The sequence below is a fragment of the Sphaeramia orbicularis genome, chromosome 3 (assembly GCF_902148855.1).
Source record: "Sphaeramia orbicularis chromosome 3, fSphaOr1.1, whole genome shotgun sequence".
NCBI lineage: Eukaryota > Metazoa > Chordata > Actinopteri > Kurtiformes > Apogonidae > Sphaeramia > Sphaeramia orbicularis.
Window position 1 is genome coordinate 53,731,720 of NC_043959.1, and position 144,179 is coordinate 53,875,898.

General features: G+C 37.3%; 11 protein-coding genes across 16 annotated transcripts in view; 6 read left to right on the top strand and 5 right to left on the bottom strand.

Annotated features, from left to right (window-relative positions):
- The first annotated feature begins 1,400 nt into the window (after positions 1–1,400).
- LOC115437255 (C3a anaphylatoxin chemotactic receptor) lies at positions 1,401–7,291 on the top strand. 2 transcript variants are annotated; one of them, XM_030160460.1, is made up of 3 exons: positions 1,401–1,478; positions 2,879–3,013; positions 4,590–7,291. In XM_030160460.1, exons 2-3 carry the CDS (start codon positions 2,909–2,911, stop codon positions 5,532–5,534), a joined length of 1,050 nt encoding a protein of 349 aa, XP_030016320.1. In that variant the 5' UTR covers positions 1,401–1,478; positions 2,879–2,908; the 3' UTR covers positions 5,535–7,291. The 2 variants fall into 2 exon arrangements, with proteins under 2 accessions (XP_030016320.1, XP_030016321.1); XM_030160461.1 differs by having other exon boundaries at positions 1,443–1,478; positions 2,882–3,013.
- Positions 7,292–9,223: 1,932 nt separating this feature from the next.
- Positions 9,224–18,610, bottom strand: cenpq (centromere protein Q). Its single transcript, XM_030130876.1, has 8 exons — positions 17,995–18,610; positions 16,956–17,016; positions 16,710–16,815; positions 16,456–16,524; positions 14,758–14,887; positions 14,162–14,281; positions 11,845–11,919; positions 9,224–9,941 (listed from the first exon to the last, which is right to left on the bottom strand). The coding sequence occupies exons 1-8, from the start codon at positions 18,097–18,099 to the stop codon at positions 9,792–9,794; spliced, it is 816 nt and encodes a 271-aa protein (XP_029986736.1). The 5' UTR covers positions 18,100–18,610; the 3' UTR covers positions 9,224–9,791.
- Positions 18,611–19,808: 1,198 nt separating this feature from the next.
- mrpl16 (mitochondrial ribosomal protein L16) lies at positions 19,809–24,199 on the bottom strand. Its single transcript, XM_030130877.1, has 5 exons — positions 23,992–24,199; positions 21,972–22,043; positions 21,713–21,861; positions 21,256–21,549; positions 19,809–20,287 (listed from the first exon to the last, which is right to left on the bottom strand). The coding sequence occupies exons 1-5, from the start codon at positions 24,059–24,061 to the stop codon at positions 20,096–20,098; spliced, it is 777 nt and encodes a 258-aa protein (XP_029986737.1). The 5' UTR covers positions 24,062–24,199; the 3' UTR covers positions 19,809–20,095.
- Positions 24,200–30,506: 6,307 nt separating this feature from the next.
- Positions 30,507–32,489, bottom strand: txnl4b (thioredoxin-like 4B). The gene is made up of 3 exons (XM_030160180.1): positions 32,271–32,489; positions 32,014–32,165; positions 30,507–31,085 (listed from the first exon to the last, which is right to left on the bottom strand). Exons 1-3 carry the CDS (start codon positions 32,400–32,402, stop codon positions 30,920–30,922), a joined length of 450 nt encoding a protein of 149 aa, XP_030016040.1. The 5' UTR covers positions 32,403–32,489; the 3' UTR covers positions 30,507–30,919.
- A 234-nt stretch (positions 32,490–32,723) lies between these two features.
- Positions 32,724–34,674, top strand: trmt10c (tRNA methyltransferase 10C, mitochondrial RNase P subunit). Its single transcript, XM_030122590.1, has one exon. It carries the CDS (start codon positions 32,946–32,948, stop codon positions 34,434–34,436), a length of 1,491 nt encoding a protein of 496 aa, XP_029978450.1. The 5' UTR covers positions 32,724–32,945; the 3' UTR covers positions 34,437–34,674.
- A 792-nt stretch (positions 34,675–35,466) lies between these two features.
- Positions 35,467–39,042, bottom strand: blzf1 (basic leucine zipper nuclear factor 1). 3 transcript variants are annotated; one of them, XM_030122605.1, is made up of 7 exons: positions 38,929–39,042; positions 38,593–38,666; positions 37,596–38,056; positions 37,233–37,432; positions 36,858–36,986; positions 35,939–36,164; positions 35,467–35,853 (listed from the first exon to the last, which is right to left on the bottom strand). In XM_030122605.1, exons 2-7 carry the CDS (start codon positions 38,609–38,611, stop codon positions 35,668–35,670), a joined length of 1,221 nt encoding a protein of 406 aa, XP_029978465.1. In that variant the 5' UTR covers positions 38,612–38,666; positions 38,929–39,042; the 3' UTR covers positions 35,467–35,667. The 3 variants fall into 3 exon arrangements, with proteins under 3 accessions (XP_029978465.1, XP_029978476.1, XP_029978485.1); XM_030122616.1 differs by having other exon boundaries at positions 38,923–39,016; XM_030122625.1 differs by having other exon boundaries at positions 38,593–38,659; positions 38,929–38,985.
- A 367-nt stretch (positions 39,043–39,409) lies between these two features.
- Positions 39,410–54,591, top strand: ercc5 (excision repair cross-complementation group 5). The gene is made up of 15 exons (XM_030122571.1): positions 39,410–39,669; positions 39,807–39,982; positions 40,091–40,206; positions 41,344–41,445; positions 42,159–42,219; positions 42,487–42,630; positions 42,711–42,912; positions 44,648–45,598; positions 45,684–45,949; positions 47,285–47,404; positions 48,494–48,707; positions 50,220–50,364; positions 52,062–52,262; positions 52,348–52,432; positions 53,954–54,591. The coding sequence occupies exons 1-15, from the start codon at positions 39,582–39,584 to the stop codon at positions 54,497–54,499; spliced, it is 3,417 nt and encodes a 1,138-aa protein (XP_029978431.1). The 5' UTR covers positions 39,410–39,581; the 3' UTR covers positions 54,500–54,591.
- A 177-nt stretch (positions 54,592–54,768) lies between these two features.
- On the top strand, positions 54,769–62,262 carry mettl21e (methyltransferase like 21e). Its single transcript, XM_030122636.1, has 5 exons — positions 54,769–55,313; positions 59,724–59,881; positions 59,965–60,082; positions 60,187–60,284; positions 61,730–62,262. The coding sequence occupies exons 1-5, from the start codon at positions 55,286–55,288 to the stop codon at positions 62,057–62,059; spliced, it is 732 nt and encodes a 243-aa protein (XP_029978496.1). The 5' UTR covers positions 54,769–55,285; the 3' UTR covers positions 62,060–62,262.
- Positions 62,263–66,059: 3,797 nt separating this feature from the next.
- Positions 66,060–80,999, top strand: mettl21ca (methyltransferase 21C, AARS1 lysine a). The gene is made up of 11 exons (XM_030122578.1): positions 66,060–66,127; positions 66,507–66,622; positions 66,720–66,880; positions 68,621–68,738; positions 68,826–69,542; positions 71,441–71,601; positions 71,718–71,835; positions 72,779–73,429; positions 78,493–78,653; positions 78,770–78,887; positions 80,143–80,999. Exons 2-11 carry the CDS (start codon positions 66,517–66,519, stop codon positions 80,526–80,528), a joined length of 2,697 nt encoding a protein of 898 aa, XP_029978438.1. The 5' UTR covers positions 66,060–66,127; positions 66,507–66,516; the 3' UTR covers positions 80,529–80,999.
- A 2,687-nt stretch (positions 81,000–83,686) lies between these two features.
- tpp2 (tripeptidyl peptidase 2) lies at positions 83,687–102,853 on the bottom strand. Of its 2 annotated transcripts, XM_030123261.1 has the most exons (29): positions 102,624–102,853; positions 101,559–101,687; positions 101,232–101,327; positions 99,802–99,906; positions 99,560–99,684; positions 99,286–99,449; positions 98,004–98,158; positions 97,811–97,887; positions 97,579–97,706; positions 97,102–97,350; positions 96,351–96,466; positions 96,018–96,189; positions 95,749–95,906; positions 95,586–95,662; positions 94,464–94,570; positions 94,126–94,280; positions 93,835–93,951; positions 93,635–93,735; positions 92,790–92,886; positions 92,570–92,707; positions 91,974–92,218; positions 91,291–91,369; positions 90,173–90,211; positions 89,602–89,753; positions 89,407–89,503; positions 88,872–89,002; positions 87,673–87,922; positions 85,705–85,824; positions 83,687–85,011 (listed from the first exon to the last, which is right to left on the bottom strand). In XM_030123261.1, the coding sequence occupies exons 1-29, from the start codon at positions 102,786–102,788 to the stop codon at positions 84,922–84,924; spliced, it is 3,834 nt and encodes a 1,277-aa protein (XP_029979121.1). In that variant the 5' UTR covers positions 102,789–102,853; the 3' UTR covers positions 83,687–84,921. The 2 variants fall into 2 exon arrangements, with proteins under 2 accessions (XP_029979121.1, XP_029979132.1); XM_030123272.1 differs by lacking the exon at positions 90,173–90,211.
- Positions 102,854–113,631: 10,778 nt separating this feature from the next.
- rasa3 (RAS p21 protein activator 3) overlaps positions 113,632–144,179 on the top strand; it is a 48,592-nt gene continuing 18,044 nt past the window's right edge. For both annotated transcript variants that reach the window (XM_030121468.1, XM_030121475.1), the window contains exons 1-7: positions 113,632–113,876; positions 129,940–130,057; positions 134,265–134,368; positions 135,409–135,503; positions 136,990–137,066; positions 142,473–142,553; positions 142,644–142,716. In XM_030121468.1, the coding sequence (XP_029977328.1) occupies positions 113,822–113,876; positions 129,940–130,057; positions 134,265–134,368; positions 135,409–135,503; positions 136,990–137,066; positions 142,473–142,553; positions 142,644–142,716 (603 nt within the window). In that variant the 5' untranslated portion in view covers positions 113,632–113,821. The remainder of the gene's footprint in view (positions 113,877–129,939; positions 130,058–134,264; positions 134,369–135,408; positions 135,504–136,989; positions 137,067–142,472; positions 142,554–142,643; positions 142,717–144,179) is intronic.

Below are 144,179 nucleotides of genomic sequence, written 5' to 3' on the forward strand. Positions count from 1 at the left end.
TATTTAAATACACATTAATGGATGTAATTCACAATTATTCAAATGTTTCTTATGTCTCTAAAATGTCTCTAAAATTAAAACCCTTTATAATAGTGGAGTATTTTCCAGGTCAGTGTCAACACAAATCTTTTACAGCCCCTTATATGTGACATTAATGTAATAACTGCAGCATACAAAACAATGTTAAAGCTAAATCTGTCTTTTATTTTCCTGAAAACCACATCAACACAGGAATGACTAATTACAAGTCCTGTTTACCAAATGAGCAGCGCTGCCATCTACTGCTAAAAATAGAATATTACAGCTTTAAAAGACTGTCATCATCACAAAAACCTCATTCATGGGTTGAGGTCTCATCCCTGGTCATATGATGCAAATATAAATTCTTTAAAATTGTAACATATAATAACAACAATTAAATTTTGAGTTTTAAGTTACTTTTTTTCCAATTACAATGCAGTACAATCACAATTTTGGGTCTTTAGTTTCGGTACAGTTGTAGTATCCTAAATATATCTAATCACCTAAACCAGATTGTTTTAAAGCCACTGTTGACCTTTGTCGAGGCAGATTTTTTTCCTACAACCATTATGTGTGCTTTCTGCATTGCAGGCTTGAATTAGAGAGAGGAACAGGAAAAAAGAAGGTGTGAAAGAGATGAAAATATTTTCTTCTGACTACCAAACCACAGATTCTCTGTATGATGCTTCTCTTCTCTTTCACTTGTACAAACTTACATTGGAACAAATAGAAGAGAAAATACCTCAAAATATAACAGAAACTGTATTTTAGGAATCTATGACACAGAGAATGTGCAACAAATCAAATCTGTGCAAAACTGGACATCATTTTTACTCAAATATTTATTTAAACCATTTAGATTCAAGTTTGTAGATTTTTATTTGTCAAATGCTCATGATATAAACATTGGAATGCAAGAAGATTTAACAAAAGAAAAAGTTCTCTAAAAAAAAATTGAGACACAAAAAAAAAAAAAGAGATTAATGGAAGAGGTAGAATTAGTCAGAAGCCCAGATTATGTTAAGAAGAAATAGTGAAAGGCATCATTAAAGTAGACCGAACAGATGTTTGGGTGTTGATAGAAAAAAATTATAAAAGAATAAAACAAAAGAAAAAACACACTTTTATTTTGCTACCTGAACACATTTTGATATCAGTAACATAATTTGGCCAGAGTTGTTATTTCTTATAGAAATGAGAAAGGAAATGGTAGTTCATCAGTTGAGAAATGACATGATCAAAACTTATGTGAAACGTTATGTTATCAATGATCAAATGTCTTGATGTTCTCAGATATGTTCAAAGGAAGAAGTGTGTTTTGCAATCGTGCACAGGAAAGAGAGAGAGAGAGAAAGAGAGAGAAAGAGAGAGAGAGAGGAGGGCGATACTGTTGAGGAGGCACTCCTTCTCCTTTATCTCCAGCTCCACTTCTCCCACACACAGGGCAAATACAGGAGGTAAGCCACAGACTTTTTAAATTAGCATCCAAATGATGTGAAGCTGCTTTTTAATATGACCTGAAAGACAGAGAGCAAATACTCACATTATGGTAAATGTGTGCTTTACATCTTTCAGACCTTTGTTAGCTTTATTTCTGGCATTCACAGCAGTTATCAGCAACTGTGGTTCAGGGCAGCACTGCTACTGTGTGCAGACCAACAGAGGTGTGTGCATTAACACGGGACTATTTGCATGCAAGTTTTTCTCATTCCAGCTGCATGTAAACAGGCCTGGTCTAGATGTACGTACATTTAGCCAAGGTCCTTAAGGCTGTAGGGCAAAAAAAATAGCAGATTCCTTTCTCCTTAATCATTACCTGTTATTACAACACTTATCACCAGTATTGTGTGTACATGTATGAGTATGCAGGTATTAATCAGGCCCGTAATTAGTCACATCTAAAGACTCAAAGCATATTTGGGCGTAAATAGAAGGTTCTCTTGTAGCAACCCATTATTATATTTTTAATTTAAGGGGGTAATTCAGGTTCAATTTTCAGTATGTGTACGATAAAGGTATGTGTACGTCAGTGCTAAGTGTGACTGGAAGGCTTTACTTATTTTGCTCCATAAAAAAATGCTTTGTATTTTTAACACACTGTTGCCTGTAAAATTGGAATAAAATATTTTTTACCTCTTCTCATGAAATGATTGCGACAATGTGATTTATTCTTGACAGATAAAGTGTAAGTGGGACTCACTGTACCAGGTCAAAGGTTATTAATGATGTGTATAAATAGGAATAAAAAGAGGAATATGTCTGAAAACAGAATTATTCCAATTTTATGAGCAGCAGTGTAATGTCTACTTTATTTTACTGTGACACAGAAGAATAAGATGTTCTAAGATGTGAAATGAAAAGAAATGCAAGAAGGGAAGGAAGTGTGTGGTGTCATGTTGGTTTAATGTGGACATCAGCTGTTTGCATGTTAAGCAACATGTGAAATCCATGTTCAAGTGCAATTCATATTGCACATTCTCCTTTATCTCATACAGTAAGGTGAGAGATGGCTGTAATTGTGAGACATTTTTTGTTTCCTGAGACGTGAAAGTCAGAAATGGAAGAAAAAATAATCTGAACATGCGTCTGAGTTTCTTGCTGATATACACCCTATCAGTCAAAAGTCATTCAATGTTTTTTCTTTATTTTTATTTTCTACATTGTAGATTATTACTGAAGACATCAAAACTATAAATAAAGACATATTGAATACGAAGTAAACAAAAAGTAAGAAACAAAGCAGAGCATGTTTAAATTTCAGATTCTTAAATGCCACCTTTTGTTGAGAGCTTTGCACTTTTTGTCATTCTTTCAGTCAGATTCACGCAGTTGTTACTCTACATTGTGTCTGTTCCAGCAGCTTAAATAAACATAGACACCAACCCCGATGGCTGACATGAATGCTACACAGACTCCTGAGGCGAACCAACACAGTTCTTGGCAGGAGGCAGCCAAAGGAGTGGAAATCACAGTGACCGTGCTCATCTTCGTGGTGAGGATTCCTTCATGGATTCAGAGCCACATGTGTACTGCTCTGGCTGGTTAAATGGTGTACTCACTATTAATATCTGCAGAAATATTAGCAGGGATAACATACAGAAGGAAATGACAGCTAAAAAAAAGTTAAATGAGTTCCCCCTTCATTTTTCATGGCTTGTTTGATAATCAGTACCAGAGTTAGTTGTATAATTTGATTCAATATTTATCCACATTTTAACTAAGTTAAATAGTTAACTTCTAGTAGCAACAGCTCATCATTGTATACATATATAGGTTTAATTTTTTTTTCTAAAATGTTGAAATTGCATTTATATCATTAAAACAATATTTTGAGAAATGTTTTTTTTTTTTTTTTTTCCCATTTCATAGCCTTATTACCACAGAAGTTTAACTGCTTCATCTAATCTTAACAAGTACATTAACAAAATTTTTGCTGTAGTAACAACTGTGGTTTCTGATAACTGCTTCACTCATTTTTTCCAGCAAGAAGAATTAAATAGTGATTAAGATTTTAATTCACTGTGATGAACATTTGGCCAAAATCACTTATAATGTATGTGGCTTGGTGCGACTGATGGTCTTGTTATGGCTCATATCTAGCAGCTAGCAGAGGGCCGTCATTCATAGTCTTTGGGTCACATTGGGAAAAATAGGCCAGAGAACATGAGTTGCGGGCCAGATTAGGGGCACATTAGTTAGGTCCGGTTGATTTTTGGCTGACATCTGACTAAGTTCTGGCCCGGGTTTGGCTCACTTCTGGCTGCCAGACTCACACCATGTAAACGCCATCATTCCAGGCCACAAGAAAATGGGGAGTGTGGGCCAGAACTGGGCCAGAAGAATTTTGCTATCTGGGATCATTACCTCCACCAGGAGGTATTGTGATCACTTAGCTTTGTGTGTTTGTTAGCAAGATAACTCAAAAAGTTATGGATGGATTTTCATGAAATTTTCAGGAAATGTTGATACTGGCACAAGGAACAAATTATTAAATTTTGGTGGTGATTGGGGGGGGGCCTTCTGTCTTGGCAGAGGTCTGTGCTCTCTGAGTGCTTTTCTTGTTTATTTCTAACATTATTATTTCTGCTTTTAAAGAGTCACTATTGACCAAGTAGTAACATGTTCAGGTTGATGTGTGATGTTGAAATACCTGCAGCTGAAATTCAAACAAGAAATGTTTGGATTTCCATCAGTGCACCATTAAAATGAGTGTATTAAGTGAGATAATACGTACATTGTTATTATGGCATTAATACAAACACCCATATTAACATAAATAATAAGGCATGATTGCACTTTAAATTCTGTTTTACTGGCATTTAAAGTTGTATTTTATGAACATTTCCATCTGTAATAATTGGAATTGTAGAGTAAAAAGAGGACAAACTCATTTTCCTCAACCATTAAATGTATATAATTCTGACTTCTCATGTGAGACTATGTGTAGGCCTTAGTGTAAGAACTAGGGCTTTTCATGCAACATTCAGGGTTGTAGCCTTGACACAGGCTGAACAGAAGAGGTTTCTCTGACACTGCTTAACACTGGAATTCCTCTGTGGTTCCTCCAGGTGGGTGTATCTCTGAATGGGCTGGTGGTCTGGGTTCTTGGACTGCGGCGTAATCGTCACCTGGTCCGCAGAGGCAGCGGCGAGGAGACACGAGCTGCCAGCAGTTTCCGTGTCTATGTGCTGAACCTGGCCCTGGCGGACCTGGTCCTCCTCCTCCGTACTCCTCTCATGCTGGGCTACCTGGCTCACAATAGGAGCTGGCCTTTTGGTGTAGTCCTCTGCCATGTGATCGTGTTCCTGCGGGGTCTAGGCTTGTACGCCTCGGCCTTCCTGCTCTGCGCCGTGTCCCTGGAGAGATGCCTGTGTCTGCTGAGGCCTGTGTGGGCTCGGCTGCGTCGCCCCCATTGGGCTGTTCCTCTGGCCTGTGGTATCCTATGGGTGGTAGCCATCATCCTGTCTACACCTTACCTCTTCAGTGCAGGCCTGGTACAAAAGAATGGGACCAACCAGTGCATGGAGAGTGAGGGGTTTTACATGGCCCTGTTTGTGACCGAGACTGTAGCAGGTTTAATTTTGCCTCTACTCATGTTCTTGGGAAGTAACCTGGCTGTTCTACTCAGCATTCAACAAGCAGTACCTCCAACACCTACGTCGTCCACCCCTTCAAATGCTCGTAGGATGACCAGGATGTACCATGTGCTCTTCTTCACCATGCTCTTCTTCCTCACCTGCTGGGTACCCTACTTCGTTTGTCGGTTCCTGCGGGCCTTGGCTGTGAGTCGGCCTGAGCGGGCTGCCCTCTATAAGGGGGCAGCAAAAGGCACATATATAGCCCTGTACCTGGTCTACATCAAGAGTGCTCTTAACCCTGTGCTGTATGTGTTTGCTGCCCGAGGCTTAAGCCGGGCCATCCGACTTTCACTTGTCTCCACGATTGAAAAGCTTTTCAATGATGACTCCACAGAGTCCCTACGTAGGAAGTCACTGAAGAACTCACAGATGTAAAAACTCTTCAGTGTATTTGTAGCATAAAACCATCAGTGCCTTTTTAAGGTTTCTGTATGTTCCAACAAGTTAAAATTCCAGACTTTTTGAGACCACTATGAAAACTATTTGATCTGTGTTACATCCCACTATGCCAGGACATTGGTGGCGCTCCCAGTGTGAGTGAAGAACCACACTGCAGATCAACCTGACTTCCCATGCATCTCAAAAGTCTTTATATCCATAATTCCTGAGTTGAGTCATTTCTAGCAGAAAATGCAGCTGACTCCAAGTTCAGTATTCCCAACAGGCTTGCAAAAAGCAATAAATCAAATTGTTAAAAGCCTAAAATTCACAGAAATTTTGGACTATTTATGAGCCCACAATGTAGAACATCTTAAATATAATTTTAAATGACTGTTTGCACAGACATTCATCTACTTTCTGAAGCACTTAGTGCATATGAGGGTCAAAGGGGTGCCACAGCCTGTCCTGGCTACCAATGGGTGAAGGTGGAATACACCCTGGACAAGTCGCCAGTTCATCATAGACAAACAACCATTCACTCCGATGCACAATTGTAAAGTGACCATTTCGCCTAGTAAATGGGTAAATTTCACACAGAAAGGCCTATGCTGACTGACACTGAAACTGAACGCAAATCCTTCCTGTGAGGCAGTAGTGCCAACCACTGCACCACCTATTTGCACAAACATACAGTCTGTACAGTAAAAGGTGTTCTAAGTAAAGCGAAGCAAAAGGATTCAAACCAGCACTGGGTCTTAAAAACAACAGTAAAACAGAGAAGAAATTCTGTGATCTTGCCCTCTGTAGATGAGCTGGATAAATGGTTTGAACAAATAAGGGGTCATAGTTGGACCACATGCTTTTCACACCTACAGACCTCATCCTTCCTTCGGAGGTACTTGAAAAGCTTAACAACAGGAACCTATTTAATCACCAACTACAGAGAAAAAAAAATGTGATGAACAATTTGCTTTGGCTGATCTCCTAAAAATAAACAAACTTAATGAATAAATAGCCAGATGTATTCAGATAGGTGGACGTGTTGTTCAGGAAGGAGACATACGACTCATTCAAGTGAAACCAAAGGCAACAGCATGTTTTTATACTGTGACTTACAAAGTGATGGTGTCATCAGATAAAGTTGACGGACTTCAAGAATACTGTTTCTGTTGCAGCATGCCAAAAGCAGTGTCATAACTGGGTGTAAAAATTCATTCATGACTCATCTTGCCTCTTGGATACAGCGGTGGAAACAGCCTCGAGGCCTAAGTGAACACAGCATCAGTTTCCTGGCTTCAAGGAAATATCAAATCATGAAGATCTCCTCAATATACACGACATACCTGCACGATGAAGCATGTCTCCATGAGGTCCAAGGACGTAGACACTGAATCGACTTTAACATCTGCTGTGACTCAGATTCAGTCAGTGTCTACATGTCACAGGTTGTACCCAAAAAACTCCACAGTGGACATCTACGAGGACTGAAGACAAACATCCCGTTAACATATTACCCATGTTAACATATCGTTTGCTTCATAGCATAATTGACTAAGTCGTACACTATATGGACAAAAGTACTGGGACACATTGAACTCAGGTGTTTCTCTTCTAGCAGGGGTCTAGGCAACAAAACAATAACAACAAATGACAATATAATTTTATATTGTGATACATATATTGATTATTAATATTGATGTTTATATCTCAAATTAACATGAACAGGACATCTTACAGCTGTAGCCATGATGTGTCCCAATATTTCTGTCCATATACAGTTGGGGAAAAATTACTAGACCACCCCTTGTTTTCTTCTATTTCTTGTTCATTTTAATGCTTGGTACAACTAAAGGTACATTTGTTTGGACAAATATAATGAAAACAACAAAAATAGCTCATAAGAGTTTTATTTAAGAGCTGATATCTATCCATTTTCCATGTTTTCTTGATAATAATCAAAATCCCTTAAGTTCTTGCATCAATATCTATGGCATTGTACTGCCAAAAACTGCGCTTTTAGGCATTCCATGTTTTTTTTTCTGTCTGTTTTAGTCACATGATACACACAGGAGTTAGTACTTGATTACATAACCACTGTTTTGATGACTTTTGATGGTCTAATAATTTTTTCTGCAACTGTAGTTTATAAACATCAATATTTTCTTAAAGTTTAATAGGATATTTTTCTTCCTAAGGGAGATATGAAGAAAGTAGATGGTTAGTTGTGGTAGAAAATTATTATTTACAGTCAGAGCATGAAAAATATTTCAGAAATTTAGAGATAGAACATTTAAAGTCATAGTCACAGATGAAAAAAAAATTCAATGTTGAGAGAAATTAAGTAAAAACCATCTGTGAGGCATTTTGGAAGCAAAGGTAATAATTCAAACAAAACTAACCAATGCAATGCATATTCATCACAATATAATTTTTTATTATGACATTTGTCATTATTGATTTGTAGTCCAGACCCATTAGAAAAGTAAAACCTAAATTCGAGGTGTCCCAATACTTTTGTCCATGTGGTGTATGACTTGTGATGAGGATGAAGCAGGATGTTCTGTTTGTTGCAAGATTATCATTCCATTATGAATGTATAATCTATGACTGGACTTTTTCTATGCTAAAATACCTTTTGATGTTCACAATAGCACATACTGTGATAGTTGACGAAAAGAATGAAACTGTTAAATAATTTGTAGCATTTATTTTCTTTTTACAATAAATCATGTACATAAGCCAACCTTCAATTCGTAACCATTTATTCTCACTTGTTCTGACCAAGGTGTTTTTTTTTTCTGTCCTAATTACTGTTTTTTTTTAGGTAGAGCTGGAAATTAAACTTTTTGTTGCATTCTATCTACATTTGCTCCAAAAACAGTACATCCAATCATGATTCTGATACTTCTACAATCTCATTGGTGTTTCTTTTCAACCCAAATTTATTGCGGAAAAACATTGTTTATGATATATTCTCCATGCATTTTGGGAGTGTCATTGTCAGCTGGTCGGCTATGGGAAATGGGCTTAGGGCTGAACAGGTTAGAAGTATTCAGTCAATGCCTCTTACAAATTCTCTCTGCTTCAAAAAAAAAGACAAAAAATTGCATAAATATGGTACACTTTGTGGACAAAATTAAGGATTTTGACAGACAAATCAAACTATACATTAAATAAAACAGGCTATTCTTATTTGAGCAGAAAGGTTATTTATTTTGTTTGCTGTCTTGTTACTATTTACACATAAGTAGATATATTCAGATTTTTGTCTGATATATGTATACATTTAGGCCATATATACAGTAGATGCAGTTGTACAAAATAACACATGAATACAACTACAGTTACTGTCATTTACATATTGAGTGTTTTTCTACAGTATCAAAGTTTCTTTAGTTGTGTGCTTTGAATTATGGATAGATGAATGGAGAGGTGGATATAGTAAGGTAGGGTAAAGACATCTCATAAGCATTTTACATCCATCCATTTCATAAGTGTTGGAGACATTAAATATGGGAAGAAAAGCAGATGAACTGAAACTATACTGTATTTCTAAGGTTTAAGGTGAAGGAGAATGTTAGCATAAACACAAAGTTCATCCATATATATATATATATATATATATATATATATATATATATATATATATATATATATATATACACACACAGTATATATATATATTTTTTTGGCTTTTCTTTGTGGTGGAAATGAAGTGTCTGCACATATTTATTATACTGTCAATACATCATAATAAATTTAGGTTGACTTTTAGCATAAAGCAGTATTTCAGACCTACTATATTTGCTTGACATTACACTATGTAATATATGAGCTGTCACACCTCTGTCTTTTCTTCTGCAAAGCATCACTAAACCGTGAGGATATAAGTCATGGTATTGAAACAAGCTTTAATACAAATGTCAGGCTCAGTAACATCCTGACAATTATACGTGGTTTGTTTTTCTCATAATGAGTCACTCATATTTCACAGTTTAAATGTGGAGATATGATAAAGAAAGGGGATTCTCGAATACAATGATTAAGTTCAAAAACTCTAAACATACTGGTCTTGAATCTTTGGCCACAAGACAAGTTCTGGAATTGAAAATAATAGAATGAAACTTTACTCTCACATCCATTATACTTACAAACATGAGTGAACATTTGTGACGCATTAAACTCAACATTTTGTCTTGTGTTCAGGGAAAATAACAATAGGTGTGTGCAGTGCTGCTGACTGGGATGAAGTCAGGGCTTGAACAGCTGATCAGCGTGTTTATGTGCCTGTAGAAGCAGCTCCTGGGCGTCCTGGATGGCCTTTGCGTTCTGCAGGATTTCTCCCAATTTTCTGGCCATGGTCTCAGAGTCAGCAGCTGGTATAATGTTTTTCATCCGACTCTGAATAAAACAAAACAATAAATTACAACACTTCACTGAAATCTTCTTTGTATACTTAACAGGGCAGCTAAAAAAAAAAAAGGGAAATAGAAATAGAATCAGAACACATGTATTGTTATGAAGGTATGTATCACAGGTGTTTCCAGTAACATGACATCTGCAGGTTTGTAGAAGCCAGTTTTATGACGTCAAGGCATTTTTCAAGGTATCTTTGATCCACTTTAAGACCTTATATTCACTAAACAGTACAAGGAGCCTCATAGTTATTGTCTTGAACCAGTCTTAACCATGTTTTGATCCTGCTGATGTTTTGATGGTATTGATGATAATGGTATTGATGTTCAGTCTGTTAAGCTCATTCCTGAACTCCTCCACCTATGAGTGACTGTTGATGGCTCCACTAATTCCCATCTGATATGATAAAATGTAGAACAATAATCACAAATTTGACTAATTCTTTACAACACTCCTGTTTTATTAGGCAGATCAAATCTGATTCAGTTTCATTTTTTGATCAAACTAATACATTTAGCTTGATTGGTCTATTTCAGACAACAGCAGAGTCGAGGGCCTCTCACTGCGTTGATTCACCCAAACTGCTCTGTCTGATGAACTTAGAAATAGCTCATATTTTTTTACAGTCAAATGAAGGCGATGTTATGGTTGAATGAGTATCTTGTTTGCATGTCAAATACTATGTTTTGCTTTTCATCAGGATATGACCAACATTAAAATCAAATTCAACATTGAAGTGAAACTGGAAAAAGAAATTGGGGAAGCTGTTTTACTTATGTGCAGTTACAAAGAGAAGTTACTGAAAGACCTGATTTTCAAAGGTGACATCTTAGGTTTAGGTTTAAGTTTATTCAGTCATCTTCCATAATACAGAAAATACAAACAATGAGTTTGATTTTAAGTCAATCGACTGTGAATTCTGTTGAGAATGAACAGGCTCAGGCAGAAGCTAAATGCTTATATAACTACATTCAAATTAAAATTAGTTTTAGGCGACCAATCAAAACATTAAAACTCATTCCTGCTTGTATCCCTCAAAAATATCTTTACAATGTTTTGAAAACTATTAATGAATTACACATCTTTAAATATATATTCATGTCTTTCCATAATTTAACCCCAATCACAGAAATACACCTTTTTATACATTTAATGGCTTTTTGTACAGTAAACATACAAATACCTCTGAAAACATACCTGCTTTCCGTATAAAAAAGAACTTTTGAACCGAGTCTGGGAACATTATTTGCACAGTTTTGTAATAAAACAAGCCATTGAATTTCATAATATGGGAATTTAGAAACAGTAGAGTTTTGTGTGTGCAACAATCAGCTTTATGGCTGATTCGTATCACTTGTTTCTGCAGTACAATTACTGCATTAGCTATTGTTTTTAAGGTGGATCTCCATGGTTTCCTGCTTTGAAGTTTGCAGAATATTTGAGAAAAACTGCAGTGTTCAATTTTTTTTTGATATACTCTGAATATTGTTCAACAAGAGTGTAACATGTTAGAACCTAGGATGACCGATGTGCAGTATGGATGAGAGATTTGAGTCAAAATCAAACCAAAACACAGTTTCTCTCTGCAGCCAAGACTCACATCCTCTCTGTGACTTACAAAAGACTGGTTTCATATTTTTTCACAATACTGAAAAGAAATTGCACCACAAGGAACATGTTTTTAGATGTTCCTGTTCCCTTAAAGAGGAAGTGCACACTCAGACATTTTACTACATCTTATTCACAAAAAATAATGTGAATCAATTAAATAATGAGAACTTCCATAGTGCAACAGTGACCTGTCCAGCAAACACTGTGTTTCTGTGTGTGTGTGTGTGTGTGTGTGTGTGTGTGTGTGTGTGTGTGTGTGTGTGTGATTCAGTTTCACCTCTAATGTAGTTTCACCCTTGGGTGGAAGGAGAGGAGGGAGGTTGAGAACAGCTTGTTCAGCTATCTGAAACATCTGTGTGAAATGCAAACACATGACAAAAGCAGATAAATCAGTATATATCAGAGGTCGCGTTAACCGAAAATATTCCGTCATTGACGGATTTTTTTTTTTAAATGACGGAAAATTCTGAAGGCCGCCCGTCATTCTGACATATTAAAATACTGATGGTAATCTACCAAAGAAAGTTTTCACACAACACTGTGAACAGAACCTGCTTGCAGGATCGCTAGTGTGTCTCTCTCTTAACAAGGCATCAAACAGTCCATAACAGCATCCTACCTGTGTAGAACCAACAGCACCACTGTTCACAACTACACTGAATACAACAGCAGTACTTCAGTCAAATGACTCACTGTTAGTTCACCTGTTGTAGACCCCCTGTGTGGGTTAGTTCACCTGTAGTAGACCCCTGTCCAGTTCATGGTGAGTGTGCATATTAATCAGTCAGTGTCCAGTCTTGTCTCGTTGTTTAGCTGACTTTAGCCAAAATTAGATGCTATTTTGCTAGTGCAAACTGTGAAGACAGCAGAGTCTCCTTAGTTATTTTAGAAAGCCCAGTAAATGTGATGGCACTGATAAACGTGGTGAAAAAAGAGTGACTGATGCGGTGAAGGATGACGGACAAGCAAGGAATACGCCAGTGGCATTTGGTGTGTTATATGTACACATTTTCTACCTTTCATGTGTTATTTGATGGCATGTCAATTTGTGCGTAGATCTCTGGTTCACATAACCTGAACCCTAACCCTCAGTACATGATAACACACCAATTAAAAGTGGCGTATATAATTATGCGAGTCGTGATATCACGTTGGTTTATCAGCCAGCAGCAACTACAGTTGCTGCATCGTTGAGATGTTTTTGAACATTAAATACTACTAAATTTATCTCATTATCATTAAAAAATAAAAATTTGAAATGACGGATAATAATATGTTATGACGGAATTGTCCGTCAAAATGACGGACAATAAAAATGTCTAGCGCAACCTCTGGTATATATCTGGATCTCTCAGACTAATATTGAGAATCATAATGGAAATACTATAGTATAAAATTCTTGCTGATTCACAATCTATACCAAAATCATCATTGTAGTATTTCAACATTATCTTTCATCACGTGAAATCCTTATACTGTGTAGGATGTAAGTTGAACAAACAGTTCTTTGGGACAAAAAAAGACATTATTTCTAACAAAATGACCAATTTAACTAGCAAGATTTACAACACATGTTCATCAGTGTAAATTCATAGAAATGTATTATTAAAAAAATAATAATTGTCATATTTTAGAAAAGCAGATTTTGCTGTTAAGCATTTTCCTCAACAAAAAAATGTTAAGGCCCAAAGTAATTTGGTGCTGAAATTTAATGTTATGAATAATTGTTTTAGTTTTGTTGTAACACTGATAAAAAGTGATATTCACTGAAACATGGAAGTCTTTATCTTGAACCACATTTGTTTTGAAATAAAACCTACTGCTGAGTTTAACTCTGGTTTCAGTTCCCTCTCCTCATAACATAAGGCAAAGAATGCACTTGATGTCTTACCAATGCCCCAGTTTGGAAGAGAAGGCCTTAATGTCAAAATCAATAGAATGTTCAGAAGTACCATCAAGAGAGACTTTTAGCAGTTGGTCTGATTCACACAGGCTGGGTGGCTCCGAGGTCAGACTGGGTGAAATATATCTATATGACCAACATTAAATATTTAAGCAAAAATTAATTTGGTATTGTCTTGTAAGTAAGACATTAGTTTATCTTCCTGCATTTGAGCTAGAGCTGGGAGACACTGGCAAAAAAAACACATCTCAGTTTTTTTCAGTGTAATTGACAATGTCCGATTTTAATTGATTTTTTTAACTATATAAACTGAACACAGAGATGAATGTAAAAATACTTTTTTTTTTAACTAAAACTGTATGCCATATATGACCAGAGAAACACATTGACAATTAACATACAACAGGAAGCAAACAGATTGAATTTTGAATTAGTGTTGAACAAGAAAGCTCTGCAGAGAAATAATCCTGATTTTGCAATTTAAACATATTTAACAAACTAAGCAAAACTTTGATTAACTGAATTAATTTGATATATTGCCAAGACCTAATTTGAACAAGAACCTGAACAAATATTATGCTTAATTTCAGACTTTTCTAAAAAACAGAAAATGTAAGAATTTCAACTAATCAATGACCATTTATATCGTTACATTAAAGTACATGAATGTCCCTTTGTGAGCTGTTCGCACCTCTTTAGCCTCCTCCTCCTGCCCCTCCAGCTGGTCTCTCAGGGTTCTGCATCTTTCTTCTAGAGTTACAGTCTCCTCCTCTGTCTTCTCCAATAAAATCAAAACAGACTTCAAGTTTTCCTGGAAACCCACAAATACAGTGAGACATTCAGTAAATTACACCCACCGTTTTCTTTGAAATATGACATCTTACTAAACACACTGACGTGCACATGCCTGACTCAATGCAGTTACAGATGCAACACTCCGTTTTTCGCGTATTTACAAATCTCTTGGATTAAGCCATTGAGCATAATTAGAACTATTCAATATATTTTTATTCATAGTGAATTTTGGACAATTTGGAGAGTAAAACACACATTTAGTTTACAAAATGCCAAAACATGTTATTTACCATTATCTATCCACATTTACAGCTAAATCCAAATATGAGCAAATGTTCAGAAAATTTGCTTAGAAATTATTGAAACAGATCATCCAAAATAGTACAAACTGACTTCCAGTTTAAAGAAGTGATTATCACCTGTTCCTGCTCTGACCATAGTTAAAAACATGTCCATGAGGCTATAGTCTAACCCTTATAAAGGCCCTCTCACCTCTAGGGAGCTCAGAGCTTTCTTTCCAGCTTCAAATTTCTTGGTCTCATCCTGGTGTCGATGAGATGAGCACTCTAATTCTTTTTGTTTGTTAACTGGAACCTTAAGCTGTGCAGCATGAGCTATGAACCTACAAAAAGTTTGGATATTAACAAAAACGTTAGTTGGAATAACAGGAATAACACTGTGAGACTGTAGCTGGGCTTCATGATGAGAAATTCTTATTTTTTTGCAATCAAATTTTTATTTTCATTTCCATTTAACAAATGACGTCCAGCAGAGGTATTTCAGGGGATTACTGGAATGGATTCTCAGATCAAGAAAACCAACAGTGGGCTCAAGACACAGGAACGTGTCATGGGATACCATAGAACACAGTGATAGTATGATGATAATAAAAGAAAAGGTTAATTACACACTCAAAAAATAAAAATGCATACATAATCTACAAAAATACACACACATACACACAAAACATACAGACACATACAGACACAAACATATAAAGAGAAGAAAGAGGGGACTTGACATCTAGTGGCACTAAAGCGAGAGAGCCAGTGGCAAAATTAACTTACAGCATTTTTTTCAAAGAGTCAGCAGTGCTACGCCAGGTATTTAGAGTGCTTTCATTAGCACCATTAATTTGAGCTGTTGAAAGCTCCATGTATATGACATCCAAAAAGGAGAGAATCCAAGATTGGATAGTTAGAGAATGAGGTGGCTTCCAGCAAGTTGCAATCATTTTCTTGGCTGCTGTCAGTCCAGCAAAGATGACTCGCTTTTTGAGTTTAGAAATGTTAAAGACTGACAAATCATTAAGCATCGACACACATATAGTTACAGGGACTGTTTCATGTGTCAGCTCAGATAGTCTGGATGCAACATTGCCCCAGAATTGTCAGACAGGAGGATAGTCCATAAACATGTGAATAAATGTGCCCTGAGCTTTCAATGAGCACAAATTACAACATGGCTCATTAATAATTTTCATATGATGGCGTTTAACAGGGGTGAGGTATGTTTTGTGTAGGAAATTAAAGTGAATTTGCTGATGGTCTGGATTGTGAGATGCTTCATGAATGCTGTACCACACCACATCCCAATCGAAATCCTGAGCTAAGTCTGGGTAATCTCTCCTCCAGAGCCTCTCCACTGTAAGTGAGACAAGGTCTATTACCTAGAGAAAGCGGTACAGTTTAGAAACCATACCCTAAGCTCTGTTTTGTTCAGTAAATAAATCTCGAAGTGGGTGAGTAGGCAAAGAACATTGCCAGGGCACACTGTGTGCCCTGAGCATGATGAGAAATTTGTATTACTTTAAAACAAATGGAGTCAAGACTCAAACACACTTTTACCCATAATCAAACCTACTAGCACATAAAACCATCTAACATACATCAACCTAAAATTAAACTCATGTATCACCAAACTACATGAAGATACACATCATTAAATAAAGCTGAAAAGTACACAAGTTAATTTGAATAATAATATCATATTTGTGCTAACTGTGTATTTGATGATGCTTTGTGTTGTCTAACTTTAAAGAATGTCATGGCCCAAAATAATCAAGTCAATTATTACCTGCTCCAGTTCCTAAAATACTTCATCAGAGTGTTTGGTTAAAAGTTTACTATTAAGAAGCCAGTCACCTGACTTAATTATGCCTCAGTTTCTTTGTTTTAACAAACTGCTCACCTTTTTTTCAAAATGTTCAACTGTTCCTGGATCTCTTTCTTCTCTCTTTGACTTGAGGCAAGAGTTGATCTATGAACACAGAAATGTCCACACAATAGATATTTCATTCATACTTAGTGGCAGATGCTGTGTGACATATCGCCAGCTAGTCAAATTTTATATTACGTGTGTCAGAACGTCGTACTATAAATACCATCAGTTAGACTCACATATACTAAAAGTATTCAGCTGTAAAATAGCACAGTGGAGCTCACAGTATTGCCAGATCCATTATGTTCTCCAAAGCAACAATGGAGGACCTTGACATCTGTTTCCAGTTTTCTTGACCTTTGACTTTTTTGTGGAGTGATGGAGATCCAGCTGTTCATAACATAAAACAAGCACAGTGAAGATGACAGACATTGGTAAGAGTGTGGGTGATGTGTGGGGCAGTCAACTATCATAACTAATTACTAGGCTATACATCAAAAGAAGCAGGAAACTATGGTAATAGTTCGAACCTTTCCTCTTTCGTGCTGCTTTTGGTTGAATGGTCTTGCCAAGGTCACCATGCTGAAGGTCCTAGCGCAAATAAAATGTTAATATTCACAGAAACTATGCTACCTATGATTTAAACTGGAAGTGGCCCGTCTTAACCCTTGTGTATCCCTCTCATTTACAACCCTCCGGGGACCCTCTACCCAAAAACGCACATGCACAAAAACTTCCATAAAAATCATCATATATTAATATATTCTCTGCATAAATCTCTTCAACCACTTCATATCTGCTCTAACTACTAAAAGCTCAATCATTCTCATAATTTTAAAGTGTAAAAACCAGTTTGAACACATTATGTCACTGTGTCACTGTTATTTATGAAAAAAATTACAGGGGGGGGGGCTACTGGGGGGAGATTAGAGGCCTAGATATGTCAAAACGTAGCAACACCATTGACTTCACTGCATGAATATTTTTTTTATGCAAGATTTTAAAAATAGGATTTTAATTAAAGTTAATGAGGCATTTTTGCCATGAGGGTCCTGCACTGAAATATAAACTACTAATGCAATAAAGTCAGTTACTGCTAATGTTTGACACATCCAAGATTGTGATGTAAAACAATGCCACATCCCTCCACCATGAATTTTATGGAAAATATCTCATACTTTGTGTTTTTCTTTCTTTTTTTTTTTTAATAAAACAGGTGGCATCACGTACTCAGACTAGGATTTAAAGGGTTGAAGTTCTGGAAATAATTGAACATTTGGTGGTTTTGAGCAGAGCTGAAGTTATTTAAGACATTTACACGGAAAAGTATTGATATATGATGATATTATAGCAGTTTTGCGTATACATTTTTGACTCGAGGGTCCACTGAGATTGAAATGTCAGTGTCAGTAGTGTGGAACTGACCTGTAAGAATAACTGATATTACATTAAAAAATGTCTATAAAGAGACAAACTTGCAAAAATTCATTCCATAAACTGTAACAGAGCTATAATGATCAGTAAATCAGACAGGAAAAATGTACAAAAATGGTGCCTAAGGTTTATTACCTGTTGCTGCGTTGCCTTTTTCTTCGTCTGTCCCGTTTTCTTCTTTCTAGGCTTTGTGTTTGGTGCTTTCGACGCAGCTTTATTAGACCCTCGGACAGGTTTCATGTCTGTAGCTTTACCAGTTTAGGCTCAGTCTTGTAACTAAGTTAGCTAACCTAGAAAGAAGCTAAACAAACCACTGATGAACCGGCGAAGCTATCTTAACCAACAAGGTTGAGGTAACAGCACGGAGCTTCTTTTAGTTCACGTATGCATCTAAAATACGTTTCCTAACGCACACATACTGTGAACAACTTCACATATTTAAAAAAAAAAAAAAATCATGAATGCGTCCATAAACTTAGCTAACACAGTTAAAAGAAGAGTGTCATTTTTAGTTTGGCGCTGTTTTCAAACAACGTCATAGTATACTCACTGCGCATGCGTAAAAGATAAACATTGGCCCTGAGCAGTGCCTGTCAGGTAGGTAGGCAGACTGATGAATGGACGATGGACAGATACTATATCCCAGAGGAAATTTGGTCCAAGTAGAAGCTGTAGCAAACGTCAGACAACTAAGTTTATTTGCATGAATGTCCATACTGCGCATGATGACACCATAAGACCCATGCATGATGAACACCGCTTGTGAGGAGGCTTCACTTGGACATTTGGAATTAAGCATGTGGAACAGGGGTCGGCAACCCGCGGCTCCGGAGCTGCATGCGGCTCTTTCATCCTTATGTTGCGGCTCTGCGTGGCTTGGGAAAATAAATTATAAGTGTCCGATTGAAGTGTATGTTATTTGTCTCAAAAACGTGTATCATGTCTTCTTATTAAGTCAAAGTTTTTAACTTCTTTCTTCAGACCTTGTGCAGTTTCGGTGATCAGCATTCGCCTTCTTCAGAGACGTTTGACAGCACTTGACGTGTCAGCCGGCATGCGCGGAATGCCCTGCGACACCAAAACTGCACAATATCTGAACAAAGTATTTTGTTTGTGTTTGTTCGTTTGTTTAATTGTAGTTGTAAATTATAAGATTATTGTGATCTCGAAATATTAAAATAAAATTATATATACTTTCAACCCCAGGTAGGCCAAGTATGGAGAAATCTAAGAAAAGAAAAATATCTGAAGAAAATAGAACATTTAATGATGCCAGGTGCCATGACACGACCAAGGTGCCACGGTACCTCGGGGCCAACGCTAGGTGCCGTGGCACTGCAGTACTACGGCTCAGTGCTAGGTGCCGTGGCACCGCAGTGCCACTGCTCGGTGTCAGGTGCCGTTGCACCGCAGTGCCACAACTGGGTGCCACCGGTGCCGCGGCACCACCGGCACCTCGAGCCGAGGCACCACCGCGGTGCCACGGCACCCGGCACCGAGCCATGGTACGGCGGTGCAAAGGCGCCGCGCGGCACCACCGAGGTGCGCCGCCAAGCCGTGGTACCGGTAAAATCGTTGTATAAGCTGCGTCGGAGTAGAAGTCGCAGTGTTTAAAATGTGGGAAAAAAGTAGCGGCTTACAGTCCGGAATTTACGGTATATATAGGTAACATCTTCATTTCAGATGTCAAAAAGTGTTTGCGGCTCCCAGTGTTGTCTTTTCCGTAGAAACCGGGTCGAAATGGCTCTTTGAGTGTTAAAGGTTGCCGACCCCTGATGTAGAATATCAAACATTTCTTCAGAATGGACACAAAACCTGTTCCACGATCAACAAGACCTGTCAGTGCAGAAAAACACTTATATGCTGTCTCTGAATACACACTTGAGTCAATGTTTACAGTGCGCAAAAACACTTTAATTAAAGTTGTAGTAACAGATCAGGGCGTAACCTTGCAGCATTTCTCTTTTTCTCTGACTTTATTTCTTTTAATCAAATCAGAGAAACTGTTTTACAGAATTATTTTCACTTAGATAAACCTTCCAAAGCAGTATAGTTACAATCCTTGTGCCACCATAAGAATCAGTAATACATACAGTTTATTGGAAATTATAAATGAATGAAATGGTGTCTCCTCAATATGACAAGTAATTTATACATTTCAGTACAAAAACAATAAAGAAATATAAAATAAGAGTTCACAGTATTGCACTGTGTTGATTTATTTATTTCAGGTCTGTCACACCCTGCCTGGGAGGTGGAATTTCCCTGTGAATCGTCCATGGTTGTGCAGGTCAAAGGGACTAATCACCTTCCTGATTCCCAGCATGTTGCCTCGTGCGATTTCCTTAAAGGTCCAGGGATTTTGGTTGTTGTTCTCCATGTCAGCCTGCTGCTGGTACATGGCTGCTAGACCCTCTTTGCTCATCACCTGTTGGAAATACAGTATAGCAATATAATATTCAACACAAGGACTGAGCTTGGCTTATATTTTAGTATTAAAACTAAGGCCCTGTTCACACCTGGCATTGACGTGTATCTAAGTGATCCCATCACAGTGAACAGCTCTAATTCCATACACACTCAGAAGGCACTAAGGATGCATTAAAATCTAACCAGTGTGTTTACGATATGTTACAAGTGTGAAGAGGACTGTGTGCTGGGATGGACTGAAGGTTAGCCAATGAACAAATGGACAATTCATTTATATATTTAAACAAAAACAATTACAACAAATGGTGCCAGGCACAACAATCCCCCTCCCTCACACATATCATAGGTGATTTTGGCATCGATCCAGCTGACGTCATCATGTCTGTGCGTGTGCTGATGTCAGCATATCAATTGCTTCTATATATGTGCCAAGTTTGAAGGAAATTGAAACAAAATAGATGTGTTTATAGACATTTGAAATTTTGCCAAGTATAAGTAAATGGGAGAAGAAAAAAGATCTCAAAAATTCCTAAAGAAATTTGAACTTTGACCTACTTTTGCCAAAATGTAACCACATCTATTCTGGGTCACTGGCTATCTAAAGACCAAATTTGGTCTGAAGTCAACCAATAGTTCTGCTGCTACAGACATGTGAAATTTCACCCATTATAAGTGAATGGGAAAAAAAAGATTTAAAAAATTCATTAAAAATTTTAAACTATGACCTACTGTTCCAAAAACGTAATCAGAGCTATTCTGGGTCACTGGCAATAAATAAACTCAATTTGGTATGAATTCAACCAATAGTTTTGCTGCTAGAGTGTTAAAAAACAAACAGTATTGCAGTGTGTTGATTTCAGATCAACCTCAAATGACCTCAGATGGGGCCGAGGCATCCAAGTAGGGGAGGGGGTCAAGCAATGATGAAATAACAACGTAAAAAAATAATTATAATTCATGACTCACCTTGGCAGGGAAGGGAAGTTTCTTTGCAACTTCTTTCAAGAAGGGTTCAACCTCGGCCAGCTCCACTTTTCCTCCAACTTCCACAATTAAACGACCATAGCGGACAGGTGTCACATAGTGATCAATAGCTCCTTTACCCCCACCCATGCGTTGGCCCAGACCTTTACGTGTGATAGGTTTATATGGGGGATTGATGCGCCAACGGGCAAATGTAGTCTTAGGATCCATCTTGCGGTTGATGGTCAGGCGCATCATCTCCATGTGACCCCAATGGAGGTAACCCCCTCCCAAAGCCTGAGCAGAAAAAGAGGGAAATCACTGTTAGTATAAAGTTATATTTGATGAGTGACAAAGAGAACTGTTATTGTTGTTGTACAAAAAGAAAGCAGAAGATCGGAGGTATTTTTGCCAGATAACATAAAACAAAACCGCTTAAAGAAGGAAAAAAAAAACTTACTACAATAGCATACTGTCCATTAGTGAATGTATGTCCGGCCCTAGCTGGACCTTGAATGTCCCGCAGTTTCTTCATCTCTTTCTTGGCCTTTTTAAAATTGGGCACCTTGTTCACAAATTTCAGTTTGGGTCTTTCCGGCAGAACCACATCTTCGGATGCAAAAAAAAAAAAAAAGGTGAGGGGTCACAAACTGTTTTAAAAAGATATGCAAAGTAATTATGCGAAGAAAGATAATTCTAATACATATTTGAAAAATTACCGCTGTAATCTGGAGGTATTACATATGTCTGCAGCCCAGCAGATAGGACTCTGCAGTGGTTGTGCAACAAACCTGAGACACACAGAACAAATGTTAAAACCCATGAATTCAGACTGTCAATGTACATTCACCCCATAGGTACGTTACTAGTTAATTTGGTTAACTTCAGCAGATAGAGAGAGAGAGAGAGAGAGAGAGAGAGAGAGAGAGAGAGAGAGAGAGAGAGAGAGAGAGAGAGATAGATAGATAGATAGATAGATAGATAGATAGATAGATAGATAGATAGATAGATAGAGAGAGAGATAGAGAGAGAGAGATAGATAGATAGATAGATAGATAGATAGATAGATAGATAGATAGATAGATAGATAGATAGATAGGCTTTATTACACACTCATGGTCCACATTAAAAAGCAAACAGATAAATACAAACACAATAAAAAAAAAAACATAAAAAAAACCCTCAATACATTCAAGAGGCAGTCATACCAGTGCTTCCAGAACAGAGATGTGTAACGTGCAGCACTATATGCAAGATTTGTCAGCAATAAAATTACAGTATTTTCCAAGTGATTCAGGCAACACATAAATTTAAACATCAGATTTCTCAGCACAGCATGCAATGAATTTACATGATTAGACAAACAATTCACTGGCACTGGTCCATCTGGGCTTTTTCAATAAAAGTCCTAGAGCATCATTGTATGCCACTGTCAGTCTGTGGAAGCTGGCCTTTTTATAGTTCACCCACAGATGTGCCGTGTACAGAGGGGTGCAGTACGCTCTAAACAGAGTCAGTTTCACCTGGACAGAACAAGACGAGAATTTCCGTGACAGTATGTTTGTTTGTGCGTACAACATCCGGCACTGACGATACATGTCCTCGTCATCTGACAGCTGATCTGTAATGATGTGACCCAGGTACTTGACAGCATTGCATATGTTCAAGATATTCCCAGTTAACTTTAAAATCAGGAAACTTCAAAGATCTGTCCTCCTTGGTCCAACAAATCATAATTACACTTTTAGCTGAGTGGTCCTTCACATCCTGCTGTTCCCTGTACATGGAACACACATTTAATAGCTGCTGGAGACCGGCTGAGCTAGGACTAAACACCACCAGGTCATTTGCATTCATTAAATGATTGATTATGGCGAGCCTTCCTAATCCGAATGACATGGAATAACGAATGACCGCTAAAATTTGGCATAAGATTTGGTGTAACAACTGCTCCCTTGAGAAATGGAATGACACTTATACTCAGTGGAATGACACTGTAATTCATAAGAATGACAGTGTTTTGTCCTTGTTATAATCTCTATCTCCCTCTCTAAAGGAAATGACGCCAATATCCCATGGAATGACACTTTCATTCTGTAGAATGACAATGTATTATCCATTCTTATGACCACCATCTCCCTTGACAAATGGAATGACATTGATACTGGGTGGAATGACACTGTAATTCATTAGAATGACAGTGTTTTCTCCTTGTTATAATCTCTGTCTACCTCTCTAAAGGAAATGTCACCAATATCCCATAGAATGACACTGTCATTCGATAGAATGACAATGTATTATCCATTCTTAGACCAGGGCAACACCGACAGCTAACTTCAGGGGGTAAATGCTCTTACTTCCATATTCTGTTCACTATATTTACTAATAGCCAGCCAGCCAGTAAACCGACACGTCGTTTTTCGTTATTCGAAGTCATCTGTCATTCCATTTAGACTATTCCGAATGACAAGAGAGCAGTTGTTACGCCAAATTTTAGTGGTCATTCGTTATTCGGATTAGGAAAGCCCGATTATGGCACCTCCAACCATACACCCAGTTCTGCACATATTCAATTGCTTAGACAGGTGATTCATATAAAAGAGATGGTTATAATGTTAAATTGTGAAATAAGACAGTAAACAAATTCAGAGCGGTACGTTTTGTCCTACAAGGTAGTGTATGTTATAAACTGTTAACGTAAGTCCCATTAAATACCGACGTTAGCTGACATTATTTTACCTTGTTTGTGACCGTGGGCTCCACAGACACCGGCCAATCCGCCCACAGCGGCCTTGATAAGGGACAACATTATGTTAATCTAGAAAAAAAGCTCTATAAACAACAAATATTCACTTTGAATGTGCCGTAGAACAGCATTTTATTCGGCTCGCTAATTGAATAGCTAACATGCTCTGCACAAGGTCGCAGCCATAGTCCTTCTTCTTCTTCTTTTTCCGGCTGCAGATTCAGAAACGCGTGTTAGTGAATCACCGCCACCTTCTGGTCTGGAAGACTTACTGCAGACGTCATATACTTCACCTCCTGGGACTCTGCAAAGTCAAAGTTTTGGCTTCTTTATACATTAAATAATTATCTCGATTGATGCAACAGTTTTTTAATTTAGATTTTTTAAAATTTTTTTATGGAATGTCATCTTTTTTTGTTTTTAGTAAAAAAAAAAAAAAAAAAAAAAAAGAACTCTTGTCCCCTATAGAGGACAAAAATTCATTGCTGGGTCTCAAGATGTTAATATACCAAAAACCTCTCAAATATTTAGATTTCAAGGTGATGGGTGGATCCTCAATATATACAACGACTGAGGAATTTTATATATATATATATATATATATATATATATATATATATATATATATATATATATATATATATATATATATATGTATAAAAGAAAAAAAAAATCTTCAGTAAATTCAGTAAGACCCCACTCTATTATTTTTTGTGATTTGATGTTTAAAAAAGTGATATATGCTTTTTCTTTTAAATGGAAATATGCATTTTAAAACATTTTCCTGTGGTCTACATAAAATGTAAAGGCTATACTTGGGTCGGAATTCTTCATTAATTTAACTCCACAGGTCCATCTTCAACCCTATTTCTGAGTAATGACACCAGAAAGGTCATTTTGAGCGCTGGCCCTTTAAATGCAAATGAGCCACTTCATGCCCCACCCCCTCCAGGATTTTGGCTGTGCTGCTCTGTCCCGTTCAACAATCAACTGAAAATTTTGGGTAATCGGCTCAAAGTTTGGACAGTTATGGTGTACTCAGAGAAATGTACATCAGAAGTCTTGACCTTATATGTGCAAATGTTGTGACTAAATGAGTTATAGATGTAACAAATTAATCAGGAATTAAAACGGGTTGTAGAAATCCACTCGATTTTTGCCAAAATGAATATAAAGATAGCTTTGCAGCACCTTGAGGGTTCAAATTCAAACTTTTTGAACTATTAGGGTCCAAATACACAAATAAATGTACCAAAGACTAATAAACATGGGTTCATCAAAATATGACCCCTTTCATCTCTTAAGGACAAAATGTTTTGAAGAGTTTCAGTATTCCTAAAATTAGTCTGAAACTAATTTCTGTTCATCATATTTTGAATTGTCATCGGAAATTTGTGGTTTCCTTTACATTAATAAATTTTTTGACCATGATGTGATACAGAAAATGCACAAATTGCTGCATAAAAATTCACCAGCATGCAGGAGATGAAAAATATACTGGTGGAGGAACGTCAGATTCTTCTTTAATTTACAAAAGAAACCTTTGCCCATTCATAAATCTTTCAAACAATCTCAAATTCTTCCAAAAATACAAATCCAAACCCAAAACTTTATCATTTTGTGTTTCAGTCTGCATTTCATGGATGTTAAACACTCATCCTCTTTCTACTTTTTTTTTTTTTTTTTTTTTTTTTTTTTTTACAGACAAATGTGTTTCTATGTTGATTTTTAAAAACTGTATATAAAAACATGGTTATCTGTTTCATTTCTGCATTCTTCACATCTTACATCTTTTTTTCAAGTTGAATAATGTTTTGTAAAGTCTAGTCTAAGCTTTGTAATCAGACCTTTGTCCCTGTAATTCCATTAATCCAGTCTTCCCGTCAAACCTTCCTACTTGTCCTTTTTTTTTGTCTTTGTTTTGGCTTCTGTTTTATTTATTTTAACTATATGACCTCTGATATGTGGGTTTGCTTTGTGTATTTATCTGTAAGTTCTTTTCCACAAACTTTCAAATGAACAGGCTCAAAAACAAATCATACTTACAAACCTACATTTTAGATTTTATAAATCAACATTCATATTTCACATATTACAGCTTGTCTTCTACCTGAAGTATGTATTTCCAGAAAAGTTGAGATAAAATACATTTGACATTCCGTTTATGTCTTCACTAACCAACTTCATTTCTTAAATGATAAAACTTAACCATTTCTGTTGTACATACAAGCAATTTTAATGCCTGCATTGTACTTTAAAGTAAATAAACGTTCAAGCAATTCAGTAAATTCACAGATTTTTTATGACATTTTATGTAATCTCTACGTTTTGTAGAACAATGAACATTTTTTAAAGCTGGAGGGGAATCTGTGCATACTGTCACACTCACTTGCTTTCGACACCCTCTAGCCTTTAATCCTTCTTTTCAAAATGTTTTCCAATATTTCAAAATAAAAGCATCATCTCAAAAATGTGTCACTATTCTCTAGATCTCCTTGAGAACAAAATGGATACTTTTTATTTGTACACCAGTGCTTTCAGTCACTTAGTTGTTGTGAGAGTGAATAAATTGTGTTAAAGTTTGCTTTTACATTCATCCTTTCAAATTTTACCAGTCAGTAAAAGTAGTAAAAGAAATTACACATTGCCTTGTGTAACTACAATTATTACTATAAATATAATTGCACATGTATTTTCTCACAAGAGCTTTTCTTTTTTTTCTTTTTTTTTGGTGTGTAAAACATGGTGGGAGCTTCTGTCCATGTTAAATATAAGTGCTTGCAGTGTAGCATTTAGAATATTTGGTTTTCCTCTCCTGTGTAATATATGATACTTATACTTGTAACAGTGTTTTTTTTTTATCCGCCTTTCCCTATTTCTTCACCCTGGTCTATTTCCATGGCCCTCACCAGCTCAGTCATCTGTTGACATACAGCACAACAAAAATAGTGTCATTCATTTTAAATCCAATTGTAACGAATTTTACTCTTTTCAGATTTAATTATCTCTCCACTTAATAAGCTCTTTCCACACATATTTTTCTGTGTGAATCTTTTTTAATCATGTAAGTCTGCGATACTTTAGAGCACGACTGAATTTTTCATTTCTGACCTTGTTTTTGTATTTGTTTCTCCTTATCTACACTGTTCTATTTTTTCTCTGTCCCTTGCTAAATTCAAAAACAGCAAATCAATAATACAGTGGGTGATATTGATCTGTTGTACCAGCAAATACAACAAACCAGTGTCATTCACTTTTGATTCCATTTAAAAATTAACTATCACTTATGTACATTTTGCAAGATTCATCCAGTTGAGGAACGCCGGTCCTGTGTTGCTGTGCATCATAGGGTGTAACCTAACGCCTACTTACTGCTCATGTGCAAATATTTTTAAATATTGCACATGAGAGGTATGGAATTTTGCCTTTAAATAGAAGCTGACATTGTCAACCCGGAGATTTTACCGTGAAACACAGAGCGATCCTTCTACAGCTTCTCCACCATGCTACTCTCACTCCACTGGTTTTGGAAGGTGTGTCTCCTATTTCTGATGGATCAAAGGTATGTGGAGGCTCAATTTCCACAGGCTTGCACAACACAAGAGGCCTTAGATGACAGAATCTGTTGCCCCCTCTGGAATGGTTCTCCATGTGGATCGAGATTTAACAGAGGAACCTGTGCACCTCATTCTCCACAACCACTCCCAAAATCAAAGGACTACAGAGAACACTGGCCTAGTGTTTTCTATGACACTGTGTGTACATGTTATGGCAATTATGATGGATTTGACTGTGGTCAGTGTAGTCCAGGATGGACGGGGCCTACTTGTACGCAACGACACCATGTGTTAAGGAAAGAAATAACCGACATGACTGAGAGTGAGAGAGTGAACTTCTTTGAGAGCCTGCAAAAGGCTAAGACGACCACCAGCAGCCGTTACAAGATCCTCATCAGCAATGACACAACAGTGAAAGATAACTATGAATTTCACCACGCAACTGTCTATGATCTGTATGTGTGGCTGCATTATTATGCTGCTAAAAGTTTTTACGGTACTCACAATAATGCTGCACACATGGGCCCCGCTTTTCCCTTCTGGCATCGTGTTTTTCTGCTTTTTATTGAGAGAGAGATCAGAGATCTCACTGGGAACCAAGACTTCTACATTCCATATTGGGACTGGACCAGAAATCCATACTGCAACATCTGCATCAACCGGTACTTTGGGGCTTCTAATCAAGATGGTACTATAAATCGTGTTTCCCATTTCTCAAGATGGAGGGTGAGATATTTGAGCTATTAACTGAGTCATTCTCATTCACGTATAAATCATTGTGATTACTCCTCATCAAACTGGTGTTCTCTTCTCTTTTTTTCCCCTTTGCAGCCCATATGTCCATACACAGAGGGGAATATAATTTGCACGCCAACTACTGATGAGTCTGTACATGTGCTCAGACAACCTGGTACTGATCCTTTGTTCAATACACTACCAACCATTCAGGACGTCATTGAGACTTTGGAAATGGGAACTTATGACACCTCACCATATGACAGAACAGCTACCAACAGTTTCCGAAACAAACTTGAAGGTAGTTAAAAAAAAAAAAAAAAACATTTCAGATGTATTTTATTTCTTAATGCCTTAATAAAAAATATAAAATATTATACTATGTTCACCTGCAGGTTTTGAGATTACCCATGCTTCCCCACAACTGAGGTCCTCAATGCATAACCTGGTCCACAATTACCTCAATGGCACTGTATCTGATGTCCCCATAGCAGCCAATGACCCCATATTCATGGTGCACCACAGCTTTATTGACAAGTAAGGATATTGCAGCTCTGTACTGAGATGTATTTGCTCTTAGTAAGCTTCCTATCAATCCCTATTGAAGGTTTTTTAAATACATGTGCATTTGTTTCTGAACACAAGATGAATATCCCTGTTAACTTAATGCCATGTGATTGGTGCCAGGCTTCTTGAAGTGTGGTTGAGGAGCCACACTAATGCCTCCTATCCTGAAAGCAATGAGGTTTTTCCACCCCAAAGAGCACATTCCAACATGGCCCCCTTCTTCCCTCTTCGTACCAATGCTTATTACTGGGACCGGACCACTGAGCTCTTGGGCTATAGCTACCTAAATCACAGCAGCCCTCTTCCTTAAACCAGGAAAAGGTAAAGATGATTGCAAATGCTATAACTACAATACCAATGTTGATATTTGTAATGAATTATCCTACATAAGGGTTACACTGTAAAAACTGTCCTGTTTTTGTCAGGGTTTCTGGAGGAATCGACAGCCACAGTGTGCAGAATTTCACTTCAGTAATGCAACAGATTCATTGAGATTGTTGGAAGCTGCTGTGACTGCTGCTATAAGTTTCTGCTGCCTGAATTTATGTGCTGCTGATGAGTGCGTCATTATCAAATTTTTAGATTGAATTTCTCATAAAAGATGTTCCTTATATGAGTCAAGTCAAGAACCTTATGGTTTAGAGAGTAATGCAAAAACATCTGAAATAGTCCACAGGTACAAAGCACCACTATCTGTAAATACTGCATTTGTTACAGATGCCAACAGAGGGCACTCAAAGAATACAAAACTCCCCCACCAAATATGGGTTTATTTTGGTAATCTGGAATGGACCAATGCTCTTCATGTGAAAACCACTTATTTTGTATATATTTAATTCTTGTGAAGTCCACAAGTTATCCAACTAGTATTAGTAATAAGTATTTTATAAGCTAATAACCAATATAACTAAAAAAAAAAAAGAAAAAAAAGATCTTATTCATTTTCCATGCAAGTTTATGGTTCATGAACTTGAAAATAGATTTATACAATATTTACCTTTTTCAATGTATGTGTAACATATGTCATGCAAAGCATTCATTCAACCTTTGTAAGCTTCTATAACCAGTTTAATGTCTGCTAAACATGAAAAGTCTGTGTGTACATTTATGTGTTACAAAAATAAATAAGTCTGAAAATCTCAGACACCAAAGTAATAAGAAGCATGAATCACTAAAACCTCATTTGAAAAGGCAGTGGCCTGTTCTCAGTATGTTTTTTGTTGTATTATCCTGTTATTGTGGGGTCAGACAAATCATCATGATCTCATTGTTTGGTGTTGTCCTTCTGTGTAGACCCCAGGAACATTAGCTTGTCATCTTGATGGCAGCTAATGGGGATCCTTTAACACATTAAACATGGTACCTCACCACAGAAGATAATTGTGAAAACTCATATTTAGATTGAAAAGGATCAAAAGCAAATCAGTGAGTAGGACCTATTCTGGTTTGTCAATTGGTGACATTTTTAACACGAACCATCTTGTTAACTGAATGGAACAGTGGATATGCATGGTCTTTTAACATTAACTTTGCCCTTTGACAAAATGGCAACCAGTCATTAATATGTATAGAAAAACTATATAGAATGTGCTTTAGCAGCTGAAACTGAATGATAGCAAACAAACAAGATGGATGGTCAGCACACATGATAGGAAAAGGTATTGCTTTAACACACTGGTGTAAGTTTAGTGGGGCAACATGTATTGGTTTTCTCCTGATTCTGGAAACAACATGATGAGAGACAGATAGACATCCCAACTGCTATATCCCCCTACATTATCCATGCCGGGGGAATAAAAAGTTTATTATAATAACATCGTATATTACATTGCATACAATTAATGTCTATCTGTGTTGCTATACAACTGTTTTCCATAGGAAACACCACACTGACAACTTTTCACAATAAACAAAGTTGCCCCATTTGTCAAACTCTCAAAAATGTCACAGTTGCTTAAATAAAAAATAATAAGAATTTAAAACAAACACGTCACTGTAAGCAACAAAAGGCGAAATGGTTCCACAGATGAACAGCAGTCACTCAGTCGTACACATGTTCATCCTATATTCCATGGTAAAGAAGATCATATTTGGGAATATTCTGCGGGTCAATAGGACTCTGGACAATCATCTTCCCCCTCATCGCTCCCCTGTATATGACTTCAATCAGATCCATGAAATCTTGTTTGGTCTTGAAGCTGCCGACAAACTTGGTGTGATCTGGGGAGCTAAAAGAGAGATGCATGAGATTTTACTACCACAGAATGAAAGCAGGCCTATACATGACTTTTTTTATGCAATGTTTGCAGACTAATAACTTCACAAAAAGAAAAGACCTGGGACAATTAAGTCACTTACTGAACAAAAATTATTAAATAAAAATACCACCATTGTTGGACTTCAACAATTACTTTTTAACATTGATTTTTTTCCCCCTACAATGATTCTTGCATTTGTTAAGTAAATACTTGTGGACTATAAAACATTTAAGTGCACAATAGAGCATGGGGTAATATAATTAAATATCAGAGTAACGGTAAAAAACCCTATGATATGTATTTTATTATAATGTAAAGGCTGAGGATAATGCCCAATTTGATAACTTGGAGTGGAAACATGATGTTTCTTGTCATGGTTTACTATAAATTACTTAACTTTGCCAGATTTAAGAACAGTTTTTACCTAATTACAGTCACCACACTCAATACAGAAAATACGTCTGATTTCCAATATGATTTAAAAGGATCTGTGCAAGAACAGAATGTATGCTTGTGTGTGAGTGATGAGTTTCTGATTGTTTTGTACCTATTTTACATGAACCTATTTATGTTTAGCCGCTTTTACTAGTATTTTTTGTATAGTAGGTTTGATATATGTTGTGCAGATTGGATGGCACTAATAAATTTTGCTATACTTGTTACAATGACAATAAAGATATTCTGTTCTTCAGAGTTGCTTACAATTAGTTATCATCTTATTATTATTACTAATAATAATAATAATAATAATAATAAAAATAAATCCAGCTGTGTCAAATGATTTCTTGCACATGAAATGCTCAATTTAGAAAATAATCTTCAAGTAAAGACACAGAAGTATATTGTTTAAAGTGAAATGTCGTGACCTAATATACAATGTAAGACTTTAAAAGCTCACCCATAATCCACTTTCATGTGCTGTCCATTAAAAAAGAAAACAGTGGAGGGGATGTAACTGATGTCAAAATATCTCGTGTAAATAGGCGCTTTATCCACATCCACGATGTAAATTGACGCCATGTTACTCAAGTCATGGGCAGTTTTCGACAACTAGAAGAGAAAAGAAGCAACAGTTTAGTATAAGAAAACTTTCTTTTCATGGCAGTTCAGCGGCAGTCGTTTGGTTATTTTTGCATCAATCGTCCAGTTTCTCACAATCTCATCGAGTTGGAGACAAACGGAGTCTTCGTCTCTTCCAAACCTCAAGACAACGACTTTCTCTGCCACGCCTTTGATAACGTCATCTATATCTTTTTTGCATGTTAATTTTGGCAAAAACAAACTCATTTTCAAAGTTCAAATAACACAGTACCCACTGATTTAACCATAGACAGCGTTTTCCCCTCAACCGGAAACTGCTACTTCCGCTGTTCCTCACTATAAAAGTCCGACTGGAAACAGTATGGCAATAAACAATACGTCTATACGAATTAAATTGCATACAGTAAATTATTGCTTCACGTGTAGTCAAATTATAACTATACATTTAGTGTCTAAATATTTTATAATGGTGAAATGACAAAATTTTAAAGACAACCAATAGGTTCCAGTGAACTGTTATCAAGTTGTGTTTCAGTACGACACAATACGATGTTACACTAAGTTTCAACGTGACCTTTCAGCTGTGTTTGTCAAGCATGGATATGGAATAAGTAAGGAAGCTTACCTACCTAGCTATTTAAGGCTTTTAACAAGTTATATGTACTACTACTTTCATTTATTCATAATGGGATGGATTCGATCGTCGTTTCTTTCTTCTTAAACTCATGAAGCACTCGGACAGACTGCGACGGTTACATTTCCTGGGTAAAGTTTAGAGTACACATCGAGATGCTGAGGTTCATTACTGTCCGGGATTTGGGTGTAGTCTTAAAAGGAAGTAACTTTCTGATTCCCACTACCACAAAGAGACGAGTTATCAGCTTTCCTCCGGTAGCTAGCGCCTGCCGTCATTGGGTATCCATCTTTAATCGCCACTTCCACACTGGAAACCTTCTGAGGAAAGATGTCCCTCTGCCAAAGCCCCTGGACTCCGAGGGAGCAGACAAAATAGATTTGGACAAATGGAAAACTGTGATGAGATCGAAAGCTGCGCTGGAGGAGGGACTCCAAGTGAACGATGGTGAAGAGGAGGAAGCAAGTGATGAGGATGAAACCAACACAAACAACAGCAGCTCGACACTGGAGGCAACCCGCGACCTAGTGGCCATGTGGCGGCAAGCTGGGAAGCTTGTACCCCAAGAGATAACTGATGAACAACTTCAGCACCTGGCAGAACTCACCACCAAGTCCGCCAGGAAAAAACACCTGAAATATCTGGCACTAAAGGAAGGATACAAAAAGGCCCGCAAAGAGAAACAACAGCAGAAGAAGGCTGAGAAGCAGGCCATGCTGGAGCAGAGAAGAAGAGATGCAGAGGAAGGGGATGGTGAGGAGGGGATCATATGGAAGAACACATTATTCCTCCAGTTCTGGAGCCGCACCCTGGACAAGCTCCTGGGTTGGCGTACCGCCCAGGCCATGATATTTGGTCAACCTCTCATCTTTGACCTGAGCTATGAGGCCAACATGTCCAAACGGGAGATAGAAAACACAGTGTCCCAGCTGATGGAGGTGGAGGGGTGGAACCGACGTGCCACTGAACCCTACCACCTACACTTTTGCAACCTGCAGCCAGACAGTTACTACAAGCAGGAGTTGCTGAAACGCTATGGTGCAGAGACATGGGACCGCCTGCTTATAACCAGCACTGAGAAACAGCATGTGGATTTGTTCCCCCGTGAGAGACTTGTTTACCTCACAGCAGACTCACCAAATGTTCTCCGTACCTATGACCACTCCAAGGTGTACATCATTGGAGGCCTAGTGGACCGGTCTATCCAGTCAGGCTTGTCATTAGCAAATGCCAAGCGTCTGAAGCTGGCCACAGCCCGTTTACCACTAGATGAATTCCTCCACTGGGAGATTGGAGCCAAAAATCTGACACTAGATCAGATGATGCGCATCATGCTCACCTTCAAGGAAACAGGAAAATGGGAGGAAGCATTAAAATTTGTGCCTAGGAGGAAGCACGACGGGTTCCACCAACAGCAGGTTGTAGGAAAACATGATAGAAAGAGTGAGAAAACATTTAAAAGTGGGGGCCATACTTTGAACAAGTCCCACAAAGACTCTGGGTTTTCTTGGAAGGGGAAAAAGAACACAGCAATCAGTGATACAGGAATGAACCCAGCTGGAAGCAGAGTACGGACATCACTGAGGAGCAGCTTGGAGGGAGGGAAAACTACTGGAAAAAATAAGATGTGGTGGATTCATGAGTGAAAAAAAACAACTTTTGGTATCAGTGTCATTTCTTAGTATCGTTTGAGAATGTCAAAAGGTGAATAAAGTGATGTAACAGGAGATTACTGGTTATATTTATTTTTACAGATTCAGAAACAATCCAAGTCAAAACAAGATTTCAAAAAGGTAGAAACAACTTTGGTGTTTATTTTGATCAGACAAGAAAAACACTGTTTCAAAAGATGTATAAATATCATTAAAGTGTGGTTTCACTCAACAATGTAAAGAGCAGACTTTTTCATGTAGATGTGACAAACCAAATTATCAGTTTTTGAAATTGCTAAAAGGCATGTGCAACATTTTCCTCATTTCATAGCAGCGTACTCTGAAGCAATACACTGTACAAGGTCTTTTTAAATAAGTTACCAAAAGTCCATTCATAATGAATAAAATTAGATTCAATAAAAGATAAAAATAAGCTTAAAACCCTTTGAAATGTCCACAAAAAACCCTTCCAAACATCATTCCAGTCAACTTTCCAAATACTGATACAACATTTTGTCAACCAATAATCTTTTTAATTATCTGAAATAGCGCCACACTATGAAAAGGGAATGTGTGCTACTTTCCATAACCATGTTGTCAGAGCAGATGTCAACCTCATGGTGTATAACTACAGGCTGCCATAAAACCATTAATGTAGTATTTGATGCACACCGACATCACTCAAACAGGTATGTATGTAAAAATAAAACTCCAGACACAGTAGGTTAATATTCAAGTTTGAAAGCAATATAACACTGACTCATCTTAACCTTACGACCCTGCAGTATTCAGCATATTGTTTAAAACAGACCTAAATAGTCCTGAAATGCATTGTTTTCATCACTATCACATCAGCATTCTTGAAATCAACAATGTTCTTGTTCAGCTACTTTTAAATTATTCCAAAATGTTACCTTCCTGAGACCCAGGCAAGTATAAAGTTTTTGCTTTTTGTTTGTATGAAAACATTTCACTTAAAACAGAATAACGCAGCAATTTTTTCAGGTACTTTTTTTTTTTTTTCTAAATGGACATCCTTTGCAGTGGAAATTTTTTTTTAAATAAAGCTGTCAAACTCTTGTCCTCAAATGTGGATACCCTTTGGTGTTGACCAAAAGAGTCACTCAATACAGACAAACCGTATCCTCCAGAGAGTGGATCACAACATAGATCTCTTGAAACAAAGCAGCGCTGGTGTCAGATGGGTGACATGATTCTTTGACCCCTACAGCACCAGGATGTCTCCAGAGCAGCGCTCACAGCAGTTAAAAGTAATGTTCTCATAGCGAGTGTAAGGATGAAACCTGCCAATGCTCTTCTTATTGCTCAAAAAGTTTGAGGGGGAGGAGTCATTTAGGGGAGGCTCTGTTTGGTCATCTGAACAGGAAATTGGATCCAAACTTTTCAGCACCTACAAGATAAAAAAACATAATTGTGAATCTCTAAATGCAATTAAAAAAAAAAAAGATTTCTAAAGTTAAATGTTGAGTTTGTACCTTCTCAGCCATCTTTTCTGCTGGTGTGTTGCACAGTTGTTCAGTTTTTGCATTGCTGCTCTTTGCCACGCTGCTGTTGCTTGTGTTCCCCAGTAGGTGAGAATTGATGGCATCTGCCAGCTTGTGATTGGCTGCTGCCAGTTCTCCAGTGCTGAGGGGCTGTGCACTGGGGTAGTAGGTTTGCTGTCTGCCCCACTGCAGAGACACCAAGAGCTGCTCCAGAGATCTGTTGACAGAAAACCAACATCAGCACAAAGATTCTTTTTGGTAAACAGGACATTGCAAAGGTTTCCATGGTGAGACCTGATCAGCTGCCAACAAATACCACTGTTTTATTTTAAAATGGAGTATTGTGTTAGCTTGCATAAGACTCTTATATCATAACAACATCAGCAGAATGGACCTGACTGTTTCTGTTATGCTTCAGTGTCATATGCTGACTGATTATATTAAGGGTAGCCTGAGCCAGAAGATAGTTCTTTTATTGTTGCAGATGGTACACTGCATGTTGCTGCAGCTTCCTCCTCCACTGCAACTTCAGTGTATGTAAATAAACAAAAATAAGAGAAAAATATACTGTCCTTTGGCACAGAAGAATCATGTAAGAGAACTTACTGAAAGCAATTATGTCTAAACTACACAAAGTGATATGAAACTTAACTGCAGATAATTTGTTGTAAATTCAAATTAAGCATACCAAGAAGAGATCTATGCTAATACCAGGCTGTCCACTAAAACACAGATTCAGTTAAACAAATAACTGAACCAATGTTCACATTCAACATAATAAAATACTTTTGTCTTCTATTAAAAAGTATTTACACAACACATTTGTGAACTATTGGATTAAATGCCCTTAAAATAAGCATCACAATTTTGAGTTATTTCTGTTAAAATTGATTACTATATAACATGTTACCTGTGAGTAAGCACCATGTCCCTGGAAAACTCCTCTCTTTCTAACAGCAGGTCCTGAATCGCTCCTTGTGCCTCTCTGGTCTGGCGCTGTAGTGCTGCTCTGGCATTCGTCAGCTCCTCTGCCATCACTCTGCAAAACAACATGTTAGAAAATGTTCATTTTATATGACAGTAAATGTGCCATTCTAACATCATCCCTATGGACGATTCAGGTCTGCCTTATAGGGACATCTTGGAAAATAGCTTACTACTTTGAAAATGAGGATGAAATAACAGCAGCAGCAGGTGGTGTACTAACAAAATACGTGTCACATATCCTGTTATACTTGTTTTCAACCATGTGTATTTATCATGAAATTAATCAAATAGTTCATACCGGCTGGCCAAGAACTTGCTCCTCCAAACGTCACACTGAATACTCATGCGTTCCAGCTGCTCTGCAGTGTGAGCAAGACTCCGACCCAAAGCCTCATTCTCCAGAATCAGCTGGTTCTTCTCCCGTGCCAGTCGCTCAAAGTGGTACTGAAGGTCATCGCCCACTGAAGCCACCAATAATTTCTTCAACTCACGGTTCACCTAGCAAGTAGAAACAATAAAGGTTCAATAAAACAAGAACTATTGCTTTTTATCAACCACCTAGATAACACTGTACACAGAGCTAAATATAGACAGCCATAATTTGACTCTACAAAGCCTTGTGTCTGATATCTACAACATATCTGCTTCCTTCTGATCTTACCTCTGTCTGCACACGGAGCTGATTACAAAGACCTTCCTTGTCCTGCAGCAATCTGCGTTCAGAGTTTTGCAGTTTCTCCAGCTGTCCTCTCCAGTCCTCCACCAGAGGCAGCTGAGGAGAGCCTTGCTCTTCATTCTGTTGTATAGCCTCCCCTTTCCCTTCAACGGGACCTGCACGGCTGCTTCGGCTTATAGCTGCACGCGGGACGACTATCCTCACAGCTTCCACCTCCGTGCAGGCCTCTCGACTCACTTTGCCCAGATGGAGAACCCCGAGAGGCTGAGGTGTCGCAGGAGGAGAAGGGAGGGTAGATTTAGGGCTGTGTTTGGGAGTGGCTATCTTCAGCAGGGGAACTGAAGATGGACCAGGCGGTGGTTTATCTGTGTTAACCTCAAGGATGGTTGGTGGTTTTTCAGTTTCCATGCCATCACCAGCACCCCTGACTGGCACACGGGCGGAAGCTGTAAGAAGCATAAAAAATGAGTACAGGGCTTTAAAGTTACATTTTTCCCGTAAATATAACATAAGTAATTAAGTGATAAGTGGACAGCTCTAAATACTGGTGTACAAAGACTTCCTGTAGCAAAGACTACGTCAAATAGCTGCTAAAATCCCCCTCTAGCTTTCTGCATCTCTGAAAACTGAACCTAAATCCTTACAATACAAAATGTGTTCAGAATTCTCCACATAGTTCTATCTATGATGTTAATACTGATACAATTATCCATATAAGAAACTACTCATAGCATTTAAAACACAATGCTATATCTGATTATATGGGTTTTTTTTGTGTTTTGTTGTGACAGCAACGACACACAAAACATTAACTCAAATGATATCTTTGGGCAATTGAACTGTATGGTCAGTTCTGGGAAAAAATACATTTCCATTAACATTTACATGAATACAAAGTAAGGGGAATGTGATGTACAGCATTTTTTATACTGGCAAGAAAATGTCTCGAAGGCTCTTTTTTTTATTCCACAGAAACACATACCTCTTACAGCAGCTGTCATGGTGGTGGAGGATAACTGACTGGAAACGAAGACTGTAGATTCACAGTTCTTACTCCTGTAAGAATAACAGTGAAAATGTAGTTGCTTATATTGGTACAATCCAGTCAAAGGTCGGCGTTCACAGCTGATATACTGATAACAGGACACAGGTAAGCTAGCTTATCGGCTAACTGTTTGCCGACAAAGAGCACCGAGGGAAAGGAGAACGTAACGGGAAGTTTAGCAACATAAGTTACATTAGGCTAACATTAGCTTTTAACTACACGACGAGACGCGTTTCAGTATATCTTGGAATAAAGTGTATGACTCACACATACGGATATATCGTCAACAATGGCTCCTTCCAGCACAGCCAGTTTCCCCGTTGTAAAAAGTGAGCTGTTTGTTTTGTCACCGGACACGGTTGGCTTTGCCAGATGGTATTGGTGCCCGAAATTTATTGCGTTAGGCACAACTTCCTGTTACATAAATCCGACAGCGGTTCAGATATATCTTACAGAAAATGAAGTTCAACAAACTGAAGGACTTTCTACAAATCCAAAGTTATTTCTAATAGTTTTAATCACAACAGAAACATGTTCCTTTTATTAGCGGCACTTTTGAAGTAGCCAAAGAAGCCTGACAAGCAATACTTAGGGAGAACGATTAGCAGTACAAGACAATTACGGTCGTTACTTCATAAAATAGTACTACTGGTAGTTCTGCTAATATTATTAACCAGTAGGTAAATAATAGACTTTGAGCTTTTCTTTGAAGGGAACATTATATGGTCCGTTAATCTGATAGTTTAATGCCCGGAACCTTCGGGGGAAACCAGTCTTAGCTCGACGGACAAAAATACGGTGAACACCAGTACGTTCAACAGTGAAGAAAGTAGTGATCGGTGCCGGTTTATAGAGTCGGTATAAGAGAGGTTCAATGCTTAATATTTGTTATTTTTAGTTTTTGGAAACTGATTATTCGAATAATAATGGGAGTGCACGGATTGTGGAGGCTACTGGAGAGTACAGGTAAACCGATTAATCCTGAAACACTGGAGGGAAAGATCCTTGCTGTTGGTATCCTTTATTTACCCATTCATTCCATCAGTCCATCTATCACCATTCACTCCTCCTCCTTCTTCACATGTTTGTCAGATGTACTGGTGTAACTGAGTGCTCTCTATTAAGCATAACCCTTAACCAGACACCTCCAGACATCAGCATATGGCTAAACCAGGCAGTAAAGGGAGTAAGGGACCGTGAAGGGAACAGTGTCCAGAACGCCCACCTGCTCACCCTCTTCAACCGCATCTGTAAGCTGCTCTTCTTCCGTATCAAGCCAGTGTTTGTGTTTGATGGGGACGCACCGCTGCTGAAGAAGCAGACTCTGGTAGGTGTGAAAGATCATAGAATCAGCGTTTCTGTCTTTTCTCAGAGTATGACAAATGAAGGAGCTGATGTCCCCTTCTTCCTTCACTAAACATGGCTTTGGTTGCAGGCTTTGAGGAGACAGAGGAAGGAGGAATTAAGCCAAGAGTCTAAACAGACCAACGAGAAACTCCTCAAGACTTTCCTCAAGAGACAAGCTATAAAAGCTGCTCTCGGAGACCGTAGGTAATGGAAGAATAAAGAAACTGTTTTGTTCTGTTTTCTTTTCTTTAGAGACAGCTGAGTGGGTACATGCACATCACACCATGTTAAAGATTAACCCTTTCATGCATGAATTATGAGAACCTTAGTTGAGTTTTTTTCCTGAGTGTTTTTATTCCTCTTTAGGCATGAAAAAACAATACGATTGAAATTTTTTTATGAACCTATTTTTCATGGAGATACAAAAATGTCCACTCAGCTGGACACCAATTTTTGAAGCAAAAAATCACATAGTTAAAACCTATCATCAGAAAGTAACAAACTGTGTGAAAACTATGAAATAAAAACATTTTTCATGCAGCTAATCTGATGTTTTCTCACATTTTAACATACTCTAATACTAGTTATTACTAACTTCATGCAGACAATATGCAAAAAAAAAACCCTTTTTGATTAAGAAAACTGTTGATTGCAGTCTAATAACAATTAGCAATTGATTTAACACATGTTACTGCAGATCAGGTTTATTAACCTGATCTGCAAAGTTACAGTAATGGTATGAATTATAGTGTATTATGGGATGATGCATAAACGTCCACTGTGTCAGCTGATATGGAACTAAAACAACAAAACCCATGAATATACAAAAGAAGAGCTGTAGAATAACTGTCCACTATAGTGACCACTGTGCATGAAAGGGTTAATGAGTAGTTTTATCAAAGTAATATAAATTTAAGGTCCTTGGACTTTTGAGTATGTACTGTTTATACACTTTTATACATATAAACCACTACGTCAAAATAATGGCAAATACTGAATTTTTTTCCTCCACTATTTGACAGTATTATACTATATTATTATTTCAGTCAATCATTTCTTTAAGATGTCTTGGATTAGTTGGATTACATTGTTACAAAACTGAAAACAGGCCAGTTTTCTGAGCTCAAAAAAGTTGACTTTATAGAGGTATATGGTTCTCAAAAGTTACAAACACTCCAAACGTCGTGATCTTGTAGAATATGATGTGTAGCTGTAAATTAAACTGATACCATTGATGCCAAGCCAAGTTAAACTACACAAAAAACCTTAAAGTGCTGATTTTTATTTGAAGAAATTACTATTTTCTCTGGATTTGTCAAATGTTTCTGTTGTGTTCTGCAGTACGGAGCCACTACCCAGCCTCTCCACTGTGAGGAGAAATGAGGTGGATGATCTATATGTCCTGCCAGCACTTCCACCTGCAGAGGAGAAAGAAAAAAGCAGGTCAGAGTCCTGTTATTGTTCAGGAAACATGTTGTTGTTGGTGTACACTGTCAGATTTTCTTCTGATTAAACCATAGTTTTATATACGATTTAGCTTGAAAGCTTTGGAAGATTATAAATTAATTACAATGAAATTATTTAGAGTTCTTTTCTAAGGCAAGGTTTTCCATAGCAAGAAAAGGGAGAACAAAAACAATTTTCACCATACAATTTTAGCAAAGATTATATGACTAAAGTATTACATACAGTATAATAACTATATAACATAAGACATTATAATTGTATAGCACAAAAAAATGTAATCAATACAATGAAATTAAAAATATCAATAAGAAACTATCACAATAAAATCAACATTCAGACAAATAAGTTGATTGATCTATAATGGTTTGTCACTATAAATGACTAAATCAAAATATATTACCAGAAATTACCGAAAGGTGCTCAAAGACACTTTAAAGACTTAAAGCAAGAAACAGAAAATTTTAACAGTGAAAAACAATGGCATTTATTTAAGACTACAGCAACAAAATGTAAAACCCGTAATCTCAATATAACACACTTTCTGGTTCAAATTTAGTTTCATTTATAGTTTTACCTGCAAAACAGAATTTATTCACCTTTAAGATGGTGAGCAGTAGTTTTAGTCATCGCTGTCACTGTGTTCTGTACCTGTCATCCCATTAAACATTTTGTTTGTCTTCAACCTGTAGCTCTGAAGAGGAGGAAGAGAGAGAATTGGAGGAGACGACCAACAATCGTTATATGCACCAGGTACATTGATCACATGCACTGGATCACCAAATAAAAAGAGACACTTCATATTTATGATTACCTCTGTTTCGATGTAGTGTTTTTACTGTTACTGTTACAAATTATTATTGGGTATTTTGCTTTCCTACATGTTCAAGCTTTTTCCTGCAGCATCTTAATCTTGACCTGTGTTAAAAGTGATATAGTCCTTCCTTGGTGAGAATTTGTACTTTGTTTTCAATCATCTGATAGTTCTCTGTGTGTCTGCCCTGTTTGATCATTTCACAGGAAGACTTTTATGAAGACATCAACTCAGTGGACATCAACTCAGAGGAGTTTGCCAGCCTGCCTCCCGAAATGAAACACGAGATACTGAAAGACATGAAAGAGTTTTCCAAAAGACGGCGAACCATGTACAACAAACCTCCAGAGGTACTATCATTCACTTCCATTCAGTTATGAGCAGGCATTTTTCCTCCTCTCATCACGGGCCCCTCCTCACTCCCACGCAGCGTTCAGGGGACTTTTCTCAGTACCAGCTGGCCGGTCTTCTGCAGAGGAACCAGCTGAACCAGCGCCTGGAGGGAGTGGAGAAAGAAATGAGCCAGCGGAGTGCAGGCAGCGCCCCACAGCTTTATGGGGAAGAGCAGAATCACAATGTGGAGTCACAGAGACTGATTTCAGAAGACCACTCCCACTATATTCTAATTAAAGGTGAGACGGTCTTGGTAAGAATGTACAGTCTAATTTCTTTTAGTGTTGACTGATAAACTGCACTTGCATCATCATTGCAATACCAAAATGATTTTATTTATACCTACAGTGCATTTACATTGAGCATGCTAACATTTCTCTACATTAACCGGTGGTATTTTGGTGTCAACTTTGAAGTTTGTTTATTTATCACATTTCATATTAAATGTAAAATGCATCAGAAAGGCCACAAACTCTGCACTGACTAAAGACTGACTTCTTATCAATGTTAGTCACATGAACAGGAATACACACCTTAAAGATCAGCATTTTTTTAACAGATTTCCCTGATAAACATAATGTTTAAATGTCAGCAAAGGAAATCACATTGTAAGGGAATGATGCATGCTTAGTGGTGTGATTTCACAGCAAAGTCCTGAGTGATAGTCAAGAGCAGGGGTCACCAATCCTGGTCCTCGAGGGCCGGTATCCTGCATGTTTTAGATATTTCCCTCTTCCCGCACACCTGACAGTCGTTATCAGGCTTCTGCAGAGCTTGATGATAGGCTTATGGTTTGAATCAGGTGTGTTGGAAGAGGGATACATCTAAAACAAGCAGGATACCGGCCCTCGAGGACCAGGATTGGTGACCCTTGGTCAAGAGTTATGCTGAACAGGGTTTAAAGGACTTAAAATTAGAATATGTCTGATATTTAGGAAGGAAACCTTTAAAATATCAAGAATTATAAGATGAGTTTAGTGTATTTTTACTGGCCTTGTAGAACCTCCTCTACTTTCCAGTTAGATAAACACCAACCACATAAAGGGTCAAATGTCATGCGAGTGTTTTAGATTTACTTGTGGTGGTTTTGTGATAAAACAACAACATTTTGTTATGAATAGAACTGGTTTTGTCTGCTCACACACTTCGAGGCCATTGTGTTGATTCTTAAATTAGATACAGGAAAAATGAAAGTTTTCTAAGTGTGTGTATATATACAGTAATGACTCATGTATTTGTTGGTAAATTATTCTTCTCTCATTCAGACAAACGTAAGTGAAAAGAATACGTACAGGGTTTCTGTGGGTAATTAAAAAGCATTAAAAGTCATTAAATAGATTTTGCAAAAATTAAGGCTTTAAATGGCTTTAAAAAGCATTAAATTCAATGTCCAGAGGCATTAAAAAATTAAATACTTGATGCTTGATGGAGGAAAAAAAACATGTTATTCACGATTTATTTTAATTATATAAACATTTAATAATTTTGATCAGAAGTATAGTGTGATGACTGACAGACGGAACCCTTTAATTGGCTATTGTTTATGGCCAGTGCACAAAGTCACAACACTAGATGCTTGGAATGCAACATGCTGTGAGCGTGCTCATGCTGTGGCAAAAGAGCGGAGGGAATCTTAGCAAATGTCGGAAAATGGGAAAATGCAAGTTTCAGCAGAAGTGAATGGATGAGGAACTATTCAGAACTTGGTTAAAGCCTGTCGAAAGTAAACCATTGTGTCTATATATATATAAACTGTATCTGTAGTTGGACAGTGGCATTAAATTTGTCTAAAGTGGCATTAAAAAGGGCATTAAAAAACATTAAATTAGATTTGCTAATGCCTGTAGAAACCCTGACATAGTTTGCTTTAAGTCCACACAGTCGCAGTGTCATCATCACATCATGCAGGACTATTTCCTAGAATCCAGAACTTGCTGTTTTCACAATTTACTTAACTCTCCTTTTCCTGCATAGGCTCCTCAAAACATGATAAAACTCCAGAGAGCCAACCACAACCAGCCGCTGCACCCTGGGCTGGGAGCTCCCTGTCGGGCTGCAGTCAGCGAGCAGTGAACAAACCAGAGCCCCTGTGGCGTCCTGTCAGTGAGGAAGGCAATAAAGTGTGCGGCCCTGCTTCCAAATCCCCCAAACCCTCTGTATCTGAAACATCACTGTGCTCTCAGGAAAACGCATCACCCCCTTCTCCTTGGACTCTCAGAGCCATCCAAAATGCAATGAACGGCAGCTCAGATGAGGAAACGATGGAAGTGGATAAGAAGGATGGTAGCGTGTCTCCTCGTACTCTGCTGGCCATCCAACAAGCTCTTGCTGAGGAAGATGATGACACAGTTGGACAGAGGAGTAAAAGCATCAAAACACACACTAATCATGTGCCACAAGTGGTCATCAGCAGCTCAGAGGAAGAGAATGAGCCCAATGATCTGCTAATTATGAGCAACTCTTTACAAAGTGAAGCCTCTAAAGCAAATGAAGACCTAAGAGGCCGAAGTCCACCTGGGAGAGATGGTTTGTTGGATATTAGTTCTGAGGATGAGATGGAAGAAGTGATTGGGGAAAGGAACAAGGCGTTTCACTTTGCGGCACAACCTCTTGACAAACAGAGGGAAGTAGAGGAAAATAAAAAGGCTCAGATGATGTCAGAAGAACAGCTGAAACAGACAGAAACATGGATGGGAGGAAGAGGAGGGATGGAAATAGAGGAAGGGGAGAAAAAGAGCACAGATCAGGTTGAACTTCAAGGATCTGCTTTTGATCATCATAGTTTATCTGTAAATGTCTGTGAAAGCCCTCTCAGAAACCCTCATCCTTTAGTACCAGGGCAGAAGAACAAGGCCATCAGAGATCTACAGGAGAAAAATGGAGATGGTGTGAAGTCTGAGGGCAGCGAGGAGAGCGAATCAGAAGGTAAAGGGCAGGCTTGAGTTCAGATACAACCATAAGTCACCAAAAAAACAGATTTGAACTGAAGTGCCTGTGTTTGCTTTTCCAGAGAGCTTCATTGAGGTGTCAGAAGAAGAGGAGGACGATTCAGTTTCAGATGTTAGCAGGAGAGTGTCGCCAGATAGAGAATCATTTAAAAAGGAAGAAAAAGCAGAGGAAAGTTTAACAGAGGCTCCCAGTGGTCCGGCTGATGTTTTGCAATTGGAGGAAAATGCAGAGGAAGAAAAACAGAGTGAAGAGGATGATCTGAAGGAGGAAACTGAGACAAAATCTGACGCAACTCCAGCGTTCAATGAATGGGAACAATTTGATATGGTAAGTTAGCAAATATTTCAGCATGTGTGCTAATAGTGGTGTTGTCATTACAACTAAACATCTGTGTTTACTTGGTAGATCTAGGTCTAGGTTTCATATCTACTACTCACTTATTTTATACCAATTCACCAAGGACCTACCAGCTCCTACCATGTCATGTTTCTGTGAAAACCTCCATTAAGTTTACACTTTAGTGGGGATTTTTTTTTTTAGGGTTGGCCCTAAGAGCTAAGTTTAATCAGTACCATGTGTATTTTAAGGCTCAACAGTTGCTTATTTTTTTAGTGGATTGTCTTGAAATTTTTATTTCACATCCATGAAATTCTAAGGTTGATTCGTCTTATTATTATTATTAGTAGTAGTAGTAGTTGTTGTTTATTGTTTATACAGATCCCCATTAGCTTCCACTGTAGTGGTTGCTACTCTTCCTGGGATCTGTTAAAATACAAGTACAGTTACAAAATACATACATAAATAAAAACAAGTTTATAATTCATTTTTATCATCAGCAAGCTGAAAATTTCATCTCAACACTTAAACCTTAGCACATTTAAACTTTTATTTTTACAGCAACTTGGATTGCAAGATTCAAAACAATAATTTGCATTACTGCAATAGTAGTAGTAGTAGCAGTAGTAGTAGTAGTAGTAGTAGCATTTTCCCCCACAGAAAGACTCATTCAAGAAGGAATATTTTTCTCCACTGGTTTTCACTGTCTTGCAAACAGATTCTGGTTTGGTGTATTGATGTAGTGTAATGTAAAACAGTTCCATCATATTTAGGCTCGTTTTGTCCTGCATGAAACTCGACTGATACAGCTTTTGTAAACTATAGCTTTTTATGGAAGAGTGCTAACTTTCACTGCAGACACATGTTACGATATTATATTATTTTACCTTGTTATAATTCTAGAATTCATATCATCAAATACGAATAAATAACAAAATATTACTAGAAACGATTTAGGATTTAGCTGTTTGTTTTCACATCTGTCCATACATCTAAGAAGGTTTGTTAATGATATTTTAAATCTGATTGATCGGAAAGTTTGTAGGTCAGTTGTTATAATTGAGATGCTACTGATGGAATGATAGCAGGTGCATCTTTTAGTTTATTTACTTCAGGAAAATCCATAACATGAACTGCAAAAAACTAGCCTATGTGTGTTTTATACCATTTGGTCTTCCGGTGTGACTCGTTCAAGTGAAAGTGGAGGTCAAAAATACACGTTTTTGTCGTAATACACACAGCCTATTGAGATGTTATTTTAGGACAAGCTGATGAGTCAGTGTGTATGTGCTTTAGATGTGATGTGTGGTTGTGCTTGTGTTGCAGGATGAGTTGGAGGCTCTGGAAAACTCTCTGCAAGTAGAACAAAACAGCCTGAGGGAGCAGAAACAGCAGCAGGAGAGGATGGCCAACACGGTGACGGGACAGATGTATCTGGAGAGTCAGGTAAGGACACAGAGTCTGACGTGACCCACACAGGCATTTGGTTTGTCAGTACACACGAACCACACCCTGACCAAAAAAAGAAATCACGACTATAAAAAAACAAAGTGAATATGTAATCACACACATTACAGTCTGTCAGAGCGATGACGACTGAGAGCAGGTGAGTGACCGACTTCCGAGGATACGTTTCTCAGTAGTGACTCTGCCAAATATTCTCAGTGATATATAGAGAGATGTGTATAAATGCATTCCCGACGGCTTTCTTCTCTACAGCAGTCACCACTACTGTAGAACCCTTGAAACGCCTGATCTTTATTAATCCTTACTGGTAACTGGGGCTGATTCCATAATGAGCTGCTAAGAACAAAGGCATCTCGCAGATCATCTCGCAAACATATATGTAATCCCAAACACGAGCAGAGTAAATAGCTAATTAGTGCCAATAATCCAAAAGGAATTTACGATGTACATTATAAGCACACGGTCTGGAACACAAACAAATGACTGTCTGAAAGTGTTTAGTTATCCACAATTTACTTTTGTAGTGAATAAGTGTAGTTCTGCAAAAGCTCTTTCATACACAACAAATTTTTCACATTTTCTAAATTTCACTTATTTCTCTTTTTGTAGCACATAATAATGTAAGGTACTTTTTTAGGCTGCACTGTGGGATTATTTTTTGTAAGTCACTTCATTTAAGATCACAGAAAACAGATTTTCAATAGTGTTGAGAAATAAAATAAATGCAGACAAAACATAGGCACAAAGAAGTGAAAACATGAGGCAAAACAAACAGCTGCAAAAGTGCAAAAACCCCAATTGTACATGTTAAATAAGTGCTAAAAAATAAACTTATAAGAAAAAGCTGTATTAGAAAACATTAAAAAGTAAAAACTATTAAAAAGAAGAGCAATTGAAATCTATAAAATTAGCAACTAAACCTTGAAAATGTCACTAACAGCTGTTTAAAATGGCAAATATCACACAATCCTTGGATTAAAAACAATGAGGCGATCCAGTCAGTGAGATCATAACATGTGATGTGTGACGTTTTGTACGACTCCTCATTGTTTTCCCATGTTGCACCAGGAGCTGCTGCGGCTGTTTGGCGTACCGTTCCTAATGGCTCCGATGGAGGCTGAAGCGCAGTGTGCGGCACTCGACCGTTGTGATCACACCCACGGGACCATAACCGACGACTCCGACGTGTGGCTGTTCGGAGGCCGACACGTCTACAAGAACTTCTTCAGCCAGAACAAATATGTGCAACATTATCAGTACAGTGACCTGCAGAACCAGCTGGGTGAGTGTTGGGTGTGATATGTAAAGGAGTTGGATTTGCATTGATTTTGTTATTATTTATTGTAATGCAAACATTTTTTTATATTTGAAGACAAAAAATTTATGAATTTTAAAGGCTGGGTGCGCATAAACTTCCACATTTACCTTCATGTGATTTTAGTTTCACATCTGCCGCCACTTTAGGACAGTAGACATGATAATAAAATGAAATGAAATTTTATTTGACAATTGAAGAGATAACTGTGATCAACAATATGAATGTCATTTTATGTCACTAGTATAGCATATACCTAACACTGTTCTATTTACACTAGCGCGTTGACCCGTGGGGAACCATGGGGTCTAGATCCTCTGATACAGTTCATTCCTTTACTTTCTTGGTAAATTCCACTGGCATTTTCAGTTGATTAACCTCTCAGCTGGCATGTGTGTTTCTGCACATGAAATTTGACACCATGGCAACATGGCCCTATTGTTTATCTGTTGCTAGGTAACCCACGTCAATGATGATTCTATGATTCTGGGCATTGCAACATGATTGGCTGTTGAGAGGCCATTGTATTCCAAAATTACTAATATCTCCCAAAATATTGGTCTTATCAACTTTCCGTTTTCAATAATCTCTTATTTGACTAAAATTCCATAAGTATGCCAAACTGCAGCAGTCATCTCTTTCTGGATTTTGTGTGATCCCCGAGACACACAGACAATCCACTTCCCTTTTATAATATAGATGGACATACAGTGAACCTCATGAGGAAGAGCCATTTATTTAACATTGTAATGCATAAAAAAACCTGCATTCCTGTTTGTTTTTTGGTGAGAAAAAATTCCAAAGGACAGCTTTAGCATACTGTAAATAACTTAGAATTACAACAGCTTTTTATTAAAATAAACACAAAAATACTGATACTGAAAATGAAAATGAATGGGAGATAGTGTTAGTTTTATCCTGATGTGTTTATACAAGTGAATAGAGACATTTACGGCTTGTGGTTAACTCCAAAAACTGGAATATAGTGATTATGTATTAATTGTGACAGGCCAGAGCAGTGAAAACTGTCTTTAAAATAAGTAGAGGAACTATAAGAAAAAACATGTTTCTGAACCTTGTGTTCTACTACTACTGTACTTCAGACTTAGAATCTCCCTGTCTATGTCGATGAGTATCTTGTAAAAAATCATGTAAACTTCTGTTAAGTAGTGTACTTTTTAATTATACATTGTTGAAGTTGGGCCCAACACATTCATGGTTTATGTTGCTTTAAGAAATGAGAGTAAGGTGTTGAAGTGCGATGGTGTGATATCACATCATCGCGTTAATCAGATGTTTATGATGGATATATATATATATGTCAGAGTTTATATTGCACATATCAGAGACAGGTGTCTGTGTTGGAGATGACGGACTGAGCTGTCAGCAGATGGACCACTCTGGGTGCACTGGGCTTTTCCCTTCCTCTGCCCATGTTCCCTCTTTTGCTTGTGTCTAATGCCTCTCTGTGTCCTTCAGGTCTGGACAGAACTAAACTCATCAACTTGGCCTACCTGCTTGGTAGTGACTACACAGAGGGCATCCCAGGGGTTGGATATGTGACCGGTATGGAGATCCTCAACGAGTTCCCCGGGCCAGGCTTGGATCCGCTGAGACAGTTCAGGTGTGTTTTTGTCCAAAATGTGGCCGTTTCTCACCATTTGTTATTCTGAGCTCCAGTTTCACTCTGTTGTCAAAGTCACTTTTCAAAACAAAAGATGGGAAGTACTGCACAATAAAAACAATATACAGGATAATAACAGAGACAGAATGTGAGAATTAACTAGAAAACACATGGTAATATATCATATTGTTAGCCTCAATAGTATAATTGCCTTAGTCATATTTTTTCAGGCCATAGTCAATGAAAAATTAAGCAGTAGCATTGGGAGAGTAAAGTTATGCAGATATTACAATTTGGCCAAAAATTTGACTTAGGCAATTATGCTACAAGGCTAACAATATTCATTTTTAACCTTTAAGAACTCTACTATTTTTGTCACAACTTCCAAATGATTTTTTTTGTCTTTCCTAATTTGATTTGTTACCATTTATTATAATGCTATTTTCTGCATATTGCATTTTTCAGTGAAAATCAGGTATTTTCTTATATTTAATTTATTGATTATGTAGATGTTCATAAAAGCTCAGAGTGAATTCAATGGTCGTTTTATCAAATTAGAAGAAAATGAGGAAAAAGTGACTTGTTCAACAAAATCTATCATTAACTGAACATTAAACAAGTGTCTCCATCCACTGTCATTTGTCAAACTCCATGGGTTTTACTGGTGAATCAATGTTGGAGAACATGATGGTGTTTCATATTCACTATGAAGCTTCTGAATGTCCAAATGGGTCATATCTGATGACCATGAGAAAATGACAAACTGAATTTGACCTCTTATTAAAACATATGAATAGGATTAGGGGATCAGCAGGTATTACACATTTTAAATCAGTAGATGCTTTTGGTTGGCGGTGGATGTTTGGGTCTCTATAGGTTAAAGAAGACAAGAGTTTTCACCCTGATTTTCCGTTCTGTTTCTGGGTTTTCTCTACACATTCACTGCTTTATGAAGCAAAATGGCATAGTTCAGCTTTATCTGATGACTCGATCATCCATCATCCTCTTCCTCATATTCTAGAGGTTTTCAGTGTAGCTCACATCTAGAAATTTAGAGTGGTCTCTTAATCTGTTTTTTTTTGTTTTGTTTTGTTTTGTTTTAAACCTAAAGAATCATATTTATGTACAATATGGTGCAATAGAAAATACAGGAAATGTGACAGTATTAAAAATACTCACCTGAACTAGATGGCATCTACAGACTAAAATCAGTATTGAGTATACCTTTGTTCCCAAGACAAAATAGCCCTAACAATAAGAAACATTTAACATTTGTGTTGAATAAAATCTGGTTTACAACACCAGAAAAGTAACACAGCTAATGTAATATTATCTGAACAAATGAACTAGACATATTTTAAGTGTTAATGCTTTCAGTTTTGGTCTGTAAAGGCTGTATAGCTTACATATTTTCCATTTATCCAGGCTGAATCTTAATACACAGACTGAGAATTGCATATGTGTGGTTATTGTAACTTTACTAAAACAACAAACCTAATAGTTGTTTGTGACTTTTGAACAGTACTGTACAATATTATCATGAATTAAAGGCTGAAATGTGTATTATTTTTTGTTCATGTTATAAAAATGATGTACAGTTATCCCCAGTATTATTAATTCTCTGAAGGGATTCTGAAAAGTAAATAGAAGGAATACATTTAGTGGACTATAAGTGTTGTAATTGTTTTTCCGTGCAGTGAGTGGTGGTCAGAGGCTCAGGAGAAGAAGCGTCTGGTGGATAACCCCCGGGACACAAAGGTGAAGAAGAAGTTAAGGGAACTAAAACTGCAGCCTGGATTCCCCAACCCGGCGGTGTCTCAGGCCTACTGGCACCCTGCTGTCGAAGAGTCGGACTGCTCCTTCAGCTGGGGACGCCCGCAAGTCGACATGATCAAAGAGTATCCTTGGTCTGAGACTGAGTGGCAGTGTTTTGTGTTTGTTTGGTTTTTAGTGTCTTTTTTTTTTCCTTAACTGCGCTTTTAGATTCTGTCTGAGTCGTTTTGGATGGAGCAGCCGACGAACAGAGGAGACTCTTCAGCCTGTGATGAAACAGCTCAACACCAATCAGGTGACTGTTATACGGAAGAAGACCTGAGTGATGAATTAGATTTTCATCACTGTGATATGAACATGTTAGAGGCACAGGGAAATAACTGGACCTAAAACTCATTATTAAACTAGTGACCCCTCTAATCATGATCATAGTCTCCCCTCAGTGTTTATTAAGGCATAAACCTATTACTTGTTATTACCGCTACAGACCTGTGGTCTTAGAAGGCTCAGACCACAGGTGGCAAACATACAGCCCGTGGGCCAAAACTAAACTGCCAAAGGGTCCATTCTGGCCCATGAGTTGAATTTGTGAAATGCAAACATTCCACTACAAGATCTCAGCAATCATTTTAGTTCAGTAACCAAATTCAGCCCAATTCCATCTCAAGTTGGTCAGATCAGTAAAATACTGTCATAATAGCCTCTAAATAATGACAACTCCAAGTGTTTGACTTGGTTTTAGTGTAAAAGTAAAATTACATGAAAATGTTTACTTTTACAAACTATCCTTTCACCAAAAATGTGAAAAACCTGAACAAATATGAACAACCTGAAGTGACTTAAAGTGAAGTGCGATTTTAACAATATTCTGCCTGTTACTATACTGTTTTGTAAATTTGTAGATCCACTGTGATTTGAAAGTTATAATGCACATGGGCAAATGAGAAGCTAAATGAGAAGAAAAATTGTTATTTTTCGTAATAAATTTTTGTTTGTTTGTGTTCAAATTTTTTTCAAAGGATAGTTTGTAGATGTAAATATTTTCATGATACAATTTGAGTTTTTTCATTCTAAAACATAGAGACCCACTTCAGATCATATTGTGCTGAATGTGACCCCTGAACTAAAATGAGTTTTTTGGACACCCTTGTCTGAGATTCTACATATTTTTTTCTATTTGTGTATTTTTCTGGAAATCATGAGCACTAAAGAGCTCAGGAGAAGGATATGTATATAGCCTATAGAGTTTTATTACTTATTACTATTATTATTTTGTATTTGTTTTTGGTTTTTTGCACTACTTTATGCATGCATGTTTTCTTGAACTTTATCCTGTCGCTGCCTTAAGCAGTGAATTTTCATGTTCTCTATCTGATCAATTTTTCTATTGAATTGACATGAGCTATCCAATGTCTGTGATCCCTATTTAGCAGTGTTCTGTTAATGCAGTATGAAATAGGACATGAAGAGCTAATGTGTGTACTTTAATGTACACTGAGGATAAAATATCTCTAAGGCTGGGCAGGCTGTCCACAGCTGATCTAAGTGGAGGGTAATATATATGTCTTGTCATGAAATTATTGTGCCAATGGGATTTATTCCTGGTGGATAAAGTGCAACTTGGACTCAGTATGTAATCACTGCATTTGGTCAAAGGTGATTACAGATGTGTATAAAGAGGAATGTGTCCAAAAATGAAATTATACCAACTTTATGGGCAGGAGTGTGAGTTTCTTCATATGGTACAGATAGATATGGCTGTGAAATCACAGTCCTGCATCAGTTTTATTCTCTTCCTTCTCCTTGTTTGTTCCAGACTCAGCTACGAATCGACTCGTTCTTCAGGATGGAGCAACAGGAGAAGCAGTCGATCCGCAGTCAGCGACTCCGCCGTGCAGTCACCTGCATGAAGAGGAAAGAGAAGGAAGCCGGAGCAGAGGAGGAGGAAGGGGAGGACACTGAGGAGGAAAAGCTCTCCCCATCCAAAGCTAAGAAAGTGGCACAGAAGAAACCAGGGGAAGCGAGAGAGGAGGAGAAGAATGTGTCAGGAGGAGGTTTTCTCAGTTCACAGGTCACCATTGAACTCCCTGTTGCACCGTTGAAGGACGTCAGTAGGAGCAGCGGCAACGAAAACAGAAAATACGCTCCAGTAAAACCTGAGACTGCACCACGCAAAGTCAGAATTTGCAACAGCAGCAGCAGCAGCTCCGAAGACAGTGATGATGGCGGCGAAGTTGCTATGGTTACAGCCAAATCTGTGTTTGATGGCAACCGACGAGGCCGTGGCGCCAAAAGCACAAGAGGTAGAGGTAGAGGAGGCACGAGAGGAAGAGGAAAGGAGAAGAAACTGACCCCAAAGTGAAGCATAAGCTATATTTTTAAAATAACAAATAAGAAGTTGTCAATTATGATGAATTGAACTTTTTTGTATTTAAAACTTTTAATGTCTAAAAATACTGTTTAATTTGTCTAAAGTGTAAAAAAAATTATCATGTTTTCTATTAAATTTCATTTCATTATCATTCTTTTGAAATGTTGTGAAGATGGACTTAATCCGTGGTGAATGCGAGTTTAGTGCAGGTACGTCATCTGTTATGTTAATGGTCAGACTGATATAAAGTTTCACTGCCACACATACCTTGAATTTCTCTCAGGTAGTATTTCGTCGTCTTCTGCCAGGTTAAATAAAATCAACTCGGCCTCAAACACAAACAGAAACTACCTAATGCTTCTAGCACTTGCACAAATTTTCTCTTTACTTGTTAAGTTACGTAACATTTTTCACCCCCCATCTTTTTTTAACCTGGGCTTCCTCTGCAGTCAGCAGTCTGTCTGAGCAGATGCTGCTGTCAGTCACTTTTTACTGCAACACAGTCCACAGTGGGCCACAGACACGAGGTGGAGCTGAGGGCCGGGTGTGGTAGTTGGACGAGAAGTTGGGGAACACTAGTATTTGTGTGTGTGTGCGGATGTGTGTAACTTAACACCATAAAAGGTAACATCTAACCAGCAGCTAAAGATCTTCATCCACATTGACACAAATCCAGAGGACTTCATCTGGGACTGCCAACTAGGATATTCTCTTCTGGGCGTTTTGCCCTCCTGGTTGGAGCCTTCGGACCTGGAGACTCAACGGTCCAAGGCCATCATGGAGGACTGCAAGCCCAAAGACAAAGGTGAGGATTTGTTGGAAATGTGCAGCAATAATGCTTACAATGACAGCTGATCTTTATTCTTTTATGAATTTATAGATACTTTACATGAAAGATTATGAATGAGCTGCATGAAAGTGATCTATAGCGTTCTAGACAATATGCATGTGTAATCTGTCAGTAAAAATAAATCCCCTAAACCAGCTCGGTAATATCAAAGACAATGTTCTTCATATCCCCTGCAAACAACTGCAGATCTGCTTGTTAGAGACAAATATAACTGCTGTAGTATCATCAGACTATGGCCAGGTTTGGTCATACATAAATCATCGAATTGACCTCCGGAGCACTTCCTGACCTCACCCAACCTTTCTACACTGTAGCTCTGTGGGCTCCCCTGACCTTCTCAGTGTTTCATAACTAAAGCCCTGAGTCAGATGCTTCGAGTTAATACTGACACATATCTGGAGCCTCACACACTGGCATGATGTCACAACAAACACAGTGGGATCAGTGGGGCATTATGAGCCTAAACGTGATTCATTTATAGAGCAGACTCATCACTCATTTATATGTAAAGTGATACGGACATGGCTGCTTATACGCTTGATTGAAGGCTAAAATATTTCAGTACGAGAACCGGAATTTTTATGACAGAAGACTATGATTGAAGTTTGTAGGGTTATTGAATGCGGATAATATAGATTTTATTCATCGTATGCACGATTATACATAGTTCAGTGAACAGTGATGTGTATTTTCGAACCTGCAGCCAATAATAAAGTATCGAAATACAGAATAAATATGCTGTCTGTATCTTAATATTGATGAAAATCTTGTAAAAGTTGTTTGATTTTGGTGCACCGGCATTTCAAGACATCTGCAGGCTGCTATTGCACAGCAAAGTAAAAACATAACTGAAATGGAGGTATGATGATGATTGATAATAAGAGTAGACAGAGGTTTAAAGTAGAATTATACAGCTCACAGATACAGGGGTTGGACAAAATAATGGAAACACCTTAAAAAATCAACAAAATCTAATTTAATATGGTGTAGGTCCGCCTTTTGCGGCAATTACAGCCTCAATTCTCCGAGGTATTGATTCATACAACTTGTGAATTGTTTCCAAAGGAATTTAAAGCCATTCCTCAGTTAGAATACCCTCCAACTCTTTTAGAGACGATGGCGGTGGAAATCGACGTCTTACTTGAATCTCTAAAACTGACCATAAATGCTCAATAATGTTGAGGTCTGGGGACTGTGCCGGCCATACGAGATGCTCAGCTTCATTAGAATGTTCCTCATGCCATTCTTTAACAATTCTAGCTGTATGGATTGGGGCATTATCATCTTGAGGTGAAGGTGTTTCCATTATTTTGTCCAACCCCTGTACAAGTAGAAGTCCCTGCACCTGCATTGATTACAAACACTTTAAAATGACATAAACTCAAGTGGGAAAAAAAAGACTGGAGGGGCATTCATCAGTGAATGAATTGGCTGCTAATCTACAGCTTTAAAAGTATAATATCCTCCTGAGACACAACAATGCATTTTAGTCCTCTGTAGGGGATGAAGTAGTAGGGTTTTACAGCTTTATTTATTTAAAAAAAAACTGTCCACTGCAAAGGATATTTCATTAAAAAAAAAAAAATCTGTCTGAAAAACCTGTTGCATCATGTTCTTTCCAATCAAGACAATTATTTAACGTAAAAAAAAAAAAAAAAAAAAGCCAAAACTTTCCTTTCGTGGATCTCAGGAGGATATTTATGAAAAGTAGTATTCGTAAATAGAGAAACTTCTTACATTTCTGACAGCTTCTCAACTTCACAGACAAATACTATAATAATATTCATCCTTAAATATGATGTAATATTAAAAGTACAACTAATGCAAAAACATAATCACTAAAAAGTTATGAATATCCCATCAGCTTTATAGTGGAGATAAGCATATTGTAGGTGTGAAATGTTATTTGACAAGATAAGATATGACTTTATTAATCCCACAAGCGGAAATTCCAGGTTTACAGCAGCAAAGTACAAGCGCACAAGAGCAAAGAAGTGCAAAAACAAGATATACACAATCAAGAAAGCTATATATACTATTTACAGCTGCGCGCATGCTGATCATGCCGCAGGTTTATTTACTGTTTTACTGTACTGTTAACTGTACGGGTATTGCACAGAATTTTTGGAGCAGTTGTTATTGTGGAACCTGACAGCTGCAGGAAGGAAAGATCTTCAATACATCTTCTTCACACACTTGGGGTGTCTCATTCTGTCACTGACGGAGCTCCTTAGTGCAGTGAGTGTGTGTTGGAGGGAGTCTTAAGTCTTATTTGTGTTACTGTGAGTGTGGTAGTTGAATTATCCTACCACTGTATTGCACAGGTTGAAATTTGAGTGAGTTTAACCCTTTCATGTATGAATTATGAGAACCTTACTCAATATTTTTTTCTTGAGTGTTTTTATTCCTCTTTAGGCATGAAAAAAACAATGCAAATGATTTTTTTTTTTTTTTATGAACCAATTTTTTTGGAGTCACAAAAATGTCCACTCAGCTGAACACCATGCATTTAATTTTTGAAGCTAAGAAACATATATTTAAAACCCATCATCAGAAAGTGATAAACTGTGTGAAAACTATGAAATAAAAACATTTTTCTTGCAGCTAATCTGATGTTTTCCCACATTTTAACATACTCTAATTAGGGATGTTAGAAAATATCAGTTCTGCAATACATCACGATATTTCATTTCACAATACTGTATCGATATTAAAAAGTACTGTATCAATATTTTTAAAGTATTTATTCAAATGCAGATATGGCAGAGGTTCATTTTGTTTTTTGTTTTTCTTTATTGTTTATATCTTATTTATTATTATATAACACAGTTTTATTAAATAATGGTTATTTTACGAATCCTAAAAGCACTTTTTACTGTTTGAGGCAGATGGTAGTTACTTTGGAAACGAGGAGAATTAGAAAAAATTTTGTGATATAGCATTAGATCCTCTTCTGAAATAAAAATGTGTTTAGTATTTGTACATATTTCTGGTGTAATTCAATCCTTCCAGGAAATAATCATTAAAAAAAAAAGAAACAAACAAAAAATTGCCTTTTTAACAGTATCATGATATATTGTGATATATTGTATCGTGATCCTAGTATTGTGATTTGTATCGTATCGCCAGATTCTTGCCGATACACAGCCCTAACTCTAATACTAGTTACACTGGTCTACAAGGAAAATGCTTCCAGAATAAAAGTAATGAAATTTTACCACATGAGAGTCACTGATAAAGAAAAATCAAGTAAAAAATGCTGGTTGGCTGAACTTTCCAAGATACAGCCTTGGGTGAAAATGTGAAATTCAAGAATTAACGAGAGAATGGGTTTGACTCAAAAGGAATATTTGTCTCAGAGCTACAAGATCTACTTCAAAACACTGTCTGCACATTAGAATACATTCACTTTACAGGTACTATTTAGTGGAAGATTTATAAAACTATTATATAAATGTACATAAACCAATATATATGTGTAATAACACTTAATCTTATACCTTGAAAACATCAGCAAACCGGCACTTTTGTCATTTATTTTCCAATTAATCTTATTAAAATACGTAACATTTAGCACATTTAATCTCTGAAGCAAATCATTTCTAAAAAACTGTAGACCAGTGTTATTACTCACTTCATGGAGATAATATGCACAAAAAAAAAAGAAAGAAAACTGTGTAGGAAAACTGTTAATTGCAGTCTAATAACAATTAGCAATTGATTTACACTCAAACATGTTAATGGGTCAAAATAATGTAAAGTAAAGTAATGTCCCATCAGAGAGCGAACTTTAATTGATCGCCATTCCAACATTTATTTCAATACAAAGTAGCTCCTTGTTTTGGATCCCTTATGGTCCAACTAGAGCAAAAATTAATTTAAAAGTAAAAATGTGGGTAATTTAGCAACACTAATCTGTCAGATTGTCTCTAAAATGTCCCGTCAGAGAGATTTCGAATACCGTGTTTTGACCTTATTGCAGACCAGGTTTATCAAGAACAACAAAGTTACAGTAATGGTATGAATTGCAATGTATGGGATGATGCAAAAGTGTCCACTGTGTTGGCTGATATGCAAATAAAACAACAAAACCCATGAATATACAAGAGAACAGCTGGAGAATAACTGTCCACTGTAGTGATCAGTATGCATGAAAGGGTTAATAAACATTTTCATGGCATAACACACAACCCAAACATGAAACTAATAACATCAATGAATTTTGGTGTTGTGGGATCATGTGCAGTTTCTGTTTTTAGTGCGTTTCTCCTGCAATGAAAACCTATTTTGTCCCGTTCTATTAAATATGACATCTGTGCTGCTCTGTCCTGTTGTTGTTTTCCTCTTTTGTAAATCCTGCTACAGGTGCTGCTGAGGATGCCGAGCTCGCCAAAGCCATAATGGCTCATCGGTTCCAGCCTCCCGTCAAGGTCTCAGAGGCCTGGGAGGGGTACATCTTTTCTGGTCTGGAGATCTGCATCAAAGAGTCGACGGACTTCTACGGAGCTGTACTCTGGCCCTCGGTACGCACAAACCCACATTCACTTAACTGAAGCAGCTACAGCACACCTGTCATGTTGAATATTTGGCCTGTTTCATCCAACAGGCCATGGTGTTGTGTCATTTCTTGGAGGCCAATCGTGACCAGTACAACCTGATGGACAAAAATGTGATTGAATTGGGTGCTGGAACCGGGCTCGTCACCATCGTATCCAGTCTGTTAGGTAGTGAAACAGGAGCAGTCAGTTTCTGTTTATGTGTCACTTTATCCTCCATATGTTCTGTGTCTTATTTACCTATAACTCTCAGGTGTATTCTGTCTCTTCAGGCGCTAAAGTCACCTCCACTGACCTCCCAGAAGTGTTAGGGAACCTCCAGTACAACGTGATGCGCAACACCAAAGACCACTGCAAGTACATTCCTTTGGTAGGTTTTTAGTCCAACTGCCCGAAGGGTCTGATGGACTACTGGTATCAGCTGTCATCTGTCTGTCCATCCGCTGTCCGTAAACAATTTATCAAGAATGTTCACCCAAACCGTCAGTCAGAATGAGTGGATATTTGTTGTGCAACATCTTTAGATTAAGGTCTACCAAGGAGGTTCAAAGAATTGGAAAATATTGATTTTTGAAATTTTTAGGAATTTTTGAAATTTTACAAATCCCCATTGGTTTATAATGGGAAAACGTTCAAAGTGCTATAACTTCAAAACAGTTGAAGATATTGATATAATTACTATTGATAATAGATAGGAAGTCACATATGGGCTTTCATTTGGTGCCATGACCTTTGACCTTGAGTGACAGTGAAAGGTCAAACTCAAGGTCATCTATGTCCAGATTTCTAGAAAGTCCTTCTCCAAGACCGTCAGTCACAATCAATTGAAATTCATAGCAGAGGTTTCTTGGGGCAAGGTCTACCAACTTAGCTCAAAGAATTGGGAAATACTGATTTTTGAATTTTTCATGAATTTTTCAAATTTTAAAAATCCCCACTGGTTTATACTGGGACAAAAATCAAAGTGCAATAACTTCAAAACAGTTGAAGATATTGATATAATTACTATTGGATAGATAGGAAGTCACACATGGACTGTCATTTGGTGCCATGACCTTTGACCTTGAATGACACCTCACCCCCCAATCACCACCAAAATTTAATCATTTGTTCCTTGTGCCAGTATCAACATTTCCTGAAATTTCCATCCACATCCGTCCATAACTTTTTGAGTTATCTTGCACAAAGACAGACAGAAAGACAGACAGACAAACCAACGTCAGCAAAAACATAACCTCCTTGGCGGAGGTAAATATGCCGTTGGACTACAGGACCCTTGGGCCTATTTTTATATTCATATACTATAAACACACATGTAATGTCCCGTTAAAGAAAAAAACTCTTGCAGAATTAAGGAATAAAATTTATTAGTTTAACCCTTAAAAACTAGAATTATTTTTGTCACAACTTCCAAATAATTTTTTTTGTCTTTCCTAAGATTTATCACCATTTATTATAATACTCTCTATTTATCTGTGAAAATCAGGTATTTTCCAATATTTAATTTATTGATAATGTAGATGTTCATAAAAGCTCAGAGTGAATTCAAACATGATTGATCCAACTCCTTGGGTCTTACTGGTGAATCAATGTTGTAGAAGATGACGGTGTTTCCACGTTCACTACAGAGCCTCTGAACGTCCAAATGGGTCATATCTGATGACCAAACTGCATTTTATATGAATTATTTACATGTATTAATAGAATTAGTGGATCATCACTTAGTAAACATCTTAGATCAGTAGATGCTTTTGGCCAGCGGAGGACATTTGGGTTTTTATGGGTTAATAATATCTTCTCTGAACCATCTCTCAGGTCACTGAGCTCATCTGGGGTCAGGAGGTGGAGCAGCGTTTCCCACATGCCACACACTGTTTTGACTACATCTTGGCAGCTGATGTGGTGTACGCTCACCCTTTCTTGGATGAGCTGATTGACACTTTTGATCATCTGTGCCAGGAAAACACACAGATCTTGTGGGCTATGCGTTTTCGCCTGGATCCAGAGAACAGCTTCGTGGATCGCTTTCGGCAGCGTTTCCACATAGAAGAACTATACGACCTGCCCAGCCTCAGTATCAAACTGTACCGTGCCTGGAGGAAGGACAAAATGACTCACGGCTGCTCAGGAGAAACTGCTGCCTGAACTGATAAACAGAGATCTGTGTCATGCAACTTAAAATATGGCGAGAGGTTTAATGGGATTTCCTGGGACCTTCTTATACTATATGTTCTTATACTGATGTTTAACTCAGTGGCATCTTACTCAATATGTCACGTTTCAGAAATTGGATGTTTTATATTTCTTTGTCATAACATCAGACAGTTTGCCAATAAATAACATCAATTACAAACGGTGAAGTCTTTTGTGGATCTTTTAGCATGAATCATCTTGAGTTCATGTAGAACCATGAATCTAAACCTTCTTTATTCACTCAAAACACAGGTGATTCTAAGTTCAGCTGAAAGTATCAACCCTTTATAGTTCAATCATGGAAATACTCTGAAATTTAAAATTTCAACTTTAGTATGTAACAGGCCTCTTTTGTGAAATTTCCCACATTTTTTATTGTTATGTGGAAAATCAAGGTCAATGAAGTTACCATATTTGGTTCCTTACTTGTAAGTGGCAAAAAAAAAAAAAAATACAAGAAGTAAATATAAAAAATAAAGAAAAACACATGTAAGGTGAAAAGAACATGTATTTTAGAACATTAGAACATCACTTTTGGAACATTAGACCAACATAAGTGCTGGTCCAGACCCCTGTCCACATCCACACTATCCCTTTGAACATCATTGCTTACATTAGTACCATTACTTCATGGTACCTAACAAAGCAGGTACACTCACGGTTCATGCAGAGGTGGACCTTACAGACCCCGAGATTGTTGCCTCATAGTAACTGTTGCTGTCACTGTCTTGTAATGCATTCGGAAATTACCAAAAATAGTCACTTGCCAAATACAGCACAGTGAGTACTACTACTACAAAATACTCACTGTCTAAAACAGTACACTTTACCGCTGACACATGAACATTTCTGCCTCCATACCATAACTGACTTTAATGACTTGAACCACATTTAGGTTTATTGACATTTTAACCTCCAAGTGACAAAATAGGAACATTTATGACTCTGGTTTATGAGGTATGTCGTTGTCATTATAGTATTTTTAATCTGAAAAATGTGTCCTATAATGGATTTGTGAGCCTACTCATCCTAGTTTTTTTTTTTTTTTTTGGCAAGGAATAGAATAGAATAGAATAGAATAGAATAGAATAGAATAGAATTTTTTAATTTCTGTGAAGTGCTCAGAATAAATACACAAGACAATTATAAGATTTGTTGACTGAGTATAGTGCCACTGCATGCATCCTCACTGCTGTAATGTGGCAAAGATAAAGAAAATAGAAAACAATATCTAATTTTGACGTTATGATTTTCAGATATTACACTAATAAAAAATGCTTTGGCTGTTTACAGCATATTATATTGGATTAGCAATTTACAAACAAGATGCTTGTGTAGTTTGAGTTTATTTCAAATGAATGGTAGAAAGAATGAAAATGGTTGAATTACGATGATCTCAATGACCCTTTTGTTTATTATGTTACTGTTAAAAGAGTTAGCATGTTAGCTGGTTACTACTTCATCTATATTTTGATGTTATAGTGACCTTAGTACGTTCTTATTACGACTGTTTTACTCAAACATACTTTTTTTTTCATTTGAGATGTTTTATCTAGTTTTGTTGCAACAAAAGAAAAAAATTGCTCCTTTCTACATTAAACATTATTTAGAACCATAATTAAATACATTAGAATATTTGAGGATGTGTGTCTTTAATAATGGGAGTGGTATAGGTATGAAAACACACCAAGATATTAAATAAATACATTCCTGTCTGGGTCATGAATGAAAATAGCTTGGCTACTTGATGGTTAAAGTAAAAAATTACGGGGTTTTATATGATGTATGTTGTATCTTAACTGTGTTGGATCCTGTCTTGATCAGGAGTCTTTCCCAGTTAAATGAAAGTTCAATAAAATACCAACTAATTTAATTATTTTATTTTACATTTATGTACGTTTGAACCTGCTCAGTCTCCTCTGTTCATCAGGTACCAGCTGAAAAGGATATTCTCATAATGAATATTTCATAAACAACAGCATTTTTTATCAACAAGCTTAGATTCCAAAGAATGTGGAGCCTGTTAGGGGACATAGAGAGAAAAAAATAATCGGGTCAAGTTTTGTGAGATCTTGCAAAAGTTTTGCTAGATGTCGCAAAACTTGACCCAATTTTTTTTTTTTTTTCTTTAATTTTTTTTCTCAGTGTCCCCTAAGGGGCTCCGTAAAAGAAAGGTAACACCTATGATATTGATGTAGAAGTGTCAGAATCATTATCAAATGTACAGTTTCAGAGGAAATTCAGCTAGAATATAGCAAAAATAGACAAATAAATAAAACTTTTAGCTCTAACTAAAGAGAAAAAAAACATACTACTAAGAATAAAACCACCTGATAATCATGGGTTAGTTAGTCTGAACAGGTTAAATATGTTTACACAGCTGAAAATATAGAACCAGGCAATGCACACCAGAGTTTTCCTCATTAATGCCAAAACATTTGATATGTATGCTTTGAACTGAAAACATGAAACATTGAGCAACTGAAATGAAATATCTCATTCTAACATGTTACTATGTTTACTGTGTTACCATGTAACACACAAATATTTCATGTTTGGGAAACTCACCAGTCAGTTTTATTCAGTTGGAGGGAGTGAGTCAGAGCCATCTGACCTATTAAATCTGATATCTAATTCATGATTCCTGCAGCATTTTCAGGGTTATTTTTTTCTACCGTGTCAGTTCTGGTCGATGTGATGGATATGTGTTGTTTGGCTGCAGTAACGGGTGACACACGGGCGGTGCAGAGCTGGATTACAGAGGAGCGTGGCCAATAAAAGGTTGTGTATCATTGTCAAGATTAACAAATGCTCAACAGCTGAACACTGCTTGGCCTTGGAGAGACATCTGCTAACATTATAACTCTTCCATAACGCTCCTAACAACCCATCACTGAGGGGTAAAGCGAAGACGTTCAGCTTGAAAAATTCTCCTCTTTATCCGTAAAAGGCTTCTCCATATTAACAACACAGCCGGACAATGACCTCAGCCCTGAGCACTGCTGTTGACATCCTGGACAGACGTCAACTTCAGCTTCAGATGCAATGTGATGATACCTGAGGATATTAGGAGGCACTTCATGGCATGGTCAAACGCTATGCAACCAAGGGGGTCTAATTGAGGTTAATGTTACAAGACCAGCCTTCTTTTATTTTAGCGCGGATACGTGGGGCTGCATGCCAGACTGATCCTGTTTCCTCCCATCTCTGGAGAAGCAATTGAGGCTGTTGGAGGAAAAGGGAGCGAGAAAACTCTTCACCCCATAGGTTTCTTTTTCATTTATACTTTTTAGATCTCCTTTCATTCTAATTTAACTTCAGCGTCTGACTTGAATCCTGCAGAAGTCATGCATATTTAATAACACCCAAGATGTGGAGTCTTTTCCTTGCTTTTGCCCACATACATTCATAAGGCTCTGGGCCAAAATGCTTCTGGGCAAAGCACAAATCATGGATTGGCCTGGTTTGGAGGAGGGCTCATGCCCCCTGTGGCTGTCTGTTACTATTTGTAGACAAGCATATAAATCAGATGTAACTAGTAGTACTTGGAGTTACAATTTTATCCATAAGATTTTTGAATTTCCCAGAAAGAAAGCACACATTTATAAACATAACAATCACAATTTTGGTTCTATCTGCTTTTAGTATAGATTAGTAATATCCAGTATTGATCAGGGTGGGGTTACAGAGTGTAAGAGAACCCTAAATGTGACACCGACAACATAGACGAGCTCAAAATTAAGATCAGATCGTTGGAATTAAGGCCTTTCTGTATTTCTCTGCTGCTACCAGTCTGTTCTTGTATTTGTGTGTGTGTGTGTGTGTGTGTGTGTGTGTACGGTCTGCCTCTGTACCTTCTTGCTTGTTTATGTCGCATGACTCTATAAATACCCTCCTGCCCTTGTGATGATGATGATGGGTGTGTCCTAGGGGATGCTGAGTATAACCTCGCAGTCAGAGGTTTCTAGATGCAGTAACGTTGGTCTTCAGATGTTTCTTTAGGAAGAAAAGTGGAACCAGGTAGGTCAAAGGTCACAGGTAGGTAATATCAGAGTGAGATTTGCATAGTTTGCAGGGTTTACGTGTATGCAAATGATTAAAAATAAGCTTTAAAAGTGCATTTAAGAAGTGCTGTTTTGCATGTTTTCTGAACTGAAATGTTAAAACTATAGAAAGCAGTTGGAGCTAAAATGAAGTGATAAATTGTTGTGAAGCTGCTAACAAAAGTGGAGTCAGAGAAGTCATAGAAAAATTTGAAAAATGTCGAAACGAGACAGAAAAGACTGAAAAAACAACAAAAATAGTAAAGTTTTTTAATCAAGATTATATCAATAAAGGGATTACAAAACAGCATATTGTTGAAGATTTAGTAGATTTGTTGTCTTTTCCTGCAGTGTAGAGGCTTTTTAATGGAGACATTATCTACATACCTTGTGGAGGAAACCAGTCATGTGAGAAGTGAAGAGGAGGAGGAGGAGGAGGAAGAAGAAGAAGATGATAGTGATGAGGAAAAAGGTAAAAACAACAAAACAAAACAAAAAAACAAAATGATGATAATGGTTGACATGTAAAGACCACAAGGGATGTGTTGTCTGACTTTTGTCTTGTTTAGATGATTCATGTATTGACGAATCAGCTGTGCAGAAACAGCAGAGACCAGCCTGGGCTCCACATTTCTTCTTCATCCTGGATAAAGAGGTTTATAATTACGTCGGCCAGCAGATTGTCATTGAAGAGGCTGTTGACTCCTATGGGGGCATGATATGGCCAGCGGTGAGGAATACTGTTTGTTATTATATCATTTTATCGTGCATTATATGACTTATATATGCGTGTAATTACACTTTTCAGCTTTTATTGAATGGCTGTATTTATTATTTTGACCTTTTCTGCTCCGTACAACCTGCAAAGAGGAATGAGGAAAAATATAAAAGCCACCTTTAAAGTTCAGTGTGTAAGATTCATGATGATCTAACTGCAGAGATGGAAAAAGGAATTCATAAGTATGTTTTTATTTGTACATAATCATGAGAAAATAAAATGTGTTATTGTTATAACTCAGTTTATTTCCACGAACATTTCCATGAAGTTCACCATGTTGTGGCACCATGTTTCTACATTCAGAACACATTCCTCATTCATCATTTTGAGGGATATCCAGTGTCTACTGAATGCATCTTTGATGTCACTTTAATTATAAAAGACCAGGACAGATAAAGTAGCCAGACTACCTTTTATTTTGTCATTTGTGTTTTGTACCAACAGGATATTGGATACTATTCAGTTAATTGCAATTATGTAACTTCACTATGAGATATCACATAAAATCACAGTGAACCTTTAAAAAAGTTTGAGCATTTTTTTGAGTTTGTTGTTGGATGTATATATATATATATATATATATATATATATATATATATATATATATATACAGGGTGGGGAAGCACAATTTACAATGAACATTTAGTTGTTTTTTCTCAGCAGGCACTACGGCAATTGTTTTGAAACCAAATATTGATGTCATAATCATACCTAACACTATTATCCATACCTTTTCAGAAACTTTTGCCCATATGAGTAATCAGGAAAGCAAACGTCAAAGAGTGTGTGATTTGCTGAATGCACTCGTCACACCAAAGGAGATTTCAACAATAGTTGGAGTGTCCATAAAGATTGTTTATAATGTAAAGGAGAGAATGACTATGAGCAAAACTATTACGAGAAAGTCTGGAAGATACTATTAAAGAAGAATGGGAGAAGTTGTCACCCGAATATTTGAGGAACACTTGCGCAAGTTTCAGGAAGCGTGTGAAGGCAGTTATTGAGAAAGAAGGAGGACACATAGAATAAAAACATTTTCTATTATGTACATTTTCTTGTGGCAAAAAAATTCTCATGACTTTCAATAAACTAATTGGTCATACACTGTCTTTCAATCCCTGCCTCAAAATATTGTAAATTTTGCTTTCCCACCCTATATATTCATATATATATATATATTAAATTGTATCTTTATTTGGAATGAACAGGTAAATTCACCAGCAGATCAGCATTGGTAAAAAAGTGACAAATGTCATTCCAGTTTTTATTTTGAATTCAAAAGATGCACTTCACCAGCCCATAGGGCAAAAGAGTCCCGAAAATGAAACGCCTTGGATTGTGGAACAAAGTTCATTCATCCTTGTAGTGACCATTCTCCTTCAATATCTTAAATTTCACAGCCATTGCATTCAGGTAACCACAATGGATATACTTGGATCAATATTTTAAGGTCTTGAGATTTTTATTTGAAGTACAAAAATCCAAATTTCAAGGTCAATGCTTTTCTGGTTGGATTCTTCCCTTTAAGAAGTATAGAAAAACATACATGTCTATTACAAATATGAAGAAATTATGTTGAAAAATGATGGAAAATATAATTGCAGTTTCCTCTCCCCCTTGAAGGCCACACTGATTAGCCATCACAGTATTTGATGTTAATATTGACTGTAAATGTCATTTTAATCTCCTCAGGCTCTGGCTCTCAGTCAGTATCTTGAAAGTCACAGTGAACAGTTGAGTCTTGTGGATAAGACCGTCCTGGAGCTCGGGGCCGGGGTTGGCCTTGTGTCTATTGTGGCAGCGCTCCTAGGTATGAAACAGAAAACGATTCCTTCACTTAAAGCCTCCAACTCTTGAGGATCATGTTTTATGAGTTTTGTTTTATTGTGACCTTCAGGAGCCTGGGTGACCGCCACAGATCTCAGTGATGTTTTGAGCAACTTGAGAGTCAACTTGTCTAGGAACACCAGGGGGCGCTGCAGACATACACCCCAGGTGGCAGTTCTGTCCTGGGGCTACAACCTGAAGGACACCTACCCTACGTCAGTGTATCACTATGACTACGTCCTGGCGAGTGATGTGGTCTATCATCATGACTTCCTGGATGAGCTCCTGGCCACCATGAAGCATTTCTGTCAGCCAGGAACCACCCTGATCTGGGCCAATAAGGTCAGGATGGAGTGTGACATGAGGTTCACCAAGAACTTCTTAAAGGCATTTCACACAAGCCTGTTGTTTGATGATGGAGACATGAAGATCTATATGGCAACGTGCAAAGAGGAAGAGGCAGTGGGTGACATGGGACTGGACATCCAGGACCCGCTGAGAAAGGAGGAAGATGAGAATGACAAAGAGAAGCTTGAGGAAGAAAAGCAAAGAGAGGTTGAGCGAAAAGAGGAAAACGATGGAGACGGAGATGGAGCTGGAGATGGAGATGAAGATGATAAGGAATATTGTCGAGATAAACCTATAACAAATAAAGATGTAGCAGAGGAAGCACATTTAGAAAACAGTGAAGAACAAGAGGACAGTGAGGAAGATGAAACTGGAGATGAAGATGATAAAGATGATGAGATGGATAAACCAGACAGTGTTACTGATGGAAACGTAAATAGTGAGTCATTATCATGTTTAATTACACACAACTATAATAACAATAACATAAGTATAGGTAATAAGTGATGATAAAATACTTATTGACATTAACGTACCCATATTTTTTTTGGTTCGGTTTGTTTGTTTGTGTGTTTGTTAAATGATGACATGATGACATCAGCTGCCAAAATAAACTACAATATGTGTGAGGGGTGGGGTTTGTTTTGATTGGTATCATCTGTTTGTTAATGAGTCTAAATAAGTGTCAATAATAACACTGCTGTTATTGTAAAGATAGACATTTATAACCACTTATAACAAGAAAAGCACTTGGAGAGCACAGACCACCCCCCCACCCCCCTCCCGATCACCACAAAAATGTAATCATTTCTTCCTTGTGCCAGTATCAATATTTCCTTAAAATTTAATGAAAATGCATCCATAACTTTTTGAGTTATCTTGCTAACAAACAAACAAACAAACACGCATGCACGCATGCAAACACACAAAGCAAAGTGATCACAATACCTCCTGGCAGAGGTAATAAGCATGTTGATGTGTTACTTAAAACTGTGCGACAAATTATTTACAATAGGATTACAAATGCATTATTGAGTTTAACTGCCTAGTATGACTCCCAGTTATGTCATTGTTCAATCTTTTTTGTTGCTTTAAATTCTTTGTTATGCAATACACTTCTGAAGTGAGAACAGTGTCTCTTTAACTTTTATTCATCCTACATTTATTGTGCATAGTGCTTGGTTGTTATATATAAACTGAGCTGAGGATCAAATCACTGTGAAATGTATCACAGTTTTTGTAGCTCTGAAAGACATGCAGATTGTTTTGGTTTGATCATATAGATATTAAAAGGCAGAATATATCTAATAATTGAACTGAAACAACTAATAAAACCAGCTATGTTTATAAGTATTTAATAGTATGTTTTATTGTTTGAAATATCAATGAATAGCCTTGTTTGGAACATTATAAACAGTACAACCTTCATACTTTGTACGGTAGTGACTGCATTTTGTTTTTTTTTTTGTCTTAGCGTGTTGTGTTACGTTGTATCTTAGCAGGTTGCTCTAAATGTGTCTGATTAAATTAGTGGCAAGATATTTAATTTGAGATATGAGATATGGGACGTGAAGCCAAAATGTGTTGAAGCCAATGTTTTCCCCCTCCCAGGGCAGATTCTGATGATCAGTCTCAAATCCTTAAAGGAACAGAAGCAATGATACATGTTTTTTCACAACAGTTGTGGTGTGTCTCTAATTTGACTAGATACTGATGTAAGTAAGTAAAGTTTTATTTATATAGCACTTTTTAAAACGACATGTTACAAAGTGCTTCACATAAAGGAGAGATAGATCAAATCAAATCAAATTTTAAGCCAATTTACAGAAACCCAACAGAATCCTCCAGGAGCAAACACTTATGACTGGTGACAGTGGCGAGGAAATACTTCCCTTTAACAGCAGAAACCTCGAGCAGACCCAGACTCCTGAGGGATGGCCGTCTGCCTTGACCAGTTGGGGTTAAAGCGAGAAAGTAAAGGAGAAAAGAGAGAGCGATAGAGATAGAGAGAGACTGGTGGAGAGGGGAAGAGGGGGGACATAGGGGGAGATGCATGCGCAGAAAACTGAACTAGAACATCTATAGAACAGTATAATAAACACTATCGTAACTATATGGATAAGTGAGTGATGACGATGAAGGTGGAGAGAGGCAGGACCACAGCAGCAGGTCCAGAGATGATCCTGGGAAAACCTGTGATGATCCTGGGAAAACCTGTGAATTCTGTGCATGTTTTTATTTTACCTTATGAAGCTTCTGAATCTTAAGTATTCTTCATTGTGTTGGAGTGTGGAGAACTCATCTCTGTGTCTGAAGTCATCCATCTTCTCTTCACAGGACAGGTGCAAATACAACAGACAGCTGCTCAGCCGAACAAAGTGTCAGACTTGAAGTTTGGTACCTTTAGTGGCTTTGATAAAGACATCTACCATTACGTTGGGCAGGACATTGCCATCCGTGAGTCCATAGACTCCTTTGGGGCAGTGATGTGGCCGGCAGTGAGTATGAAGTCACATATGATACAGAGAATAAACACACAACTGTGGTTCTGATATTCATTTTACAACCAGGAAGCATTAATGATCCATGTTACAAAGCATGATCTTTCTTGTAGGCGCTGGCTCTGTGCTCCTTTCTGGACAACAACAGGGAGAGGGTGAACCTGAAGGACAAGAAGGTGTTGGAGCTGGGAGCAGGGACGGGACTGGTGTCTATTGTGGCAAGTCTTCTGGGTGAGCCGTCACTAAACAATTCAGACAAACTGTACATACTGAACACATGTATCACAAGAAATGACATTTGATTCAAGGTCAATTTATGTTAATACAGTAGTCAGTTTAAACATAAAAGAAACAAAAGAAGCTGTAATTACCCTAGATCAGGGGTGTCAAACTCATTTTAGTTCAGGGGCCATATTCAGCTAAATTTGATCTGAAGTGGGCCAGACCAGAAAAATAATAACATAATAACCTATAAATTATGACAACTCCAAATTTTTGTCTGTGTTTTAGTGTAAAAAAAAAACAAAAAAACATTAAATTATGAAAATACTTACTTCTATAAACTATCCAAAAAAAAAAAAAAACTCTGAAAAAATTGAAATTGAATTCATTAATTTGGTGTGACATACATTCAACTAAAAAACACATATAAAACAGAATTTTATGTCAGCACAAATTTGACCAGGAACCAAAGGTCCCTAATTGCTCAGTTGCGAACAGGAATCCTTCCCTTGGCTTTAGAAACTGGGAGATTCACCCAAACCCCAGAAGAAAACAGATTTTGTGGACTGTGTGATTTGGGGGAAGTGGAAAATGAATCACATTTTCTTTTGTATTGTCCTCTATATGATGAACTGAGAGCCCCTTTGTTTGATGATATGTGTGTCCGAAATCCTGATATGTTCTGGAGCACTGATGATGACAAGATGAAATGGTTGTTTAGTTGTAATGTATATAAATTAGCATTATTTGTTTGTAAAGCATGGAAAAAGCGGCAGATGTGTTTGTTTAAATAGGTCAGTATTTTGTTTTGTTCATATCTATTGTGCCTATTGTCTGGTGTCTGATTTTTGGTGTGTATTTTTGGTGTCTTATAAGCCCATGTAAGACACAATAATAAAAACATTCATTCATTCATTCATATGTGACATTTGACGTGTTTGTGTTTCCTCAGGAGCTGCTGTTACAGCCACAGACCTACGAGACGTCCTGGGGAACCTCAGGGCTAATGTGATGAGGAACACCAGAGGGTGCTGCAGACACACACCCCAGGTGGAGGTCCTGTCCTGGAGCTACGACCTGAAGGACACCCACCCTACATCAGTGTATCGGTATGACTATGTGCTGGCAGCCGATGTGGTCTATCATCATGACTTCCTGGATGAACTCCTGGTCACCATGAAGCACTTCTGTCAGCCAGGAACCACTCTGATCTGGGCCAATAAGATCAGGATGGTGAATGATCAGACTTTTGTTGAGGACTTTAAAAAGGCTTTTCACACCAGTTTATTGGTCAGTGATGGAGACATGAAGATCTTTATGGGGACATGCAGAGAGGAAGAAGAAGAAGAAGAGGGAGATGGTGAGGATGAAGAGAAGGAAAAACAAAATGATGCTGGTCCAAAAGAGGAAAATGATGAAGACGGACAACAATACTGTAGAGATAAAGTTGTTGAACACATTGATGTGGTGGAGGAAGCATGTGTAGAAGGGGGTGAAGGACAAGAGAATGAGGATGATGAAGATGATGAAGAAGACGAGACAAATAAACCAAACAGCATTGGATCATGTTGTGAGACCACGACTGGTGATGACAACATCACAGGTGAGTCAGCATCATGGTCACACCAAATACACACAGCATACTTTTACAAATATATAACATAAGGCTTTGTATAAAGATCCGTGTAATAAGTGATCGATAATGGTAATAAGTCCTCACAAGATGATTACACTGGGTTACAAAAAAATGTTTTTTTCAAGTTGTCTAGGTTTTTTCAACTGAATTAGGACCATTTTGCACCGCTAAATCCAAAAATGACATCTGTTTTTCTCAATCAGGTCAGGTTTTTTTGACTTGATTCCTGTTAGGTACAATGGTGTATTCACCGCAGATGTAGCAGAATACGTCAGGCTTATTTTTGCAAGATCTTCTAGTCGAAGCCATTTCATTCACCTGTAATATTAAAAAAAACATTAATCATAAATTGGCAAAAGTAAAATCTTCAGAACTCGTTTATTGCAAGAAATATGAAAGAATTTTGTATCATATGATGTGAAAATGCCCATAAACGTAAGCAAAAATGTTAAAAAGCCAATGTGTAGCATAGTTCAGAAAGTTGACCTGATTGAGCAAAATTAATGTGATTTTTGGATTCAGCACACCAAAATTATCCTAAATCAGCTCAAAAAACTTCAACAATAAATTTGTTGTTGACCAGTGTTATTAACATTATCATATGTTAATAAAAGTATATGAAAATTACTAAGCGCATCATAAGTCTTTATTTTTAGATTAGAAAACAGCAACACAAGCATTTATTCAGAAGCATCTGCTGTTAAAGAAGTTCTTTTGTGATTTTTATTGCAAGCATTTATTGAATATAAAGGCAAGACACATAACACTTTAGTTAAAAAAGAGAAATGATGTGGGTACATATGAAACTAATCCCTCTCAGTCTTCACTTTTGTCCGTTAGAAGTGTGTGGTATTGTGTTTACCTGCAAACACTTATTTTTGTGTTTTCCTCTTATGTCATTTTTGCACATTTTTAGATATGGATCTTTCAGCAGCGCCTCCGGTCACTTGCATCACTCACTGTGTAGAGTGTGTGAGTTGACCTCTGTGGTGTAAAAATATGACAGTGGTTACGTGACTTTCTCCTCTTTCCGGATTATGTGCTCATGTGTGGTGTACATCTATTTGTCTGAGATACAAAACCCAGGGCCAAGCATAAACGGAGGGAGAGAACCTTCTAAAACCACAGCAGACAGCAGGAACAACATGCATCGACTGTATTCCTTTAGAAACTCAAAAAGAACAATCAAAAATTTACTTTTTATCTCACTGCTTTTTTTCCTCCTTCACCTTCTCGAACAAAGATGTTACATATAGGCACTTTGTGTACAAGAAGAGCAATTCATGGGAAATTGCAAGTGATTCACACCATTAGATGGATTTTTCCTTAATTATAAGCAGCAAAAACACTTTATATCTAAATTCTACTCTGAGATGCAGAGCTTGAACTTGGGTAAACTTTCATGGTTAAAAACGTCTTGGTGTACCTTGCTCAGATGTGTAATAGATAATGATGGGTGAGATGACATTTTGCAATTACCCTCCAGGATTTCTATCTGCAACAGATCTAAAGAGTTACAGTATAATATTGTGCACAATATCTATATATCTACATATATCTATAGTAAGTATGAAACAGGAACTTCAGCAAATTGCCCCAAATGTAAATCTTGTGTAGGTATTGGGTTGCACTGTTTGTGGGAATGTGAAAAAATTCAGTTGTTCTGGAAGGCCGTATACTTAACCCTTTCATGTATACTGGTCACTACAGTGGACAGCTACTCTACAGCTGATCTCTTGTATATTCATGGATTTTGGTGTTTTGTGTTTTTTTTTCTTTTACACATATCTTTATTAAAGTTTTAAGACACTACATATATTTTCTGACATGAATTGGTAACATTATGTAGATCTCCCCTGAGCATAAACCCCCAGAATCACGAGCCCTCCCCATAGTTTTCACACAATTTATCAGTAAATACATGTTTCTGTGCATCAAAAATTAAACATGTGGTGTCCAGCTGAGTGGACTTTTTTGCAACTTCATGAAAAATAGGTTCATATGAATTTTTTTTTTCATTATTATTTTTTGTAAGTATTTTTATTTTAGTTATTTGATTTATTTTTCAGAAGAAAATTTTAAATTGCATTGTTTTTTTCATGCCTAAAGAAGAATAAAAACACTCAGGAAAAAATTTTTGATTAAGGTTCTCATAATTCGTGCATGAAAGGGTTAAGTATTAGTACAACAATAAGTCAACAGGTACCAGTAAACCCACTTTTATGTCTGCTAGGGAAGGTCCCTGCTTTTCTAAAAGAAAATGAGGATTTATTTATTTATTTATTTAATAGGGACAGTGCATATTAATGAACATCTACAACAGTTGCAGCTGTAAATATGCCAGATTGTAGCAGCAGTGCTAATTTCCATCTGTAGTCCCTAGGCAGGTGACAAGAAAGACAATTGACAAAAAGGCAAAATATTGTAAAAGACATTATAAAAAAAAACAGTACAAAGAAATGCAAAACATCCCAAAAACACACAGGACAACACAGTGAGGATGATCTACTGATGGTCACAGGCTTGGTTTTCCTTCATCCAATGTTTAAGTTGTGATTTGAAGGAGGCATATGATTGTGAGTCTCTTATGTTGAGCGGTAAACTGTTCCAATATTTAGTCCCAGTGACTGAAAGTGCAGTTTGTCCAACAGTAGTACGCCTGCGTGGCACTTCACAGTCTCCTCGAGCTGTGGCCCTGGTGACCCAGGATGTGACCCAGGCACTTTTAATGCTAGCAAGGAAAGCCATAATGGTAAAATGGGTTGGAGAAGACCATCCTTCCATCCCTATGTGGAAGTCTCTGATCTCAGAAGTTGTGAAACTGATAAAACTAGAACACTATATTAATAAAAGGACTCGTATTTTCCTGCAGAAATGGAGGAAGCCACTGGAACTTTTGGAAGTGCAGTATAATTTGGACTTAAATACCTAACATGATGCATATTTATTACTTTTTGTTGTAAAGAAATAACATTATTGATTCATATACGTATGTGTTTTATTTTACTATACGATATGAGCTATTGTGCAAACATTATGCATGCTACCTCAGTGGGCTAGTGATGTTGCACAAGCATATAGTACATAAACCAGTCTTGCTGTAGTGTCATTGTAATTTAAATTTTTGTCGACTATTTTTTATGTTTGTTTGTTTATTGTTTGTAAAGTTCATAAAACTTGAATAAATAGAAAAAAATTTCAAAATAAGATGTTACATATTTTACCTGTATCTAACCAGCCTTTACCAAGATTTTTTGTGGTTTTATAATGTCTGTTTCAAATTTTGTTATACATTAAACAGGAGGAAACTATACATTTCACTTTTTCCTCTATTAAGGTTATTTCATCTTTTTTTTTTTTTTTAATGGACTGCACTTACATTGCTTTTCTGCATCATTAGTCAGAGGGCTCATGATAATAATTAACCCATATAAACCAAAACATCCAAAAGCATCTACTGATCTAAACTGTTTATTACTTGTGGATCCACTAATTTTATTAATAAATGGAAGTAATTGCAGTAAAGTGCCATTCCTCAGCTTTAAATCATAATCAGATCGGACTCATGTGGATGTTCAGAGGCTCTGTAGTGAAACACCATCATCTTCTACAACATTGATTCGCCAGTAAAACCCATGGAGTTTGATTAATGACAGTTGATGGACACACTTGTTTTTACATTGACTTTTTGATATCTTTGCTGAAAAAGTCCCTTTTTATTCCGTTTTTTTTTTTTTGTTTGTTTGTTTTCTGTTTCTGATGAGTTTTTATGAACATCTACATAATCAGAAATACATGATTTGCACTGAAAAATGCAAAATGCAGAGGATAATATTATCATAAATGGTGATAAATCACTTTAAAATGGTTAATTTAGGAACTGCCACAAAAGTAGCACTGGGTCTTTATGGGTTAAACAAACGGAGGACTGTATTGCAACGTTATCCACTCAAAAAACATAATTCACTTTTTAAAGCTTTTGTAAATGGAAGAGATACAGATTACTTTACCTTTAATAGATTTTGATGCAGCATAATCCATTTACTGGTTATTTTAAAGTAGCTGCACTACAGTAATAAAACCAGCTGCTGAACATTTAGAAGACACTGTAATTGTATGAGTACTTAAGCTGAAATGATTTTTTTTTTTTTTGGTCATAGTTTATGAAAAACACTATATAAGGTTGCGACTGCATTTTGTTTTGTTATCTTAACCCTTTCATACACGAATTATTCCAACCATAGTCAAGATTTTCTTCTTTCTTCTTGTTTTTATCCCCTCTTAGGCATGAAAAAAAAGCAAATGAGTTTTTTTTAATGAAGTTACAAAAATGTCCATGCGTTTAATTTTTGAAGTACAGAAACATGTTTAAAACCCAATATCAGAAAATGAGACAAAAACAAATGAAAAGATTTTAATCCTACTAATCTGATGTTTTCTTACATTTTAACATATTCTACTGCTAGTTGCTACTCACTTCATGGAGGTAATATGCAAAAAAAAAAAAATTGTCTAACAAATAACAATTGATTTACACTAAAACATGTTACTGCAGATCAGGTTAATCAAGAACAGCAAAGTTACAGTAATGAGATGAATTGCAGTTTATGGGATGATGTATAAGCGTCCACTGTGTTGGCTGATATGAACCAAAACAACAAAACCCATGAATATACAAGAGGACAGCTGTAGAATAGCTATCCACTGTAGTGACCACTATGCATGAAAGGGTTAATGTGATACCTCATATCTTGGCAGATTGCTTAAAATGTACTTGATTAGTTAGTGGCAAGATATTTAATTTAAGATATGAGTTATGATTCACATGTAGCAAAGCCAAAGTGTGTTGAAGCCAAATTTCACCCCCTCTAGGGTAGGCTGGGATGATCTACTGTTTTTACTGCTGCAGAGTATGAAATCCTTAAAGGAAAAGAAGCGATGACTCATGTTTTTTTTTCACAGCAGTTGTATTTTGTTTCTACCATATGAATATGTTGGAGCTTCTGAAGTCGTTCATCTTCTCTTCACAGGACAGGTGCAAATACAACAGACAGCTGCTCAGCCGAACAAAGTGTCAAACTGGAAGCCTGGTACCATTAGTGGCTTTGACAAAGACATCTACCATTACGTTGGGCAGGACATTGTCATCCGTGAGTCCATAGACTCCTTTGGGGCAGTGATGTGGCCGGCAGTGAGTATGAAGTCACATATGATACAGAGAATAAACACACAACTGTGGTTCTGATATTCATTTTACAACCAGGAAGCATTAATGATCCATGTTACAAAGCATGATCTTTCCTGTAGGCGCTGGCTCTGTGCTCCTTTCTGGACAACAACACACAGAATGTGAACCTGAAGGACAAGAAGGTGTTGGAGCTGGGAGCAGGGACGGGACTGGTGTCTATTGTGGCAAGTCTTCTGGGTGAGCCGTCACCAAACAATTCAGACAAACTGTACATACTGAACACATGTATCACAAGAAATGACATTTGATTCAAGGTCAGTCTATGTTAATACAGTAGTCAGTTTAAACATAAAAGAAACAAAAGAAGCTGTAATTACCCTAGATCAGGGGTGTCAAACTCATTTTAGTTCAGGGGCCATATTCAGCTAAATTTGATCTGAAGTGGGCCAGACCAGAAAAATAATAACATAATAACCTATAAATAATGACAACTCCAAATTTTTGTCCAAAATTTGTGTCTGAAACCAACCCCAGACAAGTGTAAAACCAAATATCCTTAAACACAAAATGGATGAAAACGCAATTAAAAAAACTCATGCAGTATTGACAACAACAGAACAATGACTGATTAATTCATTGCAACGTTGTTTCATTGCTATTTCAGATCAAAAACCATTGGTAGCCACAGTGTAGTAGTATTTTTAATATAACCTCCTAACACTGTGAAGTCATGATTGTAATTTCATGAAAAGTAAAAATAAAACAGAATATAATGGTGGACATATGTAGAAGTATTTAACAAAAAACTAAAGAGTTGGTAGAACCAGTTTTCCACATGTAATGATGGAACAATCCATGTTCCATCATTACAATTCATCCACATTATTATTATTATCATTATTATTATTATTAACATCAATAATAATAATAATAATAATAATAATAATAATAATAATAATAATAATAAGAAGAAGAATAAGAATAAGAACAACAACAACAACAAGTGGTGCCAGGCACAACAAACTCCGCCCCTCGCACGTATTTTGCCCATTATAAGTAAATGGGAAGAATTTAAAAATGCATAAAAAAATATTACTTTGGCCTAGTGTTCCCAAAATGTAACCACATCTATTCTGGGTCACTGGCAATCTATAAACAAAATTTGGTCTGAATTCACCAAATAGTTTTGCTGCTACAGTCATTTGAAATTTCGCCCATTATAAGTAAATGGGACAAAAAAAAAAAAAAGCTTTAAATATTCATAAAAAATTTTAACTTTGACCTACTTTTCCCAAAATTTAATGACATTTATTCTGGATCACTAGCAATCAATACACCAAATTTGGTCTGAATTCAACAAATAGTTTTGCTGCTAGAGTGTTAACAAACAAACAAACAAACCAACCAAACCAAAAACAATAGCCCTTGCCTCCCCTTCGGGGGGCGGGGTAATAAATGACTGTTTATTAAATGAGTGTTTGTGTTTCCTCAGGAGCTTCTGTTACATCTACAGACTTACCAGACGTCCTGGGGAACCTCAGGTTTAATGTGATAAAGAACACCAGTGGGCACTGCAGACACACACCCCAGGTGGAGGTCCTGTCCTGGGGCCACGACATCAAGCACACCCACCCTACATCAGTGTATCGCTATGACTACGTGCTGGCAGCTGATGTGGTCTATCATCATGACTTCCTGGATGAACTCCTGGTCACCATGAAGCACTTCTGTCAGCCAGGAACCACTCTGATCTGGGCCAATAAGATCAGGATGGTGAATGATGTGACTTTTGTTGAGGACTTTAAAAAGGCCTTTCACACCCGTTTATTGGTCAGTGATGGAGACATGAAGATCTTTATGGGGACATGCAAAGAGTGAGGGATGGAAAAGGGGTGGATGGTTTCTAAAAGGACTGAAGGGGGCTCGGCCTCAGCTCTTTTTATTACTTCTTATTGAGGAAAAAGTAGGATATTCTCAAATGCAATTTTCTGTCTTTTAAAAAGAACATATTTTAGATATTTTTGTGGATCTGCTCACATAAACAGGACCTGACCTTGTGATCCTGGTTTGATACTACATTTAACATCAAATGTCTCTTACGTGAAGGTTTAAAACATGTTACTCAGAATCAGATGAGGATCCTCAAACATCTGCAACTATTCATTTTACTCATTTTCATTTTTCTGCCAATATGATTAACTTTTTTTAAGCTTAATATGAGTAAGGATTTGGGGCTTTCTGTGTCACACATAATAGTAAAGCAAGTATCAAATACGAAAGTTTTCATTTGTTTTCTTTTTCTATGATTTCTGTACTATTTAAATAAATAAAATTTTATTTCTAATGTTATTTCTGGACATCTTTTTTTACATGGAATCAGTGCTTTAACAAGTGATAAAAAGTAATTGAGTACTTCTATCCAAGCCCTGTTCTAAAGTACAAAATGAGAGGACTTTTTGCTTCAGTATTTCCATTTTACACCACTTCATACACTTTTCCTCCACTCTATCAGTAGTAAATATTGTAATTTTTACTCCACTACGCATCTGACAGCTTTAGTCATTTACTGTAATAATTAAATTAATGTAAATGTAATAAAGCATAAGATGAAGTGTTCTTTTATGAGTTAAGAACATTCTCATTCTTTAATATTAAATGAACTGTTGCTAAAACCCCTCTTGAATTAAAAGATAAATGCCATAAAAAACAGACTTTTTAGCAATAAGTGCTTCTTTTAGGACCACAATCCAACAAATATATAATGACCTTACAGAACATGATGCATTACTGTAGATTAAAGTACTTAAGTCTCATCTTAAAAAATATTTTGCAAATATACAAGTGACAACCAGTGGACACACTCATTTTTCCAAATCATTTTATTCAGTGTCATTTTCTTTGTGGCTTAATTCTATGTGATCATAAAATAGTGACAGAAACCGGGTCTTTTCCACACATCGTCAAGGGCGAATGGATATAAAATAATACTAAGCGCATACAACCTTATTTCAGAATATTCTGTAAAATATTGGCATTTACTAGATTTTATGACTATAAATATAAACACTCAGTATCCAGAAGCATTTCTAGGTCTTTCCTGACACCAGCAGAGTGAGACAAACAGATATGTGAATTCTGTTTGGTGCCAGAAATGGACGGTATAGTCCCGTGGTCAAAGTTAAGGCCATTTTCGGAGCGACTGTCATTGGCAACGCATACTGTGGACAACTGAGTACTGACTAAAAACCAAAAGTCAAACACAGGAAAGGAAGAGAAAAACAAACACATGATGCACAGGATGTTAAAATAAAGGTTGATGTAGGTTACAGAGCTTGACATGCCATTTTAGACACAAACGCAATGGAAAAGCCAGACTCCAGTGAACCCCTGTGTGCATGTGGAGGCTGCAGCAGAGTGCAGACAAGTCACAACTAAAAACAGAAACACAACATGGCCTTGGCCCTGGGTAAACATGAGGTCTGCAGTGTGAATACAACCACCCCAAAACAGATCATGTACTCCCAAGAGGGTGAAAGGCCTTCACTTAAAAGAAACTCCTTTTACATTCTTAGGTTGGAACATTTTACTCGTGAGAACCAAAACGCCATCAGCAAATGAGGATGCCGAGAATAATTAGCTTTAAGTGGATTTTATCTGTGCAGTGTTGGTCAAACAGTGGTTGGGATCATTTAAGGCAGAGTCAGGAGGATGAAGTATAAACCCCCTTAACTGCTAAGTTACTACACCAATCTTGTGATATTTGTGTTTTGTCGTTTTGCTCCCTTAAAAGTATATTAACTTAACATGGGACAACCTTTCTTTGGTTAAAAAGATTGAGGGAAAAAAAGGGTTTCATCAGTTAGAGTAAATAATAAAATCTATGTGATCTTTATTCAGCTTGATCTTTTTAGTCACCATCACTGTAAACAGCCATGTATCCTTATATGAATAAGGCTCAAACTGATATGTTTCACTGTTTTAGTTTCTATTTTTGCAGATCATTTTCTGCTGCAAGGTGGTTAGTTTTAGATTCAGCTGCAACTTTTCAACTAATTATTTTTCATTGGTTTCTTCACGATATAAAACTTAAATGGCTGAAAATTACCATATCTAATCCATCACAGTGAACTTTAAGTCAGCATTTTTTAAATCCAAGCTGCACTGCAGCGTATAACAGAGCAGACTTATCAAATCATTCTGCTAAAGTAATGTTATAAACATATGCAAATATGATAAATCTTTTTCCAGCCCTATATTAATCACTAAAATGATCTCAGACAAATCCATCATGTGAAATATTATCAATTATTCCAGTTTTACTATAAAAGTTAACTAAGACAACCACTGGGGCTTTTATTGGACTAGTACAAGGCTGGTTCATGAGTCTATTCATATTATCATACTTGAATGAAATGAATGGAAGCCTGGAGAAAGTATGCTCCTGAAATGTCAAACAGATGGCATAATGTGCTAAATGTTTAGCTGTCATATATATATATATATATATATATATATATATATATATATATACACATACATATGTCATAAATGGGATAAACATCTGGTATTGTCCTTTCTAACTGAAATATCTGAGAAAAAGAAAGATGATTGAATCCCCCCATTAAATGGCTTTGATTTCAATTGGGAGAAAATGTTCATGTACACAACAAATATATGCTCACAAGTACAAATAAAGCAATTCACAAACACACACCCATGAAAATAAGAAGAGTGGGTAGTCTCATATGGGATTAAAAATCTTTCAAATTGAAACAAATTAAAATCTCCATCCAAACATTTTTTTAATTCCTAGAACACATGCATATATGCAAAATACATCTATTAGAATAATATTTGTATTATATACCTATTGCATCTTAATATTTGTATGTTATGTGTGTATGTACATTATTTTATGACACTGTGTACAATGCAACATTTTAAATGATGCAGAAAAACATCTTCAACACTGAGTGAACACTTTACAATGACATATGAACGTCCTATGTCTGCCGACAATTGAAGGCAGCTGCATCTTCTGTGTTAGTGAGGTCTGTTAAGAGTCAAATGTGCAGCTCAGGTAACTGTTTTCTTTTAACCCATCAGCAGTATGATGTGGGTGGCGAACACCTGTGGGTGCAGATGGGAGTTGACAGTGTGTGGTAGTGGCTTCCCCACACCTGACAAGTCACTGATGGCCTGCATACAGTGTACGGACACATCATACTGCTGATGTGAGCTTTGAAATCACATCTGAAAGCAAAGGCTGATGGGTGGAATGACTGCACGCGGTTCGGTGTTGACTGATGTTAACACGCTACTGATTCTGCAGACGAATACAATCAAAACCGTGGCAAAGCTTTTCCTCCCATCAGAAAAGGTAAGGTACATGTAGAAAGGCACCTCAACACTGTTTTGTGTTTGGAGTTTTTTTGATTCTGAGCCTTAAAAAGACAGACATTACTACACATTAACTTTACATATCAACCCAATCTGGCTGTAACAATCAAAAAGAAAAAAGATGCGAAATTCTATCCGAGGCTCCCTTTTAATTCAGGGACACTACATGAGTGTCTGCATTCATATGTCCAAACACCATGCAGCAGCGAGTCCTCTGGTCCTCTCACTGAGGCGTCGTAATGGCCACTTATCAGAATTTCTGTGGTAGATTGTTTTTTTTAAGGTGAGTAGATCACATTACAGTTTTTTCATGACTTGGAGTGTACCCCTAGAGTCCACACAGGCCTTTGAACATTATATACATGAGAGAATGAGGTTACTGATGTGATGTAGGGTCCAAACAGCTGAGGAGGGATTGATTTGAGAGCCTCCGAATGTGTAGATGACACCAAAATAAAGGAATAAAGTACTAAGTATCAGTAGGCCTTGGCAAGAGTTTCATCAATAAAACATTGGAGAAACTGAATTTACTGTTGATTTGCTGGCATTTACAGGAGCGGCCTGGGCAGTCATGTGATACGATGACAACCCAGTGCCTACTTCTCCTACCTACTTGAAATTCTTATCCTCAGAATGAACATGATCCCTTGCCTTATAAGGTCTCCAGTGGATCGTATCATCTACACTCAGTTTGCCTTCATTTTGGTAATCACCTACAAATATGTCTAAAATTAAAAAATAACAAAACACTCAGGAGGCAGCTGGTTGCTCAGATGTACAGCCCATGTGACCCTGAGGGACATGTTACCATGTAATGGACCATGTATGGCCATGCTGCTCATGCATGTGTGTGGTGTCAAGAGTTATGTGCCTAGAATGGTGTGTAGTCTGCAGGGTACATGACAGGAAGCCAGTTGTCACTGAAGGTAGCGCAGTGCGTCCATCTGAGGTGCCGCATTAACTGAAAAAAGAAGACAAAAACAAGAATGTGACAACTGAAAGAAAAAAAAACAAAAAACCTTACACTGGAAACCACTCTGTCTTGGTCAAACTGGTCATGGTAAGAAGATGATTATTATAACCAGCTATTTATTCGTCAGCTGTTTGTAAGTCTAATACTCAGTATTACTAGTGCTAATGGAGTTTATTCACTTTAAACGGTTAGTACTGGTAAATACAGAAGATATATACAAACATTTTGGCCTGTTTCATTACACATGCATGTTGTTGTAACAGAATATCTGACTCTAAATATAAGTGGAATGGGTTTTTCCCCACTCAGATGCTCATAGTTCTGGTTTACAGAATGTGACATGGATGCAGTATTATCCTGACTAATGCCTTCACATTAAGTCTCATGAACACAGAACGCCTGTGGAAACTGTCCTCTCTCGCTACAGGTAAGACAAAACCTTTAATACATGCTGTAAGCGGAGTACTTAATTACTGTAAGTAAGCAATTTAAAGTGTATCTGTACTGGAGTTATTCTGTCCTAACTTGATCACTGTAATTGTGATCACTATAAAATGTTTCCACTGTATTAGATATGAACTTGTGGATTTTCTCCATCTAGTCTTTAAAGGGTATTTAGGACCTCAGAACACCAAAATACAATAACCATAAAACAACAAATATGTGGTTATTAGCAGTCACCTGGATGCAGTTCTTCATGTTGTCTTTGCTGGGCTTCTCCTCTCCCATCTTTGTGGCGTATTTTAAGGCTCTGCCGTACATCTTGTTCACTAAAGCATGTTTATATGAAAACATCAGCACCTGAGAAAAGGAGAGCACACCACAACAAACCGTTATATGTACTGAATGAACAAAAATGTATATGAAAGATCAGCTGAAGGGTGATTTTAAAATATATAAATTCTCAGGCGAAACATAAGACCTGCAGTAGTCAACATATACTGTGTACCGTAAATTCCGGACTATAAGCCACTACTTTTTTCCCACGCTTTAAACATTGCGGCTTATACTCCGACGCGGCTTATACGACGATTTTACCTTATTGCCTGCCACACCCCAGGGAAGAATCTGTCTATTGTTACCGGGTATGCAGGAATGGATAACATTAACAACTTAACCTTTATAAAGTTAATATTAACACACACAAAAGGGGAATTTTTAAGGAAAAATAGTAAACCTTCAAATGTTAATATTGTTTCACAAATATACAAAACAAAACTCTGAATGAAAACACCCAATAAAGCTCTCCAGAGACCGTCATAAATTTAAAGCATCTCAGAATTAATGCGCATGTTGTGCGTAATGTTAAATGAAAATGATATTACAACAGACATAATTACTTGTTTTTAATCTTTATATTTTAAAAATAAATTAAAAGTCCTACTCTAACGAAAAAAAAAAATTTGTTCACTTTCAAGTGTCTTTCAAGTCATTTTAAGTCCGTGAATCCACAGCCGGCGCAAAAGCAAGTCAATCCCGTATCGGCACGAATCCAAAGGAAACCCCGATAAGTCCACCGACAAAAAAAAAAGAAAGAGAAAATGTGCTTTTATTACTATCCTTTTATTGCCTCGTTTTTTGTCTTTTGTTTTTTAATCATCATATTAACAACGAATCAACCTATAGATATGACAGCAAGCTCACACATATCAGACCCATTTACATACAGGGAATAATTTAATTTGAACTCAAAGAAAACCTTTATCCAATTACCGTCCAGTTTTGATGCAATGAAAAAAACAGGTTCCACTCGGTCCCATAGACTCGCATAGAAGCCAGGCTTCAACAGGGAAATGCACTGACCACAGATCGTATGAGGAAACAGCGCAACGGGAATGTATGAGAAGTGAACAACATCGAGTCTGATGATTTGTGATAAAGCTGATTCTGAACGAACTCGTCTGTGAGATGAACGTGTTTTAACACGTGTAATCAATGAAATGTCAACACAACCAAACATATTTAACCATTTAATTTTTGTAACGATAGGGGAAGCCGGGCTTCTCTTGCAGTCTATGAGAAATCGCCACTGGTGGACACCCGCGGTTTATAAACCGGCGTGGCTTATACGTGTACAAAATTGATTTTCTTTCTAAAATTGGGGTCTGCGGCTTATATTCAGGTGCGGTCTATAGTCCGGAATTTACGGTAACTATTAAATTTTAAATCCTGTTTATGAGGTAAGGACCAACACTGTCTTGACCATGGTTGCCCTATCACTAAATCACTTGTCTGACACACAGGATGTACTCTGCTGGAATAAATGGGTGACCGAAACCAACTCTTTAAAGTCGTCCTCAGTATGTAAACAAACAACCTCCAAGCTGCTCTGAAAATGGCTTCTCTTCATTCATTTACAAGCTGTTAGATAAATCTGAAAAGAACAAAAATCTGACTACAGCCAACATTACAGAAACAAAATATAAAGCCTTCTGCAGTGTACAAGAGTAGCACTAAGAATACTCATTGGACAATTTTCACTAGATATTTGATTATATCTGCATTGCAATACATTTTAAAACTGAAAATCTTACACCTACAAAAAAAATCCTACAAAATGGCCTTGTATGTGTGGACTGGGTAAATGAAAAGTAGATCAGCTGAAACACAACTGACCATTTGTAAAGACATCAAGATTCACAGGCTCACCTTGGAATCAGTCAGCTCCGCCCACTTCTGCACCTCCCAAAATGTATCTGACAAGGCTTTCGCTACAGCGTGCACAGCGTCATCGGAGCTGCTGGCCACTTGATCTCCAGTCTCCTCTACTGCAACCTGTGCCGTGGCCACGGCAGCGGCGCCGTCCTGAGAGGCGGAGGGAAGCAGGAGCTGGTCGGCCAGAGCACAGCCTTTCCTACACAGAGCGTCCAGCAGAGATGACTTCTGCTTCTCCATGTCACTAAGAAACACAAATGAAGGCACATTAGACATGAGTATGAGAAAGAACATTACAGATACATCCATACTGTTGAATGGAACATGTTTTTTAACTCTATTCGGGCTGGCCAAGGGAAAGTTAATATCTAGTTAAAAAAATACATTTAAAATCAGCATCTGAAGACATATATTGTGAAAGTACATTATCGCTAGTGTCCAGCACAAGTTTTATTTTTTAGAAATTTCTTTTAAAAATACTTAGATGGCGTTATATTAAGCATAAATTGAGGTTTGCATTCTTTGTTCATCAGCACAATTCAAAGCATAACTTTGATCCTCTTCTATTGGACCTATATTATACTTATGAAAAGTTATACGGTCAATTTAAAAACCTTTTGCTACTCTTTTTACCGTGGTTACAAATATCTAATGAACTGAGATAAATATATGTTAAAATTTATTAAATCAGTTTATCAAGGCATTTGACTTTGTACATATGCAATGTATATACAAATAGATATGCTGAATAAACAACTGAAACTTGTAATTATTCTCCCTTGTCCATCTGTTACCGAAACACTTAACAAAACTCTTGCTATTTTATCCCCTTATATATTGAAAAAATACAAACTGTTTACTGTTTTGCAAAACAGACACCCTAGAGGACCAACAGTAAAGATTTTAGTTTTCTGAAAATTGGAACTGCACTTTAAGGCAGGTTTAATAAAGTGGTCAAAAACAGATGTTAATTTTCTGTCCATCCATTACCAAGGGGTTTTCACTATTTTTAAGCCAGAAAATTAGGTTAAAACATTTTTTCAATCACACATCTAAAAGTGCTCATTATTCCCTGCAAAATGAGGTATCATTCATCTTCCAACCATTAATAATTGTGAAAGGGCAAACAAAATTGTAATAAGGCTGTCCATCCGTTATCACTTGGCCAGCCCCTACTCCTTAGTGAAACGTACGTTTTTATAGAAGCTGCATCAGGTCGAGGGTCTGTCTTCATGGTGAGGTACACAGCCAACGCTGTCTGGTCGATGCGTGACATGACAATATCGGCTGCAGACACCACGTCCCTAAGTCGTTTAACACGCTCCTGGAAACAAACAGAACAGAATCAAAAACTGGTTTTAGATTCCCACTTTTCATAGACTGCCAAAAAGAAATTGATCAAGTCTCTGTGACAACTCCCAGTGGTTAAGTTTTGAAGCCTGTAATTTAACTTTAACTTAGCAAGTGAACAAGGTGTCAAACACACCTGTCAATCAAAACCTCATATTATGCTTAATATCTTGTTAACTGAGGAATATTTTTGAGATAGACAAAAAAACATGCATTAGAGGGTCCAAATACAGCAACTGACACCACAATGTCTCCTGGAAAGCATTTATTGGCTTAGTTTTTCAGAGCGATACAGAAAGATACTAATGCACCCACTCAAATTTCAAGGTGTTTCCTATTTTTAAACAAAACATGAATAGTTTCCCTACTTTCCCTTACCTTTTCAGAGTCCAGCTGGTGCAGCCTCTGAACATGCAGTGGAAGGTACTCTGAGTAGCTGTCCATCAGTTCATCGTAAAGGGAGCTGGAGTCCAGCCTTAACGGCAAAGACAGGGCAGGTAGTTAACAAATGTCAAACTGCGGTAGAGGCAAAGTACTTCTGAACCATAAATACACATGACCGACTTTACACACTTTGTCATCCATTGAATTTTCAAGTCTCTCAGGGCTTCGGCAAACTCCTCCTTCACATCTTTCTCTTTGTCTGCTTCCTTGTCCTTCTCCTTCCCTCCATTCTTTGTTTTGTTGGGTGCAGGTATTAAGTGGTAGACAACTGGAACAATATCCTGTATGAACACAAAAAATATATATTTAAATCATAAAACGATAACTAACGCATCAAAAAAGCCCCACTTTAACTACTCTCCCAAATTGCAACCCTCTCCCTACCAATGGCATGTCCTATCACTGATTAAAACATTGTTTATTTATAACTTAATGGAAACTACCATCCCAATTTAGTGTTAAAATAACACTGATTATTTATTAATGCCATTTTGCTGACCACCAGACAACTACATAAATCTATGTAAGAAAATGACCCGTTATTACTAAAGTGTTGCATATTTTAAAACAGCAATAGAGACATGCTTTAATAGGACAGATGCAAATGTAGATCCCATGTAAAGGTAAGGAATAAGCCATTTCCAGATAGTAGGAGAGCAGTGGTGGCTCTGTTGTACAGTGATTCTAGCTCATCCAGTACCTTTTTAAACTTTCCTTGTCGTTTTGCAGAGGCCTGCCCCTGGTGGTCAGAATAACACACAGTAAGGAAGAGACAACACAAACACACCAAAAAGGATTCTCTCTGTCTTCATTTCTTTTCATCCTCAATCTGAGCCTATGCACCTACCTGTCCGGTTTAAACAAACAGTGATATAATGTTTATATATTTGGCAAATCTGAGTGACTCTGACACAAGTGATAAAACACTACACGTACATGTCTCATTTGAGAGTTGGAAAAAAAAAAATTACTGAACAACACACGGTAAATGAAAATGGACATGAAATCCTTTGCATTGGAGTTACTGATTGAGAGCGAGTTCATCCAGAAATACATCGAAGTTGTCAGCCAAAAGTATTCAGACATTTGTAATTACAGCATTGGTTCAGTCAAAAACAGAATGAAGGCAGTGGGAAATCAGCGAGAATGAGCCATTTGCCATTGTATTATACGGGACTGTTGACTTCACAATATTTGATTTGCTTTGAAATAAACATTTACTCAAATCATTTCAACTAGGCTTAAAAGTGAGCAATAAAGTTGTATTAGATATAAAAAAAAAACTAAACTACTTTCCTTCCTTTCCTTAACTCCTAAAAGGTAAATAGTAAATGGTTCATGGGGGCTTAATTTCACCTTTTAATCCATATAAACACCTGCCAAATACAGAGGTTACATCAGGCCTGGGGTCAATGGGATGAGCAGTTTCAATTTAGGTTTCTAGACCTACTACAGAACCATTAGCAAAGGCAAATGAATAAGAAAAATCTAAAAAAAAAATCCCATGCATTCACCAAAAGGATGGACACCAGCTTTTAAAGCAACAGACCAGAAAGTACAGCTGAAAAACTTTTACATCAAAGCACTGGTCTTTTATCACTTCTCAGGACCACACTGTTTATTTGCATCAGACATTTATTTAGTTACTATTTCAAGAACTAAGAACAAGATCATGGTCTGTAGGAGTTTTCCCAGCTCATTAGAGATGAAACTGGTCTCAGATTAGATAGCTAAAATTGAAACGAGAATGTGACTTCCTGAGGAGCATGACTGACCACTGCCCTGTAGGAAAGAGACTAAAAACGAACAGTCACTCACTGCTTTCTTGCCATATTCACTCTTGGGGACAACGAGAGAGCCTGAAAGGTAGCATCCTGGACTTGTTCCTTTAGGGATCCTGAAAGAGGGGAAATAGGGGGCAAGAGATAGACAGTGACAGAGTTCAGCTCTAATTTAATTACAAATGTGCGTGAGGCATGCACTAATTTAAGTCGGACCTAAAAATTCAGATTTTTGTAATTTTCTGATTTTCAATTTTGAGCTATAGTTGGCAGCACAGGCAACACTTTTGTAACTTCCCTGTATTGGAAAATTAAAATGTATGCAACGTTGTAAAAAGAACTGGCTACGTTACATTACAGATTTTAGGATTTTCTCGTTCTGACAAAAGTGACTGAGCTAACTTAATAGAAAATTAACTGCATTATATCCATGTTATTACCATGTTCAAGGAGAGTAGAGGGAATGTGGTCATTTGTTCCTTGGGACAAGAATATGCAAAACCTACTGGCTGAGTGCTTTTGCATGTTTAGTAGTGTCAACAAATTTATCCTTCAACATTGTGCAAAGCATGACTCCACATCCGATTGATTTTTTTTTTTTTTTTTTTTTTTTACAATTATTTCCAGAATGCAGTCCTCATGTCAGCGGACAGCTGACAAAAGTGCAGCAAATATTTTATGATTAAAAAAACAGAAAGGTGTCTCGTGAACTGAACTCACTTGTCGTCTGGCAGGGCTGTGACGTAGAAGGGCTGTGTGGCTCCTGGGGCCAAGGTCAGAGAGTTTGCCTTCTTCTTAGCCATGAGGGCAGCACGGTGCGTTTCATACACATCTAAACTGAGGGTAGTGGACAGACGGTGTGACACAACAAACGGCAGGTCCTTTAAACGCTCTAGCTCGCTGGACTGCTCATGGCGGACCTGCAGGCGCACGGTGTAGTCCCCCTTTTCCAGCTTCAGTGAATACTGAAGAAGTAATACACAAAGATGTGGTAAGGTAAGGTAAAGTAACGTAAGGTAAAGTAAGGTAAGATATTACACAGAAATTACACAGTTGACAGCAGCAAACACAAAAATGAAGTGCAGGGAAGGCAGAAAATAGAAAATATACACTTGTGAAACAACAAACACAAAGAGGAAAAAAACAAATTCTGCTATTTATGTAAATCGAAATGCTATATACATATTTGCAATATATATTTTTTCACATGCACGTGGTGTGGTATGGGGGGGGAGTTACTGAGAACTGTTATAAAGTCTGATGACAAGCAGGATCTGATCTCCTTTACTGGGCCAAGTAACACAGTGTGAGGGTACCTGGTGTGGGTATGCGTCCCCTGAGCCCAGCAGCCTCTTGTTCTGATCAAACAGCATCCACAGCTGACTGTCAAACTCAGACTCATACAGCAGCTCACACAGCATGGGGCAACTGGGAGTAACCTCACCACTCTTGGGCTGTTAACAGAACAGAGATTTTTATAGACAGACAAGAAAAACAGAAGACTTTTCTCGTAGGTGGTAACAGTGTTGGCAGTACCTGGTGAAAGCTGTAGGTGAGGATGATCTCGTAGAGTTGTCTGTTATTGGGAAGAACATCCCTCATACCCAAGGCTTTTATCTTGGAACTTAAGGGTCTAAAACAGCATCAGTAACAACAAAAACAATGAGCAGTGGTTCAATGGATACTTTCAAAATATACGATGAGATTATAGAATACACATCTGAAGACTGAACGCAGGAGTTACTGAATGTAAATGAATACACACTGCCGATGTGTAAGTGGCTGTATATGTATGTGAACACAGGCATTATGTTTATCTTGCATCAAATTATTGGAAAAATCCACTTAAAAGAGATGTAAATAAAGCAATCTAAGCTCATAGTTTCACAACAGAACATTTTATTTTCTTGTCTACTTCAAATTAAAATGGCAACAGAAAAAGCCTCTGTTTTCCTACAGCATGAAATGTGTTAAAAGGATATAATGTAAACCGCAATACTGTAAATTTTCTGTGGAATCTAACATGCAACTTGATTTGCCCACTATAATTCCATGAAAATTTGTGTCATGTATGAACAGACAAGCTGCTCTGTGTGTATAGATTACTATGGTGAAGAATTTTTTTTAGCATTTTCTTTAAAATCAGGCACTTATGGGAAATTAGTGATCACTTTAAAACTTCAGCGCAAGTATTAGAGACCTAAAGAAATCCCTGATTCCCCTCCAACAATTGATTTTAAGAACAGAACATATTTACAGTACATACTTAACTCGGAACTGTAACTAAATACAGTTAGTTCTATTTAGAATTCTCAATATGTTATGTCCTCTCCAACATTGGATACAGAACAACAAAATACACTGAGTAAATATGTCATTACCTGAGAGGCTGAACCCAGGACTTGAGGGTGATAGTCGGGGACACCTCTTCATATCTCAGAGGCGAGGTCACATCGAAACTCGTCACTCCCTCTGAGGCATGCTGCATGCAGGCAAATAATGTTACACAGAAAACTGAGATCTGGTAAAGTTCTTGTGTTTTGTAGTGTTTTTAGTCTCTATACTTGTGCATTTGTCTTACTATATGCACGGGTGACGGCGATGTATTGAGACCATGGAACGAGATGCTGTAGTCCACCGTGACGTCACCCAGACTGGCCCACCAACGTGCGATACACAACTCCACTATCCTACCTGACTGGAGGTAGGAGACACAAAAATGTTCTATTCATTTGCACAGTATGTACAAAACAAAATAACCAGGCATTCATTGACTACACGAAGCACATGACTACAAATAACATCTATATTTATCACAGTGCTTATTTTTAACGTAAACTGATAAATGATGATATGAAAGGTGTACACCTACCAGCACAGGAAAGGCCTCAGTTAAGGAGCCTCTTTCCAATAGTGAAGAGAACTTGTAGAATTCGTTAGCTCTATATGCTCTCTGTTTGACCAGATGCACCGCATGAAGAACAAACTTTGATGACACGTCCCCTGAATGAGACGTCAGCGTGATCTCTGCAGCACAGACAGAGTGGTGGAGCAGAGAAAGCAATGAACAAAATAGGACAAAATGCCGAGATTAGAGAGATACATTTCAATTATTTGTATCCATCTCTACTGATAGAGTATTTAATAGTAGTTTCAAATAGTTTAAATATACAAGAAAATGTGGAAAATGTCACAGACAGAGAAACGAACCTGCCCAGGAGGCTCCCTGAGGTACAGTGATAAAGTGGCGTCTGATCTGTCCTGGTCTGAAGTGGACATCTGTGAAACATATCTCCTGATTGCGACTGTCTGTCACCCTGCCAGACAGACAGAAGAGAGAGCTGTCAGACATCCATAATAACGCCCCTTTACCAGTGCACTTACATGGATCAACTTATGTGTTTTCATGGAGAAGTTGTGGTTATTGCCTGGAACATTTTTGTCATTGTCCTCATCCAGATACCAGTGTGAAAACAGCAGATGACTGATTGGTCGGGGATTCATCTCTATTAAATTTAGCTATTTGGGGATGAGCTACACAAAGAAAAGCTTCAATCACATTATATGTAATTTTATATCATGGTCATGGTACTCGGTGTGTTAGGACACAGTGATTGTTCTGAGAATTCAGTCAAAAAAGGCTCAAAACAACCATAAATACTTCATCAGATTTCATGTTCCTCTTATTTATCCTGTTACTCTTGCTGATTCATGTAGGTATTTTAGCTGTGTCTTTGTGAATATTTTTATTAATATGTTAATTTATTCTAGTGTTTTGATTGCACAGTTTGTTTAATTTTAAAAGTTAGTTTCAGCTCCCTTTTCCCTCTCCCTCCATAGGCCCTTTTGCCAGGCCACAGTTGTAAACAAGAATGTTTCTTAATCTGTCTTGCCTGGTTAAAAAACACTTAAACAAACAAACAAACAAACAAAAACAATTGCTCTTCACAAATACCCCATTCTGTATCACCAAGTTTTTGTTGTGCACATTTTCTGTCTTTCACACTATATTTAACATCATAATAGCACTGTCCTATAAGTTTCTATACTCTACTCACCATTGTCTGCATTACATACTATTAATTTATTACACTCTCCAACCAATTATATAGCAAACTGTAAAACCCTGCCATGGTTAAAGACATTTTGACAACGACAAGTCTTGTGTTGCACTGAAGATGTCACAGCAGTTTCATGCAACACAGCTACATGTACCGACAGAGTATGATCTGCAGCGGAAAAACAAATAAAGTACCAGCTGAGCTCGTACCATGCCATGAAGAAGTGCTTTCATAGGAAAATCTGTCAATATAATTTAGAAAAAAAACTTACTTAGCTGGGACGATGACTGTGATGGGGACTCTAAACAGGGGGCCACAACTTGGTGCTGCTGTGTCATACCCACACACCTAATAACACACAATCAAACAGTGACCAAATGAATGTTAACACAATCAGAAACAAGCAGCCTATTTTGTTCTTCTCCTTTTCCTACCTCTGTGTAGTGGACTCCCTCTCTCAGTCCCACGGGGTCAATGCGGACATTGACATGACGACACTGATTCATCAGCTCTAAATGGGAAGGACACTGGACCCAGGGGGCAGCACATGTCAGCGCCAAGTGTAGCTGCAAGGAGATACGCTCAGAATTTCCTGCATTGAAGGTTACAAGAAGACAGACGATGAATATATAAAACACAAAACTGCTGCAAAATCAACAGAACACATATAAATGATTGCTGTGCTTCCATGAGGGCAGGGTACCTGTGTTTTCTGGGAAAATAGGTTCAATTCCAACACCATGATCTGAGGGTGCAAGAACTTGAGATGGGTCCCTGAGGTAGATGCCTCTTTGTGTTCCCACAGTTACTGAGAAACCAAGGTGGCTTGTGGGTAATGAGGCGTGTTGAGTGAGGTAGTCTAACGCTCTGTCCACCTGAAGGGGAAACAAGAGGAAGGTAGTAGAGTATAGGATGGCACAGAAAAAAAGGAAAGACACACAAAAATAATTAACTCCTCCAGATAACACAGTACCATGTAAATGATGTCTAAAGACTAGTTATTTAAATACAGTATGTTTCCAAAAACCTGACTAACCTGAATAATTCCGTGGCCCTGTGCAAACACCTCAATGTCATCAACCTTCAGAGCTGTGTTTTCCAGAGCTCTCCTCACTGCAGGAGCAGAGGGACGGATCCCGTTCTGCTTCAGTCCTTTAACACACAAAATAAACAAATACACATCAGTAACACTTTCCCCTGTTTAGTGTTAGGGTTGGGTGATATCACTGCACATGTATCCACTGATAGAGATCTGGCAACATGGCTAACCCCAACAGTAGAGCAATAATTTCATAACAGGACCGCAATCAAATTTATGTTGATAATAGTGATAAACCTAAGATATTTTTACTTGATATGGACTGACCTCACATGCCATAACAGAGGAAATAAATATTCAGCCACCATCACACTCACAACAAGCTATATGCTGGTTATTTCATTTCCCCAACTTGAAATCCTCACTGTTTGGTACAGCAAAATGTGAGGATCTGGAAAGACTTAACATTAAATTCGAGCGCACATTGTAAATTAAAAAATCTATGCTCCCACGAGGACTGTCAATTATTTTGAAACAAATATTTTACTATTCTGAGTTTTGTTTTTAGGTCAAGTTTCATGTGAGGCAGGTCTACATAGTTCCTTAATATATTACTGTAACAATTACTTTACTCAGGTATAGACAGTTACCATGATATAAAACTACATGTAGCAAGATATTTGGATTTTGTCCATGTTAATCCTCTCCTATCAATACATCTGAGGTCTGCTTTCAGTTCAACATTCACCTGAGATGATAAGTGCGATGCCTCCACAGGCATTGGGGGATGACATGGATGTGCCATTCATAAGTTGGGTACCACGAAGTGTCCAGTTGGGAACAGATGCAATGGCACCACCAGGGGCACTGATGCTGACCCCCAAAGCTCCGTCTGTACTCGGGCCCCTGGATGACCATGTGTACTGGTTAGGAGGCAACTTCTCCCTCAGGGAATATTCAGCCACCATCATGTCTGGGGTCACATAGGCTCCAACGCCTGGGGAGAGAAAGTAATTGGTCACATTTGCACCATCACTGCTTCATGGACTTCCACAAAATACAGAGTTTAAACTCTGAGTGACTGAATGGCTACAGCAGCAGGTAACTATAGTCCTACAGACTCTTTGTGATACATTGTGAGTGGGCAGCCAGCAGTAAACAGGACGATTCATCTAATTAAAATCAAATTAAGTGTTGATCACATTTGTTTTATCAGCTTCTTTACCAATGACACTGCTGGTAGTTCCCCCAGGGCAGCCGACCGTGGACAGACATGGGCCGTTGTTTCCTGCACTTGAAACAAATACCACATTGTGCTTTTGCACGGCCTCTGTGATCACCTCACAAATCCTCCTGCAACACAAAAGGGCAACATGACAAAAAATAAGTAACACTGTGCAGCACAAAATGAGCCCAAACAGTCACATACTCCATTATTATAGTGACAAAATACCTACCCTGAATTGGGCCAGTGGGTGGCTTCCCCATAGCTATAGTTAACCAGGTCACACTTGTAGTTGATTACTTCAATCATCTTTGAGACAAAAAAGAAATGGGAAAGTAATAAGATGGTAGAAATAAGGATCTAAAAAAAAAGTAGGCAAGCTGTTAAAGCTAATTTAGTCCTCAAAAATAGCCTGGGTATCATACCGCCCGGATGAGCCCTGTGCCCGTTTCCATGGTGCTAAGGCGGGTGTCTCCAATCTTAAGAGCAAGGATTTGGGCTCCAGGGGCGACACCATTACGCTCAGGTTCCTCTGGGAAGTAACCTGCTGCAATGCTTGCCACATGGGTTCCATGAGCACCTTCAAAACAAAAAAAATTATGTAATTTAATATAAATTTAACAAAATACAAAACACGCAATTCAGACTGGAGCTTATAATGTGTATATCAACACACAATGCAGAATTCACTGAAATAAGATTAAAAAATGCTTGGCAATGCAGCCAAAAAATAATCCAATTTTTTTTTTTGTGGAAATAAGACAATGGACAAGTGTCAACTTTGAGTGATTACTTTGTGCCTTCTTGAAAAGGGATGATATTCCACATTGAATACATAGTTTTAAAAGGAAAAACTCAATTAAAAATAGCACTTGTAATAATATCAACACAGATTATTTATTAAAAACATAGTACCCTTAGTAAATAATTATTAGAAATTTACAGTGCATATATTACAACCAACAGATAGGTTTCATTATAAATTATCTGCAGAGGAAGCACTGACCACAATTTTTCCATTTAAGCATTTATGACCTCCGCCAGGAAGTATTGTGATCACTTTGCTTTGTGTGTTTGTTTGTTTGTTAGCAGCTTTACGGGAAAACTATTACAACTATCTTTACCAAATTGTACTCACAGATAGGCCTAGGCCCTGGGACGAACCCATTAAATTTTGGGCCAAGTAGGCCAAAGTTCACGGTCACAGCAAGGTCACAAAATCTCAAATTTTCCTATCTCTCCTCATTGAGCAATTTTCGAAAATTCATAAAAAAATTCAAAACGACTCCGATTAGCCTCCAGTTTGATACACCCGTAGCTTATAACAATATCTTGTATCTGGCACAAAACTGTCCACATCCACTGTGGAATGTGGACTCTGTGGACATTTCAATTTAACATTGAAAATCCCATTTACGACACATTTTTCATTATAACTCAACAAATATTGATTGGAATTTAATATAATTTGATATACACATGACTTGTACCAAGCTTCAACTTTTTCTGCTATATGGAACAACCTGGAAACTGTTGAATTTAAAAAGAAATAGTTGATCCACACATGCACACCATTCAGGGTGCTTGGCGGAGGTTTGCGTTCTCTGAACACTTGTTACATTTTAAATCTACTTGTAACTGAAGTCTTTCTTTTCATTTAGAGAAGTGAAAAACAGTAGTTGATTTCTTATCTTTGGGACTCCTTACCACCGCTGGTGACGATGCAGAGTGTGTTTCCCTCGTCATAAATATTGACAGAGTAGTTGAGCATCTCAGCATTTCCTAACGTGGCATACTCTTGGTTCTCTCTGTAGGAGCTCAGTACAGTACACTGGCAAAGGTCTCCACACTCTGAGGTGTCCACTACAGCCCTGAGGTGACCAAACAGCAATGGACAATGTGAAGAAAAGATATATAGATAGCAACAGTGAGAAGAAAAGGTACAAACATGACATATTAACCGGAAGAGTGGGAGACTTACCTCCATGTGACTCCATCATGCCATAGCACACAGTCATATACAGGACCAGGGTCGCTGTACTTCTTCTCCAGAGATGCTAACAGCTCTGACTGGCTCTGCAGCTCCTCCTTCTGCAACTTTTCCATCTAGAGACAGAAACCAGGATACACATTACAATAACCCAGTACTGAATATAAGGAAATAACACTATAACACAGCTAGGACACAAATACTGATGAGTAAGTCAAATCTGACAGTCTGACCTGGGAGGGTGATGGATGTGAGAGGTCAAACTCTTCAGTCTTGCGACAGACCTCAGCAAGTGCTGCTCTGTGTGGTGGGTCCCACATCTTCTCCTTTCGCTCTTTCTATCAGGCAAAAACAACAATACTTGAATAGGACCAACAGCACTTCTGATGCTTCAGAGTTCCTGTCATTGTGCTACAATTCAACTGTATTAGCCTGGTATAAATCTCTTAGCAACACCATAGTGCTTAGAAAATAGAAGCTATTTTTATCAGTTTCTTTTGGGCTGGGCAATAGTCTGGCTCATAGGACGTAGTCTCATGGAATAAGCTAAGGCTATTTCAGTCGGCATTCTTCTTCATTCTACTATCTGTGTGTTACTGTTTCCAAAGTCCTCATGGCTATGTGATAGAACAACAACCTTTGAGCTACAATTATATGCATGCTCAAAACAGAAAGTTTTCTTTTGCGGGGATTTAGTCATGTTGATACCTCAGGTCTCTTCACCATGTGCAAATGAAATCCAGCATGCCAAATTCTCCCTGACACTATTTTTGCAAAGGTACTATCACTGCATCCTGCTCTTATCGCTGCTCAAGAAGAGAGTGATTCATTTTCAAGAAATACAAACCTTTCTTCAAAAGTAGTGGATGGTGCCAGATGTTTCTTCAGCACTGCCACAGCATTAATGAAATGTGGACATAGGTCTGAGTATGTGACTAACTGGGTAATATATAACATTATACTATCAATGACTTTTATAGCCTATAATGCAAAGGAACACCCTTTCCAGTGCCATTTCTTGTTATAATTTGTTGATACTACATGTGCACAATGTATTGACAAGTATTTTGAATCATGGTTATCTCTTGAATTCATGGCAACATAAAATAGAAAATTAGAATAGATTAGATTTCAGTTCATATTGCCTGTCCAAGTACGTTCCCTGGGCGCACAATTTGGAGAAAAAGTTACACTGTGAATATTGTGGGAAATATTACAACTGTGGTTGCAAACCAAGTCTACTTGCATATAATGAATACAAAAACTATAGTAACTTTAATTTGTCATGTTTTGCAAAAGACATTTCTTTGCATAGAAAGGTTGCAAAAAGAGGTTATATTATTTTTTTCCCCCTTTCTACAATTACACTGCCCAAAATCCCTCTGTATCTGGGGTTGCAGTATTTTGCAATTACATAACATCACAGAGACTGATATTGTAATTTCATTAATTAATCAGACCTTCATTTTTTAACAAACATATGTATTTGTTAGTATTAAGCATGAAAAAATACCCAGTTATCTGGGCTTGTACATTCATCACTAAACACATAAGATTTATAGTGATAGGTACACATTTGGATATAAACTCAGGTCTGCACTCTACTGCAGTGCTCCAGAATCCAGTTCTTGACAGGCCTAGTAATAATGTCATGTCTTCCTACCTGTATTCTTTCTTTAAGGGCCTTAGGGAAGAACTCATAGCCATTTTTAACTCCAATGCGATACTTCCCTGATGGATTGACCCAGGCAGGAGGAATCTAGAAGACAAAAATAGTACAATGTGAGAAAAAATGTAAGATAAGAAGGAAGATATAATACTTTATTGAATAATGATAGACTCAAACATAACAAATAAACAACACAGCAATAACATAATAATTTCAAACAACAAACTTATTACACATGATGAATAAAATAATTGTATGTATTACAATGTCATTATTTTTTGGAATTTTGTTTCTCTTTAACATCAAAATGTGTCTGTAGACCTTGAGTGTTCTCCCGGAGAGGCCTGTGATTGTCCCATCTTTCGGTTCCACAGCTGTAGTCATGTTCACGTCACCGCTGCCTGTTGTATCAATAATATCAATGATCTTTGGTTTTCCCTCAGTTGTGACCTAAAGAGGGTGAGACAATTAAAGTGATCATTTATTAATGAAAACACTGTGAAAAGGCACAGAATCTTATATAACCTCAGGATGAGTCATTGTGGACATCCCAGTTTAAAAAAAAAAAATCACATCCTACCATCTTGAATCAGAACCAAAATCTGAGTAATGTAGCCTACAGACCACTCTGAATAGTACACAATGTGCCAATGCCTGGCAGCTGCAATGCCCCCTTACAAGTATTTGTTTACACACACTGAAGGGATCATATTCAGTCTCTACCCCTTTTATGCAGGGCTACAGCAATATGACATGTGATTGAAAAGAAACAGATGACCTTAATTTTTGGGATTTTTTTTTTTTTTTTTGGCCGTTTAGCGCTCAATTCTAATTATATAGATGGATACAGAATTAGACATTTCTTAACTATTTATTTAGCAACGTTAACTAACTATTACGGAACTAACTTGATTCTAGTGTGACTCTGCAGTTAACCGGCAGGCTAACAATCAACCGATTAGCTGTGCCGTTATTACTCTGTCTATATCTACTAAAGGAGTAAGATAGTCACAAACTTTATATAATTACAAACCAATAATTAGAATATTTAATGAAGACTGCATTCAATGCTAGGCTAACATACTAGCATATATTGCTTACTAACATCAAGTTCAGTAACTAAACTAGTGTAGTCTGTGAACACAATTTGTAAGCAGATGTAGATGCTAGCTGTTTATTACTATGTGCTGTTGAGGTTGTCACACGCTAATTAACGCTTATTTCTCCAGTTAATTGTTGCCTTTATTTACTAACGACATCATGCTAGCTAACACTGGTAGTTGCCGTTTAGTGACTGTGTACAAATAGTGTGAATGAGTCGGGCCTTTAGCTTCGCTAGCTTACTAGCTGCTAGCTAACTAACGTCAGTCAGCCGGTCAGATTTACCTGCATGCCGGGGGCCCCGGGATCCACGCCGGTGTCGAGGATAGCGATGAGCACACCTCTCCCATCGTACTCGGGGAACCTGGTGAGATAGGACGCGGCACCGGTTTCTTTTTTGGGGAGCAGCCCGTGGAAGGGGAAGGGTTCTTCGGTAGAATGAGCAGCCATGATCAAAAGAGCGACAATGAAAACAAAGCAACGAAATGGGGAAGAGAGCAACACAGTGGGAGAGGAGGGGAGGAGAGCTGGTTAAAGGGCCAGTCCGTCTATGTTCTTATGTAAAAGTCAGCTTTTATTCACAAGTACTTTACCAGTTTATGTATGGTTATTACCAAGGAAGTTTTTTTTATTTCGAGTTAAGTGAGAGAGGTATCTTTAAAACTGTTACATAGGTGTTATCCAACTAATTCAGCTCTGATTCAGTGGAAGATCAATGTCAGATTCATCTGTTTCAGATGAAACATTAACTCATTTGTTTAGGGAATGTGCCTTTTGTCAAATTTTTTGGTGTGATATCAATCTTTTCTTTCTTTTTTTTTTTTTAAATAGAAAGCTGGATATTTCTTTTAACTTAAAAAACTGAAGATATTTTATTTGGTATCTTTATTACTGATTTGCCAGTTTGGAAATTGTTTATTCTTAATCTCATTTTCTTATTGGCTAAATTTCATATACATACAAGCAAATCTGCCAATCAGAAACCCAGCTTTGTGGTTTTTAAATCTTCTTTGAAATCCTACACACTTTTGCACTAACCCTAAAGCTGTGAAGATTAAAGCCTTATGTGACGAATTTAAGTTGTAATTTATTTATTTTTATTTTATTTTATTTTTTAATTTTATTATTGTTATTAGGTTAGGTTAGGTTAGGTTAGGTTAGTTTATTTCAGACACAGACAAAATACAAAACATATGGAACAAAATAATAACAATAATAATAATAATAATAATAATAATAATAAACAATACACAAATAAAAAAATCAAACAATAGAAAAATAATAATAATAATGTTAACAATACACAAAAAAAATCAAATAATAGAAAAAAAAGAAAAACTGTTGTGCCTGAAAGGGAGTAGGAAGAAGCCACTGCTTATCCAGTCCTACCCCTTAATTCCAGTCCTCAGACTGTTAGTGCTAAATCACTTGATATACAACATAAGATTGTGATTATCTATAAACACACCCCTACCAACCTGTACCCCTATACAGTCACATACACATCTACATACACACATATAGTCACATACACACATACATACACACCAGTTTATTGTCTACTGCTGTACACACACATCTGCACCCCCATGTTTATATACACACACCATACAACAGAACAACCTGACAATCCAAATAATGATCATACCCTTCCTTGAGCCAGATATTGTGAAAATAACATTTCTTTGTACATATTATTATTATTATTATTATTATTATTATTTTTTTTTTTTTTTTTTTTTCTCTTCTTTTTTATTCCTTTACTTTTATTTTATTTAATTTACTTACCTATTTATGTAATTGTATTTAATTTCTTCCTGCCTCACCTCGAGCATTAGATTTTTTTTTTTCTCCATGCCAAGTTCTGGTCTATGTGTATACAGTATTTTGTAAATCAAGTATAAAAAAAACAAAAAAATCACCAGTTTATGACCTTTTGTATGGTTTGAACCATATACAGTAGGATACACTATATCAGTGTTTTTCACCTGGCTTTTCTGCCTCCGTCCACAGTAATATACATTATATAGACTAAATGTTTAATAAATTAATGTTTATTTGCAACATAGTATAGCAAACTATTAAATGATCAAAAACAAATTAATTTTAGCAACAAAAAAAAAAAAGTCTCTGTTTTGAATGTCTGGGGTCGCCAGAAATTAGTGATGTTAAAATGGGGTCACGAGACAAAAAAGGTTGGGAAACACTACACTATATCATCATCATCATCATCATCATCATCATTGTTATCATCGTAACCTTTATTTAAACTATAGATATATTGAGGACGCAACCTCATTTACAATATAGCCAAGACAGAGCAAGACATTTGAAACATCCAATGGATATATCAGAGATACCAAAAAGTAAAAGTGACATAGACAAATTAAAAACAGAGAACTCTACTTAAAACAGGAGCAGCTAGAGGTAAAATAAAATGGAATTATGGATTTAAAACATAAAATATTTGAAACATACAATGCCATATTACAAGTACCAAAAAGTAAAGTGATAAAAATAAACTAAAAACAACATCTATTTTAAAACAGGAGCTGCTGGAGGTAAAATAAGAAGTGATTAATGATTTAAATTTTCCTAATGATAAAACTGTGGTAAGTTTCAGATGGTTTTGAAGAGTGTTCCAGGTTTCATGTGCACAGTAAGAAAAACTGGACTTTCCCATATATGTCATATAAGCCTAACGAGATTATTGCAGCCATACTTTGTGTCCAGAATTGTATATCCCAAATCCCAGATCCTTAAACACCTGAGGACCCAAACATCAACAAGCATCTACTAATGTAAATGTTTGATACCTGTTGATCCACTAATCCTGTCAATCCATGTAAATAATTGGTGTAAAATGAAGTTAATCATCTTTTCATGGTCATCAGATGTGACCCATTTGGACATTCAGAGGCTATGTAGTGGACATGGAAACACTGTCATCTTCTACAACATTGATTCACCAGTAAAATCCATGGAGTTGGATCAATGACAGTGGATGGACACACTGAGTTTATGTTCAGTTAATGAGAGATTTTACAGAAAAAGTCACTTTTTCTTCAGTTTTATCTGTTTCTGATATAATAATCCTCAATTTTAATCTGATCTTTGATGAACATTTACATGATCAATGAATTAAATGTAGGAAAAACCTGGTTTGTATTGGAAAAAAAAAAACGAAATACAGAGGATAATATTACAATAAATGGCAATAAATCACTTGAGAGGTTCAAAACAGAAAAATTCATTTGGGAATGGTCACGAAAGTAGCACTGGGTCTTTATGGGTTAAATCCCTGAGGACCCAAAGTTTATTCTGACTTGTGACAATGTGTGGAAGAATAGACTGAATATACATAGACTGTATATAATAACAGAGAATGGATTATACTTGTTTTATGTAAACATGATGCACAATTGTGACGGAGCAGCTCTGTCAAAAGGAAATAACAGGTACAGGAAGAAATCCTTTGCATATAAACAATGTTGGGGCCCCTACAGACAGCCCGCCCATTCCGGTGGGCCCCAGGGGATCTAACTAATGGTAATATATTGTTAGGGATGTTGATGACCTGAAGTGATCTGTTTGCTGTCAGTATAAATCTGCTGTCTTTAAATAAACTAATGACCAGCTCTCGTAATCCTAAACAGATGGTACAGTCATTTTCAATAAATCAATGCCTACATTGTTACATTTGTTCACCTTGAGCATTAAATATATGTCATCCAGATCATTTCCTCCATCCTGTGCATCTCAGGGGTGTCTGGTGAGAGCCCACTAGATGGTGCTATAATATTACTAATAATAAGCTTTCTGTCATTGTGTCTCTTACGCCATATGTTCTTTGCCATTTATACCTAACTTGAATCTAATTAAAGTTTTGGCAGTGCAGCTCACACTGTTCAAAATAAACAGATTACTCCCTTTATCTTTCTTAATCTGGGGATATACATATCAAAAGATTTACTTGTACAAAACACTCCTCTTGTGCACTGTAGCTACTGTACATGAAGCAATTTCATTTTTTGCCCAGAATATATATTTTCTAGTTAATGCATTTCACAGCGGTGTCTGTGGAAAGAAACCTCATAACTTCAGTTTTTGGAATTTACATTATTACATACACAAAGATCCTGTCCAAACCATTAGCATGATAAAGCGATTCATCCAGTTAAAATATTTTAAAGAATCAGATTTTTCTCAAAGGAAAGTTTATCTATAATTTGTTGGTTTGATGGAATAATACATTCCATCTTATGGTATGAATGAGCTGTAAACCTGGGGTCAGCTCAGTGTAGCACACAGTACTGTTTCTTATTGTAGTGTTTCCTTTAGTGTCTACTGATACCCCTGTACATTTACTAAAAATTAGGTACATTCCTACTAATTATCCTTATTTTAATGGGGTCTACATAAAATAAGACACTCTCCACTATACGGATAGGCAGATGCAAATAAAAAAAGCAGCCTATCAGGATATCTGCATATCATATGCATTAATTTTTGTAGATGAAAGATCACTAGCCTCATTCTATTTTTCATAAGAGATGAAATAACAGAGACTGGAAACAAACAAAAAAAAATATCTGATCACTACTTCAGCTTACTTGAACATACTATTTTAAAAATTACATGGCGTCCTGGGACTTTATATCGGAGTTGTATGGCTATTTTTTCCCCCACAACTTAAATCACACACATTCTACTGACATTTGGTCCATGCTCTTTTCATAGAGATTTTATTTGTCTCCATAATACCAGGATTAACTTTGCACATGTCAGTTGCCATCTGTTCAACTTCATTTCCTCTGTCTTTCTCACATATAATGTCCCTGTGCATATGTACAGTATGTTTCATTGTGCATGTACCGACAAAAAGAACAAACCGCAAGGGGGAGGGTTACGGTTACGTGTGAGTGTACAGTTATTTTAAGTGTGCCAACGCCCTCAGACCCCAGTGGTAATAAAATGACAACGAACATCCATTCACTAATCTGCTTACAATCAGCATCTGCCTTCCTTTCCTCTGTCTGTCAATGACACTGCATTGGAGCACGTACATGCATTTGCACTTATATTGTTTCATGCCATGTCTGTAATTAGACATGTTTTAATAGAATTTCCTTATTGCTTTATGTAATTTAGACCTCCTGCATTAAAGGGGTTTTTCTGTGGCTCTGTCTTTACAGCATTAACACACAAACACACACAGTTGCACACAGGCTTGTGGTTTACCACAGGGCGTAGTCCCCATAGCTAAACTGAAATAAATGCTTGTCATAAATGTCTGTAAAGTATTATTTTCCTATGTGTTGCTGTACATACAGATACTAAGTAGTGTAATCTCCTACAGTTGGAACATTGACATGTGATTCTATTTCAGACTGTCACAAGTATACAAACCCTGACATTTGCATTGTAATTTTTATGAAGAAATTGTAAGTGGTAATACTTATTTGTATGTGAAGTTGTAGAGTCATGGAGAATGTTTTTGGGTTACTTGCTTATCTAATTAAGTATAGATTGAATTACAGTGCTCCAGCCTTGCTACTACCTTTACAAACATGTAGCTGTAGTGGCACAAGATGTGGCCAACTAAGGACCTACCTTATTACTTTTTCTCCCATGCAGTTTCCCACTTAAAATTAACATCTTGAGGAGTTTTTGATCTGTGAAAACACTGTAAAAGCTTTAGGGGAGACTGCAGAAAGTACCAGAACTGTGTTGGCAGTTGCGTCACTGACATGTATACAAAGGAACATTATGCACATTCAGAAAGCTGTAGGGGATTGCAGAGTCATTTCTTTGTGGACACTGCAGTTTCTCTTTAGGAGGATCTGAGACATATAGCCTAATTAGATTTAGAGCTGTTCTATACAAGTCACTGTTAATCCCAGCACCTTGGCTGACCATAGTACTTCAGCTAACGGTTATTTCTAGTGGTGATCGTCCAAATGTTTCTTTATTCGCACACCTCTGCTGGGTTGGGCTCGACCAGCTGGGTTTGTAGAGTGTTCCAGTGTTCCACACCAGAGTCAGGCTATTTTGAGGAATGTGGTCATCTCAGAGGCGTGGCCCGGCAGGCTCAAATGAAGGCTGGTAATGACCCTACGTCTTTCACCTGAATGGATCTTAAACCCTGTGCAGACATCCCTCCCAAAGCTATTACCTTGCACGTTCTTCCGTCTGATAAATTTGGCCCAGGATCAGTTTAGAAAACAGCAACAACTTCTTTCCCGCCAACAGTCTTTGTTTTTTGCCTGCCTTTCAGAAGCATGTACCGTAATTATTTTGGCTGCAGTGTTTATGCTCCCATAAGCTTCTGTTTTCTTGTCTGTCATTGAGGTAGCCCAATAAGAGTTTGAAAGAGATAAGGGGATTTTTTATATTTTGTCAGGGACCACTTAGAATCAGACCTTTAAATCATTTAAATAATTTCTCAGCCCATATTTATAGATAGTAAACAGCAGTAGAAAGTACACCTAGAAAGTAAAACTGTTTCACTTCTTTTTGCTTTACTTTTATTCTTTATTTGACAGGAACAATATACAATCACACAGTTGCACTAGACTTTTCTAATAGCAAATTTGCATCTGCAGTCCCTGGGCTAGTAAACAGACAACAGTAAATACAGATAGATGCATCTACAATCTATCTGAACTAGGAAACAACCAGTGGAGAGCCAACGTAGTCATGCCTCTGCCTCTGCATGTGGGGCCCATACAGGGGAAATGACACACATTTCATTGTAACATTGCCATTGCTGAAAGGGGGAGTGTACAAATCTATCTATCTATCTATCTATCTATCTATCTATCTATCTATCTATCTATCTATCTATCTATCTATCTATCTATCTATCTATCTATCTATCTATCTATCTATCTATCTATCTATCTATCTATCTATCTATCTATCTATCTATCTATCTATCTATCTATCTATCTATCTATCTATCTATCTATCTATCTATCTATCTATCTATCTATCTATCTATCTATCTATCTATCTATCTATCTATCTATCTATCTATCTATCTATCTATCTATCTCTGTCTATCTGACATTGTAAGTGGCTATAAAACACCCTCATATAATAATAATGAATAATAATAATGCTTTATTGCAGAGCTTTGACAGCCGACGGGCCAATCACAGATCCTTATTTCTAATTATTAAAACAAAAGGAAAGAGAAGAAAAGAAAAATCAATATTGTAAACACATAAAAGATATTAGTAAACGTGCGATAAAAGGAAAGAGAGAGATGACATCATATAATAAAAACAGAAAAGGTGGTTACCCATCTACAGAAATAAAAGGAGGAAGGGAGCTAAGAAAAACCCCTGAAAAAAAAAAAAACAGGTGATGGAAGGTACAAAGAGGAAGAACGAAGTAAATAAAATATAATACAAAGCAAAATTTTAAACAAAATAAAAAAGGAGTATGAGGAATATATAATATAATATTCAATTTCTGTAATTACATACAGGCCCAGTACATTTAACACACTGACACACAGACTGTCAAGAAAGTTACATTGAGATTTCATTAATTTAACTATATGTATCGGCATTCATGTAGCTCACAGGTGTCAAACATGCAGCCCGGGGGCCAAATCCGGCCCACCAAAGGGTTCAGTCTGGCTCCTGGGATGAATTTGTGAAATGCAAAAATTACACTTAAGATGTTAACAGTCATGGCTGTTAAAATCATTGAGGTCAGTTCAACCTAAAAATGATCAGAGCAGTAAAATTCTATCATATTAACCTATAAATAATGAAAATTGTAAATGTTTCTCTTTGTTTTAGTGTAACAAAAGTAAAATTACACACATATTTATATTTACAGACTAGCCTTTTTTTTTTTTTTTTTTTTAAATGTGAATAACCTTAAATCTCTTAAGAGAAGTATGTGGAATTTTAATAGAATATTCTGCCTGTTATTGTATGTTTTGTGTATTGTTAGGTCCACTGTGATCTCTAAGTTGTGATGCATACGTATAAATGATAAACTAAGGTATAATATTGTTAACATTGCACTTATTTTACTTAAGAATGTTCAGGTTCATATTTCTTCAAGTTATGCTTGAGTACAATTCGTGGATATAAACATTTTCATTATGGAATTGTACTTTTTCACTCAAAAGTTATTACAGCATCATCAAGTTTGCTGATGATACCACTGTAGTAGGGCTCATCTCAGGAGGGGATGAGTCCACTTACCGGGACGAGGTGGAACGGCTGTTGGTGTGGTGCAAGGACAACAACCTGATCCTGAACACCACCAAAACAAAGGAGATGGTCTTAGACTTCAGGAAGAGAAAAACAGACATTCAGCCCTTGTTTATTGGTGGGGAGTGTGTGGAGAGGGTCTCCAACTTCTGATTCCTGGGCGTGCACATCGAGGATGCCCTGACCTGGAGCGCCAACAGCAGAGCCATCATTAAAAAGGCACAGCAGAGACTTTATTTTCTGAGGACTCTCAGGAATAACCATCTCTCCCAGAAACTGCTCTTGTCTTTTTATCGATGTGCCATACAAAGCATCCTAACGTACTGCATCTGTGTGTGGTTTTCGAGCCGTACGGCAGCGAACAGGAAGGCGCTCCAAAGGGTCATCACCATGGCCCAGAAGACCACCTGCTGCCCCCTTCCTTCCCTGGAAGTCCTCTACAGTTCACACTGTCTCAGAAGGGTGTGGAATATTATCAGGGATGCAACGCACCCTGGATTTCCACTTTTTGAACTTTTACCCTGCTCTAACACTAAAGGCCAGCACAACCGTCTAAAAAACAGTTTTTATCCCAGGGCCATAATTGCACTGAATACTGCTGGACATTAATTAATTGTGTGAAATGCTGAATGTTGTCCAGAGTATATGATGTTTTATGTGTCTTTTATATTTCTAGTAACACTCTTTTTATTTTGCTGCTTTTTAAATATTTATACCGTAAGGGTTTTCTTTTTTTTTTTTGTTTTTATACTCTTTTATATACATTACTTATACTTTTTTTATGGCATCTAGGACGATTGCACTTTTTAATTTCCTTGTACTTGTACAATGACAATAAAAACATTCTATTATCCTATTATTTATATAATTTTACTGGTCTGGCCCACTTTATATCATATTAGGCTGTATGTGGCCCCTGAACTAAAATGAGTTTGACACCTCCGCTCATGTAATTTTTTTTTTTTTTTGAACAATTAATATTGAACAGTAAATATACATAATAGTATACAACAACAAGGGTATAAAGTTCCATAATTCACAAAATCTTTCACATTATATAGAGAAATACATGTAAATAAAACATTAGGAAAGAAAAAAATAAAAATAATACAATAAAATAAATAACTAATAATAATAATAAATAAAAATATGTAATAAAAATAAAAATTGCTCGAGGAATAAATAGAAATTATACAAATTGAATAAGATTATACATTTGACATATTTTTTTTGTTTTATTTGCTTTAGAATTTATACTGTTTCTCAAATTGTCCACGTAATTGGAAAAAAGGGCTTTGAAAACAGTGATGTTTGGACGTTGATGTGCAAATTTGGAGCAATGAATGTGAAATTTGGCAAAAATAATCAAAACGTCGATAATATATCTTTTTTCTGGCGTTATTTTATCAATGTGTGATAGGCTAAATAAAATGTGTTGAAAGTTCAGTTTACATGAAGAGTCAATTCTTGTGTTTATAAAATTATTTAAATCAATCCAAAAAAATGTGTGTAGGTGCAATCCCAAAATAAATGACATATTGTTTTCTCTGCGTTGCTGCAAAAAAAAAAAAACAAACAAAGAGTATCAATAGTTCTTTTATATTTAATCATATAGGTCTTCACCGGATAACATCTATGAATCAATTAAAAAGTAACTTCTCGTACCTTATTAGTAATAATAAATTTCTTTGACAGGATCCAAGTGTTTTTCCAGTCTATGTCATAGTAAATATTATTCCAATAAAAAACAGCTGCAGGTTTGGAAACAATATCTCTTTGAATAATTTCTCTAATACATTGGTTAGTGGCTTTATCACTCAATAAAGGACAGATGTTACCAATATATATGTTAATAGGATTTAGTTCTGGGACAATACAACTTCTACCTTTAGGAGCAGACATAACCTTCTAACTCCATCTGGTATTGCATCAAAAACTATGGCATATTCTTTTGGAGTGTAGCTCATGTAATTTTTTTTTTTCTTTTCATACTTTATTTACAAAATATTTTATACACATAGACCAGAACATGGCATGGAGAAGAAAAAAAAAAAACACAACATAACATAAAGCTCGAGGTGAGGCAGGAAGAACTTAAATACAATTACATAAATAGGTAAGTAAATTAACTCTTTCATGCACAGGCCACTCCAGTCGATAGTTCTTCTCCAGCTGTTCTCTTGTATATTCATGGGTTTTAATGTTTTAGTTCCATATCAGCCAACACAGTGAACACTTACGCACCATCCCATACACTGACATTCAGACCATTACTGTAACTTTGCTGTTCTTAATAAACCTGATCTGCACTAACATGTTTAAGTGTAAATCAATTGTTATTTGTTAGACAAGAAGTTTTTTTTTGCATATTATCTCCATGAAGTGAGTAATTACTAGCATTAGAATATATTAAAATGTGAGAAGACATCAGATTAGCAGCATTAAAAATGTTTTTATTTCATTGTTTTCATATCACTTTCTTATATTGGGTTTTAAACATATGCCTCTTTAATTCAAAAATTAAATGCATGGATATTTTGTAACTCCATAGAAAAAAAAAAACTCAATCGCATTGTTTTTTTCATGCCTTAGGAGGAATAAAAACACTGAAGGAAAAAATCTTGACTAAGGTTCTCACAATTCATGCATGAAAGGGTTAAAATAAAAAATAAATAAAAGTAAAGGGATAAACAAGAAGAAAGAAAAATAAATAAATAAATTAATTAATAAAATAAAAATAAATAACTTACAACTTAAATTTGTAACATAAGGCTTTAGTCTTCACAGCTTTAGGGTTGGCGCAAAAGTTGAGACTGTCTAAATAGGATTTCAAATCAGATTTAAAGACCACAAAGCTGGGTTTCTGATTGTAGCTCATGTAATTTATGAATCAAAGTGAGCTGTCTGTGACCTATAACTGAGTGGGCGGCTCCTTAGGTTCTTCTGTGACATCACTTCCTGTGTTGCCGTTGCGCCGCTCGGCCCTTATTGCCGTGTGGGCGTGGTTTAGCGCAGGGCCACGCCTCCACTGGCGCTGCTGCTGGTGCGGGTGTAGAGGAGTCCGCTTGTTCTTCAGGCAGCAGCAGCAGCAGCGACGGCAGTGATCAGGACGGAGAATGAGCGCTGTCCGGAGAGCATAGATGTGCAAAACCTCTGGAATAGCCGTGCGCTGGAGAGGCCAGAACCGACCACCGTGGAGGACTGCATTTATTCAGCCGTAAAAAGGGAAAGAGCCACGGTGAAAGCATGGCGGTAGAAGAGGAAGGACTTCGGGTATTCCAGAGCGTTAAAATAAAAATAGGTAAGAAGAGAGAGAGAAAAAAAAAAAAAAAAAAAAAATCCCTACCCCCAGTCTGAGCGCTTCAATGGATCGCTCCATATTAACGGGCCAACAGCCACTGAGGGCTGGAGACTGGAGGGGCACAGATCTGTCTTGTTGTGCCTGTTTTTGTTATTCAAATCACACGCTCCTGTCCCTGCGAGGACTAGAAATTGTTATATTTAAGGCAATAAGAAAAAAAAAAAAAAAGATAGATCCAAAGCTTAGTTGGAAATTGTGGGAATTTGGCAGCTGGCATATGGGTCCAAATCATGCGTGTTAGAGGGTTACATATGCAGAGCTGATCTGGAAAGGCTGGGGTATATGGGCGACAGACCCACAGCTGCAAATCCAGACGGGTTTTCAGTTCAGATCTAATAACATTTATTACACTTTAGATGCGTTGATGACTCTCAGCTACCCATTCACATTTTACCCCCCCCTCTTCCTCTCCTCTCCTCTCCTCTCCTCTGTGTATCCTCCCCCATCCAAAAAGCTATATCCTCAATGGTACACCGTCAAGCTATTGATTCCTGGCCTAGATTTCAATATTTAGACATCCAGCTGGTCACCAGTGGGTACTTGTGATTTGTGGCATGTGGTGCATGAATGACCTGTGAATGGAGCCATGAAGAGGCTCTTAACAGTTGAAGCTGCTGGGCAGAGGAAGGGGTCAGTGTATTTATGCAAATCACTGCAATTATCCTTGTGCAAGAAACCATTTATCATGGATGAAGTATAGTAACTCCATGGGTTTAAAAATCTGCACCTTAACTGTTTCTCATGAATAGTCGATGGTAGTAAAGTAGGCATAATGCATCTATATTAAAAGAAGTACTATACATGTATAACATGTTATACACAAATGGTTTACTCTCATATGAACAGATTTATTAAACTGAAAACAAGAAAAGTCATCGCGTTTTAAAGACTGTAAACACAATTTTTCTGGTTAATCAGCAGTTAATTATTTGTGATTAATGTTTTATTATTGACTCAAATATTTTCAGTGAGTCATTTAAGCTACAGCTATCGCAAATGTTGATTTTGTCTAAGGGACACTCATTTTACATTGTTGTTGCCAGTCAATGTGGGGCGTTTAGGAACTTCTCTTCCAGTTTTCACTGACATCTGGCACCCAATTCATCCTGTCCGGATTGTTTTGACTCCAAACATGCGACAGAAGGGACGATCAGCGACAAAAATGACAACAAACACACAAACAAGCACTGGGGCTCTGTGGTGATGCCAGACAGCGTTAGACAAAAACACTCTGCTGGCCTTTTTACAGTCGAGCTGATACAAAGTTAGGCTTTATTTTTAAGCTCCTTTGCCACTGTTGAAATTGGCCAAGAGTCCCTGGGAAACAGCTGGTGATTGAAATTAGGACAGGAGAGACAAGCATGGACCAAGAGTCAAACGGCAGTAAGATAATACACTCAGACCGGAAGTTCAAAATAGAGTTGTAATATTTAATAACTAGGGGCTTGTACATTAGCAGCAGATCCTGAATGACTGCTGAGTTAACCAGCGGTGTTTCAGCATAACCTGTGAATGAAAACTGGATCAGTGGATTTTATCACTAGCGATCATACAGATCTGCTCAAGGCGCACAGCAGCAAATTGCCATAATGTTACAAATGATATTAATAATGCTCATATGCTTGTAACTTCCAGGACCAGAATCTGAGTTTCCACAGTCCTGACTCTTCTGTAATCTTGAACAGTGATGACAGTTGAGTTTACTGTATAGTTACCTAGCAGCCACCATACTGCCAGGCCCGCTGATCCCCACGGCGCTGTGCTCACAGTTATGTTTCTGTAACCCTTGCATCACATTGTTTTCATCAAAGTCAGGACTGGAGCTTGTCCTTTGGCATGAGATTGTGGTTGGCCAATGACTCAGAGCAGAGAATCTGCCACATATTTAGAGTAGACAGAGGACGCTTTATTGTTATTCCGCCAGGTGATGACTCTCCCGTTTCCTGGAGGAACACATGAATTTCGGAAACTGAACAGGGCTACTGGACCCAAGTCCGTACTGTCTGGGGAACACAGGAAACAGGAAACTACCCCCAATTCACTTCCTGATTGGCTGGAATAGACTACAAAAGAATTGTGTTTTTTCCTGCATGGCAACAAGCTAATACAAACCAGATGTATTGAGACACAGATTGAGGGACAGGGGTGGCGTCTCATTCACAGAAGCAGGCTGTGTTTCATCTGTCAGCAAATGTGTCTCTGTCAGCGCTCGGAGAGACGGGGAATTCTCAGTGGCACAGCTGGAGTCGGGACTTTGTGCTAATTAACAACAACATGTGTGCATTCAACCTCTCTATTACTGTTAGAAACAGTTTGACCTACTCAAATGTGTTCAGAGCTCTGGAGAAAACATCAGCATCAAACCATATATTGGTGTGAATTGGAGTTTTTTACAGGGTATATTACATTACTGTATCATGTGTCTAAATATGTGAAATCCCACCAACCCATTAGCAAGTGAACACAGACCCATGCTGTGCAGCCAAGCTTTGCTGAAATCCACAGTATTATACGTTGTACTCTACTGGAGCTCCAAAAGTTTCCAAAAATACGTATGTACATATAAGTATGTCTGTATTTTGGGGGAAAGTGTATAGAACAACTCACAAGACATCTCCAGAATGGAATCGTTCATCTGCAAAACATAGGGTTTTAAATTAATTGTTGGAAAAAATGACATATATAGTTTTTTATGATGGTATCAGCTCATATGGGATAAGATGCAAAGGCTGCAAAAAATCTAATTGTCATTGTCATTTCAGGATTATGCTCTTGATCAATCAATTAATTGTGTGATTCATTATATCTTCAAATTGTTTTGTCTAAACAACAAACACAAAGAATGTTAATGGACCGCAATAGATGATTACTAAAAAATAATAGACATGTCATTGCTATGCTATTGACACATTTACAAACACATGTCATGGCAGAAATATTTATGTGAATTTAATTTTGTTGATTGATTACAAATAATAGGCTTAGATCCTTTACAGAACTTTGTGGTTGCAGTTAAGTTATTGGATTGGCCAAAGAGACGACTGCCTGGCATTAGTTCTCCTCATAAGCTACTCAGACGGAGACTTGGCATTAACATGCGTCTCGGGTGATCCAATCAGAAGTGGGCTGTATCTAGTACGTCACTTCACACCTGGCATTAGAATGTATCTCCGCATGCGTCTGGAGTGATCATGAACACTTGTGATGGAATCTAACTACCATGATCTGTATGTAAATAAAAATGTGCATCATTTACGTTACAAAAACCAAAGGTGTTGTTTTAAATCAAAGCAATGTACTTAGTCTGATAGAAATTAAAAGAAGAAGAAAGCAAAATAATGTAAGGTGTCTATGTACTGACATGTTCAAGAGAAACCACAGATGTTTGACTCATATTGACAATGCCAACTTATGTGATTTGATTTCTGGGTCTGTACATACTTCTGAAGATGTCAGTCAAGCAGTGGGTTCTTCATTCGCCTTCATGTGCAAACTTCTAAAATAACATAGCTGTATGTCGACTAAATTACTTGTGAAGTTGGTCAGACCAGTGTATTCAAGCTACACATTAATACCAGGCCTGAACTGGGCCTTTCTGAGGTTATGCTAGGAGCAGATTTTTACTGTTTAATAGTGTTTTTTGATCATTTTTGGTGGAGATACTGTTCTACCTGGTGTGTAATGGAGTGGATGAACCACTGATCATAGACTGTAAAGAAGTTGTATAGTGTTTTAGGGGGAAAAAGGCCAAAACACAGACTTCGGGCTGTATAAATTGGCCTGGGGTGAGCCTGAGAGGGAAACTATTTTGGTTTTGTAGTGACAGAACAAACCCCACCCCCACCCCCACCCCCACCTCCCTTGACAGCTGGCCAGCAGAGGTTCCCAAACTTCCTCCTGTCCAGACTGAATAGGAGACCCAAAAGGAGAGGGAGGGGAAATGTTTAGAAACATTTTGTCTGTGTTGAGAATCAATTATTTTTTAGTGTCTTACAGTATAACAAACATATTGAATTGTGTGACTGTATTTTTTTTTTAAGATTCTGGTGGTTTCACTGCATATCATGTGTTTTTAGTGTATTTAGGTTTGTCACCCCTCATTCCACTGTGAGTAGATATAATTTACAAACAGTTAAAATTAATTCCTGTGTAATAGGCTTTGATTAATGTGAAAGGATTTGCTTTGCCCCACAAAATTATACGATGTGAAGGAATCAGAATATAAACCTCAGCACAGTTAATATAAAAGTTAAAAACAGAGATTCCAACGTTAAGATTGCTTCGGTTTCAGAGCAGAATCTTGTTAACCTGCAGTTGGACTGTGATAATTGCAACTATGGTTGTAGTGTTACAGAGTAAGACATAAGTAATCAATAATTGAGGGAAGTTGAAACAGTAAGTGTTACAGTTATAATTTCAGCTACGATGGTTTGTGGCAAATTCATGTTTTGTGGGAAATTAAACCTGCTGTCTTTGTACTTCTAGAGATGTATGATTTTATTGTGTTCATCCACCATAATGAACATAATGATATCATGTAACTTCTATACCTATTATCATATATGTTTAGAGGCATATGTATAAAGAAAGGCCAAGTTCTCCATTTTGAAGACCAGCTCTTTAGGATGTTGTTTGCTGTAAACATGTCTGTTGACTGTTTAGACGTGGACTGTGTTTCGGTCCAGGCAGCTTTAGGCTGGTGGAATAATCCGGGTTGGTACAGCAGTTCTCGCTGCATGTACCCTTCGAGAACACAGTACTGGGAATGGTGTGGAAGTACTGTCATAGGCCCAGCATGCAGGGTCGGCAGGGGTAAATAAAGGACTGGAGAGCTCACCTCAGCCACCACTCCTTCAGGATGTCCTTCAGATGCCCAGAGGGAGAAGTCAACTTGATCCCTCCCTGTGATGACCTCTACCATCTGACAATGACATACCTATGAAAACATTTACCATGCTCAGTCTACGACAGAGAAAGAAAAGTACACATAGGAAATGTTGCTGAAACTTTTAAGTGTTTAAGCAGAAAGTGGTTAAAAAGTTCCATAGCAAACAGCTCCACGCATGCTCATTAAATCAGCTTTTGCAACAGTTTTACTTTCCTCTGGCAACAGCCGTAATGTCAGCTTGCCACATATAGGGACAAACTCTCACAGCCAATAGTCTTTCTTTCCTGTGCTTGCAAAAGATAACGTATCTGTGTGCCATTTTGCCAAGTCTGTTTGTGAGTTTACACATGTACTGTACAGAGCTGAGGAGAATGGGTCAAAATCAGGCACAGGGGAATATCAGAATCATGTGAATGGATTTGAAAACTTGAGCATTGGGGTTAAACTGTGTCTTGACCGTATAACATTGTGAAAAAGCTCTCTCCAGCCTCTTTCTGCTGTCACTACAGTGCTTTGAAACATTACACTCACATCCTGAATGAAAATACCAGGTTGCTCAGACCGATTTCTACCATGTGAGCTGACTTTCAGCTACGAACTTGTCCTAACTTCCACAAGTTCCCTGCACATGTCCATGTGTGAGTTTGTGTGCATGTTTGTGGTTGTGTATTTTGGTTTTAGTCAAATTTTCCATTGAGACTAACGAATCTGTGTGAACATTAGCCCTCAGCCAGACAAAACAGAGAGCGAGTTTGATCAGTAACTGAAAACTGGTTTATCACAGCAACTGTGGTGTCCTGCACAGCCACTCTTTAACGGTAAATATCCTTTTTTCCACAACATTCCTCCTTATGCTGCTCCAACAACAGCACAGAACAGCTCAGCGGGATTCAGTGTGGCTTTAATAACTGTAGTAGACAAAAGTTTTAGATTAGGTTTGATTTGTTTTATGTGATTAATTCATGGATCACGTTAGAGACACATGTTAGAGTTATTTCCAGCATGGTCCCAAGATGAAACTGACACTAAAAAAGCAAAGTCCTAAAAAATTAAAAACCACTGACAATATAAAAACATCAGAAGGGCCTTCAGAGAATGCATACCTCCACCAAGGCCCCACAGTTTGGTATTTAAATCAAACATCCTATCTTGCAACATTTTAAGGGGTTCATTCCAGACTCATGCAGACCCTTTCACTCAGATTCTTGATTTCACTGGTGTTGTTTTTGGAATCTTGCAAACAGACAGCTGAATTATAATTATAACATGTTCTCCTTTTTAAATGTAAAAGTCTTTTTGTATATTTATTCCTTTAAGAAGTCCTGACCTGGCATCTAAAATTATGTGCTCAAGGGTTTGCAAGCACACTTACTGCTTCTTGTGTTGTAGTGCTGAGAATGTACCATGATTCCTTTATAACACAAATGTTGAGTAGCACAGCCATCAATAATATTATACATATGATGTAGCTTTTGTTTGGTTTGACTCTAAGCAGAACTGCCAGAAACCTTTGTCTCTTGCAGTTCTGAATAATCAGAACACTTTGCAAATTATAATGAATTTATTCTACTTAAGAATTTTGCAAAATGCATATTATCTAAATTTACAGCACACTTGCCAAATGACTGAGTGTGTATTTGTTAAAATGCAATGGTGAAAGATAGAAATTGATGAAGTACACACACACACACACACACACACACACACACACACACACACAGCTCTATTAAATTAAACAGATCATGCTTTAAGTAGGAAGTTGTCTTAAATATGAGGATGAAGTGGTGTATCAGATGTGAAAGTGTTCATCACTGTTTCAGAGAAGTTCTGTAATAAGTGTGTGTGTGTGATATATGTTATGTTGTGAAACAGGGTGGGATGTTTTTATCTGACCTTTAAGCCACTTAAACTGATACTCCACCCCAAATCCAGTATCAGATTCTCAGCCCATGTAGGCTTTCAGAGTGGCTGTGGTTTTCTGTGTATTAAGCTGTGTTAACACCTCTGAGGTGTTACTGCAAAACTGTGATTCTCTGGGTCATACCGAGTGTAATGAAGAACAGCAGAAAGCGGAAATGTGGTTTGAAGAGTTAATGGGGATATATTGATGCTCATTGTGAAAATTCACTGAAGCATTTGATCTTTTTACACTGTGGCTGATTTTGTAAACTGACCGTAGCCACCTGCCGCCCATAGAGAGTGGGAGAATGTCTGATCAAGATGAAACTGGAATGGAAATATGTGCAGGAAACTGGAGGTGAACATGAGATAGTGAAGTGATGAGTGGAAATGTTGGTGGTTATGGTAGATTTTTGACACCTTTCTGATGTTTTCATGATTCTGGATTTTGCCCAGAGATAAACCTCAAGACAAGCTCCCACTCCAGATAGTATTGAAATATTTTCTCCTATTTCCTTTAACTGTCATCATGGCATTGAACCAGTATTACACATCAGAAGTACTGCCCTAATTTACTGCTTTCTTTAGCTCTGTAAAGTCACAAAAATAATAGTGAGGTCCTAAGGGTTATTTGGACTTGATAGTTTCATTTTTAAGGAAAGTTTTTATGTTACAGATGGAGGGCATGGAGTTCAAAATATGTGGGTGTTTTCCGGGTGGGGTGGGCCGAACAAAAGATGCTATCGAGTTGCATTATAGGAAGTGAAGGATGAGGATTTAGGAGTTTGACCCAGAATAGTTTGACCTCCACAGCACAGATTTGACTATTTAATGATTACATTTTGTCCTGCTCTACAATTTTTAAGGTCCAATATCTAACTGGATTAACCTGTTAGACTTGGCATCAGGACAGATGAGTAGTCAGTTAATCAAAAATGCTTTGAATGTCAGTCAGTCACTCAGTCATCTTCTGAACCGCTTTATCCTCTGCTTATAATAATAGAGAAGGATTTTTTGATAGTGTCACAGCGACTTTTTTGAATTTCCACCAGTTGACAGAATCTCCTGTATGTAAGTGCATGTGGGTGTAATCTTTTTTATGTTTAGTCATCAGCATATAGACAGTAACGAATAATGAGTTATGTTTCGCTTCTTGTTTTGACGCTTTACTGAGGAACATCAAAAGAACTCAGTACTAATAGTGGGATAATATATTGCACTCTAGAAAGTTACAGTCCTTTCCATTCTCACGGTGGATCTGTTTTGCTCGCACGCACACACACAGACACACACACACACACACACACACACACACACACTTTCAGGGGTAACTGGGTTGTTCGCTGCCTTTAAACTACATCTTGGATCCAGTTGAAATTCCTTTCTCCTCATCTCATTTCCTGTTGTAGCTTTTCTCCAAAGCTAACCACTCTCCAGTTTTCTATCTGGCTGTCTCTCTCTCTCTCTCTCTCTCTCTCTCTCTCTCTCTCTCTCTCTCTCACCACAGTTTTCTTCCTCTCTCGCCCTTGATTGAGTATACTGCTTGTATTTTTCTCAGTAACGCCCCCCCCCCCTCTCCTTCACCCTGTGTTTCCCAGGCTTGATAGCCAAGCACACAGCCACCGAAAGCATTCACGCCTGTATATCCTCGAATGTGTTCACGTCAGAGGACATTAGTATAACGAGTCTAGCTGTGTCTCGCTGCGTTTGTAACTGTACACATGAGTGCGAGCAACTGCAAAAGTCAACACAGGAGGAAGTGGAACAAAGCCACACATTCACTCCGTCCATTATGTTGCTTCAATCACTTGTGCTTCCTCATTTCTTTTCACTTGCTACCAGCTTTGCCTCCCTTTCTCTGCTTTCCTCTGCAGGAATGAGTCGACCTTTTTGATGTGTCAGTCTGCTCCTGTTCACTCTCGTCCTGGTTGGGGTGTTCCTGTCATCATTATTTCTGTGCAACGCCGCTCACCACCTCCATGTTGGTGTGCACGCTGAAGCCGCGCACACGTTCCAACAGTGTGTCTGCTTTCTGTTTTGCTCAAATACTAGGGCAACATATTCTCCAAGGGCAGCTCCAATGATGAGTCTTGCTTGATGAAAAGAGAAAGCTGCTGTTGTTGTTTTTTTCTGCTTATTTTGAGTCTTGTAGGAGAGAGAGAGCGCATCCCTCTGGAGAAAATATAAAAAGAAATAGATGGAGGGGGGGGCAACAGCAAGAGGAAAATGAAATCAGGTTAAAGCTCATTTCATAAAGGAAAATGAAAGCAACTGTTCAAGACACACCCTTACAGCTGCAAAAGATGAATATAGGAGGTTTGGACAAAAAGAAGAACCAACACACCCATGGATGAGTAGAACAAGATAGATAAATATAGGCAAATTAACACAGAGCAATATCAGAATCAGAAATACTTTTTTAATCCCTGGGGGGAAATTTGTGCGTTACAGTTGCTCCAACACAGTTAAAGTACAGACAGAAAGCAACTCAAGAGCAAGGGGGAAAAATAAATAAGTACACAATAAACAATGCTATGCAGTTAACAAACAGTATAACCAAATATGTAACATGTTGAATAGCAGGTTAGAGACACTGGTTCTTTTTTAACTGAAACATGTATAGTTGACCCGGTTGTAAAGATCCACACAAACCAAACCAGCGGCTGCTCCTTATCGACATGTCCAGAGAGACACAGTCCTGAACTTCCTTCTCCCCCCAAACAGGAAGCTCCGAGTTGTCACTGTGGATTTAAACCTGTGCTAATGACTGAACTGATGGATGAGAGAAAACACTGTTGTGTTTTGACTTTCTACACCTATGTCTCAAGAATTGTTCTGTAGCCCCACACAAAAACAAGTAAACATTCTAGTAAAGATCCTGTATATTTTGTTAAGCTTCAGTTTCAACTTAAAGTCACCTAAAGAGACATCACAATATAAATTGGACAGTGATGGATTACCCATAGTATGTGAAGCACAGTTTAACCCACGAAGATCCAAACAGTCAGTGACGACCAAAAGCATCTACTGATCTAAAGTGTTTAAAATGTGTAAAATGCAGTTTGTCATCTTTTCGTGGTTATCAGATATGACCTGTTTGGATGTTCAGAGGCTCCGTAGTGAACGTGGAAACACTGTTATCTTCTACAACATTGATTCATCAATAAAACCCATGGAGTTTTATAAATTACAGTGCATGGAGACACTTGTTTTTATGTTCAGTTCTTGATATCTTTGATGAAGAAGTCACTTTTTCTTTAGATTTCTCTGTTTCTGATATAATAACCCTCAACTGTAATCTGAGCTTTTTTAAACAACTACATGATCAGTAAATCAATTTTCACAAAAAAATGCAAAGCACAGAGGATAATATTAGAATAAATGGTGATTTGTCACATAAGAAAACTTAAATAAATGGAAAAAAATATTTTGGAACTGCCACAAGAGTAGCACTGGGTCTTAATGGTAAGCTGTAAGTTGATTTTCATCTTGTTTTTCTTTGAACAAGAACATTGGCTTACAATGCAACATGAAGATGATTCGAACATGGGCTAAAATATACTTATTCACTGACATGCTCATTAGAAAATTTGCACGTATGCAAAATATATGTAAATTCCTTAAAAGTATGCAGAAGAACAGAGTATGAATAGTGTGTTTATATCTTTTGTTGACAGTTTGCACATGTTAGTAGGTTATTTTGGCTCTGAGATTGCTTTTAAGTAGTGAGTCAAATCATTTTACACACACACACACAGACATACACACACACAAGAGCGATGAAAGCTATGGTAATCCCATGGTGTTTTGGTTACTAGGATAACCTGAATGGTGCAATCCAATCTAGAAACCTCGGAGGTCATGAATGACTCTGTGGGAAAGAGCGATTGGAGGAAATACAGGCGCGCACAGTGAATGAGGAGGATTATAGGAGGGAGACGAATGTAGGAGAATAAATGAGAGAGACGCAGAGGTGAAGAGGGGCGCAGGATGCAGGAGGGAGGTCTAATATCAGAGGGAAATGAAGGGATAAAGAAGGAGATAAGGGAGACTTGCGTCATCGCTCTGCTGCCACATAAACACAGACAGAGCTGCGCTTTACAAACTTTGCACGAGTGAGTCAAGTGTCTGTTTCGTTTGTAAATGTTGTTATTGTGAATCAGTGCAGACGGATCCACATACTGTGTGAATCAGCCTCCAGAGCCATACTGTTGTGTCGTAATGCAATGTAATGCCCCCGACGACTACTAATCACCTGTGTTTGTCCCATCCTGACTTCATATTCGTCATCATAAACCAAAACATAAAGATACAACTAGGGACGTAACGATTACCGGTATAATGATAAACCGCAGTAAAATTCCCGACGGTTAGTATTACCGTTTAAATTCTAATTATCATGATAACCGTGTTTGATTACCGCACTTTGAAAAGTCACAGTACTGCACATTTCCTGGATCATTGTGCTACTTATTTACATTTATTTTTATTCATTTTCTTGCCAATTTTGATCAGTTTTTATTCATTTTATGTAATTTTTTTGTTCATTTTCATTGATTTTGCTGCTTATGTTTGTGCATTTTTGTCCAATTTTTTCCGTATTTTGTTCATTTGTTGCTTATATTCAACATTTTTAATTAAGTTTGTTTACATCTATCTATCTATCTATCTATCTATCTATCTATCTATCTATCTATCTATCTATCTATCTATCTATCTATCTATCTATCTATCTGAAAAAGAAACTAAAACAACTCAAACTTGATCTGGAAAATGGTCAAACAATGGCCATAAGGTGCCATCTTTATTACACATTTGTATGTTTGATGTTTGCATGTTAATATTTGAACGTTTCTGCCAACAAAAAGTACATTGTGCCTATTATTTTTATTATTATTATTATTATTATTATTTTCAAAATACAACTTGGTTACATTATTTCAGTGTGTGTATAAGTATAAATAACGAGATAATAATGATAACCGTGATAATTTTGGTCACAATAACCATGATGTGAAATTGTCATATCGTTACATCCCTAGATCCAACATTCTCTCTTGTAAATTGTGACTGAAATATCTATTGAATTATAACAAAAATGCTCTAGTGACAACAATAAAGAAGAGGTTATAATAAAGGCTAAATATATAAGATTCATACATGACTTTAAGTTTGTTTTGAAATCTGTTTTGGGCCGGGAGCTAATCGTTAGCTGATTTTATTTAAGCTAACATTAGCTACAAATAACACTTCAGGAGCAAGAAAAGGGGGAAAAAATGATTTTTCATACAGAAATGAGTGTATTGTGGATGATATCATGGATGTGTGCAACCATGACAGTTTTTAGTTTAGAATTTTGGTTACTCAAGTTAGCTAATATCAACAAACTTTATGTGAGCACACACAAATCTTCCACATTCAACCTTTTTTTTATTGAAATCACATTGCGTTGAATGCTGGCATGTTTACATATTATCAGCTTCAAGAGTATTTAATAGAAGTCACTAAAAGGCCTCGTTTGTCCTATAGTATGTATATGATTTATCAGAGGACATTAAAATAACTGAAATACCACTAATTTCTTGGAGTTACCTAAAGTAGAATAAAAAATGAAAAACACACAATTGGTTCCAACATGAACTTGTGTGTAGGCTTGGTAGTATGACCAAAAGTTGCAATGTTAGCATGATAAAACTTTTCACATCAGCTATCATTATTATTATTATTGCTATTTTTTGTCACTTTAGTCACTTTTACAAACTTGTTTATATTTTTTTATCTCTTTATTTTTCTATTGTATTGTCGTATACTGTCTTGTGCTGCTGTACACTTGAATTTCCCCCTTGAGGGATCATTAAAGTGTATCTTATTATCATGACAAATATCCAGGTTTAAAGACTTATAATTGGTCCTGATTAAAAGTGTTTTTGTTTTTTTTTGTTTTTTGTGAGATATGACAAAGACTTGCCAAACACTACAAAATTTGTACAGATAAAAAATAAAAATGCTATTTCACTGTCAAAATACAAAGCAAAATATAGTCAAACAACTTAAAATTAATTGTTGTAACTGAAAGGATAAGATAAGCCTAAAATGTCAACCTTAGCCTGAATCAACCTTACTTTTCTTTTCTTTTGTTATCATCATACTATCACTGTGTTCTATGGTATCCCGTGACATGTTCTTATGTCTTGGGCCCACTGTTGGTATTCTTGTTCTGAGAATCCATTCCAGTAATATTGTATCCCCTTAAATACCTCTGTTGGACTTCATTTGTTATATGGAAAAATGAAATTGAAAATAAAAATTTGATTGCAAAAAACCCCAAAAAAAACCTTAGCCTGAATCTTGCAAATTGTGCCTTTAAATACCCGCAACCAACTATATTTTAGTATTTTTCTCAGTACATATTCTGTCTGTGGTTATAAACTCCAAGGCTGTGGATTCATACTGAAGATGCAAATCTTTGAAAACAGTCATAAATATTTAACTGCTCAGTGTTTCAAGAAGTTGAAGTAGTTTCCGTAAAAAGCTGTGCTGAGTAGTAGAAAGCATTACTAAGGAATAAATAATGAGTTTTTCTCTGACTATTTTCAGCTGTGGATTAATGCACATTTAACACACAAGACTATTTATGGTACTAGGAGAGTGTATGGAGGACTTAAATAGAGTCCAGCATCTACAGTACATCACCGACAGCAAAGGTGTGATGTAGTGTGTACTCTGGCAGTTCAGTGGCAAAAGTGGTGTGTTGTCATTGTAGAAATTGGATAAAATTGATAAATGAGGGGAAAAACACCCTTATTCTTCAAAAAGTAGCATTTTATTGTAGGATTTGTGCTTTAGTGGTTTGTCTAACACGTAGCAGGCCTGCCCTTGTGTACATAAATCACAAGTTTTATCCAAACAGTGTATTTGTACATCAGTGAGTACTTCATGACTAATACAGTTACTCACCTCTTCCCAGTGATGGCGCATGATATGTTTTTGTCAATGCAGCAGCTTTTACTGTTTAAGGACTGAACTGGTTCTGATGTGAAATGAAAGCCAAAAATAATCTGTTAAAGTGTGATCAGTGTAGTTTCCTATTTATAGACGTCTTTGAGGCAGCACGCTTGAAAGAATTTAATGTTTACCATTTCCTTGTAGTCTAGAGAGGACAAAAGGGACAGAAAACTTCTACCGAACTGCTGCAATAATGTGCAGATAAAACAGTCAGACCACTGTTTGGCCGTTTGCTGTGATGTTAGTTGTTTTACAGCTGTTGATCCAGTGTCAGATGGTGCTGCTTTCCCCATCCCCCCTCCAGGGTCGGTTACAGAGTCGGAAAACTGCAGTCCAAGTAACAGTGTTATTTAGCCATGAGGTAGTTGAAGATTTCTGCTGCATGTACTAGAATTAAACAAGAGACTTTTTGGGACAGTAGAAATGATTAGTAGGCTTTTTTTTTTTTTTTTAAAGCAGCAACCCCTCGTAAAAGCAGAAGCATAAAACTTTACTAGTAAAGCTGCTACTGTGTTTCTCACTGTGCTCTTCCAACATAATGTGAGCCCAAGAATATGATCCTTTACTTCTTTTGCAAAACACATTGTTTTATCATTAATTACTGTTGACTGTTTGGCCGACCTGTTAACAGTTTGTGTTACACCGCCATAAGTAAGTGGAAATGCTTTGTCACTGACTGTACTTAAGTAAAGTTGATGGGTGTCTGTGCTTTACTCAACTACTTTTTACTCTTACGTTGAAAAGTTGAGAACAGGTTTATTTTACCCCCATGTGTCCATCCAAGATTTTTGTCCAACCCATTTCACTTTTTTTTTTTTTTTTACACATTTTTGGAAAGTTTTTGAAAAGATTGAAAGTTACAACTCAAAGTTAATCCCTGGGTGGGCAGGGTATCAGTAAGCAGGAGGGGCAAAGTGTTGTCCGACCAGGTGGGGGTATTAGTAAACTCCACTTACTTTTTCATTTGTTGTTTTAATGGACTCAAAGGAAATGGATTTTTCATTCAGTTTGTGTCACTGTGCAGGTCATCCATGTATATCACACACAATTAAACATAATCTAATGGAAATGATGTATAAGACAAGACACCTGGCAAAGGAAGAAGGGGAAAATATGTCTGAATTTTTAAAGTTTTATTACTGATTGTGAAAACCAAAGGGACATTTATTATTTTCTTCACACATTAACTTTATTTGTACACAGCATTGTTAAACAGTCCTCACTTTCTGTTACTATGATGTGGGGTTGACTTAGCTTGCTACTGCTACTGTTTATGTTGTACTTTGAGTGCATTTGACGGCTTCTGTTATTTCAATTTTACTGCGGTGAAGAAGCTGAGTCTGTAATTCTACTTGAGTAAAGAATGTGTGTGCTTTTGCCATCTCTGGTCATAATGAGGTTAGACACAGATTTATCTTGTGAAATAAGAAAAAGTCAGTTTACAAACAGCCTCACATAGCCACAGACTCACATTGGTTACTGGTTAAAATGAGAAACAACAACACAACACACACTGCAGCTTCGTCCCAGTGTTACGCAGTGAGTGTAACTCTACACTACACCATCCTGTGGGTCCCCAGGGTGGATGGAAACACAATAAGGAACAGTGTGCAGACAAACATGGATCTTTGGCTTCATAAAGGAAAATATATTATTCCTCGGGGACTGGAACACCACCTTTGCGGTTGGTGTGTTTGTTGTGAGTCTGTGAGTGTGTGTCTCAGTGGGTGGTTGGACCACATTCTTGTGAAAGGGAGTGTTATCTGTCACACATGTTTGATGAACAGATTGAGCTTCAGCTGGATTCAGGAAATGTCCCACGCAGATTCTTTCATTCATAGACCTGACTGACAGCACACACATTAATGAAACACAGAAATGACTGTCAGTGGAGTATTGATCGGCCGTGCTTCCAATAGTGTTACAAGTGTGATATTTATTTGTGTGATGAAAAGTAAACACCCTTGCAGAGCTAATCCCATTATATGGAATATTAGGATTTGGTGAAGTAATGATCATTTGTGTTAACGTGTGCACTTCCAGGTGTGTGGACTTAAGTAATGTTAGCTTGGAGTGTTTCCTAAATAAATAATCACTTAGAGCCACACGCCTGAATAAACACTGTTATTGCTCACAACAGTGCTCCTAAATAATAACTGCTCACTCTGTCCTTTGTGTGTTTTCTCCCCTCCCCCGGCTTTTATTGTGCAGGTGAAGCAAAAAACATCCCTCCGTACCCGGGGCCAAACAGGATGAGGGACTGTTACTGCACTGTCAACCTTGACCAAGAAGAGGTCTTCAGGACCAAGATAGTTGAGAAGTCACTTTGGTAGGTTGAGTCCATGCAGTATTTTTTTCATTCTCTAACACTTTTGTTATTTTCATCATTTTAGTCAGAGATGTAATCACAAGAGTCTTATCATAAACTCAAATGTACACACACACACACACACACACACACACATACTGGTTTCACTCTTGTTCCAGGTTCAACTGTCCGGTTTTAGTGTTTTGTGTGGTTTTATTTTAGCCAAAGTATTGCTGTAGTATCATTATTATAGCAGAAATATTTAAGATCAGGGTTGTCAAACTCACTTCAGTTCAGGGGCCACATTCAGCAAAATATGATCTGAAGTGTAAAATAATAACAGTGAAAAAAAATACAATTACATTATGAAAATGTTTACACTATATTTATTTATTTATTTATTTTTTAAAATGTGAATGATATGAACAATCTGATATGTCTTAAGAAAAGTGCAATTTTATCAGTTATTACGGACCCAAATGCACGAGACTGACAGAGCACTTAGTTTGAGGATTTATTACTCAAATGACAAGGGACAAAGAATCTTCACAAAAACAGTTAACACAAAAATCCTCTCGGTTGAGGAATAAAAAAAACTAACAAAAGGTTCTTCACAAATGTGGAATCCAAAAATTAACAAAAAGATCTTCTCAAACGAGGTATTAAAAATATTAACAAAAAAGTCTTCACAAACGTGGTATCAAAAATCCAACACAAAAATCTTCTCATTCGAGGAATCAAAGTACAATGAAAATTCTTTACAAATTGCAGAAATAAAAACTTACAAAAATGTTTCAAACAGCACAGGAGACAGTCGAGGGAGTTCAGTTCAAGACAAGCATGAAAGACACACAGACAACAGACACGAGGAGAGGAGGGTATATAAAGAGTGGAGAGGTAATGAGCCCAGGTGAAGACAATCAGGGAATCAGGGAGGACGCAGACAAGACAGACACAGTGCACACAGACAAACAAAGCCCCTCACCAAAAAAAAACAGGAAATGAACGAAAACTACTAACATCTAACATAAATACTAACACCACTGAGGGCGGTGTGTCACAACAATAGTCTACCTCAGTTTATCATTTACACATGTACTTTACAACTTACTACAAATACACAAAACATTTAGTAACAGCCAGAATATTGTTAAAATTATACTTCTTTTAAGACATTTCAGGTTGTTCATATTTGTTCCGGTTGTTCACATTTTGTGTGAAAGGAGTTTGCAAATGTAAACATTTTCATATAATTTACCTTTTTTTTGCACTAAAACAAAGAGAAAAATTTGGAGTTGTCATTATTTCTAGATTATTGTCCAGATATGATAGCGTTTTACGAATCCAATCCACTTGAGATCTCGTTGGTCTGTATGTGGCCCCTGAACTAAAATCATTTTCACACCGTTGATTGTTAATATCTTCTGTGTAATGTTTTACATTTCACAAATTCATCCCATGGACCATATGTTTGACACCTGTGTTTTAGGAAATCTGTTACTGTGATTAAACATATTTATATCAGTTGATATATTGGGAGTTTAAACAATAAATGTGAAATCATTTTTTTCTTTCAACTACTCCTTGAGTGAAAGCTAAAGAAAACAGATGATTAATTGTGGTTTTAAACTATTCTTTACGGTTAAAACTTTCCAAACAGCAAAACTTTTCAGAAATCGCGAGGTTCAACATTCAGAACAATTATAATGATGATAAACTCTTTTTTTCAACATTACAGTAAAATGACCAAAAACAGAAACTTTAAATGTTTTAGCTGAGTCTAAAGTGATATTTTATATGCTATGTCTTATTATAATAGCATGTATAGATACTAAAATAGTAGTTTAATAGTTGAAATACCTGACTGTGTTTAATTTGACATATTAACAATCAGTTTGAATAGTACTTATGCCATAAATGAAAGTCATAAATGTCTTAATGGAATGCCTGATCTGCTCTTTAAACACATACAGTGTATCAGAGTAAACCAAAGAGACTGAAATACCATTTTTGCCCTAGAATGTTTTATGTTCTCAAAAATGTCACTGATATAAGTTCTTACATTGCCTTAATCTGTTTAACTGTGAACAGCAGTATATTCTTAATAGTGGAAATACCCTACTTAACAAACCAAACCTCAGAGATAGTGTTGTGAGAAAAAGAAAACCTCACTGTTTACACACAGAAGGAGACTGAAATTTAACCAAATCAGAAAAAGATGCCTGGCAGATACTGTATATTTTATCACAGTATGACTCAGAGATTATGAATGGCTGAATAGATTATGATTTATTTACGCTTTCCACTTTGATTACACGCAGCCTAGAGTTTATAAAATTACATTTGGCAGGGTTGACGGGCCAATGAGCCTTAGATTTTTCTGCATGCAACGGTTTATTTAAAGATGCTGTATTTGTGGTATTGTTTGTAAATGCGTGCATGTCCCTACCCCATGCAACCATGCCTCCATCCATCTGTCCTCTCTCACTGTGTCTGTTCGTCCTTCGGGCAACAGAAGAAGTCAGTAATTGTAATTAGCAGCCTCGGGGGCTCGGCCCATGAGTTTCTCATTGCCGTGATTTCTATGGATGTTGTTTAGGTAAATCAGTGTATGGAAACTCATGTAGCATCTACCTAATGGTCACAATCAGGCCTATTGTTTAAAGGAAACAAGCTTTAACTTCCATGTGATTCACTGCAAAATGTCGATACTTGTTGTCTTTGTTGTGATCATAAACAAGTGCAGCCGTGGCTCAGGTGGTAGAGCGGGTCGTCCAATAACTGAAGGATTGGCGGTTCGAATCCTGCTCCATCCTAGTCAGTAAACCATTGCATGCAGAAAAATCTGAGGCTCATTGGCCCATCAATGCTGCCAAATGTAATTTTATGAACTCTAGGCTGCGTGTAATCAAAGTGGGGCGGCCGTGGCTCAGGTGGTAGAGCAGGTCGTCCAATTACCGAAGGGTTGGCGGTTCGAATCCCGCTCCATCCTAGTCAGTCCGTTGTGTCCTTGGGCAAGACACTTCACCACTCACACTGGTGTATGAATGCCTATGAATGTTTGGTGTTTGTTTGGTGGTGGTCGGAGGGGAATTGGCAGCCACGCTTCTGTCATTCTGCCCCAGGGCAACTGTGGCTACAGGTGTAGTTTACCACCACCAGAGGGGGAATGTGAGAGCGAATGAATAATGGATCAATAATGTAAAGCACTTTGGTGTCTAGAAAAGCGCTATATAAAATCCAATCCATTATTATTAAGTGAATAATAAAGAAAAATCCCTGAATAATGAAATGGAGAATTCAGTTTTTACTTGCATGAAACTCTGGTATAGTTTTACAGGAATAGGTGACAGATTAACCAGACAATCAATCAATAAATCAATTGTGTAAAGGATTTAATGACATAGTGCAAGATAATTAATCACACATGAAGCGCTTTCATTTGTTTAGTGGAAATGACGGGTTTGTTCAGATTAATGAAACATTGAAGGGGTCATATTTTGCTGAACCCACTCTTATTAGTCTTTGGTACGTTCATTTGTGTATTTGGACCCTAATAGTTCAAAAAGTTTGAATTTGAACCCTCCAGGTGCTGCAAAGCTATCTTTATATTAATTCTGGCAAAAATCCAGTGGATTTCTACACCTTGTTTTAATTCCTGCTTAATTTGTTATGTCTATAACTAGTTACGTCACAACATTTGCACATATAAGGTCAAGACGAACATTTCTCAGAGTACGACATAATTGTTTATCAGCACCAGCTGTTGTACTCCATCCTGAAAATATGTCCAAACTTTGAGCCGATTACTTGAAATGTTCAGTTGTTGGTTGAACAGGTCAGAGCAGCATAGCAAACAACCTGGAGGGGGTGGGGCCTGAAGTGGCTAATTTGCATTTAAAGGGCCAGCACTCAAAAATGGTGTCATTACTCAGAAATAGGGTTGAAGATTAACCTGTGGAGTTGAATTAATGAAGAATTCAGACCCAAGTATAGCATTTACAGTTTATGTAGACCACAGGGAAATGTTTTAAAATGCATAATTCCATTTTTAAAAAAAAAGCTAAATATCACTCCTTTAACCAAACCTTTATTTGATGTCAAAGTAAATATTCCCTGATTTTACTCCTTCGTCTTTTCATCATGAAGCCTTTTCTCATCTGAACATCTAAAACTTCTTTTGTATTGGTGTTAAATCTAACGGTTTGTGTCTCCTTCCTCCATGCAGCCCGTTCTATGGTGAGGACTTCTACTGTGAGATCCCACGTAGCTTCAGACACCTCTCCTTCTACATCTTTGACAGGGACGTGTTCAGGAGGGACTCCAGTATCGGTGAGGAAGCAGTAAATCATTAGGCCAAAGGCTCACCTGTCAAAGCCCAACCAAGGCGTTGTTGATTAATCATTACTGCCACTGGCTCAATACATTCTGCAGATATTCACACCAGGTTCACTCATCATCATTAGGTACTTTAAACAATTAAAAGTTTTATAGATTATTTGGTATGCGCTGTTAAAAAAAGAGAAATACATGAAATAATTGTTAATGAAATCGATCATTTTATTAATTCTGCAACAGCCTAAGTCTTTTAAATTGATATAAAAAGCAAGTATTAATATTTAATATTTGTTTTCATTTATAATGCATATAAAATTGTAAATCTAAACATTAAATATTTTAGTATTTCGACTGACTGCCTTATATGTTGAGTCATTTCAGCTCAGTCTTGCTGTGATTTTGTTTGTGCTCAACTCAACTCTTCCTGCTTCTGTGTCTTATTATAAAAACTAGCATGTCCAGTTATCACAGGCCAATTTTATTTAATTCAAGGATGACTTAAATGTATATAGCATATTTTCCTCAATGCACACAGCATTAGGGATGTTTAAAAATGGATTAAAACCTGAAAATTACTGCTCTGTAACCAGTTATTAAAATATCTGTGGAGAAAAAAAAACTTGTCAAAAGGAAGAAACTTGTCCATTTTAAAGATAAGCAGGTATTTGTTTGTCTGTTTGTTTGGGAGGGATGAATGTTTTCAGCTGTTATGGGTGTGTGTTTGTGGTACAGACCACTGACCACAAACTGAAAAATCTCTCTCAGAGTAATTTGTGTATCTTAAACAGTATCACGGCTCCTGTTTGTGGAGGTTGTAAACACAAGAAACTCGTTACTTCCTGGGCAGATCCGGCAGGGTCACTGACAGTTCATTCTGCACAAGGTGTCTATCCTGTGCAGGAGCAGGCATGTGAACATGTGTAGGCGTTTGCAGGAGGGCGTTTATTATGTAGCTCGCAGATGTAAGTGTAGACTTTTTACCTAGCATGAGAAGTGTGTTATGTTGTCAAGCTCATTTGTCTTTGTGTGTGTAGGCAAAGTTGCAGTGAAGAAAGAAGACCTGCAGAAATATCATGGGAAAGACACCTGGTTCCAGCTACAACCTGTCAGCGCTGACTCAGAAGTGCAGGTCAGTACAGAGAAAGAAAACACACAGTCGCACAAGCACAAAAACACAACTCCCACTCTTTATCTTTTCTTCTGTTTTTATTCCATCTCCAGTTCTTTTGCCTCTCTTGAACTGTGGAGCTACTTTTGGTAGAGTTTGACTTGTTTGTATTAAATAAAAACAAGCGAATAGTATTGACTAGCGTCTGCAAATTATGCTTTAGGTTAAACATGTTCGCACGCAAAAATAGTCACAGTGACAGTGCTCTCACGCTGATGTCAAACAGGTTTAATGTTTAGCATGTTCACTGTTCTTGTAGGAAGGGTCAATTAGCACTAGCTGTTCAGTTGTGTGTGTTAATCACTGATAAAATTTTAAAAAAGATGGATTTTTACTTAGTTACTTTTTGTGTCAGAGCAAAGAATGGAATAAAATCTGAATCATTCATTGCAAGCAAGTAAAAGCAGTTGTTGTTATTGACAACAGTTGTATGTGGGATAATGCAGTTTACGTCCTGCCACATGATGATATTTAATTATTGGCATATGTATGTGTCTATGTTGATTAATAATCTAGTTGCAGATTTATTTTTCCGTTAATAGATGTTTCTTTCTCTCGCTAACTCAGTGGTCCACCTGTGTTTTGTGAAATCTTGTGATCATTGATCATGAAAGTGTTACTTTTTTATGCTATGTAGAACACGCTCATTTACTACTGTTGTGCAATATCTTGTGCTGTTCAGTATTCAGCAGTCTCACTCACTCACCCACACGCAGACACGCACAGACACAAACGCACAGGCTCATAGTACTACACATTCACACAGAGTCTGAGACAGAGTGAACAGTGAACAGTAACATCTGCAGACAGATGGGTGTGTGTCGCCCTGGAGCACGGATCTGAAACAGAGACACATTCATGCGAGGAGCCAGGGAGAGGAAGGATGTGTGAGAGAATGAGAGAAAAGAGAGAAAGCAAGGGAGATGGATCAAATGAAGTAGGAAGATAGAGTGTCTCTCTTCTCTTTTCAATAGAGGACACATTGTTTGGCCTGTGTGCACATGTGTATGTGCGTGTGTTTGTTCCTTCTGTATGAATCAGACAGAAAGATCAACGCCTGTGAGTTTGCATACTGATGCTGTTAATTAATGGAGCTTTTCTAGACAGCTGCACCACTACACTGTCATTATGTCATTAGTCCAATCACTTAAAAGGGAAAATAACTTAAGCATGACATTCAGGCTCTCAGCTATTTTCATACAGGCTGTCTGTTGGTGGGGGAATGCCACATTTCCACATTTCTGTGTTTTTGTTTTGTATTAATTAATCAAACAAACAGGAATTATGTATTGTCGTTGCATCTTTGCAGCTTCAGTGTGCATTAGTTTTAAAGCCTATTTTAGCTGCAGCGCATAATGTATATGTACGTTATGCAATTATTCATAATACGGCTAGAATAACTGAGTACATAAATAGTGTTTAAACTGTGTGTGTGTGTATTCTGCAGGGAAAAGTGCACCTGGAACTGCGTCTGAGTGAAGTCATCACAGACAGCGGAGTCATCAACCATAAACTAGCCACACGGTGAGGCTACACACACCCACACACACACCACACACACACACACACGCACACACACACACACACACACACACACACACACACACACACACACACACACACACACACACACACACAAGGCGGTAACTAGAAGACGCAGTGTCCTGAAAAGTAAGGCAAAGATTTAACACTTTTAGACCCTTTTGTCACAAGTTTTATTACACTTTACAATAGAAACACGAAAAAATTCACATCTTACAAATCATATTTATTCATATAATCAAAAAGTAATAATAAATAGATCTCCTCACAGGATGGAAACATAAAGGAGACTTACACACACTCTGTCAGCTGCTGCTGCTTGAAATAATGAAACAGTTTAAAACAGATACAAATCAATGCAGGGGTTGACATACATGACACCACATGGGCATATACGGATTAAATGATGTCTTCTGCAGCTGTTGTAAGTTATGTTTGCGATCAAACCTCAGTATCTGAATGTTGTACCAGTATCCCACACTTTATTCCACCTCCAAGGTGAACGACTTGTTGCCCAGCAACAGCTTTTCACCGGCAGCAAAATGCTGAAAGGTTACGTCTTTTGTTTAGTGAAATCTTGTGAATTAGAATGTCGTGGCTGTGGAAGTCATGAAATCATAAATTTGCTCTCAAGGCATTTGGAAATGTCATCTCATCATCTTATGTCCTGGATGTCCTCATGACCTCATGTCTCTGTAAAACATGATTGTACACGCATGTGACATGTGAGCACCAGTGTTTAGTAAGGGAGAATGATATGCTTACAGATGGATTATTGTGCGTATGTGTGTGTGTTTGTTTGCTTTCCAACTTTTCTTCTGTGACATGCAGCTGTAGAGTCTGCTGTTGAGCCAGGGTGGCTCCGTTCCCAGAGCACATTGTGGGTAAGGAGCTTAGAGTAAAGAGCAGGAGGTCATCTAGTCAAATATCTCTAGAAAGACACGTGTATGAGAATCAACAAGAGATACATCCATCTAGTAGATAATCAATGAAATCAAATCAATGAAATCAAATCTTTACACTTTATGACATGCAAGGATTACATCAACATCCTTTATTAGAAAAGGCACAAGAATTTGACTGAAGTTAAATCTAAAAAACAGTCATATATAAATATTCCATTAAGAAAAGCAAAGTAAATGAACAAAACCACCCAACTATCTTTAAATACCTCATACTTCCTCATGTATCATAATAACTTTATTTAGGCTAACTTTTCACAAGTATGTTACTAAATGTTTCAGAGCAGTCTGACAGATAACATCTAGTGTCAGAGCCAAAATAGATTTCTTATTCTGGCAGAATCTATTTTCTCTTGTAATTAGATTCTCTAGATATCTGAAAGTGGATTTTTGTAAATAATGCTTCACATGTCTTCCCAAAAGGTGTGTAAGTTATTCAGAAAAACATGGAGGTTGAAAAGCGCTGACATGTAGTTTCTTGTGTAAACTCATGAATGACATCAGACAAATATCACTGAGTCTCAACACAATACTCTGGTACCTTTTTTGATTTCATTCAAAAATTAATCAGCTTATTTTTTCCATTTCACCTACTTAGAACAATGTACCCGTCAGTGACAGAGACTCGTAATCACATCCGGGGGTATGATGTAATTTATTTCCCTTCTATTTGAGTGAAATGGATTTTGACAGGATATGTGGGCGCAGAGAAGAATTACATTAACCTAATATGAGTAATGTTGACTACAACAAATAAGTCTACTTCACCATCCCTGTCTGGCATGTCAGAGCTCACAGCAGCAGTGGAGAGAGAGGGAACTATAGTAGGCCAAGCAGGGGTTATATAAACAAGCTTATTGGACAGGAAGTGCAGTGGCATTAGTGATGCTTAACCCAACCCACTCCTTATTCCTTATTAGGAACCTGTGTGTGTGTGTGTGTGTGTGTGTGTGTGTGTGCGTGTGTGTGTGTGTGTGTGCGTGTGTGTGTGTGTGTGTGTGTGTGTGTGTGTGTGTGGTAGGATGGTACAAACTGTTGCATGTGTGTCTGTTCAGTTGTGTGCAACTCGGTGATTTGCTGTTTAATTCATCATGTGGTGTGACTCGTGGTGCATCACCATGACACACAGGAAGTGATTTGTCCTGCTGGGTGTCCTTTCCTGTTTGGATGTTAATCCCCTTAGAGTATGATGTCATATGGAAGCAGAACAGCTGAAGGCAGCTCCATGTCTGATAAGAAGATACATACTGTGCTATATTACACCATACTGTAATGCAATGTACTGTGCTGTGTTGTACTGTGTTGTACTGTACTGTAGGTAAGTAGGGGGTGGGTTGGGAGGTGTAAGGTATGTGAATGTGCTTTAGGCCCTGATTTGTAAATTAAAAACATGTACACAAATTAAACCATAAACCTGTATGCATGATGTATAAGGCAATGAGACAAATGCATACTGAAAATACAGATATATTCTTTCTTTCTTTCTGTCTTTCTTGTTTACTTGGTTATTTGTTTGTTTGTTTGTTTCTTTCTTTCTTTGCTTGTTTTTTCTTTATTTCTTAGTTTGCTTGCTTGCTTGTTTCTTTCTTTCTTTCCCTCTTTGGTTGTTTGTTTGTTTCTTTCTACATATAGTCTTGATTGAGGTATATATAAATGCTAAAAATTATGCAAAAAAGGAAGTCAGACATTTAAAACAAGAACCATCAGTTGATCATATGCATTCCTTATCCTTGTGTCATCTCATTTTCTACCATTTATGATCAAATCTCAAAGGACCTTTGACCTTTGTTTGTTTCTCTTCATTCTTATATCCAAATGAAGGCTTTTGCCAACTGGAAAAGCACCTGGAGAGTGCAGACCTCCACCAAGGCAGATCAGTGCCCCCCCCCCCCCCTCCCCCCATCACCACCAAAATGTAATCATTTGTTCCTTGTGCCAGTATCAACATTTCCTGAAATTTTCATCCAAATCCGTCCATAACTTTTTGAGTTATCTTGCACACGGACAGACAGACAGACAGACAGACAGACAGACAGACAAACCAGCGCCGGCAAAAACTTAACCCCCTTGGCAGACATAAATATGAAGACATTCTGTCAAACTGTTGTAGTTGTATCAGGAACAGACCTTAGCAATGCTCTATGGTGGCATATAATGTGTAAAATATATACTACTACAATGAATTATTTTAAGAGATGGTTTTATGTTATCAGTTAGAGCTGCAGAATATTACAAATACACTTGACATGTTTTACAAGGAATGTAGAAATTGACTACATTATGAAAATGATGTGTAAACTGTTGTGTTTTTTTTTTTTTTTTTTTTTTTTAAGCTGATGGCATGAGGAAAGTGACCAAAGTAAATACAGTATTTTACAGTGCATTGCATCATGGGTCATTAGTAGCATTAATGTTACTGGACTAGTGAATTTATTTGGTTCTGTTAACAGGGATTTATTAGAGTCTGTTTAGATATATATCGCAGGCAAAATATGTCAAGTTATGATTTGTGTCCTACTATGAATATTTATAAAACAACTGTATGTCATGGAAATTAGCTCTTAAACTGACTTTTGGGTTCAGGGGACATTATATTGACTCATTATTTTCCTGGAGATCTATCCCAAGCACAACATGCCAAACCCTAACCCCCAGCAGCTCTTAACCTTCACATTTAATCACGGAAACCAGCATTTTTTGTGATGGTGGAAACAGACTACCATCCACATAACATAATAAATACTCAGACCTCATAAACAAACCACACAGTCTGTCTCTTCCCTGGAGTCCATGTGACCTTTTGTTTTAAGTAGTTGCTAGATTACACAGAAGGTGCAGCAGCTTGAAGGAAGTGAAGCCCATCATCTCCTTCTATGTGTGTTTTTGTGCCCGTCGTATGAATACAGTGGACAGCACAGGGGCCACATTCACATGCTGAGAAAAGTTTAGTACCAAGGAGTGTGTGTGTGTAGGAGTGAGCTATGAATGGACCAGATGTTTTATGTCCGCGAGGAAGGCGAGTTGCTTCCTATATCGCTCTTGTTTCAATACTGTCACTATTTCTTTGCAATTGATTGTTTTTAATAGATATTTTCACACTTGCTGCTTAACCCTTTCATGCATAGTGGTCACTCCAGTGGACAGTTATTTTAGCTGTTGTATATTTATGGGTTTTGTTGTTTTAGTTCCATATCAGCCAACACAGTGGACGCTTATGCACCATCCCGTAATACACTGACATTCAGACCATTACTGTAACTTTGCTGTTCTTGATAAACCTGATCTGCAGTCACATATGTAAATCAGTTGTTAACTGTTAGACAATTATTATTTATTTTTTCATATTATCTCCATGAAGTGAGTAATAACTAGCATTAGAATATGTCAAAATGTGAGAAAACATCAGATTAGCAGCATTAAAAATGTTTTTTTATTTTATTGTTTTCATATTGGGCTTTAAACACATGTTTCTTTACTTCAAAAATTTAATGCACAGACATTTTCGTAACTCAATGAAAAAAAACCCAAAAACGATTGCATTGGTTTTTTCATGCCCAAGAAGGAATAAAAAAAATTTTGACTAAGGTTCTCATAATTCATGCATGAAAGGGTTAAAGCTATAAGAGCAAAAAATGCATATTGCTGCTTGAAAACAGTATGTTAAGTGAGTGCCACAGATGGGTAGCGTATTTGTGGGTGATTAATGTTCTTAAGGGTTGATGAGAGGCACTTCTAAAAACCTGTTATTGTAAGTTGTATTATCTAGCTTTAAGGATCCTTTGAGAATAAACTCCCATTGCTGTTGAAGCCTAGAAGCCGAGTTAAATCAGGTTCTTACTTATCATGGTAATGATGCCCTAGTGTAGCACGATGAAAGCCCTTCTGAATAGCTTTTGTTCAAAGAGACTCAGACTGTCTCTTCTCCAGTTTCCTTTTACTACTGCTTAACATTTAGGCTCAAAATGAGATGTGCCATATCTTCAACTGGTTCAAGTTTTTTACAAGCAGCTTATTGTAATACTTTTAATGATTATAGTTGCAGAAAGTGAGAGTTATCATGTTAAAACAGTGTTAGCGTCACCAGTTTTTGCTGTTCCTTCAAAAAAAATGTGATCAGAGAATAATTGCAAATATTGAAATGATAGATGTACTTATCATCCTGTTATTCCCCTTTAACAACATCCAAAAGCTTCTGTATTGCACAGGTAAAGTAATTCAGAGTTTTGTCAATAGCTGGAGGTGGCCACCTTTGAACTCTATGTGGGAAAAACCCTGATGAACGATAGGAAAAGCAGTGCACTGAGACAAATTAGAATAGCTTTAGTGGTTAGTGGTCATGCTACAGGTGTGCGTAGGAGGTAGGCGTGTACAGCAGGCTATTATTTGCTTATTCATTAATGTCTGGTTCGTGTGTTTTTGTCAACAGAGTGTTGGAGTGCCAAGGTCTTCCAATTGTCAACGGCCAATGTGATCCCTACGCTGCTGTGTCCTTATTAGGACCCTCAAGGTGAAGAAATGGATATAAATCTACTTGTTTGTCATACGTTATTTATGAAGTGTTTCCCTTTAAAATAAACCTATGATATTCTACCTTTAGGTCAGAGGCCAAAAAGACAAAAGTGAAGAGGAAAACCAATAACCCACAGTATGAGGAGGTTTTCTACTTTGAGGTAACAATTATCCACAGCTTGTTTGTTGTTTTAATGCTTACAAATATTGTTTTTCAGTTACATCAATAATAGGTAATGAATGCACTGCACCCAAAGAATTTGGACAAACAAACAGTGTAGACCAATGTGTGTGTGTGTGTGTGTGTGTGTGTGTGTGTGTGTGTGTGTGCGTGCGTGCATGTGTGTGTAACCCATATAACTCAGTCCAAAACTGTGGACATTAAAGTGAATATTCTTTAATATTCACACAATATTTAGATTAATGATGCACCAATTGTTGTGGTATTAGCTGCCACAAATGTTATTTAATGTTTATTTATTGTTTCTGTTGTTACTTATTTACCCTTTTGGCCCAAGTTATCATATAAAAATACCATCTGAACCTTCTTTGTAGGCTCTCATCATTATCTTTGCATGTGCAAACATTCCATCATACAAATATAAAACAGCATTTTATACAACACAACAGATAAGTATCTGTGACGTAATATATATATCTATGCTCCCTACTGTGGGTATAAAAGTTGCACTTGCATTATTTTATGTTCATGAAGAATGACTTTCTGTGGTTACGTCATCATTCTCTGCAGGACCAGCCTGGGTGTAGAGTTAATCAGGCAGCGTTAATGGAAACACCTCTGTGTGTTGGGTCGCATTAAAGAAAACAAACTGGACGTCAAGCCGAATTCAATCCAAATTGTTTATGTATGTGTATCGTTACTCCTCGAAATAAACTACATAAACAGTTGCAATACATTGCATAAAACCTTTTATAGGGTTCATATGGGTGCTTGAAATCCTTGAAAATGCTTGAATTTCAGTGTTGTGTTTTCAAGGTCTGAAAAGTGCTTGAATTTCAATTTAAGTGCTTGAAAGCATTTATAACTCTGTGATGTGATTTGTTTTATTCATTTTTAATGTTAATTTAAGCCAAAGTTACATACAGAGAGGTGATACATTTTGAAAAATGAAACTTTATGTCAAAAAACTAAATTAGTGGGTGTTGTCAGGTCGACTCCAGGTACATTTTTATCTTAATCTTTGGCTCGGTGCGAGTGTGTCTGAAGAACGCCAAGTAGCTTCACTTTTTTTGGATAAAACTTTGTGTTCTCCTTTAATTTCTAACCTTTTTGCTATTTTGAAACATAATTTTAGATGTTTATTACCCTGTCCCCCGAAGGGGACGCAAGGAGTATTGTTTTTTGTTTGGTTTGTTTGTTTGTTTGTTAACGCTTGCCAGTGACCCAGAATAGATGTCATTACATTTTAGGAACAGTAGGTCAAAGTTCAAATTTTTTGATTTTTTTTTTTTTTTAATCTTCCCATTCACTTATAATGGGTGAAATAAATGCAGGGGGCGGGGTTTGTTGTGCATGGCACCACTTGTTCATTTATTTTTTCATTTAACCTTTATCTAACCAGGAAAAAATCCCTTTTGAGATTAAAGAACCTCTTTTACAAAG

Bases quoted from the DNA above. Each gene is read 5' to 3' on its own strand.
- LOC115437255 (XM_030160460.1), top strand. From the start codon at position 2,909: ATGGCTGACATGAATGCTACACAGACTCCTGAGGCGAACCAACACAGT. The intron at 3,014-4,589 runs GTGAGGATTCCT...TGGTTCCTCCAG, and splicing joins TGACCGTGCTCATCTTCGTG to GTGGGTGTATCTCTGAATGG.
- cenpq (XM_030130876.1), bottom strand. From the start codon at position 18,099: ATGAAACCTGTCCGAGGGTCTAATAAAGCTGCGTCGAAAGCACCAAAC. The intron at 16,525-16,709 runs GTGAGCTCCACT...CTGTGTTCATAG, and splicing joins ATAATGGATCTGGCAATACT to ATCAACTCTTGCCTCAAGTC. The intron at 11,920-14,161 runs GTGCGAACAGCT...CATTTCACACAG, and splicing joins AGGAGGAGGAGGCTAAAGAG to ATGTTTCAGATAGCTGAACA.
- mrpl16 (XM_030130877.1), bottom strand. From the start codon at position 24,061: ATGTTGTCCCTTATCAAGGCCGCTGTGGGCGGATTGGCCGGTGTCTGT. The intron at 21,550-21,712 runs GTAAGTTTTTTT...TTTTCTGCTCAG, and splicing joins ATGGACAGTATGCTATTGTA to GCTTTGGGAGGGGGTTACCT. The intron at 20,288-21,255 runs GTGAGTCATGAA...TATTTCCAACAG, and splicing joins AACTTCCCTTCCCTGCCAAG to GTGATGAGCAAAGAGGGTCT.
- txnl4b (XM_030160180.1), bottom strand. From the start codon at position 32,402: ATGAGTTTGTTTTTGCCAAAATTAACATGCAAAAAAGATATAGATGAC. The intron at 32,166-32,270 runs GTGAGAAACTGG...TTTCTCTTCTAG, and splicing joins GTCTCCAACTCGATGAGATT to TTGTCGAAAACTGCCCATGA. The intron at 31,086-32,013 runs GTGAGCTTTTAA...TCTCTCTTTTAG, and splicing joins CACATGAAAGTGGATTATGG to CTCCCCAGATCACACCAAGT.
- trmt10c (XM_030122590.1), top strand. From the start codon at position 32,946: ATGCTGAGGTTCATTACTGTCCGGGATTTGGGTGTAGTCTTAAAAGGA.
- blzf1 (XM_030122605.1), bottom strand. The intron at 37,433-37,595 runs GTAAGATCAGAA...TCTACTTGCTAG, and splicing joins AGCTCCGTGTGCAGACAGAG to GTGAACCGTGAGTTGAAGAA. The intron at 36,987-37,232 runs GTATGAACTATT...GTTGTTTTGCAG, and splicing joins AGCAAGTTCTTGGCCAGCCG to AGTGATGGCAGAGGAGCTGA.
- ercc5 (XM_030122571.1), top strand. From the start codon at position 39,582: ATGGGAGTGCACGGATTGTGGAGGCTACTGGAGAGTACAGGTAAACCG. The intron at 50,365-52,061 runs GTGTGTTTTTGT...TTTTCCGTGCAG, and splicing joins GATCCGCTGAGACAGTTCAG to TGAGTGGTGGTCAGAGGCTC. The intron at 52,263-52,347 runs GTATCCTTGGTC...CTGCGCTTTTAG, and splicing joins CAAGTCGACATGATCAAAGA to ATTCTGTCTGAGTCGTTTTG.
- mettl21e (XM_030122636.1), top strand. From the start codon at position 55,286: ATGGAGGACTGCAAGCCCAAAGACAAAG. The intron at 55,314-59,723 runs GTGAGGATTTGT...ATCCTGCTACAG, and splicing joins CTGCAAGCCCAAAGACAAAG to GTGCTGCTGAGGATGCCGAG. The intron at 60,083-60,186 runs GTAGTGAAACAG...CTGTCTCTTCAG, and splicing joins CATCGTATCCAGTCTGTTAG to GCGCTAAAGTCACCTCCACT.
- mettl21ca (XM_030122578.1), top strand. From the start codon at position 66,517: ATGGAGACATTATCTACATACCTTGTGGAGGAAACCAGTCATGTGAGA. The intron at 73,430-78,492 runs GTGAGTCAGCAT...TTCTCTTCACAG, and splicing joins TGGTGATGACAACATCACAG to GACAGGTGCAAATACAACAG. The intron at 78,888-80,142 runs GTGAGCCGTCAC...GTGTTTCCTCAG, and splicing joins TATTGTGGCAAGTCTTCTGG to GAGCTTCTGTTACATCTACA.
- tpp2 (XM_030123261.1), bottom strand. From the start codon at position 102,788: ATGGCTGCTCATTCTACCGAAGAACCCTTCCCCTTCCACGGGCTGCTC. The intron at 99,907-101,231 runs GTAGGAAGACAT...TTTGCCTGATAG, and splicing joins CCCTTAAAGAAAGAATACAG to AAAGAGCGAAAGGAGAAGAT. The intron at 85,012-85,704 runs GTGACTGCTAAT...TTCTTTTTTCAG, and splicing joins ACATGAAGAACTGCATCCAG to TTAATGCGGCACCTCAGATG.